This window comes from Triticum aestivum, chromosome 2B (assembly GCF_018294505.1).
Source record: "Triticum aestivum cultivar Chinese Spring chromosome 2B, IWGSC CS RefSeq v2.1, whole genome shotgun sequence".
NCBI classification, from domain to species: Eukaryota; Viridiplantae; Streptophyta; class Magnoliopsida; order Poales; family Poaceae; genus Triticum; species Triticum aestivum.
This window is the reverse complement of record NC_057798.1, coordinates 519423154-519567332: the sequence shown is the minus strand read 5'-3', so window position 1 is coordinate 519567332 and position 144179 is coordinate 519423154.

Genomic DNA, 144179 nt, shown 5'->3' with positions numbered 1-144179 from the left:
GTCATGTGCGAGGCCTTCCTCTGCATCCCACCTCACTTTGCCTATGGCTGAAGACCTTCAATGTTAAGCCGAAGGTAGTGAGCGGCCAACAAGCGGAGTGCGGAGGTGCCATGGTAGGCAAAATGCCCAATGTCACCTAGCCCGAAGGCTCCTTTGTGGAGACCATAAAAGGGTGGCAGTCGGGGTGGTTCTACATCACCGAGCCATGCGGCGCCAACTAGGCGGCGGCTCCCGCATTCCGATCCGGAGTCCCGATGCGGCTCACCTCTTGGAAAGAGAAGGGCCTGACCCGGGGTTCTTCGGGTGAGCTGACAGTGCTCCAGACGCACGTCCAGAATATGATAATCAGGAAAGTCAAGCTCGTCAATGTGATCCAGGTTATGCTCATCCGCCGGATTCTTCCGTGCCAATGACGGACTTGTTATCTGTGGGAGTATGACCCGACCAAGCACCAGACCCTACTAGAGCTCTTCGGCATGACACACGAAGATATCTGGAAGGTGCTCTTCAAGGCCAACGAGGTGCCGCCGGCCACGGATGAGGATCATGGGCACGACCTAACTCATCCTGCAAATTCGGTAAGTTCTTTAATGATTTCAAGGTGTACCCTTTACTTGCACATTCGAGGAAGGCATCTAAGTCTCCCTATCAATTATTTCATGACTGGACGGAGAAAGAGGAGCGGATTGACTATCCCTGTCACACCCTGCATTTTGTAACATTTAACTTGCATTATTAAAGCATGAAAATTTTGACCAACAAAAACTTTTGCATTATTTGGCTTTTATTTGGAGTTGGTTTTCTCTCTGTGATTTTCTTTTCAAGTGCTCTTTAAAGTCAACTACTCCACCTTCTGTACTTCATCTCCTTGCCCCAAACTTCTGCCCAATGACCATGCCATGTGTATAGTGCAATATAGAATTTTCTTACAAAAATAATTTGGCCAAAAAGTATTTTCTAAATTTAGTTTTCCGAAAACCCCTGAATTGAGGTTTGCACTGCAAGTACTTGATTTGGGTTATGAAAAATATTTCAAAAAGTATATTTGAATCCTACTAGATGTAGGACTCCCATAAACCACAAAAATATAATTTTAAAAGATATTTTCCTATTTTATTTAAAAGCTTTTTCTTAAGGCCAGAAATGGTCTTTAATAGGGAAAAATTATTTTATTGTTTCAAAAATATTTGAGAAAAATTAGGGAAACTCAGTGGACATATATTTTCCATATATAAGAGTTTCAACACATGGTCATGTTCAAAATATTGGTCAAATCCCTCAAAAACCCTTTCTGGATATTTCAAGCTTATGAAATATTTACAAAGGAAATATTCTCCAAAAATTCCAAGAAAATTCTATCATGTCACATATGACATACTTGATGATCTTGACAAGTATCATGTCATGGAGAATAGTATAACCCCATGAAATCCCCTCAAAACCATTTCTGTCCATTTTGAAGTTTGACCAGCTTTACATTGCCAAACATGTCCAAATGTTCTCAAACTTGGTGCACATGCTCCAATGGTCTAATAGTGCATCTAGACCAAATGGCACAGGTTGGATAAGAAGATATCTTGATCAAAGTGCCTTAAAACCCTCTCTGACTAGAATCAAATTTGAACTACTTTGTACTACCAACTTTTTCTCCATGACCCCAACTTTTGTGAGCCTGATCACATGAATAAATAAGGCCACCACACCAAGTGGCGCATCAAGGAGAAGTGACCTACTCAACTGGATCTACACAAGTCCATTCCTGCCAATTTTTAGGGTTTGCAGAAGTTGCATTGGCAACTTTGTCCAAATAAGCTCAAAATGGGTGGAAGGCCCTAATTATGTGTGACATCTCACCCAGTGGAGTCTCATGGCAAGTGGAAATTATTAACTTGCCCAAACCATCATCAAACACCTTCTGGCAGAATGTTGAAATGCCAATTCCAGCCTCTTGCACTAATCTCCTTGAGCCCATCTTTTTACCACAACCCCTCCTCGTTCCCCTCTGCAACTTGGATGCTTTTCTGCCCGAGGAAGCAATGATGAGGGAGGGGGAAACCCCATTTGTCTTCTCTAGACAGCAGCTTCTCCCCTCTCTCTCAGCCTCCTTCTCTCCCCTCAGCCCTCCAGAGCATCCAAGGCTCACTCCCACTTTTGCCCACACCCCTGCAGCCTCCAGACACTAGTGGACGCACGTGGACGCGGGAAAGCCGCGGATGCCGACCAAAGTCGCGCTTTGGAGCGCCCGACAGGACACCCGACCGTTGACGCCGCGTCTCCCGACCACCTCGAGCTTCCCCCGCGCGCCAGTCGATGCCCCTCGACGTCCGCTCCACGCCAGCAGGCCGCACACTTGCTCCCGCGCCCTCCTCTCTCTCCTGCAGCTCGCGCCAGAGCGCCGCCCCACTCGGCCAATGCCCGCGCCACCCCTGTGGCCCGCGTGCAGCTCGTCGTCGCCTCTGGACGGAGGTAGACAATGACGGCCGTGGGGCCAGCCCGTCAGCCTCACGCCCTGATGGGTGGGATCCACCCGTCAGGTTTAAAACGCGCGCGCGCACCGGTTCGCCCGTCGGCTGAAGGCGTATTTCGCCTTTACGCCTTCGACGTGGCGGCCTGCGTGGGCTGGTTTCCCCTCTGGGCCTGCTGCCCGTGGCCTCTCTGGCCCAGTGGCACAACGCCACTTTTCTTTTTCTTTTTCTGTCTCCCTTCCAAAAATTCCACAGGGCAAAATATTTATCCAAATGAAATATTTCCAACTCCTAAAATCTTAGAATAATCCCACCTATTTATTGATATAACTTTCATGCACATGCATTACACCTTTCTGCTCTGTTCAAATTTAAATTCAAATTTGAACAATAAAACCTCTGTTTGAAAATCCACAACTCTATTGCCCTAGCTCCAAATCCAAAACAAAGAATTTTCCCCTTCCTAGTTTTCCTCCTAGTATTTTACAAAAATAAGTTGACATTTTTCTGAGCACTTTGACTTTTCTGTTTTTATTATTGTCTCATTTATCCATTGTTTTATTGCGACGATTAGATCCCGTGTTTGACGAAATAGTTGGAGAAGAAGGAGAGGAAGGGCTTGAAGACTTTGAAGACCAAGCCAACCAAGGCAAGCAGCCCTTTGACCATGTCTATGAAACCCTTTTTATCCATGTCATATAGCTCTTTATTATTGTTGCATCGGGATCATGATGAGATGGTGAACCACGTGGGTTGGTTGCCTCTGCTACTTCCTCGTTGATACTTGCATTGTGCATGGCCCTACCTTCTTATGAGGGTTATGCCAGTGGGAGTAGATAGGATGCTAAAGTAGATGCTACGCAAAAAGGGACGGGTATGTGCATGATGAAGGAGGCAAAGTATTTTTCAAAGGACTTTTCGAAAACCCCGTCGGGTGCCACTTATGCCCGAGGGAGATGATGAGATGGGTAACCACTTGATGACGAAGTGGTGTACCGAGGAAAGTGGGTGTTGTTTTCAAAACGGATTGGTCGAAGTTGCGACCGTTATTCCAACCTTACATGCGCAACCACTCTACCCTTATATGGGAAAGGGCATTATTGAGTACCTAGACCGATACTAGCTTGGAGCCCGCATTACTAGTGACGGGGGAGAGTTGGTGCTCTCTCTCGGGACGGGGTCGTGCCAGGTTGGGCGACCAAGAACATTTTTATGGGGCACCGAAAACACCGTTGGTACCCCGTGCTTGTGATGTGACATGATTATGGAGCGTGGCTCCACGATAATATTATGTGATAATGTTGGGCACGGGGGTTACTACCAATCGAGTGGACTCCTTGTTAGTGTCGTCTAGGGAAAGGTAGTGATCGGGTGCTTACCCCGGGTACTTAAGGTATCGCGGGTCGTGGATGACACGGAAATTCCCCGGATCTTGTGGGTAAAGTGTGCAACCTTTACAGAGTGTAAAACTATTCGAATAGCCGTGTCCACGGTCAAGGACAGTTGGGTAACCGCTCTTGGGCTACGTCCACTTGTTTACAAACCAAGTGTGTGTGTTGATAAAAATGACTTGGGTCAAGTCAAGGGACTTGACATGATTGAGATGGGTTGGTGCCCACTCTATTTATGTTAGATGGGTTGGTGCCCACTCTATTTATGTTGATATCTGTAACCTGTCCTCATGGTTACTTGAATTCTCTTGATGCATGCCTTACAAAGATGTTGAACATGTCATTGCACTCAAAACTAGCTTTCTGCAAAATTTACCTATATCATGCATTGTTGTACCTTGAACCAAAACATGGGGTGCTTGCGAGTACATTCAAAGTACTCATTGGCTTGCCACTGGTTATTTAATTGACCAGGCATGGAACAACCGGAGTTCGAAGAAGAGTTCTTTGGAGACGAACATGCGAACTAGGACGTTTCCCAGTCAGAATGCCTGTAGGGTTAAGGCAGATGGCATGGGTTCTACTTACCGACGAAGATTTCCGCTGCTTGTGTTACATTTGATGTTCAGCCCTTAAGGCTTTATCGATGTAAGACTTGACCATAATGGTCACAATTTGTGTAAGACGGTATGTATGGATGTAAGACTCTTGTTATTCAGCTTCTGTGTGTTCAGTGAGCATTGGTCTCTGGGATCACTGTACACGTGCATTCAGTGATCTCGACTCATGAGTCGGGGTCCCCACAGAGCTGGTATCAGAGCCATCCTGACTGTAGGAAGCCTTAGTTAGCATGGACGTTAGTTAGAGTGAGACTATCCACGAAATTACCTGTATACCTATGTTTTATAATAGTATCCCAAACATAGGTCACATTCCCTCTATTGACCCTTCCCCTTCCACTTTTGTAGATGGCCGTCGTACCCGAGGACTTCCTGACCACCGGATTTCCCGTGCTTCTTGAGGATAGCCTCAGGAAGTGCCAGTTCACTCGAGCCCCCACCTTCTCCTACCACGAGCACTGGATCAACAGCACCAAGAAGGAGTATCACGTGGAGGTAGTCGTGAGGGCGAACGACTCCCCGACGAGCTGGTTCTTTGAGGGACCCCAGATGGCGACACTGCTCCTCGCCGTGGAGACTGCTGCCCTCAAGGCGCTGACTCGCCTCCGGGATCTCCTGCCAGAGATGGCAAGTGAGCCAGCCACTCGTTACCTGCCTTATCGTAAGGAAGGTGATGACGAGAGCAGCGCACCAGCCCCACCCTTGGACGAAGGACTTTCTCTCCGCTTCCAGACCTACTTCAGCTTGTGTGCCGACAGCCTGGCACAGCACCTGGCCTCGGAGTCGATGGAGCTTCGGAAGGAACTCCACGAGACCAAGGAACTCCTCCGCCTAGCTCAGATAAAGGCGGACAGGATCAAGAAGGATGGAGCACCCCCTGGACAGCCCGTTGTAGCCTATCGAGGCGGGCGACCCCCACAGGCCACGCATGCCAAGGGATCATCTCAGCCACGCCGTATGACAGCGAAGGAATATCGCAACCTCTTCACGGCGCCACCGGCGAAGCAGCGCCGTGTTCAGCTCCTCCACTCCCCCACTCCCTCAAGTGACGAAGAGACTAAGACAGATGAAGATGAGGAGGAAGACCCAGAGGAGCCAGAATACCCGACCGAGCATTCCACCACTTAGACACCGTTCAGGACTAGGATAGGCCAGTCCGTAACCCTATGGTAGGATAGGTCGTGTACCCCTATGCGAAGTCGAGTCCTTGTAATGGTTCATATGAAACCATGTTGTGTTGTGTTTGTTTTCAACTTGCTTTGATGAAGTCGTACTTTCCCCTTCGGGAACTTGTAAACGACTACATCCCCCATTTGGTTTTAATGCATGAGTTTGGCCCTTCTGGCCCTTGTTTAACTTAAAATTGTGTCACACCCACCCCCTTACTAGGCATCCCATCTATATTGCTTTCCCTCATTTTATTTTCCCAATCATGAGACCTTGACCGCTTCAACAGGATGCCTGTTGTAACGCGTACTGGTACCTCTACCCAACAGCAAGAAGCCGGAGGTTCTGCTGAAGCAGGAGTCAGCCAGGACCAAGCCCAAGGACAGACTCCACCACCACCACCTCCTCCAAACATGGACATGGCTCAGCTTCTCCAAGCCTTCCGAGAGGAACGCCAAGCCAACACTGCAGCCCTCCAGATGATTGCTCAAGCTGTCAATCGCCAGCCGGCGGGACACGGCCATGGACGTTCCACGCTGGTGGAGTTCAAGAAGCATGCACCACCCACCTTCATCGAGACTGTTGAACCCCTGGATGCAGACGACTGGGTCCGCACCATTGAGGAGCTGTTGGCACTAGTCGGATGCACTGAGGACCGTGAGAAGGTGGCGTATGCTGCCCACTGTCTCGGGGGAACTGCCAGAGCTTGGTGGGATGGATTCAAGGCTATGCATGCTGAGCAAAACATCACTTGGGATAACTTCAAGACAGAATTCCGCAAGGCCCACATTCCTTCTGGAATCATGGCCATCAAGAAGCGTGAGTTCCGAGCCCTGAAGCAAGGTAGTAGCACTGTCAAGGAGTACATGCAGAAGTTCAGTGTTCTCTCAAGGTATGCCCCTGAGGATGTCAGCACTGATGCTGCCAAAAGGGAGCGCTTCATGGAAGGCCTTAACCAGACTCTGCAGTACTCGCTTGTTGTGTGTGACTGCCCGACCTTTCCTGATCTGGTGAACAAGGCACTCATGCTTGAGGACAAACGATGTGCTTTGGATGACACTCGTAAGCGCAAGATGATCAGCAAGGGTAGCTCCAGCAACCAGAAGCCTCGCCCGTGGCAGCCAGCCCCGGTCAAGCCAACCTATCAGCAGCCAAGAGCTCCTGCACCCCGCACCAACTATCCACCTCAGCAGTATGCCAACCCCAGGCCAGCTTACAACAACCCCAATAACAATGCTGGCAAGAGCATCATCCCCAACCAAGTCACTTGCTTTGGATGTGGACAGCCGGGCCATTACTCCAAGAATTGCCCCAACAAGAAGCCCGACGCCCCACGCCCCAATGCGCAGAACCCAGGACAAGGCCGAGGAATGCCACCAAGGAACCAAGCTCCCCGCAACCTGCCCAACAATGGCAAGGGTCGTGTGAATCATGTCACTGCAGAAGAAGCCCAGGAAGACCCGGACGTCGTGCTGGGTACGTTCCTTGTCAATTCAGCACCTGCAACTGTCTTGTTTGATTCTGGAGCCACGCATTCATTTGTCACCCAAAAGTTTGCATTAAAAAGTGGCATGACCTCTACACCTCTGAAAAAACCCTATGGCGGTACAAACCCCCGGAGCGGAGATGAGAGCCAAGATAGGATGTAAAGGAGTCGGGATTATCATTAATGGGGTAGACTTCCTAGCAGACCTTATCGTCTTAGGATCACAAGGCTTGGATGTGATCTTAGGAATGAATTGGCTCATCAAGCACCAAGGCTTGATAGATTGCGCCAACCGGACTGTCACTGTGACCAATGACCAAGGAGTCGAAGTTAAATTTGCCTCCAACCCCTCCTCTACTCAAGCCAACCAAGTCAACTGTCTGACTGAAGTTGGATTGGAGCAAGTGCCGGTAGTATGCGAATACCCCGATGTTTTTCCTGATGAGCTACCGGGAATGCCTCCTGACCGAGACATTGAGTTCGTCATCGAGCTCATACCCGGAGCGGGACCCATCTACAAGAAGCCTTATAGAATGGGATCGGAAGAGTTAGCAGAATTGAAGAAGCAACTGGAAGAGCAGTTGAGGAAGGGATTTATCCGCCCTAGTGCCTCCCCTTGGGGATCACCTGTTCTGTTTGTGGCAAAGAAGGACGGTACCATCCGCTTGTGCATTGACTACCGCTCCCTCAATGAAGTTACAATCAAGAACAAGTACCCACTTCCCAAGATTGAAGATCTGTTTGATCAACTCAATGGGGCCAAGGTGTTCTCCAAGATCGACCTCAGATCTGGGTACTACCAGCTGAAAATCAGACCCCAAGATATTCCGAAGACGGCATTTGTAACCAGATATGGCCTGTATGAGTGCACGGTCATGTCCTTTGGATTGACCAATGCCCCGGCTTACTTCATGTATCTCATGAATAAGGTCTTCATGGAATATTTGGACAAGTTTGTCGTTGTCTTCATTGATGACATTCTTGTCTTCTCGAAGATGGAAGAAGAGCACGAGCAACACTTGAGGATGGTCCTAGACAAGCTTCGAGAGCACCAACTGTATGCCAAGTTCAGCAAGTGTGAATTTTGGCTGCGTGAAGTTGGATTCTTGGGTCATGTTTTAACTGAAGAAGGATTGTCAGTCGATCCCGCTAAGATTGAAGCCGTGACTGAATGGCAATCCCCAAGCAATGTGAAGGAAGTCAGAAGCTTCCTCGGACTCGCGGGATATTACCGCAAGTTCGTTGAAGGATTCTCAAGCATTGCCCGACCCATGACTCAGCTCTTGAAGAAGGACAAGAAGTTTGAATGGACGCCGAAGTGCGAAGAAAGCTTCCAGGAGCTGAAGAAGAGACTGACCACCGCCCCAGTTCTGGCCACACCAGATATACACAAGGAGTTTGTGATATATTGTGATGCGTCAAGAACCGGACTGGGAGGTGTTCTGATGCAAGAAGGCAGAGTCGTAGCTTACCTTTCAAGGCAACTACGGCCTCATGAAGAGAACTATGCTACTCATGACCTTGAGCTAGCAGCAGTGGTTCATGCCCTGAAGACATGGCGACATTACCTCTTAGGGAAGCGATGTGAGATATACACGGATCACAAAAGTCTGAAGTATATTTTCACTCAAAGGGAATTGAACATGAGGCAAAGAAGATGGCTAGAGTTGATCAAAGATTATGACCTCAGTGTTCAATACCACCCTGGGAAGGCTAATGTGGTAGCAGATGCATTAAGTAGGAAGGCTTGTTCCTTGAATGCTATGCTTAAGGACAAGCTACCCGCCTTGTATGAAGAACTTGAAAGCTTCGAGTTGGAACTGGTTGCACCAGGATTCTTGGCCAACCTCGAAGTTAGGCCTACCTTGATGGATGATATTAAGGAAGCTCAGAAGGGACACGAAAGTATTGAAGGCATCAAGAGGAAGATCAAGGCAGGCAAGGCCCCAGGATTCTCAGAGGATGAGCAAGGAGTTGTGTGGTTTGGGAATCGCGTTTGCGTGCCCAACAAGGTTGAGCTCAAGAATCTGATCTTGCAAGAAGCTCATGACACCCCGTATTCTATCCATCCTGGAGGAACCAAGATGTATCAAGACCTGAAGGAAAGATTTTGGTGGCATGGGATGAAAAGGGAGATTGCCACCTATGTTGCAAAGTGTGATGTATGCCAAAGAGTCAAGGCTGAATATCAGCGACCTGCTGGATTGCTCCAACCACTCAAGGTTCCTGAGTGGAAATGGGATAAAGTCGGGATGGATTTCATCACTGGACTACCTAGGTCAAACAAGGGACATGACTCCATCTGGGTCATAGTCGATCATTTGACCAAGGTGGCCCATTTCATTCCGGTCAAAACAACTTACAAGGGGAACCAGTTAGCCAATCTCTACATCAACCGAATCGTGAGCCTTCATGGTGTTCCCAAGGAGATTGTGTCAGATCGAGGAACCCAGTTTACCTCAAGGTTCTGGAAGAAGTTCCAAGAGGCCATGGGGACCAAGTTGTCCTTCAGCACTGCTTTCCACCCACAGACCGGAGGTCAGACAGAACGAGTAAATCAGATACTCGAAGACATGCTCCGAGCCTGTGTCTTAGCATATGGAGCTAAGTGGGAAGATTGCCTCGCTTTCGCCGAGTTCTCTTACAACAACAGTTATCAGTCAAGCCTTCAGATGGCACCATTTGAGGTGTTATACGGACGGAAATGCCGCACACCCCTCAATTGGTCAGAAACCGGAGAAGGACTTGTCTTTGGGCCCGATATCCTCCGCGAAGCCGAAGAGCAAGTCCAGCTTGTCAGAGAGCGTTTGAAGACTGCCAAGTCAAGACAAAAGAGCTACGCTGACTCACGTCGTCGAGACATGACCTTCCGGGTTGGAGACCATGTCTATCTCCGGGTCACACCTCTCAAGGGAACCCAGCGTTTCCATGTCAAGGGAAGCTTGCCCCAAGATACATCGGCCCCTTCAAGATCACTGAATGACGAGGAGAAGTGGCTTACCAGTTGGAACTTCCACCTGAACTATCCGATGTGCACAACGTGTTCCACGTGTCACAACTCCGGGAGTGTCTCCAAGTTCCAGACAAGCCTGATCTATACAAGGACGTCAATCACCAAGCCATTGACCTTCAGCCTGATTTGACTTACCGTGAGAGGCCCATCTGCATTCTGGATGAGGCTGAGCGACACACTCGAAGCCGCACCATCAAGTACTTCAAGGTCCAATGGAGCAACCACACTGAAGCAGAAGCAACTTGGGAGCGTGAAGACTACCTTAGATCCGAGTTTCCGTATCTCTTTAAAGCCTAGTTTAGGAATCTCGGGGACGAGATTCTTGTAAGGGGGGTAGGTCTGTCACACCCTGCATTTTGTAACATTTAACTTGCATTATTAAAGCATGAAAATTTGGACCAACAAAACCTTTTGCATTATTTGGCTTTTATTTGGAGTTGGTTTTCTCTCTGTGATTTCTTTTCAAGTGCTCTTTAAAGTCAACTACTCCACCTTCTGTACTTCATCTCCTTGCCCCAAAATTCTGCCCAATGACCATGCCATGTGTATAGTGCAATATAGAATTTTCTAAAAAAAATAATTTGGACAAAAAGTATTTTCTAAATTTAGTTTTCCAAAAACCCCTGAATTGAGGTTTGCACTGCAAGTACTTGATTTGGGTTATGAAAAATATTTCAAAAAGTATATTTGAATCCTATTAGATGTAGGACTACCATAAACCACAAAAATATAATTTTAAAAGCTATTTTCCTATTTTATTTAAAAGCTTTTTCTTAAGGCCAGAAATGGCCTTTAATAAGGAAAAATTATTTTATTGTTTCAAAAATATTTGACAAAAATTAGGGAAACTCAGTGGACATATATTTTCCATATATAAGAGTTTCAACACATGGTCATGTTCAAAATATTGATCAAATCCCTCAAAAACCCTTTTTGGATATTTCAAGCTTATGAAATATTTACAAAGGAAATATTCTCCAAAAATTCCAAGAAAATTCTATCATGTCACATATGACATACTTGATGATCTTGACAAGTATCATGTCATGGAGAATAGTATAACCCCATGAAATCCCCTCAAAACCATTTCTGTCCATTTTGAAGTTTGAGCAGCTTTACATTGCCAAACATGTCCAAATGTTCTCAAACTTGGTGCACATGCTCCAATGGTCTAATAGTGCATCTAGAACAAATGGCACAGGTTGGAGAAGAAGATATCTTGATCAAAGTGCCTCAAAACCCTCTCTGACCAGAATCAAATTTGAACTACTTTGTACTACCAACTTTTTCTCCATGACCCAAACTTTTGTGAGCCTGATCACATGACTAAATAAGGCCACCAAACCAAGTGGTGCATCAAGGAGAAGTGATCTACTCAACTGGATCTACACAAGTCCATTCCTGCCAATTTTTAGGGTTTGCAAAAGTTGCATTGGCAACTTTGTCCAAATAATCTCAAAATGGGTGGAAGGCCCTAATTAAGTGTGACATCTCACCCAGTGGAGTCTCATGGAAATTGGAAATTATTAACTTGCCCAAACCATCATCAAACACCTTCTGGCAGAATGTTGAAATGCCAATTCCAGCCTCTTGCACTAATCTCCTTGAGCTCATCTTTTTACCACAACCCCTACTCGTTCCCCTCTGCAACTTGGATGCTTTTCTGCCTGAGGAAGCAATGATGAGGGAGGGGGAAACCCCATTTGTCTTCTCTGGACAGCAGCTTCTCCCCTCTCTCTCTCTCAGCCTCCTTCTCTCCCCTCATCCCTCCAGAGCATCCAAGGCTCACTCCCACTTTTGCCCACACCCCTGCAGCCTCCAGACACTAGTGGACGCGCGCGGACGCGGGAAAGCCGCGGATTCCGGCCAAAGTCGCGCTCTGGAGCGCCCGGCAGGACACCCGACCGTTGACGCCGCGTCTCCCGACCACCTCGAGCTTCCCCCGCGCGCCAGTCGATGCCCCTCGATGTCCGCTCCACGCCAGCAGGCCGCCCACTTGCTCCCGTGCCCTCCTCTCTCTCCTGCAGCTCGCGCCAGAGCGCCGCCCCACTCGGCCAATGCCCGCGCCACCCCTTTGGCCCATATGCAGCTCGTCGTCGCCTCTGGACGGAGGTAGACGACGAAGGCCGTGGGGCCAGCCCATCAGCCTCACGCCCTGACGGGTGGGATCCACCCGTCAGGCTTAAAACACGCGCGCGCACCGGTTCGCCCGTCGGCTGAAGGCGTATTTTGCCTTTACGCCTTCGACGTGGCGGCCCGCGTGGGATGGTTTCCCCTCTGGACCTGCTGCCCGTGGCCTCTCTGGCACAGTGGCACAGCGCCACTTTTCTTTTTCTTTTTTTGTCTCCCTTCCAAAATTCCACAGGGCAAAATATTTATCCAAATGAAATATTTCCAACTCCTAAAATCTTAGAATAATCCCACCTATTTATTGATATAACTTTCATGCACATCCATTACACCTTTCTGCTCAGTTCAAATTTAAATTCAAATTTGAACAATAAAACCTCTGTTTGAAAATCCACAACTCTATTGCCCTAGCTCCAAATCCAAAACCAAGAATTTTCCCCTTCCTAGTTTTCCTCCTAGTATTTTACAAAAATAAGTTGACATTTTTCTGAGCACTTTGACTTTTCTGTTTTTATTATTGTCTCATTTATCCGTTGTTTTATTGCGACGATTAGATCCCGTGTTTGACGAAATAGTTGGAGAAGAAGGAGAGGAAGGGCTTGAAGACTTTGAAGACCAAGCCAACCAAGGCAAGCAGCCCTTTGACCATGTCTATGAAACCCTTTTTATCCATGTCATATAGCTCTTTATTATTGTTGCATCGGGATCATGATGAGATGGTGAACGACGTGGGTTGGTTGCCTCTGCTACTTCCTCGTTGATACTTGCATTGTGCATGGCCCTAACTTCTTATGAGGGTTATGCCGGTGGGAGTAGATAGGATGCTAAAGTAGATGCTACGCAAAAAGGGACGGGTATGTGCATGATGAAGGAGGCAAAGTATTTTCCAAAGGACTTTTCGAAAACCCCATCGGGTGCAACTTATGCCCGAGGGTGATGATGAGATGGGTAACCACTTGATGACAAAGTGGTGTACCGAGGAAAGTGGGTGTTGTTTTCAAAACGGATTGGTCGAAGTTGCGACCGTTATTCCAACCTTACATGCGCAACCACTCTACCCTTATATGGGAAAGGGCATTATTGAGTACCTAGACCGATACTAGCTTGGAGCCCGCATTTCTAGTGACGGGGGAGAGTTGGTGCTCTCTCTCGGGACGGGGTCGTGCCAGGTAGGGCGACGAAGAACATTTTTATGGGGCACCGGACACACCGTTGGTACCCCGTGCTTGTGATGTGAGATGATAATGGAGCGTGGCTCCACGATAATATTATGTGATAATGTTGGGAACGGGGGTTACTACCAATCGAGTGGACTCCATGTTAGTGTCGTCTAGGGAAAGGTAGTGATCGGGTGCTTACCCCGGGTACTTAAGGTATCGCGGGTCGTGGATGACATGGAAATTCCCCGGATCTTGTGGGTAAAGTGTGCAACCTCTACAGAGTGTAAAACTATTCGAATAGCCGTGTCCACGGTCAAGGACAGTTGGGTAACCGCTCTTGGGCTACGTCCACTTGTTTACAAACCAAGTGTGTGTGTTGATAAAAATGACTTGGGTCAAGTCAAGGGACTTGACATGATTGAGATGGGTTGGTGCCCACTCTATTTATGTTAGATGGGTTGGTGCCCACTCTATTTATGTTGATATCTGTAACCTGTCCTCATGGTTACTTGAATTCTCTTGATGCATGCCTTACAAAGATGTTGAACATGTCATTGCACTCAAAACTAGCTTTCTGCAAAATTTACCTATATCATGCATTGTTGTACCTTGAACCAAAACATGGGGTGCTTGCAAGTACATTCAAAGTACTCATTGGCTTGCCACTGGTTATTTAATTGACCAGGCATGGAAGAACCGGAGTTCGAAGAAGAGTTCTTTGGAGACGAACATGCGAACTAGGACGTTTCCCAGTCAGAATGCCTGTAGGGTAAAGGCAGATGGCATGGGTTCTACTTACCGACGAAGATTTCCGCTGCTTGTGTTTCATTTGATGTTCAGCCCTTAAGGCTTTATCGATGTAAGACTTGACCATAATGGTCACAATTTGTGTAAGACGGTATGTATGGATGTAAGACTCTTGTTATTCAGCTTCTGTGTGTTCAGTGAGCATTGATCTCTGGGATCACTGTACACGTGCATTCGGTGATCTCGACTCATGAGTCAGGGTCCCCACAATCCCGCTCCACTGCCCGAAGACCCAGAAACCCCGCTAAGGGAGTCCTGGACTAGGGGGTGTCCGGACAGCCGAACTATCATCATCGGCCGGACTCCAAGACTATGAAGATACAAGATTGAAGACTTCGTCCCGTGTCCGGATGGGACTTTCCTTGGCGTGGAAGGCAAGCTTGGCAATACGGATATGTAGATCTCCTACCATTCTAACCGACTCTGTGTAACCCTAGCCCTCTCCGGTGTCTATATAAACCGGAGGGTTTTAGTCCATAGGACGAACAACAATCATACCATAGGCTAGCTTCTAGGGTTTAGCCTCCTTGATCTCGTGGTAGATCCACTCTTGTACTACCCATATCATCAATATCAATCAAGCAGGAGTAGGGTTTTACCTCCATCGAGAGGGCCCGAACCTGTGTAAAAACATCGTGTCCCTTGTCTCCTGTTACCATCTGCCTAGACGCACAGTTTGGGACCCCCTACCCGAGATCCGCCGGTTTTGACACCGACATTGGTGCTTTCATTGAGAGTTCCTCTGTGTCGTCGCTGATAGGCTTGATGGCTCCTTCGATCATCAACAACGACGCGGTCCAGGGTGAGACTTTTCTCCCCGGATAGATCTTCGTATTCGGCGGCTTTGCACTGCGGGCCGATTCACTTGGCCATCTGGAGCAGATTGAAAGCTACGCCCCTGGCCGTCAGGTCAGATTTGGAAGCCTGAACTTCACGGCGGACATCCGCGGAGACTTGATCTTCAACAGATTCAAGCCACAGCCGAGCGCACCGCACTGTCATGATGGGCATGATTTAGCTGTACTGCCGGACAGTGCCCTGGAGGCCGCACATGAGTCGGCTCCGACCCTTAATTCGGAATCGACCGTGTAGATGGAGGACGGGTGGCTAGACACCACCTCAGGGGCTGCAACCTCTACGGCAATGGAGCCGAATACTGACTTTGTCCTTTGTGAGGCTCGTGACTCTGAGGTGCCGGACTCCTATCCGGACTCCGAACCTCCCGCGCCCCCTCCAATCGAATCGGACCGGGCGCCGATCATGGAGTTCACCGCTGCGGACATCTTTCAACACTCACCTTTCGGTGACACCCTGAATTCGCTAAGGTATCTCTCATTATCAGGAGAGCCCTGGCCGAACTGCGGTCAGGACGGTTGGGATGCGGACGACAAAGGGATCCAAACCCCACCCACCACCCACTTTATAGCCACTGTCGACGATTTAACCGACATGCTAGACTTCGACTCCGAAGACATCGACGGTATGGACGACGACGCCGGAGACGACCAAGAACCAGCGCCTACTGGGCACTGGAAAGCCACCTCAACTCATGACATATACATGGTGGATACACCAAAAGGAAGCGATAACGAGGAACAACGGGACGCAGCGAAGGATAATTCCCCCGAAAAACAACCAAAACGGCGACGCAAGCGCCGCCGGAAGTCCCGCCTCGATAACAACAGCACCCATAATGACCCAGCCGTAGAGCAGGGCGAACCAGTGGACGACGAACATGCAACCAAGCAACCATCCGAACAGGATGAATTGGACAAGCAACCCATCCCCGGCGAAAACAACAGTCCAGACGATCTCACGCCGGACACATCACCGGAGCATAAGAACCTTCACAAAAGGCTCGTCGCCACTGCAAGAAGTTTGAAGAAGCAGAAACAGAAGCTCAAAACAGCGGAAGACGTACTCAGAATGAGATGGAGCAAAGTACTCAAGACCGCAGACAAATACGGCAATAGTCACCAAGCAAAGAGCTACCCGAAGCGCAAGCTGTTGCCCGAATTCGACGAGGAGGCCGTAGAGCCACCACAATCAAAAAGCAAAGAGGCCGCCTGGCCGGATAGACGACCAGATGACAGGCTAAGAGCGGCAAGCGGCGCCGCACACAAGCCGGCACATGATACACATAAAGATCCTCGCAAAAAGGATGGCCCGGTCAGGTCCATTTATGGGCCAAAAAAGAGGGCCCCAGGAAGCAACACAACACGCCGAGTGTTCGAAGATAACGGCACACCTAAATACAGGGGCGCCGCACACCCACTATGTTTCACCGATGAGGTACTGGATCATGAATTTCCAGCGGGTTTTAAGCCCGTAAACATAGAGGCATACGACGGAACAACAGACCCCGGAGTCTGGATTGAGGATTACATCCTACACATACATATGGCTAGAGGAGACGATCTCCATGCCATAAAATACCTACCCCTCAAGCTCAAAGGGCCAGCTCGGCATTGGCTCAAAAGCCTCCCAGAAAATACCATTGGAAGTTGGGAAGAGCTCGAGGATGCGTTTAGAGCAAATTTTCAGGGGACTTATGTCCGCCCTCCGGATGCAGACGATTTAAGTCACATAACTCAACAGCCCGGAGAGTCAGCACACAAATTCTAGAACAGGTTCCTCACCAAAAAGAACCAAATAGTCGACTGTCCGGATGCCGAAGCCTTAGCAGCTTTTAAACATAATGTCTGAGACGAATGGCTCGCCAGACACCTCGGCCAGGAAAAACCAAGAACAATGGCCGCGCTAACGAGCCTCATGACCCGCTTTTGCGCGGGAGAAGATAGCTGGCTGGCAAGATGCAGCACCAGCGACCCGAGTACATCCGAGGTCAGAGATGGAAATGGGAAATCACGACGCAGAAAAGATCAGCGCCGGAATAAGGAAAATGGCCCAAAGAACACGGCGGTCAACGCCGGATTCAAAAGCTCTCGGCCGAACAGCAAAACACTGCCTATTAAGGACAACAGTGACGAGCTATCCAACCTAAACAAAATCTTGGATAGGATATGCCAAATTCACAGTACCCCCGGGAAGCCCGCAAACCACACCCACAGAGATTGTTGGGTCTTCAAGCAGTCCGGCCGACTTAACGCCGAACACAAGGGGCTCGACACACCAAGCGAGGACGATGACGAACCCCACAAGCAGAGCGCCGGAAAACAAAAGAACTTCCCACGAGAGGTCAAAACAGTGAATTCACTTCAAGTGATAACAAGGAAAAATAGGGCGGCATCTACCAAAGCACATGCCGCACGGTCCACCCCAGCGGAATCCCGAGATTGGATGTCAAAACCAATTACTTTTGACCATCTGGATTACTCCAGGAGTATTCGAAACGCAGGATGGACTGCCTTGATATTGGATCCTATAATCGACGGACTACAATTTACACAAGTCCTAATGGATGGCGGCAGCGATTTAAACCTTCTATATCTGGACACAATCCGCAGAATGGGGATAGACCCTACCAAAATTCGCCGTAGCAGCACTTCCTTCGAAGGAGTGACGCCAGGCCCTTACGCCAATTGCAAGGGCTCCTTACTACTAGAAGTTGTGTTCGATTCATCTGACAACTTCCGTCGCCCCATTTAAAAGTAGCCATCAAGCACTCTTGGGACGCGAAGCCTTCGCCCGCTTTAACGCAATACCGCATTACGCATCTCTTACACTTAAAATGCCCGGTCCACGCGGCATCATCTCCTTAAAAGGTCGCTCAAGACCCCGGACACGGCTAGGCGAGTCCGGCATAAATAAACTAGGGGCTTCCTAGCCGCATACCCCTTCACAAGGGGTTGTGCGCATGAAAAATAAGAGCCAATAAAAGCTCAACTTTATTCATTTATTCATACTCTGTTTTAAATACATTTTTTGCACGATACCTTTCCAAACTAGGTTCTTCTCTTTTACAGACGAACAGCATGCTACACCCGTCCAGGATACAGCACAACGGAGACATAGGCGCAGACGTGTAGCAGGGACCCGTTGCAAGGATTCTTTTTAGATTAAGACCCCGCATAAACCTTTCTTACTGTCTCTTGTCGATACACATCCCCCGGTTTCTTACCATAACCAAGGAGGAGGCTGGCGTTTTGGCATCGGCCGCGCCAGAAGTTCTCGCCCGTACCTGGACACTAGGGGCTTAGGGCATTGTTCTGCCCGTTATCATAAAGACCGAATACCTCAGGGAGTGTTCGGCGTCTCGAGTTAGGCCTTATATGCATCAGCTCCGAATCATGTCTTTGGTCAAATGTTGGGTTTGCCCGGCTCCTGTGTTTTGCTGCCTTACGTTCCGTATCATCGGCTAACGCGGCACCAGGAGAACTACTGCGATTGTGCCCTGGTTCGGCCAGGCGAGCACCTCAGTAGAGAAAGCCGAAAACTGACTGTCATGATATAGCGAGAGACTGGTCAACCACTCGATCGACTACCGGAATGTCTAGAATTCCTCCGCTTTGACGAAGGACCGTTTCCCGGTCAGGCACATACGCGCCCCGAATTCGGAGAGCGCGGTGCCCCTAGGGGCTATATCGTAGCCCCACCTTCAAACTCCTATGGCTAAGTGAAAGTGATAAAGCATTATAGTCTGGTTGCCTAGTTTGCTGCGCTACCACCTCCTTCACAGGACCAAGACGTTGGATTAAGTGTGAAAATGCGACCTTTTTGCAAACACCCCCGCACCCTGTGCGTGGGGGCTGAAGCCGAAGACTGCCATCTTTCAGGTTATATACACATATACATTAACGGCCGCACAGGAAATATTTCAATACTTGAACGCACAAGTATAAAAAGCCGTTACATTATAAATGTGGTTTCACAAACCATACATATCATTCGAACATAACATTTTTCGAGCACTGCGACTCTATTACACGAGCGCCCTGAAGGACTTCCCCAAAATAGTGCTCGGCGGTAACCGGCTCTCGTCCGAACCCCGGGTTGCAACATCGGTGGCATCCATCTCCGTCCAGTATGTCTTCACACGGGCGAGAGCCATCCGTGCACCCTCTATGCATGCCGACCGCTTCATCGCCTTGATATGCGGCACCGCCCCAAGGAATTGCTGCAATAAGCCAAAATAACTCTTCGGCGTGGGCCTATCCGGCCACAGATGAGCCACCACATCCGTCATGGCAAATCCGGACAATCTATTCAGCTCAGCCCACTCAGCCAACCGATCGGTCAACGGAAGTGAACGCTCCGGACTGTGGAATTGAGACCAAAAAAGCTCTTCCATCTCGTGATCCTTTTGGCTTCGGAAGTGCACAACCGCATCCGCCGCACTCGCCGCCAAATCCAGATAAGGATCCTCCGCACCCCACAGCTGGCCCAAGCTGAGCATACTTCTGATCTGTGAACTTCCTGTGCAGCAGAAAGGGCTTTCCCGCCGCAATGTCTCCGGCCTGACGCAGCTCCTCCTTTATAGCCCTCATTGCAGAACGGGCATCCTTGGCTTCGGCGGTGGCCTTCTTCAGGTCCTCTAGCTCCGCTCGGCGTTCTTTTTCAAGAACCTCATAGCGGTCGGTAACATCCTTCAGCTTCACGGCCATTCCGGCCATCTCCTCCCTGCTTCGGCAGTGAGCAGCCTTTTCGGCTTTTAGCTCTTCGGCTGCCTTCGAGGCAGCCGCATCACTCCTTCTGGCCTGCTCCTTGGCTCGAGCAAGCTCTGCCCGAAGGCCCTCCACAGCAGCGGCACCATCTGCATCAAGCATACATGTTGTAAGGAGTGGGCATCAGCTCCCTTACTAGGTGACCACGGAGAAACAACCTACCTTGTGACTCGTCAAGTCGTTTATTGACCAGCGCGATGTCCGCATCCGCAACGTCGAGTTGCCGCTTTAGCTCGGCAACTCTATCAGTCCGGCTGGCCACCGGACGATCCGCCACCTGCATAGGAAAGCGAGAATTAATAACTGAGATTATGATCCTTGGCACGCTGTCGCTTTCGACAACATACCAAGTCTCAGGGGCTACTATCTATACAGGGCGCACTCTATGTGCAAAACTGTCAAAAGGTATGTCATTTTTACGTACCTCAAAACCCGCCAGTAAACTTCTGACGGCATCATGAAACCCGCCCTCAGCGGATGAAATTCTTTCAATCACCGTACTCATCAATGTACGGTGATCCTCTGAGATAGACGCCCTCTCGAGCAGATCCTTCAGCTCCCCCGGCCGTACACCAGTAGGTGCCGAACTCTCCGGCCCTGCCGGACTCGGGGAGACCCTGCATGACGACACCTCAGGGTCGTCCGCCCTGCCTGACGGTGCGGTAGATGGAGGTGTCTCGCTCTCCATCATCTCCGGATGAAGGTCCCCCGAAGATGAGCTCAGCTGAGAAGGGCGGAGATCCGAACTACAAGGCAAAAACTTCGGTTATCCTCAGAAGCAAAAATAGGGATGTCCCTTATTACAAAACTCCCCTTTTCCTACTTACGGCTCGCTGGAGGGCTGATTCCTTAGGGGAGATAGTGCGGCCGGGGCTTCTCCTGGCGCAGGACCCTCTGGTGAAGATTTCTTCCCCCGCTTTGAGGCCTTAGCCTCCGGATCTTCGGAAGCGGTCCTCTTCTCCCCCTGGAAGGAGGGATTCTCGATCCCCCCTTTCTTGAAAGCCTCCTTAGTAGAGGCGGTAGCTTCTCTGTTCTCCCCTTCGCCCTCTTCTGAAGGCGGAACCTCCAGCATCTTGACAAAAACGGGATCCGGCGTGGTCTCCAAGAGGGGGGCCGGACACCGTATCAGTTTTGCTTGCGCTATCCACTCCTGTTCAAAGGACGATTGGTTAAAAGGCAAATCCAAGATATGCAAACAACGGTATGTCCGGACACAGGGCTACTTACTTGAGTATCCGGGCGATTGCAGCTTAAGCCAGCGTCCTCGGTCAATTCCGGACACACCTCTTGTGATCCGAAGAACAATTTGTACATCTCCACGGGTGTCGTACCCATGAAGTGTTGGAGAGCTCGTGGCCCCTCCGGATTGAATTCCCACAGGCGGAGGGGGCGACGTTTGCAGGGCAGAAGATGCCGAATTAGCATGACCTGCGTCACTACGACCAGATTGATCTCTCTCTCTTGGAGGTCTCGAATCCGGCCCTGCAATAGGGGTACGTCCTTGGATGGCCCCCAGTCAAGCCCTTTGTTGACCCATGACGTCAGCCGTTGTGGAGGGCCCGAGCGAAAGGCGGGCGGCGGCCTCTGCCTGCTGCCCCTGGGAGCGGTGATATAGAACCACTCCTGCTGCCACAAACCGAGCTCCTCCTGAAAAGAGCCCTCGGGCCATGGAGCATCGGCCCTCTTGCTTATAACCGGCCCGCCGCACTCTGCCTGACGCCCCTCAATCATCTTCGTCTCCACACTGAAGGTTTTGAGCCACAGACCGAATTGAGGGGTAGTGCGGAGGAGGGCTTCGCAAACGACAATGAATGATGAGATATGGAGGATGGACTCCGGAGCCAAGTCATGGAATTCCAGCCCATAGTAAAACATGAGCCCTCTCACAAAAGGATCCATCGGGAAGCCTAAACCCCGACGGAGGTGAGACACGAACACGACGCTCTCGCCTGGCTCGGGAGTAGGAATGACTTGCCCTTGGGCAGGCAACCTATGCGAAATCTCGTAGGTTAAGTACCTGGCTTCTCTCAGCTTTAGCACGTCCTCTTCCGTGACGGAGGAGGGCATCCACCGGCCCTGTAGGTCGGAGCCGGACATTGTCGAAGGTCCGAAGCGCTCGAATCTGGAGCCCTGAGTGCTGGAACTTGGGGCGAGGGGTGGATTCGATTGAGGATTGAAGAAAAGAAACGAGCCTTGGTCTCATTATAAAGAGGGAGAATACCAAGAGCCGTCCCCGTGACCGTTTGGAACTCGCCCTCGATGGAGGGGGCGTGGCAACGGGCGCGGTTGGGTTACCCACGTCCGTATTGATGGGAATCCCGGAATAAGGGGAACACGATCTCTGCTTCGACAAGACGTGCCAAGGAAACCGCTTCGCTAAACGCGCTGAGGTGGTATAATAAAAATGATTCAAGTAAAGGCTTGGTAGTGGTGTGACGTCACGCCACAAAATACGTCAGCAGATTGAACTTGTGTGAATATTATTCTCTCTACGGTGGTATGTGGAATTTATTTTACAGAGCCGGACACTATCCTGGCGTTCACAATCTTCTATGAATTATTCGGAGGAGGAACCCGCCTTGCAATGCTGAAGACAATATGCACGCTGGACTCGTCGTCATTGAAGCCTGGTTCAGGGGCTACTGAGGGAGTCCTGGACTAGGGGGTGTCCGGATAGCCGAACTATCATCATCGGCCGGACTCCAAGACTATGAAGATACAAGATTGAAGACTTCGTCCCGTGTCCGGATGGGACTTTCCTTGGCGTGGAAGGCAAGCTTGGCAATACGGATATGTAGATCTCCTACCATTGTAACCGACTCTGTGTAACACTAGCCCTCTCCGGTGTCTATATAAACCGGAGGGTTTTAGTCCATAGGACGAACAACAATCATACCATAGGCTAGCTTCTAGGGTTTAGCCTCCTTGATCTCGTGGTAGATCCACTCTTGTACTACCCATATCATCAATATCAATCAAGCAGGAGTAGGGTTTAACCTCCATCGAGAGGGCCCGAACCTGGGTAAAAACATCGTGTCCCTTGTCTCCTGTTACCATCAGCCTAGACGCACGGTTCGGGACCCCCTACCCGAGATCCGCCGGTTTTGACACCGACGCCCGCTCTTGACGAAGATGTTGTTTCAGGTGCCTCATGAGGTGCTGGAGAAGAAGGCCTAGGGGACCAGAGGTGGTCTCCGCCGCAAGGGTACTTCGGACGCGATGTCAGAAGATGCCAAGGCTCACTCCTCTGTCACCGAAGACGACGAGTAGGAAGAGGAAGAAATCCATTCCCCCCTGCAGGGAAAAAAAGAAAAGGACGACGTCCACACATCTGGAGGCCGAGGTGTCCAAGAAAGGGAAAGCTTCCTTTCCGGAAAGCTCCACAGCAGCCACCAACAACAACTGGGAGTGGAAGCCTAGGGAGAAGCCCCTGGCCGAATCGTAAGTCTTTGGACACATATTTGTATCCAGATTCTTTACTTTATTGTTTTAATGTGCTTTAAATTATGCATTTGCAGTCCGGCTCAGTCCCGCCTCGAGTGGTCCTTACCAGAGGGATCTCTGGATCCCGCGGCGATGGACAGCGGGACCCTTCCGTCGGCCACCTCTCCCCGAGACTTGGATGGTGCCAAAGCATCGTCCCGAAGGATCCCTGTCCCAGGAGAGAATCCGGTGGCCGTCCAGGAGGCACCAATGCGTGGAGCCTCGGTTGTCGGACACACGGGGGAGCAGACCCCCATGGACACTGATGATGGGGCCGTATTCAATTCGGCCCTCATCCGAATATAATTCCGGAGACCCTTACGGTTCCGGAATCAGGCGAGCAGCCCCCTTCAAAGGGAAGGGGCATGCCTATACCGCCGTCCAAAGAGGAACCAGACAGGTTGCTGGAAGTGCTGAAAGGCGCTTCCATTGTTGACGAACACCATACCTAATGGGTATGGTGATTGGGAAGGTACAGTCCACGAAAAGCAGATTGACCGAAGCCTGCACAAGCCTTCTAACATGCTTTTGAGGTAAGTAACACAATTATAAAAAGAATGTCAAAATATAGACAGTAGCCCCTGATGATTTGTCCGGTGTTGGAAAGAAAAGCCGAATAGAGGATCAAATAATTTTTGCAGGAGTCTAATCTGATATGTCTATGTGAATAATCAGGCGTCGCTGCTGGCTGCGACCGCTCACACTGCGGAAGTCTCTAGCAGGCCGAGGAAGAGCTCGGCCATGTGAAGAAGCAGCTGGAGGACACCCAAGGTATGCAGTAACCTATGCGTATATTTAGGAAGGATGAATAGTTCGTGCTGACTAAAGTGTCATGAACTTTATTAGGGGCCATGACTGAAGTAGCGGCCCTCAAGAAGGCGTTGGCCGAGGCCGAGGACAAAGCGGCCAAGGAACACGCCGCACGCGAGAAGCAGGAGGCCCGGGTCAGCGAGGTCCAGCAAGAGCTTGAGGACACCGTCAAGAAGTATGAGTCCTTGAAGCACAATTTTAAGGATTGATAGTCGGAAGTTGCAAAGGCCCGCCAAGGCGCACAAGATGCCCGAGCCGAAGCCTAGAGCGCCCTCTAGGAGATCTAGGTGGCCAAGGAAATCGCGGCGGGTAAGGCTTTTATAATGCAGAGCGAATATGTGAAGGAAAGGTTCCTTTTGCTGACCCGGATTTGGAGTTCTCCAGGGGTGTTTGCAAATCTGCCACATAGCATATCAGACGCTGCCGAGTTCTATCGAGCCGAAGGAGGGAGCTCTACGGAGAAGTTGTTTTTGTCTCAATACCTTGGACCAGAACATCTGGTGCCCTTTAGTGACCAGCTGAAACAGCTGGTCGAGCTGCATAAGGCGGCCGAACTAGCCATGAAGGACTTAATAATCCGGTTATGGCCTGTCGAGCCCATGCCCAGCAGCTACTTCATACTCGTGAAGCGGCTTGGAGTGCCTTCCCACGGCTTGAAGCCATCAAGCGGTCGGTCTGTATTGAAGGCGCGCGAATGGCCTTTGCCCACGCTAAGATGCATTGGGCGAAGATGGACGCCATGAAGCTGATGACCGAGGGGCCTCCTGAGGGCAACGAGCACCACTGACCCGAACTGTATTTTGATAGTGTCCTGGAAGGATCCCTCCTTGTGGTGGAGCAATGTGCCAAGGATATCCTATTCCCATGATTACATTCATGTTATCCTGTCCTCTAATATGAAACAAGATCTTTATGTAATATAATGCTTGTTTATTTAAAAGAATTACCTCCTGTGCGGCCATTTATGCAATTTGAGAGTTGACCAGTCGTCGGCTTCTGCCCCCACGTAGATAATACGGGGGTGTCCGGGATAAATCTAAACACTCTTTACTCCAAATTTTGGTCCTTAAAGGACGTGTTTAGCGCAACGAACAAGGCAATCGGACTATACGGCTTTATCACCCTCACTTAGCCATAGGAGTTTGACAATGAAAATTTTGGCGCAGCCCCTGGTGTTCGGAAGGCCGAACTTGGGGCGTTATACATGCCTAACCGGATAAAAACCAATTCCTCGCATAATGCGGAAAAATCTCTAAGTATTTGGAACCTCTCGAACGGCTGACCATCTCTCGCCACATCATGATGGTCAATTTTCGGCTTTCTCTACTGAGGTGCTCGTCCGGAAGAACCAGGACACAATCACAGTAGTTCTCCCTTTACTACCTTAGCCGATATAGCGGAACGTAAGGTAGTAAGCACAGGAGTCGGGCAACCCAACTATTGACCAAAGACATGATTCGGAGCCGATGCATATAATGTTATAAGTTCGTGGTGCCGAACCGTACTATAAAAGTGTTCGGACTTTATTGCCATGTTGTGGGGTATGATGAACCCCCTGGTGAATTAAGGCATACCAGAGTGTACGGGTGCAGTTGATAAGAAATACAAAGACAAGGAAAAAATCAAGTAATAAGCTGACGCCGCAAATATTGAGCCGCAAACTATTTTCCATTGTAATTTGATTAATAAGTCAAGGCGTATTTGTACAAGTAATGCAATAAGCAAATAAGGCTATTTGACATGCCATGACCAAGAGCGAGCTGCGTGCGGGTATGTAAAACAGGTATAGCGATCGTTAGCAGAGACCACCTGGGGGTTCCCTTGTACGTCAAAGCTCCTTGCCTTCTTGGTGTATCCTTCCCGTAATAGGTCCGATGTTCAGGTTATTGGAAAAGCCTCAGGAAGAGAAAAACCTAAAATGAAAAAGAAAAAGTGAAGGTATGCAGATCCAGGGCGGTTAAGCCACCTTATGGACCACGGTCTAGCTGTGCCTCCGTCCCTGCCCATGGTATTTTGAGTGTGTAGTTATGTACGCGCGACACAAATGCCACCGCTTGATTGGGACTAGGACGGAGGCCGAATTGCTAGTCGGGCTCTAGACGGGCTGGACTACCCTACTGCAGAGTAGTTTGGACTCGCTTGATGGTGTCCGGGAGCTTTACTGCCGAATTGAGGTTCTGCCTAAAAAGGCTACTCTGTACTTCTGCTGCAAGGGCCGCGGTGTGCTCCTCAGTACGGAGGGAGCGTTCTCTATTTCCGTTGACTGTTATTACACCGTGTGGTCTGGGCATCTTGAGCTTGAGGTAGGTGTAGTGCGGGACCACATTGAATCGAGCGAATGCGATTCATCCAGGTAGTGCATGATAGCCACTGCAGAAGGGGATGATATCGAAGATTAACTCTTCGCTTCAGAAATTATCCGAGGATCCGAAGACCACTTCTAGTGTGATTGAGCCCGTACAACAGGCCTCTACACCTGGTATGACACCTTTAAAGGTGGTTTTTGTGGGCTTGATCCTTGAGGGATCGATACCCATTTTGCGCACTGTATCCTGATAGAGTAGGTTCAGGCTGCTGCCACCATCCATGAGGACTCGCGTAAGGTGGAATCCATCGATAATTGGGTCAAGGACCAGTGCGGCTGAACCGCCATGACGGATATTGGTCGGATGGTCCCTGTGATCGAAGGTGATTGGACAGGAGGACCATGGGTTGAACTTTGGGGCGACTGGCTTCATCGCGTAGACGTCCCGGAGTGCACGCTTGCGCTCTCCCTTGGGAATATGGGTGGCCCATATCATGTTCACTGTTTTGACTTGGGGGGGATTTCTTATGTCCCCCTGTGTTCGGTGGTCGGGGTTCCTCGTCATCATCATCGCTCTGTGACCCTTTCTCCTTATTCTCGGCATTTAACTTGCCAGCCTATTTGAAGACCCAACATTCCCTGTTGGTATGATTGGCTGGTTTATCAGGAGTGCCATGGATTTGGCATGGTCGATCTAGTATGCGGTCCAGACTGGACGGGCCCAGATTATTTCTCTCGAATGGCTTTTTCCGCTAACCGGACTTAGAGCCACTGAATCCGGCCTTGACCGCCATGTCTTCGATGTTATCACTGTTGTTCCTACGCTTATGTCTATTGCGCCGGGGTTTGCCGTTGCTATTTCTGGCTTCAGATGTGTCAGGTTCGCTTGTATTGTTGTTGCTACGGGCTAGCCAACTGTCTTCGCCCGAACAGAAGCGGGTCATGAGTGCCGTAAGGGCTGACATGGACTTTGGTTTTTCTTGGCCAAGGTGGCTGGCCAGCCATTCATCGCGGATGCTGTGCTTAAAGGCCGCTAGGGCTTTGGCGTCTGGACAGTTGACGATATGGTTCTTTTTAGTTAAGAACCGAGTCTAGAATTTCCTGGCTGACTGTCCGGGCTGTTGGGTTATGTGAGTTAAGTCATCGGCATCCGGAGGTCGGACATATGTGCCTTGGAAGTTGTCGAGGAAGGCGTCCTCCAAGTCCTCCCAGCTACCAATGGAGTTTTTGGGCAGACTGTTCAACCAATACTTAGTTGGTCCCTTGAGGTTGAGCGGGAGGTATTTGATGGCGTGAACATCATCACCGTGGGCCATATGGATGTGGAGAAGAAAGTCTTCAATCCATACCGCGGGGTCTGTTGTGCCATCATATGATTTGATGTTCACGGGTTCAAACCCTTCTGGGAAATCGTGTCCCATTGCTTCGTCAGTGAAGCAAAGGGGTGTGCCGTGCCTCTATATCGGGCCAAGTCGTGACGTAGCTCTGATGGAGTTCGTCTATGGTTTTTGGCCCGGACATGATTATGTTTGTCAGGTTCAACCAGATGGCCATTGTCGTGCATCGGGGCACGCCCCCGTGATCCATAGATCGATCTTGTCTGACCTGCTTTGTTTTCCAAGTCATGCCACAAGTCATGTGCATATCCCCGAGCTGTTGTATTTCTGTCTGTTCAGCAAGGTAGTGCGGGCTGGTGTTCGGCTCGAGGTGCCGCCTTGTCCCGGCCACACGGTGGTCGGTCAGCCATATTGTACCTTGGTAGGACGGGCTCCAGCGCCTCGTCGTCAAACTGTGGTAACAGTTTGTGCTTCGGGTAGCTTTTGGTTGGGCGCTCGAGGCCATATTCCTCGGCTGCCAGGACATCAGTCCATCTTTCATTGAGCAGATCTTGATCAGCTTGAAGCTTCTGCTTCTTCTTTTCCAGGCTTCTTGCAGTGGCAATTAGCTTACGCTTAAAGCGTTCCTGTTTGGCGGGCTCCTTAGGCACAATAAAATCTTCGTCACCGAGGCTCACCTCATCCTCAGAGAGCGGAAGGTAGTTGCTATCCTCCGAGTCTTCGTTCATGGCCTGTTCGCCAGGGCTGACTCACCCATCCTTCCGTTCCTCCTGCTTGGAGGTTGGCTCAATGGGGTCTTCATTGTTTTCAGCATCGTCCGTAGTCGTATTTTCACCTGTGAAAGTATTGCTGTTTTTACTACGGCGTGGCTTAGAGTGGCGTCGCTGACGTCGGTGCTTTGGCTGTGTCTCAAGAGGTTTATCCTCGACTGGATTTTCATTGCAGCTGTTGTTTTCTTTGGGTGTATCCACCATGTATATGCCGTATGAGGAGGTGGCTGTCCAACACCCTGTATGTGGTGGTTCCTGCTCCTCTCTGGCATCGTCGTCCATACTGTCGATGTCTTCGGAGTTGTAATCAAGCATGTCGGTTAAGTCGTCGACAGTGGCTATGAAGTGGGTGGTGGGTGGGACACAAAGTTCTTCGTCGTCTGCTTCCCACTCGAGCTGGACATAGTTTGGTCGAGAGTTCCCTGACAGGGAGAGGGATTTTAACGAGCTTAACATGTCGCCAAAAGGCGAGTGCTGGAAGATGTTCGCGGAGCTGAACTCCAAGACCGGCGCCCAATCAGGTTCGATGGACACGGATGCACACGGTCCGGAACCCATGGCCGGAGACGAGTCTGAGGTTCCGGTGACACAAGCCTAGCTTGATGTTGGGTCCGTGTGCGGCTCGAGCGCCGCTGAGTCTGTGACCTCCGTGGCGGGGTCAAGCTTCCCGTCTTCGGACGATGCAGTCCACTCCGGCTCTAGGGCCAGGACGGTCCCAGGTGCTATCTCCTGCGAGTGGCCCGATGACAGATCTAGGTCATGTTCATCGTGGTGTCCGGGGACAGCTGTCATGGGCTTGAACCCGTCGAAGATCAAGTCTCCGCGGATATCAGCCACAAAATTAAGGCTTCCGAATCTGACCTGATGGCCAGGGGCGTAGCTATCGATCTGCTCTAGATGGCCAAGCGAGTTGGCCCGTAGTGCAAAGCCGCCGAATACAATGATCTGTCCGGGGAGGAAGATCTCCCCCTAGACTACGTTGTTGTAGATGATTGATGGAGCCATCGAGCCTTATGGTGACGACGCAGCAGAACTCTCAATGAAAGCACCAATGTCGGTGTCAAAACCGGTGTATCTCGGGTAGGGGGTCCCGAACTGTGCGTCTAAGGCTAATGGTAACAGGAGGCGGGGGACACAATGTTTACCAAGGTTTGGGCCCTCTCTATGGAGGTAATACCCTACTTCCTGCTTGATTGATCTTGATCAATATGAGTATTACAAGAGTTGATCTACCACGAGATCGTAATGGCTAAACCCTAGAAGCCTAGCGTATGAGGTTATGATTGTTGTGGCTAAACCCTAGAAGTCCCTCCGGTTTATATAGACACTAGGAGGGGCTAGGGTTGTACAAAGTCGGTTATAGAGAAAGGAATCTACATATCTGAATCGCTAAGCTTGCCTTCCATGCAAAGAGAGTCCCATGCAGACACGGGACGAAGTCTTCTATCTTGTATCTTCATAGTCCAACAGTCCGGCCAAAGTATATAGTCTGGCTGTCCGAGGACCCCTTAGTTCAGGACTCCCTCACCCTCCTTGGCCCACCTCCGATGCCCATCTTCTGCTATATAAGTCATTTTGACCTAGAAAAAATAAGGGGGAGACTTTCAGGATGGAGCGCCGCCGTCTCGAGGCGGAACTTGGGCAGGAGCACTTTTGCTCTCCGGCGGAGCAATTCTGCCAAGGGAACTTCCCTCCCGGAGGGGCAAATCATCGTCATCATCATCACCAACAACTCTCCCATCTTGGGGAAGGCTATCTTCATCAACATCTTCACAGCACCAACTCCTCTCAAACCCTCGTTCATCTCTTGCATTCAATCTTTGTATCAAAACTATAGATTGGTGCCCATGGGTGACTAGTAGTGTTGATTACATCTTGTAGTTGATTACTATATGGTTTATTTAGTGGAAGATTATATGTTCAGATCCATTATGCTATTTAATAGCCCTCTGATCTCGAGCATGTTTATCATTTGTGAGTAGTTACTTTCGTTCTTGAGGTCACTGGAGAAATCATGTTGCAAGCAATCATGTGAACTTTATATGTATTCGATATTTTGAGGGTGTTAATTGCCATTCTCTTAGTGGTGTCATGTGAAAGTTGACTACATGACACTTCACCATATTTGGGCCTAAGGGAAGGCATTGTGGAGTAATTATTATATGGTGGGTTGCGAGAGTGACAGAAGCTTAAACCCCAGTTTATGCGCTATCTGTAAAGGGCCGATTGGATCCAAAAGTTTAATGCTATGGTTAGAATTTATTCATAATTCTTTCTCGTAGTTGCGGATGCTTGTGAGAGGGTTAATCATAAGTAGGAGGTTTGTTGAAGTAAGAATAGCACCTAAGCACCGGTCCACCCACATATCAAATTATCAAAGTACCGAACGCGAATTAAGCCAACATGATGAAAGTGACTAGATGAAATTCCCGTGTACCCTCAAGAACACTTTGCTTATTATAAGAAACCATTTTGGCCTGTCCTTTGTCTCAAAAGGATTGGGATACCTTGCTTCACTTTTGTTACTACTATTGTTACTTGCTCGTTATAAATTATCTTGCTACCAAACTACTCCGCTACTTACAATTTTAGCACTTGCAGACATTACCTTGCTGAAAACCACTTGTCATTTCCTTCTGCTCCTCTTTGGGTTCAACACTCTTACTTATTGAAACGATCTACAATTGACCCCATACACCTGTGGGTCATCAAGGCAATTTTCTAGCGCCATTGCCGGGGAGTGAAGCGCCTTTGGTAAGTGGAATTCGGTAAGGAAACATTTATATAGTGTGCTGAAATTTATTGTCACTTGTTACCATGGAAAACAATCCTTTGAGGGGTTTGTTTAGGGTATCTTCACCTCGTCCGGAACCACAATTAGTTACTCCTCAACCTACTGCACCTACTGAAAATATTGAGTATGAAATCCCTTCGGGTATGATAGAACAACTGCTAGCTAATCCTTATTCAGGAGATGGAACTGAACATCCTGATATGCACTTGATACACGTGGAACAAATTTGTGGATTGTTTAAGCTTGCAGGTTTACCTAGGGACGAAGTGATGAATAAGGTTTTCCCTTTATATTTGAAGGGAAAAGCATTAGCACGGTATAGGCCATGCGATGATATTGGATCATGGAATTGGAATCGTTTGAAATTGGAGTTCCATCAAAAATTTATCCTATGCATCTAGTTCATCATGATCGGAATTATATATATAATTTTTGGCCTCACGAAGGAGAAAGTATCGCTCTAGCTTGGGGGAGGCTTAAGTCAATGTCATATTCATGCCCCAATCATGAGCTCTCAAGAGAAATTATTATTCAGAATTTTTATGCTCGGCTTTCTCGTATTGGTCAAACCATGCTGGATACTTCTTGTGCCGGTTCTTTTTTGAAGAAAACTATTGAATTCCGGTGGGATCTTCTGGAAAGAATTAAACGCAACTCTGAAGATTGGGAACTCGATGAAGGTAAAGAGTCGGGTATGAATCTTGAGCATGATTGTGTTAAATCTTTTATGGATACCGATGCTTTTCAAAAGTTTAGCACTAAATATGGACTTGACTCTGATATAGTAGCCTCCTTTTGTGAATCATTTGCTACTCATGTTGAACTTCCTAAAGAGAAGTTGTTTAAATATCACCCACCTATTAAAAAGAACCAATACTAGTTAAGGAAGAAACTATACTTTGTAATGTTGATCATGTTGTTCCTTCTGCTTATATTGAGAAACCACCTTTCCCTGTTAGGATAAAAGAACATGCTAAAGTTTCAACTGTGGTTAACAAAAGCTATGTTAGAACACCTAAACCTTATGAACAAATTAAAGTAGAACCTATCAATGCTATGGTTAAAGAACTCTTGGAAGAAGATACGGATGGGCATGTTATTTACTTCTCTAAAGAAGATGCTAGAATTGCTAAACCTGATGGAAAAGATAAACATAGACCTGCTGTTGGCATGCCTATTATTTGAGTTAAAATAGGAGATCACTGTTATCATGGTTTATGTGACATGGGTGCTAGTGTGAGTGCTATTCCCCACTCCTTATATGAAGAAATTAGAGATGAAATAGCACCTGCTGAAATAGAAGACATATATGTTACTATTAAACTTGCTAATAGAGATACTATATCACCAATTGGGATTCTCAGAGATGTTGAAGTCTTGTGTGGGAAGATAAAATACCCTACTGATTTTCTTGTTCTTACCATCCCACAAGATAAATTTCGTCCCATTATATTTGGTAGACCTTTCTTGAAGACCGTCAATGCTAAAATAGATTGTTAGAAACAAACTGTCGGTGTTAGCTTTGGTGATGAATCTCATGAGTTTAATTTTTCCAAGTTTAGTAGAAATCATCATGAAAAAGAATTGCCTAGTAAGGATGAATTAATTGGTCTTGCTTCTATTGCTATGCCACCTACTGATCCTTTAGAGCAATACTTGCTAGACCATGAGAATGATTTACATATGCATGAAAGAAATGAAATAGATAAGATCTTCTTTGAACAACATCCTCTGCTTAAACACAATTTGCCTATTGAAACTCTTTGAGGTCCTCCTCCACCTAAGGGTGACCCTGTGTTTGAATTAAAACAATTGCCAGACACTTGGGAATATGCTTATCTTGATGAAAATAAGATATATCATGTTATTATTAGTGCTAACCTTTCAGAACATGAAGAAGAAAGATTATTGAAAGTTCTAAGGAAGCACTGAGCTGCTATTGGATATACTCTTGATGATTTAAAGGGCATTAGTCCCACTCTATGTCAGCACAAAATTAATATGGAACCTGATGCTAAACCAGTTGTTGATCATCGACGTCGGTTAAATCCGAAGATGAAAGAAGTGGTAAGAACAGAAATATTAAAACTTCTGGAAGCAGGTATAATCTATCCTATAGCTGATAGTATATGGGTAAGTCCTATTCATTGTGTCCCTAAGAAGGGAGGTATTACTGTTGTTCCTAATGAGAAGAATGAGCTTATTCCACAAAGAATTGTTACAGGCTATCGAATGGTAATTGATTATAGAAAATTAAATAAAGCTACTAGAAAAGATCATTACCCACTGCCTTTTATTGATCAAATGTTAGAAAGACTATCTAAGCACACACATTTTTGCTTCCTTGATGGATACTCTGGCTTTTCACAAATACCTGTTTTACAATCTGACTAAGAAAACACCATTTTTACTTGTCCTTTTGGAACATTTGCTTATAGACATATGCCTTTCGGTTTACGTAATGCACCTGCCACCTTTCAAAGATGTATGACTACTATATTCTCTGACTTTTGTGAAAAGATTGTTAAGGTTTTCATGGATGACTTTTCTGTTTATGGGAAGTCCTTTGATGATTGTTTAAGCAATCTTGAGCGAGTTTTGCAGAGATGTGAACAAAAGAATCTTGTCTTGAATTGGGAGAAGTGCCACTTTATGGTTAATGAGGGAATTGTTTTGGGTCATAAAATTTCTGAAAGAGGTATTGAAGTGGACTAAGCTAAGGTTGATGCAATTGAGAAAATTCCATGTCCTAAGGACATCAAAGGTATTCATAGTTTCCTAGGTCATGCTGGTTTCTATAGGAGATTTATTAAAGACTTCTCTAAAATTTCTAGGCCTCTCACTAGTCTTTTGCAAAAGGATGTTCCTTTTGTTTTTGATGATGATTGTTTATAAGACTTTAAAAAAATCAAGAAATCCTCAATTTCTGCACCTATTGTTCAACCACTTGATTGGAGCTTGCCTTTTGAAATTATGTGTGATGCTAGTGATTATGCTGTTGGTGTTGTTCTAGGACAAAGAGTTGATAAGAAATTGAATGTTATTCATTATGCTAGTAAAACTCTAGACAGTGCTCAAAGAAATTATGCTACTACTAAAAAGGAATTTTTTGCAGTGGTGTTTGCTTGTGATAAATTTAGACCTTATATTGTTGATTCCAAAGTAACTGCTCACACAGACCATGCTGCTATTAAATATCTTATGGAAAATAAAGATGCTAAACCTAGACTTATTCATTGGGTTCTCTTGTTACAAGAATTTGATTCACATATTATTGATAGAAAAGGAGCTGAGAACCCCGTAGTTGATAACTTGTCTAGGCTTGAAAATGTGCTTGATGACCCACTACCTATTGATGATAGTTTTCCTGATGAGCAGTTAGCTGCAATAAATGTTGCTAATAGTACTCCTTGGTATGCTGATTATGCTAATTACATTGTTGCTAAATATTTACCTCCTAGCTTTACATACCAACAAAAGAAACAATTCTTCTATGATTTAATACATTACTTTTGGGATGACCCACATCTTTATAAAGAAGGAGTAGATGGTATTATTAGACATTGTGTACCTGAGCATGAACAGGGACAAATCCTGCGGAAATGTCACCCTGAGGCCTATGGAGGGCATCATGCTGGAGATAGAACTGCTCACAAGGTATTGCAATCTAGATTTTATTGGCCAACTCTCTTCAAGGATGCCCGTAAGTTTGTCTCATCTTGTAATGAATGCCAAAGAATAGGTAATATTGGCAAGAATCAAGAAATGCCTATGAATTATTCACTTGTTGTTGAACCGTTTGATGTTTGGGGATTTGATTACATGGGACCTTTTCCTACCTCTAATGGGTATACACATATTTTGGTTGATGTTGATTATGTTCCTAAATGGGAAGAAGCTATTCCAACTAGTAGTGCTGATCACAACACCTCTATTAAAATGCTTAAGGAAGTTATTTTCCCAAGGTTTGGAGTCCCTAGATATTTAATGACTGATGGTGGTTCACACTTTATTCATGGTGCTTTTCGTAAAAATGCTTGCCAAGTATGATGTTAACCATAGAATCGCATCACCTTATCATCCTCAGTCTAGTGGTCAAGTTGAACTTAGCAATAGGGAAATAAAATTAATTTTGCAAAAGACAGTCAGTAGGTCCAGGAAGAATTGGTCTAAGAACTTAGATGATGCACTTTGGGCTTATAGAACAACATATAAAAATCCTATGGGTATGTCTCCTTATAAAATGGTTTATGGAAAAACTTATCATTTGCCTCTTGAGTTAGACATAAAGCATACTGGGCAGTTAAAGAACTCAATTATGATTTCAAACTTGCTGGTGAAAGAGGTTATTTGATATTATCTCTTTAGATGAATGGAGAAGCCATGCTTATGAAAATGCAAAATTATTCAAAGAGAATGTTAAAAGATGGCATGACAAAAAAATCCAAAAGCGTGAGTTCAAAGTAGGAGAATATGTTCTTTTGTACAACTCTTGTTTTAGATTTTTTGCAGGAAAGCTCCTCTCGAAATGGGAAGAACCATATGTCATCGAGGAGGTTTACTGGTCTGGAACTATCAAAATAAATAATTTCAAAGGCACTAGTCCAAAGGTTGTTAACGGGTAAAGAATAAAGCATTATATCGCTGCTACGCTTATCAACGTTGAAAGTAATATTATCCAAACTTTAACATCGGAAGAACACATAAAAGAGTCCTTCCGAACACCCCAGAATCGTCAAAATAAGGAGGTACGAGATACGGTAAGTAAACGATCTCCGATAAACCCGCAAAAATATTTTTTGTTAGTTTTGGAGTATTTTAGAATTTTGGAAATAAAGAAACTCCTAGGATACGTCCCCTAGTGGGCATAAGACACCAGGGTGCGCTAGGCATGCCTGGCGCACCCAGGTGGGTTGTACCCACCTGGGGCACCTTCCAGACTCTATTTTTCTTCTGTATACTTGTACTGCAAGATAAAAAAATTATATATACTTCCTGAACCTGTTAACCACCATATCACAAAGAAATCCTCTGTTTTCTTTTCTTGTTGTTCCTGGTTAGATTTATCAAGCCAGGCATCACGTCTTCCTGCTCCCCAAACAACATGGAAGAAGATGCTTGGCTGATGAAGATCGAGACAAAGAGGGAGGAGCTTACGGATGCTGTCAAGGGAGGCAAGGGAAAGTAAGCTACCATTAATCCATCCACGGTGACAGCACAAGCACTGCTGGCCGAGGAGGAGGAAGAAGCTTCTTCACCACCAAAGGAGAACTGAGTATCGGGTATGGGCACTCCCTTGGCTTCCGCCAAGCTTGGGGGAGGTGCCCCGGTATTGTATCATCCCACTATCATTTTGTTTTTACTTATCTTAGTTCGATCCTTTTGCTTTTGATAAAATAAAGTTAGTTCGATCCTTTCTTATTTGAGAGTCTGCTTAGTGATCTATCCTCATAATCGTGTGCAAGTTATATAATAAAGTTAGTCTAAGTTTTGCTTTCTTTACTTTCATGTTGCAAATAAAGAAAAGAAATAAGAAAGGAAAAAAAATATAAATAAAGGAAATAAATCAATAAGATCATATACTAATCCTATGGTAGGTTATAGCACCACATAAGCAAAAAGTATAAGTAGGAAATTTTATTAGAGATTGACAAACAGAGCATTAGTCAATGATGCAACTCATGAAAGAATTAATAAGGGAAGAGAAGATTCACATATCAATATGCTATCCTAGAAATCTTTTGTGATTTTGAGCCCTCATCAAAATATTATATGACAAAATTGTTGACATTGGACAAGGAAGACAACTTAGTGATTTATATATATTTATATTCACATAGAAGTCATATTGTCATAGATCCTTTAACATGTGATGCTTGCCCCCTATCTTTGCTAGCCAAAAATTCCGCACCAAGTAGAGATACTACTTGTGCATCCAAAACCCTTAAACCCAAATCTTTTTCAAGTGTCCACCATACCTACCTATAGATTGAGCAAGATCCATCAAGTAGGTTGTCATCGATGCAAAAAGGCAATAAAAATAGCTTCTAAATATGTGAGATCATTTAGTAAGAGAAAATTGAGCGTTGTATGAACTTGGATGACAAAGAATAAAAGCGACAGACTACATAATAAAGGTTGTCATCTTAAGGGGCAATACAATGTGACGTTCTCTTGCACTAAGGGATTGAGCATGCAAACAAATAAGCAATGGCAACCTCTGCTTCCCTCTACGAAGGGCCTATCTTTTACTTTTATGTATTTACTTTTATGCAAAGAGTGAAAGTTTTCCTTCTATTCCTTTTTATTTTCTCTTTTGGCAAGCATCATGTGGTGAGGAAATATCTAGGCACATATGTCCAGTTGAATATAGATAGCATAAGTTATTATTGTTGACATCACCCTTGAGGTGAGTATGTTGGGAGGTGAAACTATGAGCTCCTATCTTTCTATGTGTCCGGTTGAAATGTTTTGCTCATGGGTACGAGGTGAGTGTTAGCAATCATAGAAGACTACGGACTTGCTAAAAGGCTCCGACTCGTGACTCTTCCTGAAAAGATGATGAATTGTAGTTGCAAAGTTGACTGAGAACATAATTTATTGGTTTTTAATAGAGTTTTTCCTTTATATTTTGATTATGTGATGAACTGTTACTTATTCATGGGAAGTATATGATGCAAGTTCAATGATAAAATTCCTACGTTCAATTTTGTTGTTGTTATAATAATCAAAATGATGCTTCTATGTCCGTATTTTTGTTTTTATCGACACCTCTCTCTCTCTCTCTCTCAAAACATGTGGACATGTTTTTCGATTTCGGTTTTCGCTTGAGGACAAGCGAGGTCTAAGCTTGGGGGAGTTGATGCGTCTATTTTGCATCATGTTTTCTTACTATTATTTACAATGTTTTTATCCATAATAATGCTTTTTGGAGTAATTCCAATGCCTTTTGTCTCATAAATTGCAAGGTACACACCAAGAGGGAGAATGCTGGCAGCTGGAAATCTTGACTTGAAAAAGCTACGTCAGGCTACCTATTCTGCACAACTCCAAACAAGCTAAAACCTCACGGAGAATTTTTTATGGAATATTTAAGAAATATTGGAGAAAAATAACTACCAGAGGGGTCCCACCAGGTGGGCACAATATAGCATGAAACATGTGGATCCAAATCAGCCCCTTATGAAGCAACTCATAAACTAGGGTTTAAGCTTCTGTCACTCTAGCAACCCATCATCTACTTATTACTTCCCAATGCCTTCCTCTAGGCCCAAAAAATGGTGAAGTGTCATGTAGTCGACGTTCACATCACACTACTAGAGGAGAGACAACATACATCTCATCAAAATATCGAACGAATACCAAATTCACATCACTACTAATAGCAAGACTTCCATGTCCTCAGGAACAAACGTAACTACTCACAAAGCATATTCATGTTCATAATCAGAGGAGTATTAATATGCATAAAGGATCTGAACATATGATCTTCCACCAAATAAACCAACTAGCATCAACTACAAGCAGTAATCAACACTACTAGCAACCCACAGGTACCAATATGAGGTTCTGGTACAAAGATTAGATACAAGAGATGAACTAGGGTTTGAGAGAAGATGGTGCTGGTGAAGATGTTGATGGAGATTGACCCCCTCCCGATGAGAGGATCATTGGTGATGACGATGGTGATGATTTCCCCCTCCCGGAGGGAAGTTTCCCCGGCAAAACAGCTCCGCCGGAGCCCTAGATTGGTTCCGCCAAGGTTCCGCCTCGTGGCGGTGGAGTTTCGTCCCGAAAGCTTGCTTATGATTTTTTCCAGGGTAAAAGACTTCATGTAGCAGAAGATGGGCACCGGAGGGCTGCCAAGTGGCCCATGAGGAAGGGGGCGCGCCTCGTGGCCAGGGTGTGGGCCCCCTCAGGTATTTCTTCCGCTCAATATTTTTTATTAATTCCAAAAATGACTTTCGTGGAGTTTCAGGACTTTTGGAGCTATGCAGAATAGGTCTCTAATATTTGCTGCTTTTCCAGCCCAGAATCCCAGCTGCTGGCATTCTCTCTCTTTATGTAAACCTTGTAAAATAAGAGAGAATAGCCATAAGTATTGTGACATAACGTGTAATAACAGCCCATAATGCAATAAATATCGATATAAAAGCATGATTCAAAATGGACGTATCAACTCCCCCAAGCTTAGACCTCGCTTGTCCTCAAGCGGAAGCCGATATCGAAAAATATGTCCACATGTTTAGAGATAGAGGTGTCGATAAAATAAAATACGGACATGAGGGCATCATGATCATTCTTATAACAACAATATATATATATATTGTCATATGATTTCTTATGCTCAAGTAAAAATCTATTCACAATGTCAAGTATGATTCAGGAACTTCATTGAGAACTAACAAACTAGGATCTCGGTTATTGAAGAAATTGCCATTTATCATAACATAGGAAAGAGTCATCATCAGAGATTTTCAGCAATTCCACATAGTCAACTATCATTTAGTCTTTCACAATTGCCAACACTCACGCAATACTTATGGTTATGGAGTCTCAATCGGACGCAGAGAAAGATAGGGGCTTATAGTGTTGCCTCCCAACCTTTTACCTCAAGGGTAATGTCAAAAATAGTAGTTCATGCTAACTTACATCCAATTGGATATATATATCAGGATCTTTCCAACACGAGGTGCTTGCCATAGGATAATATGTAAAACAGAAAGGTGAAGATCACCTTGAATCTTGCATAATGTAAAAGATAGGCCCTTCGCAGAGGGAAGCAGAGGTTGTCATGTGCTTTTATGGTTGGATGCACAAAATCTTAATACAAAAGAACGTCACTTTATATTGTCACTTGTGATATGAACCTTTATTATGCAGTCCGTCGCTTTTATTACTTCCATATCACAAGATCGTACAAAGCTTATTTTCTCTGCACTAATAAGTCATACATATTTAGAAAGCAATTTTTATTGCATGTGACATGACAACTTACTTGAAGGATCTTACTCAATCCATAGGTTTCTCTACTTGGTGCAAGGAATTTGGCTAGCATGAGGGGGAAAGGCAAGCTCAACATGTTGGATGATCCATGACAACATACTTTAACTGAGATGTGAGAAAACATAACCCATTACATTGTCTTCCTTGTCCAACATCAACTCTTTAGCATGTCATACTTTAATGAGTGCTCACAATCATAAAAGATGTCCAAGATAGTGTATTTATATGTGAGAACCTCTCTTTCTTTATTACTTCCTATTAATTGCAACGATGACCAAAACTATGTTTGCTAACTCTCAACAACTTTTAATCATCATACTCTTTATATGTGAAGTCATTACTATCCATAAGATCAATATGGTCTCTTTTATTTCTTTTATTCTTTTATTTATTTATTCCCTCAAGATCATAGCAAGATAGCAAAGCCCTTGACTCAACACTAATCTTTATTATATATAGCTCACGGACTCGATTACATAGAGGGATCACAAAGCAAAACTCAAAACTAATTCATACCAAAACTTTATTCTACTAGATCAAGATATTACCAAAAGGATCGAACTAAGTAAAACGTTAAAGATAGGAGTGTGATGGTGATACGATACCGGGGCACCTCCCCCAAGCTTGGCAGTTGCCAAGGGGAGTGCCCATACCCATGTGATTATGTCTCCTTCTTTGGAGTTGGTGGTGTGATCTTCTTGGCGATGATGCCCCTCAGGATACAATTCTCCTCCTCGAGCTTATTGATTTGGTGCTTGAGGTCCATGTTTTCATTGCAGAGCTTACCCATGACGGCTAAAGCTCCTTTTACCCAGGGATGTTGCACAGCTGCTGGAGAACAAGTGACACTCTTTTTCATATTTTCATAAGAAAGAAATTTAACATTGGAGGGGATGACCGAGTTTGGAATAGCTGAGCTCTGTAGTTCCCCCATCGTGAATCCTGCTTGGAAGCGAGAGGTAACTTCTTGATCCTCCTCCATGGCATCTATCCTTTTCAAGTCGGCCTCCATCTCATCCTCCGTTGATGGACCAAAGTGATAAGCATCGCTGTTTGCTCCTGGACCTGGCGTTGGGTGAGACACCCGACTCTCACTGACTGACTCTTGAGAAGACTCTTGCTCTAAATCTGCGACAGAAACAGCTCAAAACAAAAACAGAGGATATTTGTGTGATACGGTGGTCAAAACCTTCAAGAGATTATATAACGAATTTTTACCGACCGAAAGAAGTATCGTGCAAGAAAACGGAGTCCGGAGAGCACACGAGGTGTCCACGAGGCAGGGGGCGCGCCCAGGGGGTAGGGCGCGCCCTCCACCCTCGTGGACGCCTCGTGTCCTTCCCGGACTACTTCTTATTTTCCTATTTTCTTAAATATTCCAAAACGGAGAAAAATTGTTGTTAGAATTGTTTTGGAGTCGGTTTACTTATCGTACCACATACCTATTCCTTTTCGGAGTCAGAAACGTTTTGGAAAGTGTCTCTTATGTATTCCTCTAGGGTTACGGTTTCAATAACATTAGTTTCAACATTTATAGGATTACCTGAGATATAATGTTTGATCCTTTGACCGTTCACCACCTTTGGATTTGTGCCTTCGAAGTTGTTAATTTTTATGGCACCGAAATGATAGAGCTCCTCGATTACTTAAGGGCCTTCCCATTTAGAGAAGTTTTCCTGCAAACAATCTTAAACGAGAGTTGTATAGCAACACATATTCACCTACATTAAACTCACGCTTTTGTATCCTCTTGTCATGCCATCTTTTAACTATTTCTTTAAACAGTTTGGCATTCTCATAGGCTTGGGTTCTCCATTCATCAAGTGAGCTAATGTCAAATAACCTCTTCTCACCAGCAAGTTTGAAATCATAATTGAGCTCTTTAATGGCCCAATATGCCTTATGTTCTAGTTCGAGAGGTAAGTGACATGCCTTTCCTTAAACCATTTTGTATGGAGACATACCCATAGGATTTTTATATGCAGTTATGTAAGCCCATAATGCATCATCAAGTTTCTTGGACCAATTCTTTCTAGATCCATTAACAGTATTTTGCAAAATTAATTTGAGCTCTCTGTTACTCCATTCTACTTGACCACTAGACTATGGGTGATATGGAGATGCAATTCTATGATTAATGTCATACTTAGCAAACATTTTATGAAAAGTACCATGAATAAAATGTGAACCACCATCAGTCATTAAGTATCTAGGGACTCCAAACCTCGGAAAAATAACTTCTTTAAAAATCTTAATAGAGGTGTTATGATCAGCACTACTAGTTGGAATAGCTTCGACTCACTTAGTAATGTAATCAACAGCAACTAAAATATGTGTATGTCAATTAGAGGCAGGAAACGGTCCCATATAATCAAAGCCCCAAACATCAAATGGTTTAATAACAAGAGAATAATTCATAGGAATTTCTTGACGTCTACTAATATTACCAATTCTTTGACATTCATCACAAGACAAGACAAACTTACGAGCATCTTTGAAGAGAGTAGGCCAATAAAAACCGGATTGCAATACCTTATGTGCAGTTCTATCTCCAGCGTGGTGTCCTCCATATGCCTCGGAGTGACACTTGCGTAGGATCCAAATCAGCCCCTTACGAAGCAACTCATAAGCTAGGGTTTAAGCTTCTGTCACTCTAGCAACCCGTCATCTACTTATTACTTCCCAATGCCTTCCTCTAGGCCCAAACAATGCTGAAGTGTCATGTAGTCGACATTCACATAACACCACTAGAGGAGAGACAACATACATCTCATCAAAATATCGAACGAATACCAAATTCACATGACTACTAATAGCAAGACTTCACCCATGTCCTCAGGAAGAAACGTAACTACTCACAAAGCGTATTCATGTTCATAATCAGAGGAGTATTAATATGCATTAAGGATCTGAACATATGATCTTCCACCAAATAAACCAACTAGCATGAACTACAAGGAGTAATCAACACTACTAGCAACCCACAGGTACCAATCTGAGGTTTTGGTACAGAGATTGGATACAAGAGATGAACTAGGGTTTGAGAGAAGATAGTGCTGGTGAAGATGCTGATGGAGATTGACCCCCTCCTGATGAGAGGATCGTTGGTGATGACGATGGTGATGATTTCCCCCTCCCGGAGGGAAGTTTCCCCGGCAGAACAGCTCCGCCGGAGGCCTAGATTGGTTCCGCCAAGGTTCGGCCTCGTGGCGGCGGAGTTTCGTCTTGAAAGCTTGCTTATGATTTTTCTAACGTAAAAGACTTCATATAGCAGAAGATGGGCACCGGAGGGTTGCCAGGTGTCCCACGAGGCAGGGGCGCGCCCAGGGGGGTAGGGCGTGCCCCCCTGCCTCGTGGCCAGGGTGTGGGCCCCCTCAGGTATTTCTTTCGCTCAATATTTTTTATTAATTCCAAAAATAACTTTCGTGGAGTTTCAGGACTTTTGGAGCTGTGCAGAATAGGTCTCTAATATTTGCTCCTTTTCCAGCCCAGAATCCCAACCGCCGGCATTCTCCCTCTTTATGTAAACCTTGTAAAATAAGTGAGAATAGCCGTAAGTGTTGTGAAATAACGTGTAATACTAGCCCATAATGAAATAAATATCGATATAAAAGCATGATGCAAAATGGACGTATCTTGCATTCCATTGCCTCCCCATGAACACGACGACAATGCAGTTTCTCCGTTCCGACCCAGCCATGTACACGAGCCCTGGCCGTGCGTATGCGTGATTAGGCATTCGAGACCCCACCCGTATGTACGTATGTGGCCGTATTTTCTTTCTTGCACCCTGGCCGTTGTCTGTACGTGTACATGCTACGTGCGCGCCTCTACTACGACAGGTGCGCGCCTCTACTATGACACGTGCCCTTCCTTACACAGTCGATCGTATGTACGTGCACATTCGTGACTAGAATGACAACGCTATGTACGCTTCGACCAGGTGGGTCCCGACTGTCAAGCACTTCCTTCCGTGCGAAGAAGTAGCTGGTGGGTCCCAGCAGTTAGGGGGCGAATCAATTTTTTCCCCATAATATGGACGCACTTCCTTGCGTGCGAAGATGTAGCTAGTAGGTCCCAGCAGTCAGGGGGAAACGTTTTTTTCGCGAAATATGGTGGCCCGTCCAGTGGGTCCCTGCTCTCAGGTGGAGGAATCATGATTTTCCATGTAATAAGGAGGCACTTCCTTGCTGTGTTCGTGGACCCAGCTGTCAGCTTTTCCACGTACAATACTCTTCTGATGGAAGTAAGTCGTTGACCACATTGACCACGCTGCGCCGAGAGCAACAAGGCAGTGGATGACGGCGAGGCCTAGGAAGGGGCGACACGGAGCCGGGGAACACGCGATAATGGATGCCCACGCGGAGAGGAGTACGAGGGTTCATTGGTTCGGCTACGGTGTGAGGCTGTCGCCGCCGCAGAATAACAGGGGGTGTCAGTGAGTGGAGGGATGACCTGGCCAATGGTGGGAGTAGTAGGGGGCGGTGAGGCCTCCGCGGCAGCACAGCCAGCCACAGGAGGCAAGAGAAGGCGGCACGACCAGTGCTGCTTTGGGCGGCTGGAGCAAGAAGACCAGAGGTTGAAGAAGCACGACGACCGTTGGATGGACATCGTACAGTCACTCCAGCTAGAATCGTTTATATTGACTAAGTTGACAATGCCCTTGGTACGTGTCAAGTTAGTAGGCCCACAGGTCAGCTTCCGAAACGGTGCGCCCCAGATGTCAGGGGTAGGAATCATTTTTTGGGAGGGTGAAGCTAGAATATCTGAGATTAACGAAGAAGCACGACACCCGATGGATGGACATCCAACGGCCACTGCTGCTAGAACCATGTGTTGACCATAAGTTGACAAAGCCTTGCATACGCGTCAACTTATTTTTTTTAGGGGACGCGTCAACTTAGTAGGCCCACAAGTGTTTGGCAGAGAACTTATAGCCCATTTGAGATTTGTAACAATGTACAACCCATTTTTGAATTCTAATGGAATTTACTACAGCCCATTTACAGTTTGTTAAAAGTACAACCCATTTTCTAGCTATGACAACAATTAATAATTTCAACCAACCGTTCAAAACAGAATTCAATAAAATTTCCCACATTTTGATGGGATCCGAAATATTTTTATCCCAAAATTTCTAGTTGGATTAAGTACAATTTCAATATAAATTTGTATTACGTAAAAATCCAATGAAACATTGCGCGCGCAACAATTAATGAAATTAAAAATTTCAAAATCCAAAAATAATATTTTATAAAGTAATTACGTGTTTGGTGCATTTTTTTATAATTACTGCCTAATTTTTATAATTACATCCCATTTATTATTTCTTAAAGCCCATTTTCTTCTTAAGCCTAATGCATCCCTCCTAGGAAAGATTTGCAGCCCAGCGGGGCGGAGAGTAAGAAGTTGACCTTGCCTGAGTATTCCTCAAAAAAAGTATAGTTGGGCTAGCCATTTTCAGCTTGAAAAAAATTAATATCTAGGCTGGATATCTGGCCCGGGCTAGACGGGCCACAGCCTGCCCAGTTAATACCCTGCTCTCCTCTGAACAACAATGAAAACATCGCTCAAGAAAAATTTTGTAGTGCTCACACCTCAAACACACAAATACTGCTCGAGCTGCTTGGTCCCAGCTGTTGGCCGCTCCTTGTGAAATTCTCTCGTTTATTGACTACATAGGTTGAAAATGGTGTGGGACCGTGATGTCAGGAAACCAGGAGGAAGCAAAAAAAAATATAGTTGTATATAATAAGGAGGCACTTGCGTACGTGCGGCTATGGCCCTGGTGGGTCCCCACTGTCATCCTCTCCAAGTAAAGTCATCTCCTCATTCCTCATGTCTGTTGACTATGTTGACAACGCAAGAAAACGGAGCCACGACGAGCGCAACAACTCGAAGGACGACGGAGAGGGCCTCGCGGGCCCTATAGATGGTCTGATACAGCGCCCGCTACGCATTTGGGAAGCCAGGATCATAGGGCCACATGTCCGCGACGGCATTGTCATTCGCTTGTTTACCGGTGCTCGTTGAGGAGACAGAGGTTGTAGCACAAGTCCTCCTATGCTGGTAGCTCTTCCGCCATTAGGGCGTCAAAGTGCGGCCGCACCTGCTCTATGGTGAACACGACATGAACCGGCTTGGACAGTGGCGTCGGCTCCTGGTTGGAAGCTACGTCTATCGTCTGATTATCGTCGCTCAGCTCGGCGAGCTCGCTGGTGAGCCAGCATGTCCGCCTGCTGGACCGACCCGCTGCCAAGCGCGAGTTTGACTGCCCTGGCCCACCTAGACTGCCTCCCTCGCTCGCGCGTGATTTCTGTCTGAAACGGTCAGTGCCCCTTGCCCCGCTTCCCGGTGCAGGTGATTGCTCCGCCTTCAAACGACACAAGTGACGTCCGTTCGTCCGTCTGCCGCACACATTAATGATACGTGGTTGCCGAGCGGCTACTCCGACGCCACACGTCCATCCCTCCACCGCCTACCATTGCTATATAAACTGCTGCGCCGGCCATAGCCGTAGCCATCCGCCTCCATTCCCTTTCTCCTGTCCACACCACTACTGCCAACCATGGCTTCCTCGCACTTCAGTGCTCTTCAGGATGGGCGGACAATGGGCCACAAGGAGATGGCATCCATTGTTGTGACTGACTGGACGGCAGGCAACCGAAGAATGACGACGTCCCAATGGAGAACATGGTAGTCGACGATCCGGCGCCAACCCCCTCCTCCACGCCATCCTCGTTGGTGCATTGCACAATGATCATGGGCGAGGCACGTGCCCAATACATGGACACAGTGAGCCAGTAGCGTCAGGAGCAGTTCTGGGAGGCGCAGGCCGATGCCGCCTACAACCACCATCTCTTCCAAGAGCACCTGCAGGCAGAGAAGCAGATCACCGCGGAGCGGGCGGGGCAGGAGGCGCTGCTCGACTCGTACCGCTCCACCCGCGAGGGCTGCCTCGAGCGCTGGCGGTACCACATGCGTAGCGGAGGCTGCGGCTGCCTACAAAGAGGGCGATGAAGTGGGCGAGGCGCTATTTGGCGAGACCGAGGATGAGGCAGAGGACAATGTCGGCTCCAACGAGTCCCCACTCTGCTAGCGTCGACGAGGCCCTACTTCGCCGAGGCCCCGCGGCGCCAACAACGAGGCAGAGGACCCGGCCCCGCCCCACCGGCACTGAGGCGGAGGCCCTACTCCATAGAGGCCCCGCCCCGCCAACAACGAGGCATAGGGCATTTCCGGCTCAGCCAAGGCTCCACCCTGCCGGCAACGAGGGGGAGGATTTCCCCCGCTCCGCCAAGGCGCCGCCCCGCCGGCAACGAGATAGAGGACATCGCCGGCTCTGCCGAGGCCCCGCACCGCCAGCATCGAGGCGGAGGCCCTGCTCTGCCGAGGCCCCGCCCCGCCAACAATGAGGCAGAGGACATCACCAGCTCGGCCAAGGCCCCACCCTGCCGGCAACGAGGGGAGGATTCCCCCGCTCTGCCGAGGCACTGCCCCGCTGGCAACGAGACAGAGGACATCGCCGACTCCGTTGAGGCCCCGCCCCGCTGCCAACGAGGCCGCGCCACATAGAAAATGAGGAAGAGTAGAACACGGTAGGTCGCCACCGCTCGGGTCTAAGTAAGGCCACCGCTGATACCCTCCGGTTGAAACCAAGCTAGGCGGGTTGACCATTGATGGCCGATTATCTTCTTCGCGTCGACATGGAGTCGGAGAGCTATGTTGGAGAAGGATGCTGCTTCTACTTAACTGCTGGTGCATTTGGCTGACTGACACGTGGGCCCAACAGGCATCTGGGCCACATATCAATTACGCAAGTGCACCTGCAGTTAAGTCACTGAAGCTCAATCCACTGGAGAAGAAGCTTCTGTTCGGCTCAGCCGGACACACATGGGTAGCTTTGGTTAATTAATTATACCTCCAACGCACCCCTTTTTAGTTGAAGAATGTATGAAATGTAATGAAATCCGACATGTTTATATGAAATCCGATCGTGTATGAATGAATTTAGTTTGATTAGTTCGAATTCTTGTATCACTGGCATTGGATGAACATGCAAAACAATACGTACTATCATTATTCCCAAGGTGATCACCTCGTTTGCATCAGTTTCACATGTACTCCCTTCGGTCCTTTTTAGTCTGCATACAAGTTTTGTCTGTAGTCAAAGTATCTCTACTTTGACCAATCTTATAGAAAAAGTATGAATTTTCACAGTGTGTGAAGTAAAAAGGAACAGAGGGAGTACAAAGAGTTTGAGCAACTTTTTTAGCGTTCCCGTACACTGCAATCAAACACACAGGCCTGGCAATTCATAGAGAACATTCAAAACAATTGATGATTATGCATCTCAGCAATTCACATGTCAGAGCCAATATTTACTTCACAACTAAAGAATAAAGAAAAATCGATGGACGCTGCTGACAGCAAAGGGCGTCCCATTCAAAAATATCAAACGCATGTCTTCTTGCTAACATCAATGAGCAAAATTTGACAAGGTTGTCCCATTCCAAAATATCAAATGCCTGCGATTGTGGAATGGGCAGGGTTTGCCATTAGTTCGGACATTGACATGGCACCTTGTGCTAAATAAACCAACTGTTCTTTTTGTGAAGTTCCACCAAAATCAACCAAATTCGCACGTAGCTTGTATGATTTCGCCCTTATATGTTGGAACACCTTGAACTTATCGGCACCTCCTTTCTTGTGGTGGAAATGAATGATTCGATGAATTCATGAACATTTTGTGCAGTTCCCATTGAAATCAAGCTGAGCAATCCTATTTGCACAAATACAAAAAAAAGTGATTAGTATAAAGCAAACAATACTATGAATTGACAGTTTAAACAGGCACCTACATGGTCCATGTAGAGCACACTTTTAAAAAGATGGAACTCACCGGAAAGAATCCTAGAACAACATTGTACTTGCGCATCACAACAACAAAATGGAGATTTGTTAGTCCTTCTGAGCAGAAGTTAGTTTGGTCTTGTGGGGAGTAATGTAACCATCCTTCAACTGCTCCTTCTGATGAGGAGATAGATAATGCTTCTTCATACTGGCATAATTGCAACTAGTCACTTCATGTACTCCATATTCTTCTTCAGAGGAGGACGATCCTGTTGTGCAAAGACAAGAGGACATCTAAATGCTAGCATCCCTATTTGCTCAAAAAAAGGAAAGGAAATATTTAAAACAACACAGATGAAGCACTTTTCAAGGACAATACCACTTTCTCATGATAGTATCTAAACAGTAGCACAACACCAACAGAGATGACAAAGCTCAATCATATGGATGAAATCCATGGGCGAGTACCAACCTTTGTTAGGAGGCTTATTGTGTAGAGCATATAGATCAAGCACTTCTCCGGAACCATCTGTTGCTATCTACTGTGGTTACCATGCTTACTATATACTAGTTTAATGTTTCCAACATCTTCTTGTGCAGTTCCACTAAAATATATGGTATCTTCAAAGAAGATCCCTGTTTCCACAAGTAGAGATAATTACATATTACATTAAGAGTGCCATCAAATCAGTGGCAAAAAAATTGCTCGTTCCAGCCATAGCAATAAAGTTGGTGCATCGTTGGTTTGGTCACACGCGGTCCGACATGTTCTAGTGTTTCTAGCAAGATGCCCGCGCGTTGCACGAAGTTGATGGAAAAGGTAGGCACAACTTATAAATTGATGGATGGAGTACTAGTTACAGTGATGCATATAATTAAGCAAAGGGATCGCACATGTCGGTATTGACTGGAACGAGAATGCAACAGCACAATAAGAATTAAGGCCACGATGATGTGATCGTAGTGGTGGTTACAGAAGGCAAGAAGAAAGATGGATCCATCAACGTACGACTACGACCTCCTCCTCCTCAACTTAGTGCGTCGGGCCACCGACTGGCGGCTAAGGAGCGGCGGCTTTTGTGGCGAGGTCGAGGTGCTTCTCAGCAAAGGCATCCAAGGCTTCCAGCCGGTTGAGGAAGGCCAACGTCGTAGCGTCCTCATTAGCCTTGTAGATACCTATGTACACGATTTGCTCGTACACGTGGATGTGTAGGTCGACGAATTCGTGCAGGGCGAGGCACCTCGTGGCGAGCGCGACCTCTAGGTGGACATTCTTCATGGCGTCGGTGGGCAGTCGCAGGGCCACAAGTGCTTGAAAGAGGTTCCGGCTATGGAGACCGATTAGGGTGGCAGGCAATGAGGAGCCCAGGCGCGCGGGTTGGAGGAGTACGGCGATGTCGTCCGCGAGCTTCTTGAGGACGGTGAACTTGTTGCTGGTGGCAACGATCATCTGGTCCAACTGAGAGTCATAGTTGGCATCGACGGCGGCCATCCACCAGACGGTCTCCAACACCGTCTGGAGACGATCCTCGGTGCCATGCCGCAGGACGGCGTCATGGACCATGTGGCACAGCTGCTGGACGCTCGCGCACATCTCCGCCATGGGTCTGGAGTGAGCTCTTTTATGCTTAGTGTAGGTTCTTAGGCAAGTGCTTAGGTGCGTACGATGTGGTAGATGCATTGGAATGGAGGGGCGCCTTTATATGAGGGCAAACTGCGTTGCATTCACATCGTGCAGCCTCTTTTCCCATACCTCCTCCCATTACTTCCCTCATCCATTAATTGAAGGAGGATGCATTGGCTGTTCAACATTTTGGGAACTGCCACTCCCTCCCTCGTCTGCATTAAAGTCGTATCGATAACTGCGCTGCCCGCTGTCAAATCAAATACTCCCTCCGTCTAGGTGAGTAAGTCATCTCACGAAAACCAAATAGTAAACACATAGGCGCGGTGCATTAACTCACACATTGTTTCTTATTTTTTGACATAAATAGAGGAATCAACCAATAAGAGATGTGGGGCTTGTATGCTTTTAATGACTTGAGACTATCAAACATGACATGCAGTGGTCAGTTCGTTGCACGCAATGATATTAATAATGCCTAGTATCATATATTAGTATCATGTACTCCCTCCATTCCTAAATAATTGTCTTTTTAGTGATTTCAAATGAACTACTACATACGGATGTATATAGACATATTTTACAGTGTAGATTCACTCTTTTTGCTCCGTATGTAGTCACTTGTTGAAATCTCTAGAAAGACAAATATTTAGGAATGGAGGAAGTACTGCTTTATTTATTGCCATGTATGACACATAGTAGCATAGCATTTATTATGTATGGTATCATGATATGATACTCAACTCTCACTTTCTTCATTTAATTCTACGACACCTCATCAAAATTGCCTAGTTGGCATGCATGATACTAGCTATGATACTACCATTACAACCAGCCTTAGCAAACAAACATTAAGTTCTATCGTTTTCCTCCCCACCTTGGTCACCTAGACGAAGGGAGTATACTGTAGTACTCCCTCCATCACCTAAGCCAGATTGGCACCGCTTAGTTCATGTAAATGTAATGAAATCCATCATGTTTATATGAAGACCCGGCTTTTTTATATGAAATCCTTAATGCTTATATGAAATCAGTCCGTGTTTGCACGGATTTCATCTGGTTTGTTAGAGTTGTGAAAATGTATGCCGCTGGCGTTTGATGTCGTCCTCCATGGAAGGAAGCGGGAGGAAATTTGCCGGCTACCGTTGGAGATGCTCTTATGCTGGAAATAATAGAGTGACTTCCAATCCATTTGAGTTAATTGCCTGTATGATTGTCCCTCTATAAAAAGTTAATTGCATTTATAGTGTACACGTGACTTGCAGGGTGGCTACAGCTTCGTACAGAAAGTTAAAAAGAAACAAGCCCATCCTTAATCGTGTATTCTAAGTACTCAAATCTAAAGTTAAAAGACAGAATACAAACTCATGTCATCGCGTTGCGAGTATCCAGCGCTAACCAGTCCAACACATTTTTGTTGTAGACGATGCTGGAGATATATCTCCATGTCTACTCTTCCATTCATTCCTAAATATTTGTCTTTTTCAGATTTCAAATGGACTACCACATACGGATGTGTATGTAGACATATTTTAGAGTGTAGATTCACTCATTTTGCTCCGTATGTCTTTTTAAGAAGGGGTCGGATTTCTCCTTCATTTATTTATGAGGTATCCAGATGGCACTACACTGCCAAGAAAAGAGGGTAACATCAAAATTATGGACTACTTTTTTGTGTATGTTGGTAAGGTCCGGTCATAGTCACTTGTTGAAATCTCTAAAAAGAAAAATACTCCCTCCGTCCGGAAATACTTGTCATCAAAATGGATAAAAGGAAATGTATCTAGATGTATTTTAGTTTTAGATACATCTCTTTTTATCCATTTTGATGACAAGTATTTTCGGACGGAGGGAGTATTTAGGAACGGAGGGAGTAGAAAACAGAGTTGGTGATGATGGTGTGCGTGCCATCCTGCAATATAGGCCGTCGGATTTATATCTGACGGATAGGAAAGAAACTATGGCAATTTTGCAAAAATATACCCACACGCCTCTCCATGTTGGCAAAAAAGGCCTTCCCTTGTTCAACCTTTAAAGCTAAACTACTCATAGAAATGCATCTTGATGTTCCATGCAACGCACAGACAGCTAGCTAGTTTCTTTTAAAATAGTTGCTGCGATAATTGGTTGAAGTGATATATTTTATGTCCGCCCCGAATGATTTCAGATTCATTAGTAGTAATAAAGAAAAGGTTGCCTTGTTAATTAACAAAAAACAGGGTAAAAACTATCACATGGGGCCGGTAAAAACAAGGCACACTGGGTTTAGCGTCATCGTCACTACAACTGTGCACGCGCGAGAAGTCTACATATCGAGGGGGCTACTGAGCGAGGCACAGAGACACAATGTTTGAGAGAGAAACAAATTGACAGATTATGATCAGATCGAATTGTCACCCTTCTGTTGTCATTGTTGGGGTGGGGGAGGGGGAGGGAGAGAAAAACGTATCGAGAGTGTGCACGGTAGGCACAGAGGCACAACTAGCGAGTGTGTGTGTATGTGTGTGTGTGTGTGATTGAAAGAGGAGTAGATAGATTACTATCAAGATCGAGGTGCCACCCTACTCCTTCGGTGTAGGTAGTGTGTGTGTGTGTGTGTGTTTGAGAGAGAAGCCAGTCGATAGATTAGTATCAAGATTGAGGTGTCACCCTACTCCTTCGGTGTTGGGAAGTGAGTGTGTGTGGGTGTGGGGGGGGGCAGTGACACTCACATATCTCTACTCTTATAAAAAACAGAGTTGGCGATGATGGTGTTCCTGCCATCCTGCAATATAGGCCATCCGATTTATATCCGAGGGATAGGAACGAAACTACGGCAATTTTTCAAAAAGATACCCACACCCCTCTCCGCATTTGCAAATAAGGCATTCCCTCATTCATCCTTTTCTCCCACAAGATAAACTACTCATACAAATGCATCTTGATGTTCCGTGCAACGCATGGGCATCTTGCTAGTAGGGAGAAGAAGTTTGTGTGACACATATCTAGCTATATTAAGGGATAGGTAGATAGCATTTGTGCGAGGCATACTTAAAGCATCACGAAGATAAACGAACAGTGTGCATGCAAGTGCCGGAAAAATGAAGCGAGAAACAATGTTCGTGCGTGCTTGTGTGTGTGTGTGAGAGAGAGAGAGTGAGAGAGAGAGAGAAATCTCAAAACAAAAGGTGATCTGTTGGAATCCCATTGTATGTATTCATATGGTTCCGGAACTCGAGCTAACCTTAGGAATATGTGTGAGAGACATTATTATACTTTGAGACATTAGTGGTTGTGGGTGGGCGGAATTAAAGGGGTGGGCGTGTTAGATAGAGAGAGCATATGTGTTTCTGTGTGAGAGACATGTAGGACGGGGTAGAAAGACGAATTTAACCTTGACGGAGGGAGAGAAATACACGAAGTGCGCGTGTGTGATTCCGATGCCCACAGGGAAATGAGATATGTATGCGTGTGAGAGAGAATGCACAATTCATTCATGTATCACTATCTAGCGATCGTGGACGTGCATTGCTTGAACATAAATCAATATCTACTTTGTATCGTGGACAAAGGTACAATATCGATTCAATGCTATAAAGATTGGACACTCACATATCACATTTTTTTTCTATTTAAATAAACCTTTTCAGTTGTGCATGCTAAAGTTACAGTGATGTTTCTTCAAACAACCAATGTAGCTATCATGTACATGCACCATTGTTACTCTTGCATTCAAATTCATTAGTCTTGGATGATTTAAGTTTCTATTTTGAAGTAATATATGTAATATTCATATATGAATTCAAAGGGTACGCAATTAATGAAATGGAGGCTATGTAATCATATGAGGTAACACTTTTAAGTGGCGGGCTACAATATCCATTCTTTTTGTGCGCCTCTACACTAACATGTCAATGCATTATGTTTAAAGTAAATAACCAATGGCACTAAATTATCTATTTACACGAGAAATACATAGGCTGAGCGTTTGATCCCTTTTTGTGAACACGCAACTACACCCGTACGATTTGCCACGCCCGTGTGAACGTCCAAGTTATCGGCGCATCATCCCGAGTTATTGTCTTTTTTTCTGGGGTGAACTTCACACCAGTTATTAACTGCTGACGTGTGCCCCGTGTACACAGTCTAGCATGACCTTCCCACTAGCATGGTCTAAAATTAGTTGAAACTGGATACGAATGATCTCGCGGGCAGCAAAATCTCCTGCCTCCTTCTAAATTTTTCGCCACCTTAGTCTTTAGCATGCGAAATTCCCCTTTTGTTCATGGTGCACGGAGACGAACAGTTACAATACCGCCCTCATCTACATAATAGGTCGGGGCTGCTTTGGTAACTTCCGGTTCCCCCCACTACATGGCACCCCCATTTCCTCTCCCCCTCCCGAAAAAACGACTAACTCACAGCACCATAGCATCTTACATCACGCCGTCCGTACTTCATCTGCATGTCTCCCTGTTGGAAATAATAAAATGATTATTATTATATTTCCTTGTTCATGATAATTGTCTATTGTTCATGCTATAATTGTGTTATCCGGAAGTCGTAATACATGTGTGAATACATAGACCACAACATGTCCCTAGTGAGCCTCTAGTTGACTAGATTGTTGCTCAATGGATGGTTACGATTTCCTGACCATGGACATTGGATGTCGTTGATAATGGGATCACATCATTGGGAGAATGATGTGATGGACAAGACCCAATCCCAAGCATAGCACAAGATCATGTAGTTCGCTTGCTAGAGCTTTTCTAATGTCAAGTATCATTTCCTTAGACCATGAGATCGTGTAACTCCCGGATACCGTAGGAGTGCTTTGGGTGTACCAAACGTCACAACGTAACTACGTGGCTATAAAGGTATACTACAGGTATCTCCGAAAGTGTCTGTTGGGTTGTGTCGGTGTCAAAACCGGCGGATCTCGGGTAGGGGGTCCCAAACTATGCATCTAGGCGGATGGTAACAGGAGACAAGGGACATGATGTTTTTACCCAGGTTCGGGCCCTCTCGATGGAGGTAAAACCCTACTCCTTCTTGATTGATATTGATGATATGGGTAGTACAAGAGTGGATCTACCACGAGATCAAGGAGGCTAAACCCTAAAAGCTAGCCTATGGTATGATTGTTGTAATGGTTGTTGTGTCCTACGGACTAAAACCCTTCGGTTTATATAGACACCAGAGAGGGCTAGGGTTACACAGAGTCGGTTACAGTGGTAGGAGATCTACTTATCCATATCGCCAAGCTTGCCTTCCACGCCAAGGAAAGCCCCATCCAGACACGGGACGAAGTCTTCAATCTTGTATTATCATTGTCTTGGAGTCCGGCTGACGATGATAGTCCGGCTGTCCGGACACCCCCTAGTCCAGGATTCCCTCAGTAGCCCCTGAACCAGGCTTCAATGACGATGAGTCCGGCGTGCATATTGTTCGGCATTGCAAGGCGGGTTCCTCCTCCGAATAATTCATAGAAGATTGTGAACGCCAGGATAGTGTCCGGCTCTGCAAAATAAATTCCACATTCCACCGTAGAGAGAATAATATGTACACAAGTTCAATCTGCTGACGTATTTTGTGGCATGACATCATACCACCACCAAGCCTTTACTTGAATTGTTTTTTATTATACCACCTCAGCGCGTTTAGCAAAGCGGTTTCCTTGGCACGTCTTGTCGAAGCAGAGATCGTGTTCCCCTTATTCCGGGATTCCCATCAATACGGACGTGGGTAACCCAACCGCGCCCGTCGCCACGCCCCCTCTATCGGAGGCGAGTCCCGAACGGTCACGGGGACGGCTCTTGGTATTCTCCTTCTTTATAATGGGACCAAGGCTCGTTTCTTTTCTTCAATCCTCCATCGAATCCTCTCCTTGCCCCGAGTTCCAACACCCAGAGCCCCAGATTCGAGCGCTTCGAACCTTCAACAATGTCCAGCTCCGGCCTACAGGGCCGGTGGATGCCCTCCTCTGTCACGGAAGAAGACGTGCTAAAGCTGCGAGAGGCCAAGTACCTGTCTTACGAGATTTCGCATAGGTTGCCCGCCGAAGGGCAAGTCATCCCCACCCCGAGCCCGGCAAGTACGTCGTTTTTGTATCCCACCTCCGTCGGGGTTTAGGCTTCCCGATGGATCCTTTTGTGAGAGGGCTCATGTTTTACTATGGGTTGGAATTCCACGACTTGGCTCCGGAGTCCATCCTCCATATTTCCACATTTATTGTCGTCTGCGAAGCCTTCCTCCGCATCACCCCTCACTTCGGCTTGTGGCTTAAGACCTTCGACGTGAAGCCGAAGATGATCGAGGGGCGTCAAGCAGAGTGCGGCGGGGAGGCTGTGAGCAGAAGGGCCGACGCTCCATGGCCCGAGGGCTCTTTCCAGGAGGAGCTCAGCTTTTGGCAGCAGGAGTGGTTCTACATAACCGCTCCCAGGGGCAGCAGGCAGAAGCCGCCGCCCATCTTCCGCCCAGGCCCTCCACAGCGGCTGATGTCATGGGTCAGCCAAGGGCTCAACTGGGGGTTACCAAGGGACGTGCCCCTATTGCAGGGCCGGATTCGAGACCTCCAAGCGAGGGAGATCGATCTGGTCGTGGTGATGCAGGTCATGCTGATTAGGCGTCTCCTACCCTGCAAACGCCGCCCTCTCCGGTTGTGGGAGTTTAATCCGGAGGGACCATGAATTCTCCAACACTTCATGGGTACGACACCCGTGGAGATGTACAAATTGTTCTTCGGATCACAAGAGGTGTGTCCGGAATTGACCGAGGATGCCGGACTGAGCTGCAATCGCCTGGATACACAAGTAAGTAGCTCCCTGTCCGGACATACCGTTTGTTTGCCTTTCTATGATTCGCTTTTTGACCAATTTCCCTCTAAACAGGAGTGGATAGCGCAAGCAAAACTGATATGGTGTCCGGCTCCCCTCCCAGAGACTGCGCCGGATCCTGTGCTGGTCAGGATGCTGGAGGTTGCGCCTTCAGAGGAAGGCGAAGGGGAGAACAGAGGAACTACCGCCTCAACCAAGGAGGCTTTTGAGGAAGGGGGGATCGAGAATCCCTCCTTCCAAGGGGAGAAGAGGACCGCCTCCGAAAACCCGGAGGCCAAAGCCCCGAAGCGGGGGAAGAGATCTTCACCGGAGGGTCCTGCGTCCGGAGAGACTCCGGCCGCACAGTCTCCCCTAAAGAATCAGCCCTCCAGCGAGCCGTAAGTAGAAAAAAGGGAGTTTTGTAATAATGGACATCCCTATTTGCGCTTCTGAGGATAACTTTGGTTTTTACCTTGTAGTTCGAATATTCGTCCTTCTCAGATGAGCTCGTCTTCGGGGGAACTCCGTCCGGAGATGATGGAGAGCGAGACGCCTCCATCCGCCGCACCATCGGATAGGGCGGACGAGCCTGAAGTGTCGTCATGGAGGGTATCCCCGAGTCCGGCAGGGCCGAATAGTTCGGCACCAACTGGTGTGCGGTCGGGGGAGCTGAAGGATCTGCTTGAGAGGGCATCCATCTCAGAAGGTCACCGTACCCTGATGAGCACGGTGATTGAAAGAATTTCATCCGCCGAAGGCGGATTGCGTGATGCCGTCAGGAGTTTGCTGGCGGGATTTGAGGTACGCAAAAATGACATACCCTTTAACAGTTTTACACATAAAGTGCGCCCTATATAGATAGTAGCCCCTGAGACTCGGTAGGGTGTCGAGAACGACAGCTTGCCGAGGATCAAAATCCCAGGTATTGATTTTGGCCTTTCCTGTGCAGGTGGCGGATAGTTCGGTGGCTAACCGGACTGATGGAGTTGCCGAACTAAAGCGGCAGCTCGACGTTGCGAATGCGGAGATCGCGCTGGTCAATAAACGACTTGACGAGTCGCAAGGTAGGTTTTTTCTCCGTGGTCACCTAGTAAGGGAGCCAAAGCCCACTCCTTACAACATGTGTGCTAAATGCAGATGGTGCCGCTGCTGTGGAGAGCCTTCGGGCAGAACTTGCTCAAGCCAAGGAGCAAGCCAGAAGGAGTGATGCGGCTGCCTTGAGGGCGGCCGAAGAGCTAGAAGCCGAAAGGGCTGCACACTACCGAAGCAGGGAGGAGATGGCCGAGATGGCCGTGAAGTTAAAAGATGCTATCAACCGCAATGAGGTTCTTGAAAAGGAGCGCCTGGCGGAGCGAGAAGACCTGGGGAAGGCCACCGCCGAAGCCAAGGATGCCCGTTCTGCAATGCGGGCTATAAAGGAGGAGCTGCGCCAGGCCGGAGACATCATGGCTGGCAAGCCCTTTTTGCTGTGCCGAAGGTTTACAGATCCAAAGTATGCTCAGCTTGGCCAGCTGTGGGGTCCGATCCTTACATGGACTTAGCGGCGAGTGCGGCGGATGCCGTTATGCACTTGCGAAGTCAGAAGGATCACAAGACGGAAGAGCTGTTTTGGTCTCAATTCCATAGTCCGGAGCGTTCACTTCCGCTGACCGATCGGTTGGCCGAGTGGGCTGAGCTGAATAGATTGTCCGGACTTGCCATGACGGATATCGTGACTCATGTCTGGCCGGATAGGCCCAAGCCGAAGAGTTATTTTGGCTTATTGCAGCAATTTCTTGGGGCGGTGCCGCATATTAAGGCGATGAAGCGGTCGGCCTGCATAGAGGGTGCACGGATGGCCCTCGCCCATGTGAAGGCACATTCGACAGATATGGATGCCACCGCTGTTGCGACCCAGGGTTCGGACGAGAGCCGGTTACCTGCTGAGCACTATTTTGTGAAGTTCTGCGTGGTGCTCGTGTAATAGAGTTGCAGTGCTCGAAAAATGTCACGTTCAAATGAACGTTTTGGTTTGTAAAACGATGTTTATGATGTAAGCGCTTTTTGTACTTGTGCGTTCAAGTATTAAAATATCTCCTGTGCGGCCGTTTATGTATAAGTTTGTATAACCTGAAAGATGGCAGTCGTCAGCTTCAGCCCCCACGCACAAGGTGCGGGGGTGTTTGCAAAAATAGCGCATTTTCACACTTGATCCGACGTCTCGGTCCTGTGAAGGACGTGGTAGTGTAGCAGACGAGGCAACCGGACTATAATGCTTTATCACTTTCACTTAGCCATAGGAGTTCGAGGGTGGGGCTACGATATAGCCCCTAGGGGCACCGCGCTCTCCAAATTCGGGGCGCGTATGTGCCTGACCGGGAAACGGTCCTTCGTCAAAGCGGAGGAATTCTAAACATTCCGGTAGTCGATCGAGTGGTTGACCAGTCTCTCGCTATATCATGACAGTCAGTTTTCGGCTTTCTCTACTGAGGTGCTCGCCCGGCCGAATCGGGGCACAATCGCAGTAGTTCTCCTGGTGCCACGTTAGCCGATGATACGGAACATAAGGCAGCAAAACACAGGAGCCGGGAAAACCCAACATTTGACCAAAGACATGATTCGGAGCTGATGCATATAAGGCCTAACTCGAGACGACGAACACTCCCTAAGGTATTCGGTCTTTATGATATCGGGCAGAACAATGCCCTAAGCCCCTAGTGTCTAGGTACACGCAAGGTCCTCTGATGCGGCCTATGCCAAAACGTCAGTTTCCTCTCTGGTTATAATGAGAAACCAGGGGATATATAGCAACAAGAGACAGTAAAAAAGGTTTACGCAGGGTCTTAATCTGAAAAGAATCCTTGCAACGGGTCCCTACTGCACGTCTGCGCCTGTGTCTCCGTTGTGCTGTATCCTGGACGGGTGTAACACGCTGTTCATCTATAAAAGAGAGGAACTTAGTTTGAAAAGTAATATTGCAAAAAATTAATTGAAAATCGAAATATGAATGAATGGATAAAGCTGAGCTTATATTAGCTCATACTCACAGCCCCTTGTAAAGGGGTGTGCGGCTAGGGAGCCCCTAGATTATTTTATGCCGGACTCGTCTAGCCGTGTCCGGGGTCTTGAATGACCTTTTAATGAGATGATGTCGCGTGGACCGGGAATTTTAAGTGTAAGAGACGCGTAGTGTGGTATTGCATTAAAGCGGACAAAAGCTTCACGTCCCAATAGTGCTTGATGGCTACTTTTGAATGGGGCGACATGAAAGATTAGCTTTTCACGTCGGAAGTTGTCGGGTGACCCGAACACAACTTCTAGTAGTAAGGAGCCCGTGCACTTGGCGCAAGGGCCTGGCGTCACTCCTTTGAAGGAAGTGTGGCTATGTCGAATTTTATTACGGTCTATCCCCAACTTGCAGATTATGTCCGGATATAGCAGGTTTAAATCGCTGCCGCCGTCCATCAGGACTTGTGTAAATTGTAGTCCGTCGATTATAGGTTCCAATATCAGAGCAGTCCATCCTGCGTTTCGAATACTTCTGGAATATTCCAGGTGATCGAACATGATTGGTTTTAACATCCAACCTCGAGGTTCCGCTGGGGTGGACCGTGCGATTCCTACTTTGGCGGGTGCCGCACTGTTGTTTCGTACTATCACATGAACTGAGTTTACTATTTTGACTTCTTGTGGGAAAGTCTTTTGTTTTCCGGCGCTCTGCTGGTGGGGTTCGTCATCATCCTCGCTTGGCGCGTTGAGCCACTTGTGTTCAGCATTGAGTCGACCGGACTGTTTGAAAACCCAACAATCTCGGTGGGTGTGGTTTGCAGGCCTTCCGGGAGTACTGTGGATTTGACATATCCGATCCAAAATTTTGTGTAAGTTGGATAGCTCGTCACTGTTGTCCTTAAGAGGCAGTGTTTTGTTGTTCGGCCGCGAGCTTTTGAATCCAGCGTTGACCACCGTGTTCTTTGGGCTTTTTTCTTTATTTCGGCGCTGATCCTTTCTGCGCCGTGATTTTCCGTTTCCATCTCTGATCTCGGATGTACTCGGGTCGCTGGTGATGCATCTTGCTAGCCAGCTGTCTTCCCCCGCGCAAAAGCGGGTCATGAGGCTTGTTAGCGCGGCCATTGTTCTCGGCTTCTCTTGGCCGAGGTGTCTGGCGAGCCATTCGTCTCGGACATTATGTTTAAAAGCTGCTAAGGGTTCGGCGTCCAGACAGTCGACTATTTGATTCTTTTTGGTAAGGAACCTGTTCCAGAATTTGCGCGCCGATTCTCCGGGCTGTTGAGTTATGTGACTTAAATCGTCTGCATCCGGAGGGCGGACATAAGTCCCTTGAAAATTTTCTCTAAGCACGTCCTCGAGCTCTTCCCAACTTCCAATAGTATTTTCTAGGAGGCTTTTGAGCCAATGCCGAGCTGCCCTTTGAGCTTGAGGGGTAGATATTTTATGGCGTGGAGATCATCTCCTCTGGCCATGTGTATGTGGAGGATGTAATCCTCAATCCAGACTCCAGGGTCTGTTGTTCTGTCGTATGCCTCTATGTTTATGGGTTTAAACCCCGCTGGAAATTCATGATTCAGCACCTCATCGGTGAAACATAGTGGGTGTGCGGCGCCCCTGTATTTGGGTGTGCCGTTGTCTTCGAACACTCGGCGTGTCGTGTTGCTTCCTGGGGCCCTCTTTTTTGGCCCATAAATGGACCTGACCGGGCCGTCTATTTTCCGAGGATCATGAGTCGGATTGTGTGCGCCGCCGCTTATCTCTTTTGGCCTGTCATCTGGTCGTCTATCCGGCCAGGCGGCCTCTTTGCTTTTTGACTATGGGGACTCTATGGCCTCCTCGTCGAATTCTGGCAGCAGCTTGCGCTTCGGGTAGCTCTTCGTTTGGTGGCCATTGCCATGTTTGTCCGCGGTCTTGAGTACTTTGCTCCATCTCATTCTGAGTATGTATTCCGCTGTTTTGAGCTTCTGTTTTTCCTTCTTCAGGCTTCTTGCAGTGGCGACAAGTCTTTTGTGGAGATTCTTATGCTCCGGTGGTGTGTTCGGCATGAGATCGTCTGGGCTATTGTTTTCGCCGGGCTTGGATTGGTTATCTGATTCGTCCACTGGTTTGCCCTGCTCTATTGCTGGGTCATTAGGAGTGTTGTTTTTGTCGAGGCGGGACTTAGGGCGGCGTCTGCATCGCCGTTTTGGTTGTTTGTCGGCGGAATTATCCTTTGCCGTGTCCCGTTGTTCCTCGTTATAGCTTCCTTTTGGGGTGTCCACCATATATACATCATGGGTTGGGGTGGCCTTCCAGTGCTCGATAAGCGCTGGTTCTTGGTAGTCTCCGGCATCCTCGTCCATACCGTCGATGTCTTCGGAGTCGTAGTCTAGCATGTCGGTTAGATCATCGACAGTGGCTAAAAAGTGGGTGGTGGGTGGGCTTTGAATTTCTTCGTCGTCCGAATCCCAACCATCCTGACTGCAATCCGGCCCGGGTTCTCCTAATAACGAGAGATGCTTTAGCGAATTTAGGATGTCGCCAAAGGGTGAGTGCTGAAAGATGTCCGCGGCGGTGAACTCCATGATCGGCGCCCAATCAGATTCGATTGGCAGGGGCGCAGGAGGTTCGGAGTCCAGCAAGGAGTTCGGCACCTTGGAGTCACGAGCTTTATAAGGGACAAGGTCAGTATTCGGCTCCATCACCGTAGAAGTTGCAGCTCCCGAGGCAGTGTCCAGCCACCTGTCCTCGATCTGCGCGGTCTGCTCCGAACTGTGGGTCAGAGCGGACTCGTGTGCGGCCTCCAGGGCACTGTCCGGCAGAGCTAAATCATGCCCATCGTAACAGCGCGGCACACTTGGTTGTGGCTCGGATCTGTCGAAGATCAAGTCTCCGCGGATGTCGGCCGTGAAGTTTAGGCTTCCAAACCTGACCTGATGGCCAGAGGCGTAGCTTTCGATCTGCTCCAGATGGCCAAGCGAATTGGTCCGCAGTGCGAAGCCGCCGAACACGAAGATTTGTCCGGGGAGAAAATTCTCACCCCGGACTGCGTTGTTGTTGATTGAAGGAGCCATCAAGCTTATCGGTGACGACACAGAGTAACTCTCAATGAAAGCACCAATGTCGGTGTCAAAACCGGCGGATCTCGGGTAGGGGGTCCCGAACTGTGCGTCTAGGCGGATGGTAACAGGAGACAAGGGACACGATGTTTTTACCCAGGTTCGGGCCCTCTCGATGGAGATAAAACCCTACTCCTGCTTGATTGATATTTATGATATGGGTAGTACAAGAGTGGATCTACCACGAGATCAAGGAGGCTAAACCCTAGAAGCTAGCCTATGGTATGATTGTTGTAATGGTTGTTGTGTCCTACGGACTAAAACCCTCCGGTTTATATAGACACCGGAGAGGGCTAGGGTTACACGGAGTCGGTTACAATGGTAGGAGATCTACTTATCCGTATCGCCAAGCTTGCCTTCCACGCCAAGGAAAGTCCCATCCGGACACGGGACGAAGTCTTCAATCTTGTATCTTCCTAGTCTTGGAGTCCGGCTGACGATGATAGTCCGGCTGTCCGGACACCCCCTAGTCCAGGATTCCCTCAGGTTGACACGGATCGAGACTGGGATTTGTCACTCCGTATGACGGTGAGGTATCTCTGGGCCCACTCGGTAATGCATCATCATAATGAGCTCAATGTGACCAAGTGGTTGGTCACGGGATCATGCATTACGGTACGAGTAATGTGAATTGCCGGTAACGAGATTGAACGAGGTATTGGGATACCGACGATCGAATCTCGGGCAGGTAATGTACCGATTGACAAAGGGAATTGTATACGGGATTACTTAAATCCTCAACATCGTGGTTCATTCGATGAGATCATCGTGGAACATGTGGGATCAAACATGGGTATCCAGATCCCGCTATTGGTTATTGGTCGGAGAGCTGTCTTGGTCATGTCTGCGTGATTCCCGAACCCGTAGGGTCTACACACTTAAGGTTCGGTGACGCTAGGGTTATTCGGAAGACTTGTAAGTGATTACCGAATGTTGTACGAAGTCCTGGATGAGATCCCGAACGTCACGAGGAGTTCTGGAATGGTCCGGAGGTGAAGATTTATATGTGGGAAGTTGTCATACGGTCATGGGAAAAGTTCGGGGGCATATCGGTATTGTACCGGGGCCACCAGAGGGGTTCCGGGGGTCCACCGGGAGGGGCTACCTCTCTCAGAGGGCCTCATGGGCCGTAGTGGGCAGGGAACCAGCCCCTGGAGGGCTGGGCGCACCCCCCTTGGTCCCATGCGCCTAGGGTTTGGGGGGAACCCTAGAGGGGGCGCCCCCCTTGCTTAGGGGGCAAGCCCCCTCCCCTTGGCCCCCCCTCTAGATCTCATCTAGAGGGGGCCGGACCCCTTCCCCCTTCCCCTATAAATAGAGGGGCGAGGGGAGGGCTGCACACCACATCCAAGGCGCAGCCCCTCCCCTCCCCAGCACCTCTCCTCCTCCGTTAAGAGCTTGGCGAAGCCCTGCCGGAGTACTGCCTCTCCACCACCACCACGCTGTTGTGCTGCTGTTGGAGCTCTCTTCCTCAACCTCTCCCTCCTCCTTGCTGGATCAAGGTGTGGGAGACGTCTCCACTCCGTACGTGTGTTGAACACGGAGGTGCCGTCCGTTCGGCGCTAGGATCATTGGTGATTTGGATCACGATGAGTACGACTCCATCAACCATGTTCTCTTGAACGCTTCCGCTCGCGATCTACAAGAGTATGTAGATGCACTCCTCTCTCTCTCGTTGCTAGATGACTCCATAGATTGATCTTGGTGATGCGTAGAAATTTTTTTATTTTCTGCAACGATCCCCAACATTGGTATTAGAGCTAGGTGTATGCGTAGTTTCTATGCATGAGTAGAACACTATTTTGTTGTGGGCGTAGATGTTGTCAATTTTCTTGCCACTACTAGTCTTATCTTGTTTCGGCAGCATCGTGGGATGAAGCGGCCCAGACTGACCTTACACGTACACTTACGTGAGACAGGTTCCACCGACTGACATGCACTAGTTGCATAAGGTGGCTAGCGGGTGTCTGTCTCTCCCACTTTAGTCGGATCGGATTCGATGAAAAGGGTCCTTATGAAGGGTAAATAGAAATTGGCAAATCATGTTGTGGTTTTGGCGTAGGTAAGAAACGTTCTTGCTAGAACCCAATTGCAGCCACGTAAAAACATGCAACAAAAATTAGAGGACGTCTAACTTGTATTTGCAGCATATGCCTTGTGATGTGATGTGGCCAAAAGGATGTGATGAATGAAATATATGTGATGTATGAGATTGATCATGTTCTTGTAATAGGAATCACGACTTGCATGTCGATGACTATGACAACCGGCAGGAGCCATAGGAGTTGTCTTTATTTTTGTATGACCTGTGTGTCATTGAATAACGCCATGTCATTACTTTACTTTATTGCTAAACCGTTAGACATAGTAGTAGAAGTAATCGTTGGCGTGACAACTTCATGAAGACACGATGATGGAGATCATGGTGTCATGCCGGTGACGATGATGATCATGGCGCGCCAAGGATGGAGATCAAAAGGAGCAAAATGATATTGGCCATATCATGTCACTATTTGATTGCATGTGATGTTTATCATGTTTTTGCATCTTATTTGCTTAGAACGACGGTAGTAAATAAGATGATCCCTCATAATAATTTCAAGAAAGTGTTCCCGCTAACTGTGCGACGTTGCGAAAGTTCGTTGTCTCGAAGCACCACGTGATGATCGGGTGTGATAGATTCTAACATTCACATACAACGGGTGTAAGCCAGATTTACACATGCAAAACACTTAGCTTGACTTGACAAGCCTAGCATGTACAGACATGGCCTCGGAACACAAGAGACCGAAAGGTCGAACATGAGTCATATAAAAGATACGATCAACATGAAGATGTTCACCGATGATGACTAGTCCGTCTCACGTGATGATCGGACACGGCCTAGTTGACTCGGATCATGTATCACTTAGATGACTAGAGGGATGTCTATCTGAGTGGGAGTTCATTATAAAATTTGATTAGATGAACTTAATTATCATGAACTTAGTCTAAAATCTTTGCAATATGTCTTGTAGATCAAATGGCCCACGCTAATGTTTCCCTCAACTTCAACGCGTTCCTAGAGAAAACCAAGCTGAAAGACGATGGCAGCAACTATACGGACTGGGTCTGGAACTTGAGGATCATCCTCATAGCTGCCAAGAAAGCATATGTCCTAGATGCACCGCTAGGTGAAGCACCCGTTTTCCCAGCAACTCAAGACGTTATGAACACCTGGCAGTCGCGTAGTGATGATTACTCCCTGGTTCAGTGCGGCATGCTCTACAGCTTAGAACCGGGGCTGCAAAAGCATTTCGAGCAGCATGGAGCATATGAGATGTTCCAAGAGCTGAAAATGGTTTTCCAAGCTCATGCCCGGGTCGAGAGATATGAAGTCTCCGACAAGTTCTATAGTTGTAAGATGGAGGAAAATGGTTCTGTCAGCGAGCACATACTGAAAATGTCTTGGTTGCACAACCGCTTGTCTCAACTGGGAGTTAATCTGCCGGATGACGCGATCATTAACAGAATCCTCCAGTCGCTCCCACCTAGCTACAAGAGCTTTGTGATGAACTACAATATGCAGGGGATGGTGAAAACCATTCCTGAGGTATTTTCAATGCTGAAATCAGCGGAGGTGGAGATCAAAAAGGAACGTCAAGTGTTTATGGTCAATAAAACCACTAGTTTCAAGAAAGCCAAGGGTAAGAAGAACTTCAAGAAGGACGGCAAGGGAGTTGCCGCGCCCGGTAAGCCAGTTGCCGGGAAGAAGCCAAAGCATGGAACCAAACCTAAGACTGAGTGCTTTTATTGCAAGGGAAGTGGACACTGGAAGCGGAACTGCCCCAAGTACTTAGCGGACAAGAAGGCCGGCAACACCAAAGGTATATGTGATATACATGTAATTGATGTGTACCTCCAGTACTCGTAGTAGCTCCTGGGTATTTGATACCAGTGCGGTTGCTCATATTTGTAACTCAAAACAGGAGCTACGGAATAAGCGGAGACTGGCGAAGGACGAGGTGACGATGCGCGTCGGAAATGGTTCCAAGGTCGATGTGATCGCCGTCGGCATGCTACCTCTACATTTACCTACGGGATTAGTTTTAAACCTCAATAATTGTTATTTAGTGCTAGCTTTGAGCATGAACATTGTATCTGGATCTCGTTTAATACGAGATGGCTACTCATTTAAATCCGAGAATAATGGTTGTTCTATTTATATGAGAGATATGTTTTATGGTCATGCCCCGCTGGTCAATGGTTTATTCTTAATGAATCTCGAATGTGATGTTACACATATTCATAGTGTGAATACCAAAAGATGTAAGGTTGATAACGATAGTCCCACATACTTGTGGCACTGCCGCCTTGGTCATATTGGTGTCAAACGCATGAAGAAGCTCCATGCTGATGGACTTTTGGAGTCTCTTGATTACGAATCATTTGACACATGCGAACCATGCCTCATGGGCAAAATGACCAAGACTCCGTTCTCCAGAACAATGGAGCGAGCAACCACCTTATTGGGAATCATACATACTGATGTGTGCGGTTCAATGAGCATTGAGGCTCGCGGAGGCTATCGTTATGTTCTCACTCTCACTAATGACTTAAGTAGATATGGGTATGTCTACTTGATAAAACACAAGTCTGAGACCTTTGAAAAGTTCAAGGAATTTCAGAATGAGGTAGAGAATCAACATGACCGGAAAATAAAGTTCTTCCAATCAGATCATGGGGGAGAATATTTAAGTCACTAATTTGGTACGCATTTAAGGAAATGTGGAATAGTTTCACAACTCACGCCGCCTGGAACACCTCAGCGTAATGGTGTGTCCAAACGTCGTAATCGCACTCTATTGGATATGGTGCGATCTATGATGTCACTCACCGATTTACCGCTATCATTTTGGGGATACGCTCTAGAGACAGCTACATTCACTTTAAATAGGGAACCGTCTAAATCCGTTGAGACGACACCGTATGAATTATGGTTTGGGAAGAAATCTAAGCTGTCGTTTCTAAAAGTTTGGGGATGCGATGCTTATGTCAAGAAACTTCAACCTGAAAAGCTCGAACCCATGTCGGAAAAATTCATCTTCATAGGATACTCGAAGGAAACCATTGGGTACACCTTCTACCTTAAATCCGAAGGCAAGATCTTTGTTGCCAAGAACGGATCCTTTCTGGAGAAAGAGTTTCTCTCGAAAGAAATAAGTGGGAGGAAAGTAGAAATCGATGAAGTACTGCCACTTGAACCGAAACGTAGCGCAGCTCAGGAAGATGTTCATGTGGTGCCTGCACCAACCAGAGAGGAAGTTAATGATGATGATCAAGGTACCTCGGATCAAGTTGCTACTGAACTTCGAAAGTCCACAAGGACACGTTCCACACCAGAATGGTATGGTAACCCTGTCCTGGAAATCATGTTGTTAGACAACGGTGAACCTTCGAATTATGAAGAAGTGATGGCGGGCCCAGATTCCAACATATGGCTTGAAGCCATGCAATCTGAGATAGGATCCATGTATGAAAACAAAGTATGGACTTTGACAGACTTGCCCGATGATCGGTGAGTGATAGAAAATAAATGGATCTTTAAGAAGAAGACGGACACGGATGGTAATGTTACCATCTATAAAGCTCGACTTGTCGCTAAGGGTTATCGACAAGTTCAAGGGGTTGACTACGATGAGACCTTCTCACCCGTAGCGAAGCTAAAGTCCGTACGAATCATGTTAGCAATTGGCGCATTCTACGATTATGAGCTATGGAAAATGGACGTCAAAACGGCATTCCTTAACGGCTTCCTTAAGGAATAATTGTATATGATGCAGCCAGAAGGTTTTGTCGATCCTAAGAATGCTAACAAGGTATGCAAGCTCCAGGGCTCCATCTATGGACTGGTGCAAGCATCTCGGAGTTGGAACATTCGCTTTGATGAAATGATCAAAGCGTTTGGGTGTATGCAGACTTATGGAGAAGCCTGCGTTTACAAGAAAGTGAGTGGGAGCTCTGTAGCATTTCTCATATTATATGTAGATGACATACTTTTGATGGGAAATGATATAGAACTTTTGGACAGCATTAAGGCCTACTTGAATAAGTGTTTTTCAATGAAGGACCTTGGAGAAGCTGCTTACATATTAGGCATCAAGATCTATAGAGATAGATCGAGACGCCTCATAGGTCTTTCACAAAGCACATACCTTGATAAGATATTGAAGAAGTTCAATATGGATCAGTCCAAGAAGGGGTTCTTGCCTGTGTTGCAAGGTGTGAAATTGAGCTCGGCACAATGCCCGACCATGGCAGAAGATAGAGAAAAGATGAGTGTCATCCCCAATACCTCGGCCATAGGGTCTATTATGTATGCCATTTTGTGTACCAGACCTGATGTAAACCTTGCCGTAAGTTTGGTAGGAAGATACCAAAGTAATCCCGGCATGGAACACTGGACAGCGGTCAAGAATATCCTGAAGTACCTGAAAAGGACTAAGGATATGTTTCTCGTTTATGAAGGTGACGAAGAGGTCGTCGTAAAGGGTTACGTCAACGCTAGCTTTGACACGGATCTGGATGACTCTAAGTCACAAACCAGATACGTGTATATTTTGAATGGTGGGGCAGTAAGCTGGTGCAGTTGCAAGCAAAGCGTCGTGGCGGGATCTACATGTGAAGCAGAATACATGGCAGCCTCGGAGGCAGCACATGAAGCAATCTGGATGAAGGAGTTCATTACCGGCCTAGGAGTTATTCCCAATGCGTCGGGGCCGATGACTCTCTTCTGTGACAACACTGGAGCCATTGCCTTTGCCAAGGAGCCCAGGTTTCACAAGAAGACCAGGCATATCAAGCGTCGCTTCAACTCCATTCGTGAAAATGTTCAAGATGGAGACATAGATATTTGCAAAGTGCATACCGATCTGAATGTCGCAGATCCGTTGACTAAACCTCTTCCACGAGCAAAACATGATCAACACCAGAACTCTATGGGTGTTCGATTCATCACAATGTAACTAGATTATTAACTCTAGTGCAAGTGGGATACTGTTGGAAATATGCCCTAGAGGCAATAATAAAATGATTATTATTATATTTCCTTGTTCATGATAATTGTCTATTGTTCATGCTATAATTGTGTTATCCGGAAATCGTAATACATGTGTGAATGCATAGACCACAACATGTCCCTAGTGAGCCTCTAGTTAACTAGCTCGTTGATCAATGGATGGTTACAATTTCCTGACCATGGACATTGGATGTCGTTGATAAGGGGATCACATCATTGGGAGAATGATGTGATGGACAAGACCCAATCCCAAGCATAGCACAAGATCGTGTAGTTCGTTTGCTAGAGCTTTTCTAATGTCAAGTATCATTTCCTTAGACCATGAGATCGTGTAACTCCCGGATACCGTAGGAGTGCTTTGGGTGTACCAAACGTCACAACATAACTAGGTGGCTATAAAGGTATACTACAGGTATCTCCGAAAGTGTCTGTTGGGTTGACACGGATCAAGACTGGGATTTGTCACTCCGTATGACGGAGAGGTATCTATGGGCCCACTCGGTAATGCATCATCATAATGAGCTCAATGTGACCAAGTGGTTGGTCACGGGATCATGCATTACGGTTTGAGTAAAGTGACTTGCCGGTAACGAGATTGAACAAGGTATTGGGATACCGACGATCGAATCTCAGGCAAGTTACGTACCGATTGACAAAGGGAATTGTATACGGGATTACTTGAATCCTCGACATCGTGGTTCATTCGATGAGATCATCGTGGAACATGTGGGAGCCAACATGGGTATCCAGATCCCGCTGTTGGTTATTGGCCGGAGAGCTGTCTTGGTCATGTCTGCGTGATTCCTGAACCCGTAGGGTCTACACACTTAAGGTTCGGTGACGCTAGCTAGGGTTATTCGGAAGACTTGTAAGTTATTACCGAATGTTGTTCGGAGTCTCAAATGAGATCCTGGACGTCACGAGGAGTTCCGGAATGGTCCGGAGGTGAAGATTTATATGTGAGAAGTTGTCATACGGTCACCGAAAAAGTTCGGGGGCATATCGGTATTGTACCGGGGCCACCGGAGGGGTTCTGGGGGTCCACCGGGAGGGGCTACCTCTCTCGGAGAGCCTCATGGGCCTTAGTGGGCAGGGAACCAGCCTCTAGAGGGCTGGGCGCACCCCCCCTTGGGACCATGCACCTAGGGTTTGGGGGGAACCCTAGAGGGGGCGCCCCCCTTGCTTGGGGGGCAAGTCCCCTCCCCTTGGTCGCCGCCCCCCCCCCTCTAGATCTCATATAGAGGGGGCCGGTCCCCTTCCCCCTTCCCCTATAAATAGAGGGGCAAGGGGAGGGCTGCACACCACATCCAAGGTGCAGCCCCTCCCCTCCCCGACACCTCTCCTCCTCCGTTAAGAGCTTGGCGAAGCCCTGCCGGAGTACTGCCTCTCCACCACCACCATGCCGTCGTGCTGCTGTTAGAGCTCTCTTCCTCAACCTATCCCTCCTCCTTGCTGGATCAAGGTGCAGGAGATGTCTCCAATCCGTACGTGTGTTGAACGCGGAGGTGCCGTCCGTTCGGCGCTAGGATCATCGGTGATTTGGATCACGACGAGTACGACTCCATCAACCCCGTTCTCTTGAACGCTTTCGCCCGCGGTCTACAAGGGTATGTAGATGCACTCCTCTCTCTCTTGTTGCTGGATGACTCCATAGATTGATCTTGGTGATGCGTAGAAAAATTTCTATTTTCTGCAACGATCCCCAACACTCCCTTCCCCTCTCGAAACCCTAGACTGCTCATTCACCTGCGTACCATAGCCAATTCGCTGCCAGCGGCATAAACCTCGTCGGATCTACTTCTGCGGCCGCATCTACCCCTCCCACCTCCCATAGAAACAAGTAGACTGCTCATCCACCACTGTACCGTAGTCCATTCAGTGCCGACCTTGTCCACGGCGCCGGATCTGCTTCATTGGTACTCTCGTCAACCGTCGCGCATCCGCAGCGGCTCATTCATACTCCCCACCGGAGACGCTTCGTCCACACACCCCGGAGCCGCCCCACCGACGCCCCCGTCGACGGCTTCTGATCCTCTTTGCCGACACTTTCTTCAACCCTACCGGAGCCGCTTCGCTAACACCATCGTCAACCCTACCGGAGTAGCTTTGCCTATACCATTCTCAACCCTACCGGGGCCGCTTTGCCAACTCACAAGTCCACGGCCTCAGATCCGCTTCCTCGCACCCTCATCCAACCTACCGGAGCAGCTTCTGACGCCCCGTCCATGGCCATACATCCGCATCGCCGACACCATCCTTAACCCAACCACCAGAGCAGCTTCTAACGCCTTGTCCACGGCCGTAGATCCGCATCGTCGACACCATCCTTAACCCAACCACCGGAGCAGCTTCTGACGCCCCGTCCATGGCCGTAGATCCGCATCGTCGACACCATCCTTAACCCAACCACCGGAGCAGCTTCACCTATGCCCTCATTCATGGCCGCAGATCCGCATCATTGACACCATCCTTAACCCGACCACCGGAGCAGCTTCACCTACACCCTCGTCCACGGCCACAAATCCGCTTCGCCCACACCGTAGTCCACCCTACTGGAGCCGCTCCACAAACACCCTACTCAACGGTTCTAGATCTCCTTACCGGACCCCGACAGCTAGCGCAGCATCATCACCCTTGACGTTTCTAACCTGATTCCCACCATCTGGAGAGATGCCAAGCACCCGCCACGGCCTAGGTACTTGTCACCTTTAAACCCGTCCAGCATCACCTGCCCGATGTACTTCAAATATACTAATAGGTCGCTGTTACCTGTTATGCAGCTGGCAAAAACTACAAGGACGGTGTTTCTTCTGGATCTAACAGCTTGGCCAACCAAGATCCTAGACTGAGGCATTGCTATGATATTGTAAGTGTGTCTCTCTCTCTTGTATTATTCTGTGCCTGCCAGCGTGCTTTGCTAGGATTTTTGACCAGTAATCCCTTTGTGCAGACAATGATTTCTACTATTGGCTACTAAATTAGATGTGTAGATGTTATACATGATACTACCTCGTACCTCCGTTCCTAAATATAAGTCTTTCTAGAGATTCCACTATAGGCTACAAATGGAGCAAAATGAGTGAATCTACACTTGAAAATGCATCTATATACATCTGTATGTGGTATATACTGGAATCTCTACAAAGACATATATTTAGGAACAGAGGCAGTACATTACACAAAATCGTAGGTGGCATGTAGGAATTCTAGTGCACTACATTAGGCTCCCTTAGAGTGCCTGCTAGTCCAGCACACAGAGTCATGGCTAGTTTATGCTATGCACACAATCATTAATTGGTGGTTTAAATATGCGCAAGGGATATGCAATGTAGTACCATGTAGAGATGTCTGAAATTAGCCGTGTCAACTTGCAGATAGGGTTACACAATGAAAAAGTACAAGATGTATGTGGAAATTTCATGGAACATCGCAAAAAAAGGAGAGGCAGCGGTGAGCCTATACAGTGTGCTATAGTACGTCACTCCTCCATTGCAATCATCGTAACATGTTATTTGTATGTCAGTTCTATTGGCCAAGTTTCTTAGGGACAGTTATTACGAGTTATCCTAAGAAAATAAGCACTTGTGAATATAAGCTCCATGTAATAAGCCAACCAGTTCTTTTCATTGTGTTTTCAGCTTATCTTTGGTATGATCAGTGAAAAGTCTATATTGCATTATAATTTTTCATTTTGTTGCCCATATGAAAATTAATTTGAATTGCAAACAACACAAATTGCACCAACTGTAGTAATTAATTTGATAGGAAAATAGACCATCACTATTTGCTCAAAATGCAAATACAAAGATACCATCTACTTGGCACAATCTACTTTGGTCAATGTTTTCCATAGAGATCACATTGCCTAATTTAAACGAGGAACACATGACCCACATTTAAATGAAGAACAATTATTTATTGAAATTCAATGGTCCAAGTGGCTGGTTATTATCATATTGCAGCACCAACTGAAAGCATCATATAGCAGCAGCAGCAGCTCATAGCAACTCATCATACAACAGGAGAAGTGTGCAATTGATCATATACCAGCAGCAGCTCATAGCAATTCATCATATAGCAGCAGCAGGAGCAGCTCATAGCAATTCATCATATAGTAGCAGCAGGAGCAACTCATAGCAATTCATCATATAGCATCAGCAGGAGCAGCTTATAGCAACTCATCATATAGCAGCAGCAGCAGTTCATAGCAATTCATCATATAGCAGCAACAGCTCATAGAAATTCATCATATAGCAGCAGCAGGAGCAGCTCATAGCAATGCATCATATAGCAGCAGCAGAAGTAGCTCATAGCAGTTCATCGTATAGTGGATCAGAATGAAAATTTGGCAAAAAAATCAGAGGAGAACCTCACCTTGTTGGATGAGCTCATCCTTCAACAGCACCTCAAGGACATGGCCTGGGAGGAGGGGAGGGGGAATTAGGTGCCTTCTGCCGCAGTGTGGCATCAGCCGTAGTTGTGCAACGCCCGCCGGAGTAGTGCGTTGGACGAACCACAGTGGAGCAGTTGCTGGAGACCATGAGAATGAGGGGCGGAGCCGGAGGGAGGAGCATCCAGGGTGATTTGCCCCTACCTGCTGGCCATGTAGCCTAGCTGGATAGAGCATCGTCGAGGACCAGGCCAGATGGGACCAGTGGCGGCGGCTCGCTGGAGGTACCCTAGTGCTGCAGGCAGGGGATCAAGGTAGAGGGAAAGGGGAGAGGAGATGCAAGCGGGCAGAGCAATGATCGCTTGCGTGTTTGTTTTTACTTGAGGGTCAGGTGTGACACGAGCGTCAACAGTTGCATTTTGAGTGCAATATAGGCAAACAACAGAGTCATTTCACTATTCCCCTTCCCTTCAATTTTTAGTGACGTTCTACCCGAAACACCCCCCTCCAAAGCAAAATTAGTTAAGCCCAAGCCCATAACTCAAAAATGACTTCTTTATATCTTTTATGGCTTATTTTGACAATAAGCCCTGAAAAGGCAAAATCAAACTGACCCTTAACCTGCAATTCAATTGTGCGTGCAATAATGAATCACTCTTGCCTGCTATAGTGTACATTTAGGCATCATCATACATGGCATAACCTAATACATGTGCATTCCATTGTAGAATCTGGAATATGCAATGTTTATGTTAGTTCATACGTTGCACATGATGTTTAAATGCCCCTTAAATCTGGTCAGTCATGTGATGGTCTTTAAGCCTCCTTCTTTGCTTCTTTTCTTGATATGTAAGATTTTCTCACACATCTGTTCAATTGCTTGTTTGCATCACCCGGCCATACTAGGACTGTTTGCTTTGATTACTTGTTGTTCTTGACCTAACACTCTAACAAAGCTTGTCAATGATTTAAACACTAAGGGCTGTTGTAGTGGGGCCTTGTCTAACTCATAGTGACATAAAGGTTTGGCTGTACACTAAAGTAGGCTCTCCAAGAGTACCTGGAGATCCAGTTCGAAGGTATGCCTAGATATTACATAGTGCAGACATAGTAAATGCTCATTTTATTGTGTGCAACTTCAAGAGATGAGGCATGTTTCATTATGTGGTGTTGTTTTGTTATAATCTCATCTTTTTGTGTTCACAGACTGGAAAGTATGCATATTTATCTTAAGAGGATACGAGTAACTAGTTTGTGTCACCTTGCAGAGGGGGTGCAATGAAGTTAAGATTGAGGATTTCCAAGTACAAGATGTTAGGAATGAGCCTTGCAAGAGAAGTAGGAGCTGCGCTGAGCCTCTTCAACCTGTTAAGGTAAGTCACTGTATCCAACTCAATAGTTCAATTCCTTGTTTGTTTCAGGCATAGTTAATTTGCTCTTTTCAATTGCTTTATTTGTCCTCAGTTAATGAGATGCCCAAAGAATGATGCCTGATGTTGGGTACTTGTATAAATATTAGTTGACATAATTAAACGCTTTACCATTTAATTACTGTGCGGAAGTGTGCCTCAAGCTTTGAAGTCTATTAACCAACTATTATTGCATGAGGCTCACAATCTAGTTTATACTAGGCTAATGATTGCATAGTTTTGCTTGTTGTAGTATGTTTGTATGAAACCCTCTGCAGTTCATTATGCTCCCTAAGACTTTAATTGAGCTACAAAATGGCCAACCGGTTGCTTACTTATACGCAACGTGTTGTCTAAATTTGTAATTTGTCTGTGTTTTGGATTGGGCCCCAACATCATGCTCCTCTAGTGAGCAAGAGAGATTTATGTATGCAGGCTGCACAGACTATCTTTTTTATAATTTTTAAAATATCACCTGCTTATGCTTCATGACGTGTAACATTATTGTTAGTCCTGTTTTGCCATGTAGTACAAAATATTGTCTTGCTCGCTTCACTGTTGTAACTATATTTTTGCCCTAGTCATGTGTACTTACAGAAACATTTCAGGATGAAGTGACATCAACACAAGGATCTGTGAGTAGTGCTGCATGGCCGTTACCGAATGATTATGGATTGGAATTGGAATGTGCTGATGTTCTTGAGCATCAACTAGAGGTGGCAAGACAACATGTACATGATTCTCAACGTACAATCAACAAGTTGAGACTGGACATGCAGGTATTAGATGCAAGAGTCAAAAAAATGAAACAAGACACTGAGGTAACCACGAAGGAATTGGAGATGGCAGACTAAAATTTGTGCTATCTGAATCTGGCCAATCCTATTTTCTGAAGAGATTATAGTTCAAATGGAGTTAAGTTGATGTGCGTCCATGATGTATGAGCTGTATTTGCCCAATGTATGTAATTTGCTGTTTGTGTATGCTTTATTATCACCGGTGCCGAACCATAATGCCCAGTGGGTATAATCGGCTGTAATTTCTTTATTGTATACTGTAGGATTATTCTACGTTTCTATGTCTTGGTCTCTTTGTTGTATTGTGTATGTTTTTTAGATGTGATAGTACAGAGTAGGATAATTCTTTGAATATGCTATATCGTTCAAACGGGGGCCAACTCTCCCAAACGTTGTAGTGACCATGGCCTTTCACGGGCCGTACGATCCATGGGCCATCTACGGGACGGATGATCCATGTGCCTTCAATGGGCCGTCGCATCCATGGGCCTTCAATGGGCCTGATACTTCTCCGTCGTATCTATAATTTTTGATTGTTCCATGCCAATATTCTCAAACTTTTATATACTTTTGGCAACCTTTTATACTATTTTTTGGGACTAACATATTGATCCAGTGCCCAGTGCCAGTTCCTGTCTGTTGCATGTTTTTTGTTTCGCAGAAACCCAATATCAAACGGAGTCCAAACGGGATAAAAACGGACGGAGATTTTTTTTGGAATATTTATGATTTTTGGGAAGTGAAATCAACGCGAAACGGTGTCCGGGGTGGTCACGAGGTAGGGGGGCGCACCCTACCCCCCAGGCACGCCCCTGACCCTCGTGGTCCACCTGTAAGGCGGTTGATGCTCTTCTTTTGGCGCAAGAAATCTAATTTTATGAGAAAGATCTGGGCGAAAGATTCACCCCAATCGGAGTTACGGATCTCCAGATATAAAGGAAACGGTGAAGGGGTAGAATTAGAGAACGCAGAAACAGAGAGATAGATCCAATCTCGGAGGGGCTCTCACCCCTCCCAAGCCATGGGAGCCAAGTACCAGAGGGCAAACCCTTCTCCCATCTAGGGAGAAGGTCAAGGAAGAAGAAGAAGAATGGGGGCTCTCCCCCCTTGCTTCCGGTGGCGCCGGAACGCCTCCGGGGGCCATCATCATCATCGAGATCTTCACCAACACCTCCGCCATCTTCACCAACATCTCCATCACCTTCCCCCTTCTATCTACAGAGGTCCACTCTCTCGCAACCCGCTGTACCCTCTACTTGAACATGGTGCTTTATGCTTCATATTATTATCCAATGATGTGTTGCCATCCTATGATGTCTGAGTAGATTTCCATTGTCCTATCAATGATTGATGAATTGCTATGATTGGTTTGAGTTGCATAATTTATTGGTGTTGTCCTATTGTGCCCTCCGTGTCGCGCAAGCGTGAGGGATTCCTGCTGTAGGGTTTACAATATGTTTATGATTTGCTTATGGTGGGTGGCGTGGGTGACAGAAGCACAGACCCGAGTAAGTAGGTTGTTTGCGTATGGGATAAAGGGGACTTGATGCTTAATGCTATGGTTGGGTTTTACCTTAATGAATCTTTAGTAGTTGTGGATGCTTACTAGAGTTCCAATCATAAGTGCATATGATCCAAGTAGAGAAAGTATGTTAGCTTATGCCTCTCCCTCAAATAGAATTGCAATAGTGATTACCGGTCTAGTAACATAGTCAATTGCTTAGGGACAATTCCACATATCCTACCACCACTTTTCCACACTCACTATATTTACTTTAGTTGTTTCTTTATCTAACCAGCCCCTAGTTTATGTTTACGTGCTCTTTATTATCTTGCAAACCTAGCCTTTCACACCTACAAAGTACTTCTAGTTTCATACTTGTTCTAGGTAAAGCGAACGTCAAGCGTGCGTAGATTTGTATCGCTGGTCGATAGAACTTGAGGGAATATTTATTCTACCTTTAGCTCCTCGTTGGGTTCGACACTCTTACTTATCGAAAACTGTTGCGATCCCGTATACTTGCGGGTTATCAAGACCTTGTTCTAGCGCCATTGTCGGGGAGTCATAGCGTGGGGTGGATATTCTCGTGTGTGCTTGTTTGCTTTATCACTAAATAATTTTTATTTGTTGTTCTTAGTTGTTCTCTATCTTTAGTTATGGATATGGAACACAAAATACCAAAAAAATTAGGTGTACTTGCTACTCATGAGGATGGGGTAACTCCTAAAACCCTCGATTCTTATCATGAGAAAAATATTTTGTACTACTTTGATAATCCTGAGAAAACCCCATTCAACTTTATAATGGGAGTAACGTTGGATCAACGTGAATACTTTAGGGATTATCACTCGACACAAAAAGGGAAACTATTATGGGATCAAATTAATATATTGAAGTGGTATGCTAGACAACTATGCTCGGAATATGATTATACTTGTTGCTCTAGGATGAATGCTCCACACCTCCCCTTTTCATGCAAATTTAATGATAATGAAACCTTGGATTCTTATGCTAGAGGTATATATGATTACTATGATGTGGAACAAATAAAAGAATTTGTTGCTTTTATAGGTGCTTATGAAATTGAATCCATGTTTAAAGAGTTTGAGGATTTTGATGATGCTTGTTATAGATCTGAAAATTTAGCTATCCTTAAATATTGTTATGAGAATTATGAATATAATTCCTATATTAATGCACTTATTAAGAAAGTCTCCGCTGTCCAAGAAGAGACTAATATTTTGCAGGAATCTATGGAAGAAGAAATTGATGAAACTATGAGCTCATTGGATGAAAAATATGAAGAGGAAAGCGAAGAACAAAAGGAGGAAGAGCGGATTGATCACCCGTGCCCACCTTCTAATGAGAGTAACTCTTCAACTCATACATTGTTTAATTCCCCTTCGTGCTTACCGAAGGATGATTGCTATGATCCCGTTGATTCTATTGAAATATCCCTTTTAATGATGCTTGCTATGCTTGTGGCCAAGATGCCAATATGAATTATGCTTATGGAGATGAACTTGCTATAGTTCCTTATGTTAAACATGAGATTGTTGCTATTGCACCCATGCATGATAGTCCTATTATCTTTTTGAATTCTCCCGACTACACTATATCAGAGAAGTTTGCGCTTAGTAAGGATTATATTGATGGGTTGCCTTTTACCGTTGCACATGATGATTTTGATGAATATAATATGCATGTGCTTGCTGCTCCTACTTGCAATTATTATGAGAGAGGAACTACATCTCTGCCTCTTTATGTTTCCAACACGATAGAATTGCAAGAAACTTCTTATACTATGCATTGGCCTTTACTTGGTGTGCATGAATTGTTCTTTTATGACATGCCGATGCATAGGAAGAGAGTTAGACTTTGTCATTACATGATTTATGTTACTTTGTGCTCATTACTAAATTACAAATCATTGTTAATTAAAATTGGCTTTGATATACCTTGGGATCCGGGTGGATTCATTACTTGAGCACTAAATGCCTAGCTTAATGGCTTTAAAGAAAGCGCTGCCAGGGAGACAACCCGGAAGTTTTAGAGAGTCATTTATTTCTGTTGAGTGCTTTCATATAGTTTAAAAACAAAGAAATAAAGAGGGGAACCCCAAAACTTTTCAAAAAGGAAAGTGGAAGTGAGAAAGACAAGCATTGTTGAAGTAGGAGCCAGCCTTGAACTTTGTTCATACTCACGGAAACTTTGTGAATCTTGATTTCAGAAACTTTTCAACAAAAATAATTATCCCTTGTACAATTCCATTGTATTATAAAAAAATGTGCTAAGGTTTGCCTTTAGGATGTTTACAATGCTTGTTGGTTTGTACGGTGCAGGACAGAAACTTTAGCTGTAGTGCGTGATTTTACATTTTTATCTGGAACGTCAATTGGTTCTGATTCCTTTTGCACTGTCTTTCTGTACAACCAGTTTATTTTTCGTAATTCTGGTAGAATTTTTGGAGTAATAGAAGTATGGTGGATGTTCAGATTGCTACAGACTGTTCTGTTTTTGACAGATTCTATTTTTGATGCATAGTTTGCTTGTTTTGATGAATCTATCAATTTATATTAGTGGACTAAGCCATGGAAAAGTTATATTACAGTAGAAACAATGCAAAAAGAATATGAATTGATTTGCGATAGTACTTAGAGTGGTGATTTGCGTTATTATACTAACGGATCTTACCAAGTTTTCTGTTGAAGTTTTGTGTGGATGTAGTGTCTAATCGAGGATGTTCCGATGTGAGAAGAAGGAAGAGAGGCAAGAGCTCAAGCTTGGGGATGCCCGAGGCACCCCAAGTAAATATTCAAGGAGACTCAAGCGTCTAAGCTTGGGGATGCCGGGAAGGCATCCCCTCTTTCTTCAACAAATATCGGTATGTTTTCGAATTCGTTTCATTCATGTGATATGTGCAAATCTTGGAGCATCTTTTGCAATTAGGTTTTTATTTTTCTTTTATGCACCATGCTGGTATGAGATGGTCCTTAGTCGATTTGTAGAATGCTCATTGCACTTCACTTATATCTTTTGAGTATGGCTTTATAGAATGCTTCATGTGCTTCACTTATATCATTTGAAGTTTGGATTGCCTGTTTCTCTTCACATAGAAAACCGCCATTTGTAGAATGCTCTTTTGCTTCACTTAGATTTGTTACAGCGTGGGCATATCTTTTATAGAAAGAATTAAACTCTCTAGCTTCACTTATATCTATTTAGAGAGATGACGGGAGTGGTCATTCACATGGTTAGTCATAAAATCCTACATAAACTTGTAGATCGCTGAATATGATATGTTTGATTCCTTGCAATAGTTTTGTGATATAAAGGTGGTGATATTAGAGTCATGATAGTGGGTGGTTGTGGATTGTAGAGACACTTGTGCTAAGGTTTGTGATTCCCGTAGCATGCACGTATGGTGAACCGCTTTGTGATGAAGTTGGAGCACAATTTTATCTACTGATTGTCTTCCTTATGAGTGGCGGTCGGGGACGAACGATGGTCTTTTCCAACCAATCTATCCCCCTAGGAGCATGCGCATAGTACTTTGTTTTCAATGGCTTCTAGATTTTTGCAATAAGTATGTGAGTTCTTTATGACTAATGTTGAGTCCATGGATTATACGCACTCTCACCCTTCCATCATTGCTAGCCTCTTCGATACCGTGCATTGCCCTTTCTCACCTCGAGAGTTGGTGCAAACTTCGCCGGTGCATCCAAACCCCGTGATACTATATGCTCTGTCACACATAAGCCTCATTATATCTTCCTCAAAACAGCCACCATACCTACCTATCATGGCATTTCCATAGCCATTCCGAGATATATTGCCATGCAACTTCCATCATCATCATATACATGACTTTACATTTATTGTCATATTGCTTTGCATGATCGTAAGATAGCTAGCATAATGTTTTCATGGCTTGTCTGTTTTTTTATGTCATTGCTACGCTAGATCATTACACATCCCGGTACACCACCGGAGGCATTCATATAGAGTCATATCTTTGTTCTAGATATCGAGTTGTAATATTGAGTTGTAAGTAAATAAAAGTGTGATGATCATCATTATTAGAGCATTGCCCCAGTGAGGAAAGGATGATGGAGACTATGATTCCCCCACAAGTCAGGATGAGACTCCGGACGAAAAAAATATAAAAAAAAGGGGAGAAAGGCCAAAAAAAGGAGAAGGCCCAAAAAAGAGAGAAAAAGAGAGAAGGGGCAATGTTACTATCCTTTTACCACACTTGTGCTTCAAAGTAGCACCATGTTCTTCATAGAGAGAGTATCCTATGCTTTCATTTTAATATACTAGTGGGAATTTTCATTATAGAACTTGGCTTGTATATTCCGATGATGGGCTTCCTCAAATGCCCGAGGTCTTCATGAGCACGCAAGTTGGATGCACACCCACTTAGTTTTCAGTTTGAGCTTTCATACACTTATAGCTCTAGTGCATCTGTTGCATGGCAATCCCTACTCCTCGCATTGAAAAAGTTTGAGAACATCAAAAGTATGAAACAATTGCTTGGCTTGTCATCGGGGTTGTGCATGATTAAATACTTTGTTTGATGAAGATAGAGCAACAGCCAGACTATATGATTTTGTAGGGATAACTTTCTTTGGCCATGTTGTTTTGAAAAGACATGATTGCTTTATTGGTACGCTCGAAGTATTATTGTTTTTATGTCAAATGATAGACTATTGCTTTGAATCACTCGTGTCTTAATATTCATGCCATGATTAGACATATGATCAAGATTATGCTAGGTAGCATTCCACATCAAAAATTATCTTTTTTATCATTTATCTACTCAAGGACAAGCAGGAATTAAGCTTGGGGATGCTGATACGTCTCTGTCGTATCTCTAATTTTTGATTGTTTCATGCCAATATTCTCCAACTTTTATATACTTTTGGCAACCTTTTATACTATTTTTTCGGACTAACATATTGATCCAGTGCCCAGTGCCAGTTCTTGTCTGTTGCATGTTTTTTGTTTCGCAGAAACCCAATATCAAACAGAGTCCAAACGGGATAAAAACGGAGGGAGATTTTTTTGGAATATTTATGATTTTGGGGAAGTGAAATCAACGCGAAACGGTGTCCGGGGTGGTCATGAGGTAGGGGGAGCGCCCTACCCCCCAGGCGCGCCCCTGACCCTCGTGGTCCACCCGTAAGGCGGTTGACGCTCTTCTTTTGGCGCAAGAAAGCTAATTTTATAAGAAAGATCTGGGCGAATGATTCACCCCAACCGGAGTTATGGATCTCCAGATATAAAGGAAACGGTGAAGGGGTAGAATCAGAGAATGCAGAAACAGAGAGATAGATCCAATCTCGGAGGGGCTCTCGCCCCTCCCAGGCCATGGGAGCCAAGGACCAGAGGTGAAACCCTTCTCCCATCTAGGGAGAAGGTCAAGGAAGAAGAAGAAGAAGGGGGGCTCTCTCCCCTTGCTTCCGGTGGCGCCGTAACACCGCCGGGGGCCATCATCATCACCACGATCTTCACCAACACCTCCGCCAGCTTCACCAACATCTCCATCACCTTCCCCCTTCTATCTACAGCGGTCCACTCTCCCGCAACCCATTGTACCCTCTACTTGAATATGGTGCTTTATGCTTCATATTATTATCCAATGATGTGTTGCCATCCTATGATGTCTGAGTAGATTTCCATTGTCCTATCGGTGATTGATGAATTGCTATGATTGGTTTGAGTTGCATATTTTGTTGGTGCTGTCCTATTGTGCCCTCCGTGTCGCGCAAGCGTGAGGGATTCCCGCTGTAGGGTTTGCAATATGTTTATGATTTGCTTATGGTGGGTGGCGTGAGTGACAGAAGCACAGACCCGAGTAAGTAGGTTGTTTGCGTATGGGATAAAGGGGACTTGATGCTTAATGCTATGGTTGGGTTTTACCTTAATGAATCTTTAGTAGTTGCGGATGCTTGCTAGAATTCCAATCATAAGTGCATATGATCCAAGTAGAGAAGGTATGTTAGCTTATGCCTCTCGCTCAAATAGAATTACAATAGTGATTACCGGTCTAGTAACATAGTCAATTTCTTAGGGACAATTCCACATCTCCTACCACCACTTTTCAACACTTGCTACATTTACTTTAGTTGTTTCTTTATCTAACTAGCCCCTAGTTTATATTTACGTGCTCTTTATTATCTTGCAAACCTAGCCTTTGACACCTACAAAGTACTTCTAGTTTCATACTTGTTCTAGGTAAAGCGAACGTCAAGCGTGCGTAGAGTTGTATCGGTGGTCGATAGAACTTGAGGGAATATTTATTATACCTTTAGCTCCTCATTGGGTTCGACACTCCTACTTATCGAAAACTATTTCGATCCCGTATACTTGCGGATTATCAGGGTCGTCAGATCCATGGGCCTTCAATGGACCGTCGGATCCATGGGCCTTCTACGTCCCGTAGGATCCATGGGCCTTGTACGTGCCGACTCATCTATGGGCCTTGTACGTGCCGGGCCTTGTACGGGCCTTTAATGGGCTATAAACGGGCTAGAGTGGAAATCGTACGTTTTATGGGCTGACCATAACGGGCCATTAATAGGCTGTATTTGATGATGCTGTGAAAATGGCCCAACAGATTAACGGGCCACAAACGGGCCGACTGTATCCACGGGCTAAATTTGGCCCACAAGCAGAAAAGGCCAGTAACAGGCCGTAAGTAACTGAATGCTAGAAATGAGCCCAAGAATAAATGGGCCCTGACAAGGCCGAAAGGTAACATGGGATGGAAACGACCCAATGGAATAATGGGCCGCTAATGGGTATAAAGTGATACAATGTTCATTACGGGACGGTTTTACCACGGGCCGTTAATGGGCCAAGAGTTACAAAGGGACTCGTATGGGCCGAAAGATGTCATGGGCCATACACGGGCCGGAAGTTACAACGGGCTGGAATCATATTGGACGGCCTAGATGACGCTGCTGGGCCTAATACCGTTAGGCCGGAACAGGCCGTGAGTTAGCGGGCTGTAAATGGGCCATATGCGAACATGCCGTTAATAGTCTTTCATTGGGCCGGTCCGCCACCTTTTGACCAGGTCAAATGGGCCGGCCTTTTCACAGGAATGGGCCTCTTTTGGGCCGTGCCATGTGTCGACGTATCATAGGCGCCTTGGGTCCAATGAGTGGATGACATCTGTCCCAACGGTGAGCCGACATGTGTTTCCTACGGCCAATGAAGATTTTACACGTGGAATATCCCCATTGGTCGGGGCTGGTAATGGGTTATCGGATCCAAAACCAGACCCGATAGCTTAACAGCATTCCATTACGATGGATGCCATGTGTCCGTCACCCTTGACGAAAGCACTTCTGTGATGCGCGATTTATCGTCATGGAAGTGGACACTTCCATGATGATAATTTTGGTAATGTCATGGAACACTTCTACGACAGCACAGGTATGACTATCTTGATTCTGTCATAAAATCGTCATGGATGTACATGCATGACAAAAAAATGCGACCTACTGTGACAAACACGTATCATCACGGAAGTGTATTTTTTTTGTAGTGCATACCGATGACAAAGGGAACAACCTATGTTGTTATGCGGTTTGACCGATAAAGATCTTCGTAGAATATGTAGGAGTCAATATGAGCATCCAGGTTCCACTATTGGTTATCGATCGGAGATGTGTCTCGGTCATGTCTACATAGTTCTCGAACCCATAGGGTCCGCACGCTTAACGTTCGATGACGATTTGTATTACGAGTTATGTGTTTTGATAACCGAAGTTTGTTCGGAGTCCCGGATGAGACATGACGTGGAGTCTCGAAATTGTCGAGACATAAAGATTGATATATTGGATGGCTATATTCGGACACCGGAAGTGTTCCGGAGAAATTTCGGATAAAACCGGAGTGCCGGAGGGTTATCGAAACCCCCGGGGGAACTAATGGGCCACATGGGCCTTGGTGAAGAGAGAGAGAGAGAGAGAGAGAGAGAGAGAGAGAGAGAGAGGCAGCCAGGGCAGGCCGCACGCCCCCTCCCTCTTGGGTCCGAATTGGACTAGGGAAGGGGGGCGGCACCCCCCTTTTCTTCTCCCTCTCCCTCTCCTTCCTTCTCCCCTCTCCCTCTTGGTGGAATCCTACTAGGATTGGTAGTCCTAGTAGGACTTCCCTTGTGGGGCGCGCCCTAGGAGGGCCGGCCGGCCTCCCCCTTTCTCCTTTATATACGGAGGCAGGGAGCACCCTAGAACACACAAGTTGATCTTTTAGACGTGTGTGGTGTCCCCCTCCATAGTTACACACATCGGTCATGTCGTCGTAGTGCTTAGGCGAAGCCCTGCGCTGGTAATTTCATCATCACCATCACCACACTGTCATGCTGACGAAACTCTCCCTCGCCCTCAACTGGATCAAGAGTACGAGGTACGTCATCGAGCTGAACGTGTGCTGAACATGGAGGTGTCGTACATTCGGTACCTGGATCAGTTGGATCGCGAAGACGTTTGACTACATCAACCGCGTTAACTAACGCTTCCGCTTTCGGGCTACGAGGGTACGTGGACACACTCTCCCCTCTCGTTTCTATGCATATCCTAGATAGATCTTGCGTGATCGTAGGAATTTTTTGAAATTACTGCGTTCGTAACAGATATCTTATCACTTATATGTGATCAATCATGTTTGCCTTGGTGATGAGTGCATGGTACTTATATTCTATCATTTTGAGCGCTCCACCAAGATGTATGTGACATGGAAGAGTAACCCATGATCCTAATCGATTGTGCATTTGCATTCAAAAGCAATTTTTAAATAATGCACAAATTTAGGGGGAGCTCTTGCTTATCACATACTTCTCAAAGCAACGATGTAATTACTTGATATTATCATTTGTCGAAACTTTGATATATATGTTGTCATCAATTACCAAAAAGGGTGAGATTGAAAGTGCAACTTATCCCCTGGTGGTTTTGGTAATTCATAACAACATATAGCTCATTGAACTAATAGCCATTCAAGTTCAATGATTGGCATGGCATGGACTAGAGATGTGGACCCCTCAAAATGCTAAGGACACATATTGGCAAAAGCTCAAGACTCTTCATTTCTATTTTAGTGATCCAAGACCACATTGAGTCCATAGGAAAAGTCAATACTATTAAAAGGGGATGAGGTGTTGCTTAATGGCCTACTTGCTCAAAATGCTTAGTAATATTCTCCAAAACCTCTCAACCACTTTCTCATTTCCACATATGTCTGAAACCTAAAGTCAAACTCTGCGCCACCGATTTGATCTATTCGGCGCCACCAAGTTCACTTGACATAGCCATAGCGAGAAAACCTAATCAGTTCGGTGTCACCGATAGGGATCACGATCATCGAGATGGGATTGCAAACTCTATATTTCCCGTCATAACGTTTTGGTCATACCAAGATGGGCGACCAGTCCCACTGAGTTCGCAATGCAAACTTTCTGTTTCCTTTTCATAACGTTTCGGTCTCACCAAAATGAGCGATCGGTGCCAACGAGTTTTCTTGACCAAGTATCTATTTGCTTATTGCTGAAATTGGTCTCACCAAGTTCATGCGATCGGTCTCACCGAGATGAGGTTTTACCCTAACCCTAACGCATCAGTCCCACCGGGTAGATCTCGTTGGTCCCACCGAAAACCCTAACGTTCAAATTTTGAACTAGATCGGTCCCACCGAGTTTCTCTATTTGGTCTGACCGTGTTTGGTATATTGTGTGTAACGATTAGATTTTACGTGGAGGCTAGATATACCCCTCCACCCCCTTCTCCATTTGTGAGAGAGCCATCAGAACGTTCCTACACTTCCACTACTTATTTTCTGAGAGAGAACCACCTACTCATGTGTTGTGACCAAGATATTCCAATCCAACCACAAGAATCTTGATCTCTAGCCTTTCCCAAGTTGCTTTCCACTCAAGTCATCTTTCCACCATATCCAAATCTGTGAGAGAGAGTTGAGTGTTGGGGAGACTATCATTTGAATCACAAGAGCAAGGAGTCCATCATCAACACACCATCTATTACCTTTTGGAGAGTGGTGTCTCCTAGATTGGTTAGGTGTCACTTGGGAGCCTCCGTCAAGATTGTGGAGTTGAACCAAGGAGTTTGTAAGGGCAAGGATATCGCCTACTTCGTGAAGATCTACCCAAGTGAGGCAAGTCCTTCGTGGGCGATGGCCATGGTGGGATAGACAATGTTGCTTCTTCGTGGACCCTTCGTGGGTGGAGCCCTCCGTGGACTCATGCAACCGTTACCCTTCATGGGTTGAAGTCTCCATCAACTTGGATGTACGATAGCACCACCTGTGGGAACCACGCCAAAAATCTATGTGTCTATATTGCGTTTGCCCTCTCCAAACCCTTCCCTTTTACCTTCGTATGCAATGTTTTACGTTCCGCTGCTACACTCTTAGAATTACATGTGTAGGTTGATTGTTTGACTTGTGTTAAGTTTCTAAAATCTGTCAAAACTTAAAATTGGGAAAATGCTAGATTTTTATTTGGTCAAGTAGTCTAATCACGCCCCCCTCTAGACGTACTTTCGATCCTACACCTCTATCACCCATGTCCTTGTCAACCTTGCTTGTATCACCCAAGTTTTCGCCGTCATTGCCTTTATCATCCATGTCGTTATGCTACCAACAAAAACAGGCAGTCAATGTTATAGATGGATAGCATACATAATAATTATGCACTACTCTGCTTAAATAATTGATTTAATTTTTCATATCGGATTCATGTACCTAACTCAGTCCTTCAAAAGCTGTAAGTAAGTATAAAATATGCCTCGACTAAATCCAGAAATATTTAATTGATTGTACTTGGTGTAACTGATGATCTCCTAAATAAATCCAAAGACCATGAATCAATTATCTCCAAACTCCATTCAAAATTATCTCCTAACTAAATCAAAAATTATCACCTAACTAAATCCAAATTATCTCCTAACTAAATCCAAAATGTCTTCAAAAGTATCGCCTAACTAAATCCAAAATAACTTTCTTTGAATCCAAATATGCTGAAAACTTTATCATGCTAGATAGCCCTAACTAAGTCCTTCAATATGTCCTAGCTAAATCCGACTTACACTTCATTTCAATCGAATTCTCATCACAACTTTCTGAAACCATAAACCTTAAACCTCACATGACATATCCTAAACCCTAATCAAACCCGACCCCTATTGGTACTATATGCAGAAGGGACCAGAAAAGATTTGAGATCGCTAGGCACTTACAGCAAAGATCCGGCGTGAAAAAGTTGATGCGCATTACTGAGGATGATGTGGCCTCTCGGGTTGGGGAAGGTGGCGTCGTGTCATGCCCAATATGCGATACTATCCTAAAGAGACTCGAAGGTCCCACCAAGGATAGAACCGCATATTGAAATGCTTTTGCAAGGTGGATATCATTACATCAACATTACATAATAGATGGGGATACATACAAAAGGCATACAATGCCACACGAATACAACACCATCTTACATAAGAGCACCATCCGACTGCGGATGAAACACAAACAGAAACTCAAACGACATCCACCCTGCTAGCCCAGGCTGCCGACCTGGAACCTATCCCCTGATCGAGGAAGAAGCAGAAGAAGAACTCCAAAACAAGCAAACATCGCTCTCGCGTCATGATCATCGCATAACCTGTACCTGCAACTATTGTTGTAGTAATCTGTGAGCCACGAGGACTCAGCAATCCCATTACTATGGGTATCTAGACTAGCAATGCTTAAAGGGTAAGGAAGGGGTAAAGTGGTGAGGTTGCAGCAGCGACTAAGCATATATGGTGGCTAACATATGCAAATAAGAGCGAGAAGAGAGCAAATGGAATGGTCGTGAAGCTAGCAATGACCAAGAGGTGATCCTGAACTCCTACTTACGTCAAACATAACCCAAAACCGTGTTCACTTCCCGGACTCCGCCGAGAAGAGACCATCACGGCTACACACGCTGTAACATCCCAAATTTTCAATTTGGAATGCTATACATAGATCATCCATGCATATCATATTTTATTGCATTTCCGTTCCGAAATCCTCGAAATCCTAAGCAACTCAAGGACCCTCATAGAGAGTTGGGGATTTCCTGATTTTTCATATTTGATTTTATGTCAAATAGTGAAACGAGGATTTATGATTTTAATTACTTTTCTCTCCGAAAAATATTTCTTACAAAAATATATGAGAGGGGATAATATGACTTCTCCAAAACAATTGAAATATTGGAGAAAAAAATGTTAAAATCATTTGTTAGATTTCATTTGAGTTTATTTAAATTTTATTTGCATTAGAAAAATATGCACGTTTTTAAAATTGCATTTAGGGGCCAAAAAATGTTCATCTCGTTCTAAATATTTTATTTAGACGGTGAAAATTTGTTTTGGCATTTTTAAGTTTTTATTTTATTTTATAGGATTTCTTTTCTGCCGGTGAAATTATTTAAAAAAAACTTTCCCCGCCCAACTGGGCCTAAGGCCCAGTCGAGCAGGCCGGCCCAGCCGCCGCTGCCTCCCGTGCGCACGCGCCCGCCCCGCCGCCGCTCGGACCGGAGTCCGAGCCGGACTCCGCCTCCTCCGCGCCTTGGCCCCTCCTCCAAGTCGCCCCCCCCCCTTTATATACGCCGCCACCCCGCCCCCAAACCGCCACCACCACCAACCCCGCCGCACCGAGCCGAGCGGCATCGCCGCACTCGCCGCCGCCGCCTCCGCGCCTTGCCGCCGCCGCAGCCGAGCGCCGCCGCCGCCGTAGCTTGCCGCCCCGCGGCCGCCAAGCCCCGCCGCCCCGAGAACCGCTGCCCCACCGCCCAACCCCACCTCGCCGGAGCCACCTCGTCAAGGTACCGCGCCGAACCATCGCCGCCGGTTTTTTAAAAAAATCGTTCAATTTTTTTTGAAACCCTAGATCGTTTTTTTTAGATTTGGTTCGCCGGTTTTCTCGGTTCTTAATTTAACAGACGTTCGTCCGTACGTTCGTTTAAACGAATGGTTTTCTTCCGTTAGTTACAGATAATGAACGCTCGTTCGTTAGTCTATTCGTCATACTTCTTTTATCGGAGTTATCCGCGATTATTTTTCAGTCGCGATTTCTGATCCGATCTTAGATTCTGTTTTTCTTCGCGCTCGTTAGTCGGAATCAGGTGATTCAAACGCCTAGAGTTTCGTCTCGAGACCCTCTTTCTGTTTAATCAACTTAAACAAAGTTTTGGTATTGTAAAATTTGACCTTAGTCCAGATTAGTAAACGGATCTTGTTTCTTTCGCCGTTTGAGTTTAGTTGCTCCGTTTGGTTTGATTCTTTTTGCAAACCGGAGTTCTTAAGTTGAAATTTTTGGTCAATCTCTTTTATTTGGAGATTTACTTGTGCATCTTTGCTAGTTGCTTATGTAAGTTATTGTTTGTTTGCGATAGAATTCCCGGAGTGCGAAGCGTGTTACTACGAGTCTCTAGGATTCACGGATCATGAGCGAGGCAAGTAACACATTGATCATACTCTTTCCATACCCAGTTTTCATTGCATTAGTTCAATCCTCAAACATTGCATTATTAGGATGTCTTTAACTTGTGGGTTGGGAAGTAGTTGATGAGGTAGAACCTATTGCCCTGTTTATTATCAAACCCTTGGGAGTTACTTCTACGCGTTGCTTATATTGCCATGCTATGCTCGTAGACGTGGATTGGGTTTGAGTGTATCCATGACAGATGTGAGATTATTAATTAATGGTTTACTTAAGGTCGCAACTTAAATACACATCTGAGTGGATTGAGGCACCTGGGGAATCCAGTGTTGTCTGTTTTATATTTTGGAAATCCCGGGGTATCCGTGTGATCTTCCTATGGACCTCCACCCAGGCTCAAAGGGAACTGAGATTATTCATGCTAGAAACTTCCGTGTGCAGCCACAAGCTATTATGGGCTCTAGCATAGTTGAGTAAGGTACGTGAAGCTCTTGAAGAGGTAGATCAGCAGGTAGTGGGTTTTGTAGGTTTGGTATGGTCTACCCGGAGTAGAGAGTTAATGTTTCTGAAAGACTGTGTCTCGGCCATCCGTTTCTCAAATGCCATGTAGTGCGAGAAATCTAACGGAGGTGATCGAGTCTTGTGGGGAAAAGTGCGCAAACCTCTGCAGAGTGTACAAACTAAGCATGGTTAGCCGTGTCCCCGGTTATGGACAATTTGAGTATCTAGTACTTGAGTATTCACATGTATCTCAACACTCTTAATTAATATTGTTGGGTTGTTAATGACTTTAATTGGGGATTGAGAGGGGGTTTACCTTCTCAATATTTTATCAACCAACTTTGAGTTAAATAAAATATGTTCCTTTGATGTAGGGAAAAATTTGCTTTCCCAAAACTATAACCCTAGAGCTTTCCACTAGCCACATATGCATGTAGTGATAGCATTATTTTTTTTCCACTCTACTGTGTTATATTGCCAGCATATTCCATGTGCTGACCTGTTTTCGGGCTTTTCAGACGAGGAGTAAGGTTCGTTAAGTCGTTGCCGTGCAGCTCAGCTATGTCGTTGGAGTTGATGGACTCACTTTATGTCAGGACCCCGACTCAATGCCACATCGATCTAGCATGTAACACCTCATATCACTTTGCGGCCTCACGCACGGTATTCCCACGGGTGTCGCCTTACCTTTGCCCGGGACCGTTTGCGCCTTTTGGCACACGTATATGATAGTGTCGCTAGCATCCATATGATAAGGAGCCCGGGCTGACATGGCTAGTCGTAAACCCAAAGTGGCACAGACTTACAGGGACAGGCATCCATGACCCAGCATCGAACATGTCGGTCATCAGTGAGTGAATCCAGGCTGTAGCACTGGGATAGCAGGACTCCGGTGAACCGGGTTGTAGCGGGCTAACAGGACTCCGGTATTCATCGCGTGACATTTCCCCGAAGGGACAGACACAGGAACGAAGAAGGACACATGCCGGCCAGCCTAAGTGTTCCGGAGCAGTAGCAAGCTACCATGGCTCGGTGGAAACACTAGGAGACATTTCCCCGTAAGAGAGGCTACTAAAGATAAACAACTAGATGGTCAGATCCCACACATACCAAGCATTTCAATAACATACACACAATATGCTCGATATGTGCAAATACAACATGGCATCACAACATGACTCTACGACTCAAGTAATTTATTCAATAGGCTCCGAGGAGCGAGATATTACAAACATGGGTCTCATGACCCAACAATCAGAGCATACAAGTCAAAGCACAAGCGGAAGCTATCATGTCTGAGTACAGACATCTATAAATGAAAAAGGCTGAGAAGCCTGACTATCTATCAAATCCTGCCGAGGGCACAAGATCGTAGCTGAGGTAACAAGCTAAACGTCGAAGTCCACGCTAAACTACTAGTGAGACCAAAGTCTCTCTGCAAAAACATAAAATAGGCAAACGTGAGTACAAATGTACCCAGCAAGACTTACATCAGAACTAACTACATATGCATCATTATCAACAAAGGGGTGGTGGGGTTTAACTGCAGCAAGCCAGCTTTGACCCGGTGGCTATCCTAAACTACGACTGCAAGTAACTCTTTGAGGTGGCGCACACGAGTCCACATATTCACCATATCAATACACCACTATGGATTCGCTCCCGTCTCCCTACGAGAACGCCATCCATAGCACTCACGCTTATCTTGCGTATTTTAGAGTATCCACTTTCACTTGTCTATGAACTGTACAAGGGGTCCACGTTTCCATATCCGAGGAATCCGGCTATTCGAATAGATAATGATAACCCTGCAGGGGTGTACTTCTTCACACACGCTTTCGCCACTTATCGCCCTGTACACGTCATGTACCTCGGCAACCTTCAAGCGGAAGCCGGGCGAGGGAGTCGGCCACGACCTGACTAACCGAACAAGTCTCTAGTCCAGGTTTATCGCCTATTCAGGTTCCATCCGCAAGGAGATCCGGCCGGGGTGTCGCTTACGGCCCCAAACGATGTGAGCAGGGTTCCCAAGCCCACCATCCGGGTGCCACTTGGTACACCGGGCCACTGTGCCTAGTCTGTCCCAAGCCCACCTGTACCGGGTGCCACTTGGTAGACTACTAACACTACCTACAAACACCAGAAACTAGTTGCAACTCCTGGACAGAGATCATGTTGATTAATAAGCCGAGAGAGCTTGGAGCGCCCGGAGCCCAATGTGTGGTAGTAACTGATCATGGATCACAAACACAGAACTCAGTTCCTGAGGACGGCTGCAATGAGACAACCCACCATGTACTCCTACATGGCCTCTCACCGCTACCTTTACCAAATCGTGTTCACACACTTAGCTCACACACAGTAGGACATGTTCACACGCCTCTGATTCATCCCCGATGAATCAGACCTGACTCAACTCTAAGCAGTAGCAGGCATGACAAACAAGCATGAATGAGTAGGCACATCAAGGCTCAAACAACTCCTACTCATGGTAGTGGGTTTCATCTATTTACTGTGGCAATGACAGGTCATGCAAAGGATAAAGGGGTTCAGCTACCGTAGCAAGTAACAGTTGAATTGTTGTTGTCCTAATGCAGTAAAAGAGAGCAGGAGCGAGAGAATGGGATTTTATCGGAATGAACAAGAGGGTTTTGCTTGCCTGGCACTTCTGAAGATAACATTGAGTCTTCATCAGTGTCAACGATCACATCATCGGTATCACGTCTATCGAGAGGGGACAAATACCGGCAACACAGAAGGGAACACAATCAATGCAATGCACAATATGATGCATGATCATGACATGGAAAAATGAATGTGTTTTGGCTAATGCAACTAGCAACAGATTAAATGAAGTTGGTTTGAATACAAGATTCAAATTCAAACTCCATATGTGATTATTTAAATGCCCTTTATATGATTTGTGCTAAACAGCAGTTATAAGTTGTTCTAACATGCATGAAAATGGTACAGATGGATTCCTTGAATTTTTCTGATAATTTTTCATATATAATTTATTTAATTTGGAGTTACGGTTAATTTTCTATGATTTATTGAAGTTTTAGGCATTTTCTGGAATTAATAAATCATTTAAGAATTATCTAAATTCCAGAAACATTTGCTGCGTCAGCAGAGCGTCACCATGACGTCAGCAAGTCAACAGGGGTCGGTCAGGGTCAAACCTGACGTGTGGGGTCCACACGTCAGTGTCTCAGTCAACTAACCAGGTTAGTTAACCCTAACTAACTTAGTTAGCCGGGCGGGGCCCGCATGTCAGTGGCCTACCTAATTAACTAAGTTAGTTAACACTAACTAACTTAGCACTAACTAAGCAGGCGCCTGGGCCCACACGTCAGGGGGTCAAACCCCGGGTCAAACCCGCCGGAGTTGACCCGCGGCTTGTCGCCGGCGACGCCAGCAACGGCGGAGGGCGTCGGAAACGCTCCTTCGGCGACCAAAACGGCGACTGAGGGGCTCTACGCATAGCTGGGAGTCGCGCGCGTCTGGTAGTGCAAGTGGGAAGAGCTGGGGTGGAGCGGGGTCGCCGGAGTGGAGCCCGAGGCGGCGGCCGGAGCTCGGCCATGTACGGGGTTGGCGTTAGGGGGCACGGGAGGGGAAGCTAGTGGCGGCTACGGGCTCCTGGAGACGTGTTGAGTGCGGTGGTGTGCTCGGTTTCGAGCTGCAACGGCTCCAGCCACGGTGGTGACGAGGCACGGCGGCGGCGAGCTCTCGGGTCCGGCGGAAGAAGGAGCTAGGGGACGAAATCAGGTGCGGGGAGTGAGGGGAAGAGAAGAGGAGCTCACGGGGAGTCGGACGAGACGCTAGGTGGGCTCGGGGACGTCCTGTCAGCGGCGAATCGAACGGCGGCGAGCTTCGGTGGCCGGCAACGGAACGGCGATGGTGGCGGCGTTGCGGGGCTTCCGGAGGGCTGTGGATTGGTGGGGAGGAAGAGGTGGTCGGGGCGGATCTCCTGGGTACTTCGGGTGGCAGTGAGGAGCACGGTGGCTACGGCGAACGGCGTTGGCGACGACGAGCTCCGCTCGGGCGCGTGCAGGGAGAGAGCAGAGGAGGGAACGGGGTCCAGGGGAAGAGAGGGAGGGCTGGACGGCTCCGGGCGGCTGCGTGGCGTCTCCACGCATGGATAGGCTTGAAGGGGAGGCCTCCAGCGCGAAGCAGGAGGTGGCCGGCGTCGACGCGCGCCACGCCTCGCCTCTGCCTACTGGCAGAGGAAGAAGAGGACAAGGGGGGGAGGTGGGCTGGGCCAGCGGGAGGAGCTGGGCCAGCTCTGGTGGGCTGCACGGTGAGGCCAGGTAAGCTCTGTTCTTTTTATTTTTTTCTGTTCTGTTTGTTTTATTTAATATCTTTTGCCACTGTTTTCAAATCCAAAATAATTTCATACAGTGCCAAAACATTCTGAAATATTTTATGTTACTTCTCTGGACTATTCCAAAAGTACATAAAACATTTCAAAGCATTTGAAAATATATTCATTATATATTATGAATATATCCCCAAATTCAAATAGATTATTGATTTAAATTCAGAGACCAAATAATTCCTTAAAAATATTCCAGAATTTTGGTTTGATATATAACTCTTGCCAAAATTCACAAAACTATTTTTAGGGCATTTTGGATTCACAGAATGCAATTTAAAGGGTGCTTGCCCTTCTTTTAATTAGGGTTTTGAGGCTTCTGAATTCCTCAGTTCAAATTTCATTTGAATTTAAACATGATGCAAACATCAGGCAGCAACAGAGGCTAGGGATGTGACAACTCACCCCCACTAAACAAGAATCTCGTCTCGAGATTCAAGCGTAGGGTAAGGTGAAGGGAAACGCAACTAGTATAATCTTCACGATCCAGGTTGCACTTCATAGGAACGTTGATTCATTCACCATCTTTGTCTTGTCGTCTTGCTCTGAGAAATCCTGTCAACATGACATGGAGGGAAGAAGGAGACTCTAGAAGGGTCGATCTTCTCGAAGATCGAACAACTCACGGAATGAGACATAGGACCAGCTCTCGGGTTGAGACACGAGATACACATCAAGAGGGGTGGAAAGAAACGGATGACGAAGGTTCACTGGGTAGACAACAATTTCACGCTTAAGAAGGTGGTAATCGATTGTCAACGTAGCGAGGAGTTGAGTTGCCATGAAACCACAACGAGACACCTTCGGAACCGTGACTCGTAGATATCTCCCCTTAAGTGGCAAAAAGAATTTACCTTTGATTCAGAGATCATTGAAACTCTTTAAACCAGCCTAAGACAATTCTCGAGCGATCGTTTGGAGGGGGTCAGTAGAATGGCATACTCAGACTTGGATGATGTGGATTACCTTGTTGAAGACAACGCAATGGATGAATTTGCTTATCACCGGAAATGGAAGAGACCCATGGTAGAATGACACATTGGCGGTGCAAGCTGGGAACAAAATGCAAATGATGGGAATGATTCTGGTAACTAGGGAAGAACCCAACAATAGAGAGTGGATTCACTGTTTGAAAAGGTCATAGCATTGCCGAGGAAACCGAGAGGAATCCCTGTTAGAGCCGATGATAACACGTAGCGCTTGTGCGTGCTCTCAAGAACTTGAGCATTTCCATAATCATCAAGGTTTTATCAACATCCGTGTCAAGGGTGCTGACAACACAACATACTACCATGATGAATGGCGATGGACGATGCAGATGCAAAGGAAGACAACACCTTCTCAGATTTCACCTTAGCGAAGCCAAGGAACAAAATCTGGATGATCGACCGAGAGACATTTAGCACTCCGCTTCTAATGTTCTCCTTGATGTGCTAGTGTAACCCATTCATAGACATGGTTTGATATCTAAAACATCAAGTAAAAAGGTTGGACTTCGGGAACACAAAATCCATAGGGGCAACTAGGGAGTAAACCCTACGAAATCCCTATGGGGAGGTGGCCAACTTCATCAATCAAGATATTATAATAACAGGTCTTCCGGCTGGGTGTGTTGGCCACGACATCCACTTTACCGGTTATTTCGCGACCAATATTATAATTCTTGGGAAATATTCCAACCATCATATCTGCCTGAGATTCATATCCGGTTGGTGTCAGGATATTCCAGACTCATCGAGTCTAGGAAGAAAAATGAAAGTTTGCAACACAAATCGACGAGATGACGTTGCGAGATTCTCGGGAAATGAACTACGATAGTAAGCTCCAAAACATGAGCTGGTTCTGCTACAAACATGTGAACACGTTGTCCCAGACAAACATGACCACGTGGTAGTCTTATGATAAAACACTACCGAGTTCAGGAGGGGGAACCATCAGCGAGGATATCGAAGTCTCCACGCGTGGAAGTCCAAAGAGTTCACCTTGGACAGACTCCTTTATCTTTGAACAACTCAATCAGTGGCTTGGTGTGCTAGGATATACATATAGAATGGAGGTTGCAAATCTCCAGACCACAGAATACTTCGCACGTATGCATGACTGACTTGGGATGATTCCAGAGGAAGCAAAACTAACTTTCTCAAATTCACGGCGGCAACTTTCGCCAAATGCACGTGTATAAGAGGAAGTCACTCCTTTCATCAAACAAATACTTCATGAGCTAGCATGAAGAAGATGCTTTCAAAAGTTTCCAACATTAGCTTAATGTCCAACAAAATCATGGAGGAGATAAGGATGTTGTCAATGGGCTCAACAACAATTCATCTGGGTTTCCTTTTAAAAGGAATTCCATAGTTAAGTGAACACGGTGATAGCATTGGTCAGACCAAAGATGTAATGGGGTATGCTCGAGGGATCAACCACGAATAAGACGACATTACGAGCATCGTTGGTACTGATTTGATTTGACGATAGCCCACACTCAAATCAAAGGATTGATAAGACAATAGGTCCAGCAACTGATCACAGGGACCAATCGATGAGGATATCATCTTTCTTCAACACACACTACACAAGAATATCCCTTTGGAACGAACTAAGTCAGGCAAGCTTCTATCTTCCAACTCTCCAAGTTGTTGTCTAGCTTAACCAACTAGCTCAGGGATATCTAACACCGATTCTTGGAGAGAAAGGTGGTTCATAAGAAACCAATTTGATCACGAGCTCAACATAACAGTCAGGGAACAACCTGGTAATACTTCCGAGAAGATATTCGGAAAATCACAAACCGCCGGTATGTTACTAAGCTCGAGAACAATCTCGCTTTTGAGGGCAAGGCGATATGATCAAATGAGTGAGGACTTGACAAGATCCTAACTCATCAATCGAAGGGTGCACCGAAATAAGGACTAGGTAGCACGATCAGTCTTAGAAGGATAATTCAAAAACCAACATGCTAAGAATGAAATTATTGTCCTTTAACTACCCAGCAACAAGGTTGCTAGGGGTATTGATTTCACACGCCATGATTCATTTGTCGGCATTCCGGTTACAATAACACAGAAACCGAGGAATGAACAATGATGGCAAGAAGTATCACTGCACCAAGAGTTCATGGGATGGTGTGCAATTCCTATAACAATCTCGATATAAAATATGTAATACTCCAAGGTAGAGCAGAACAAAAGCTGGATTAGCAATTTGATCTGCGGAGCACAACTTCCTTGACCCCATCCTGGATAGGGAAGAGGTACTGGAGTTTGTTTCTCCTAGTCATTCCGCGATAGAATGGCTTAACGGACCACAAGAGTAATAGGTATCGATGAACGATTGCACGCATACTCTTGACTATCAATTGATAGACGAGGGTCAGAATGCAACTAAAGAGAACAACTCAAAGGAACATATAACTTTCTGAGTTGTGGATGCATAGATTAGTATGTCGAACCAAGTTCAACATATTTCTTCCGGATAACCCATGCAGAAAGGTAGAACTGGCAGAGTCACGATTTATGAGTTGAGATCTCCTCAAGAGTACTCTAATTGTGATCTTTTAATCCAGAAGAACTCCTGCCAAGAGTGGTTCATGGTAATTGGAAGAAGGAAATACCACGGACCTCGAGGACTATCACAAGGATACTAATATCCTAAAGGAGCTAGCAATTACTAACAACATGAAGTAGGTAGAGTGAATCTCGGGTTCAAGAACCCAGGAGCAGAATACCTACTACTAAGTGGCATCACGGGATGCTTTCGAGAATGATGGCCAGAATCATCACACTGGAAACACAAATCCTGGCTAATTACTAGATGATCCCCTAAGACACCTAGGGTCACAATAATATCTCCAACATATATGTCAAGGTAACGAAGTACCTCAACTCACTGATTAGTGTGGTTAATCTGGCCCATGGGAACATTGAAACGGGAAGAAAGGATTTGCAATTGCATCAGACTATTTAGAAACCTGGGATGACTCGGACAGCATAACGGCTGTAAATGCTCAGAAAAGATTTGAGACATTCACAAAAATGGTGGCATAACCACTCAGAAGCACAATATCAAGGTTTCGAGATCAACAATTAACACACGGGAGTAGTAGGAACTGAACTGAGACTTAAGTCCAACAATCTTATAAGTCTACGGATTAGTAACACGTGATCCTGATAGAAAGAAGAGATAGCCTAGTTCTTAATCCCCGTAGAAGAGAAGATGATGACTCAGATCAGAAGGCCATGAGGTATAAGGAGTAAAAGAGCCTTACGTTCCATCCCACAATCAATTCCCTTATATAACTAAAGAATTTCTAGACTCAACTTCGACCAGTTTGGCTTGGTAATCCTACAGGCAGTCAAGCTCTGATACCAACGCTGTCAGGACCCCGACTCAATGCCACATCGATCTAGCATGTAACACCTCATATCACTTTGCGGCCTCACGCACGGTATTCCCACGGGTGTCGCCTTACCTTTGCCCGGGACCGTTTGCGCCTTTTGGCACACGTATATGATAGTGTCGCTAGCATCCATATGATAAGGAGCCCGGGCTGACATGGCTAGTCATAAACCCAAAGTGGCACAGACTTACAGGGACAGGCATCCATGACCCAGCATCGAACGTGTCGGTCATCAGCGAGTGAATCCAGGCTGTAGCACTGGGCTAGCAGGACTCCGGTGAACCGGGCTGTAGCGGGCTAACAGGACTCCGGTATTCATCGCGTGACATTTCCCCGAAGGGACAGACACAGGAACGAAGAAGGACACATGCCGGCCAGCCTAAGTGTTCCGGAGCAGTAGCAAGCTACCATGGCTCGGTGGAAACACTAGGAGACATTTCCCCGTAAGAGAGGCTACTAAAGATAAACAACTAGATGGTCAGATCCCACACATACCAAGCATTTCAATAACATACACACAATATGCTCGATATGTGCAAATACAACATGGCATCACAACATGACTCTACGACTCAAGTAATTTATTCAATAGGCTCCGAGGAGCGAGATATTACAAACATGGGTCTCATGACCCAACAATCAGAGCATACAAGTCAAAGCACAAGCGGAAGCTATCATGTCTGAGTACAGACATCTATAAATGAAAAAGGCTGAGAAGCCTGACTATCTATCAGATCCTGCCGAGGGCACAAGATCGTAGCTGAGGTAACAAGCTAAACGTCGAAGTCCACGCTAAACTACTAGTGAGACCAAAGTCTCTCTGCAAAAACATAAAATAGGCAAACGTGAGTACAAATGTACCCAGCAAGACTTACATCAGAACTAACTACATATGCATCATTATCAACAAAGGGGTGGTGGGGTTTAACTGCAGCAAGCCAGCTTTGACCCGGTGGCTATCCTAAACTACACTGCAAGTAACTCTTTGAGGTGGCGCACACGAGTCCACATATTCACCATATCAATACACCACTATGGATTCGCTCCCGTCTCCCTACGAGAACGCCATCCATAGCACTCACGCTTATCTTGCGTATTTTAGAGTATCCACTTTCACTTGTCTATGAACTGTACAAGGGGTCCACGTTTCCATATCCGAGGAATCCGGCTATTCGAATAGATAATGATAACCCTGCAGGGGTGTACTTCTTCACACACGCTTTCGCCACTTATCGCCCTGTACACGTCATGTACCTCGGCAACCTTCAAGCGGAAGCCGGGCGAGGGAGTCGGCCACGACCTGACTAACCGAACAAGTCTCTAGTCCAGGTTTATCGCCTATTCAGGTTCCATCCGCAAGGAGATCCGGCCGGGGTGTCGCTTACGGCCCCAAACGATGTGAGCAGGGTTCCCAAGCCCACCATCCGGGTGCCACTTGGTACACCGGGCCACTGTGCCTAGTCTGTCCCAAGCCCACCTGTACCGGGTGCCACTTGGTAGACTACTAACACTACGTACAAACACCAGAAACTAGTTGCAACTCCTGGACAGAGATCATGTTGATTAATAAGCCGAGAGAGCTTGGAGCGCCCGGAGCCCAATGTGTGGTAGTAACTGATCATGGATCACAAACACAGAACTCAGTTCCTGAGGACGGCTGCAATGAGACAACCCACCATGTACTCCTACATGGCCTCTCACCGCTACCTTTACCAAATCGTGTTCACACACTTAGCTCACACACAGTAGGACATGTTCACACGCCTCTGATTCATCCCCGATGAATCAGACCTGACTCAACTCTAAGCAGTAGCAGGCATGACAAACAAGCATGAATGAGTAGGCACATCAAGGCTCAAACAACTCCTACTCATGCTAGTGGGTTTCATCTATTTACTGTGGCAATGACAGGTCATGCAAAGGATAAAGGGGTTCAGCTACCATAGCAAGTAACAGTTGAATTGTTGTTGTCCTAATGCAGTAAAAGAGAGCAGGAGCGAGAGAATGGGATTTTATCGGAATGAACAAGAGGGTTTTGCTTGCCTGGCACTTCTGAAGATAACATTGAGTCTTCATCAGTGTCAACGATCACATCATCGGTATCACGTCTATCGAGAGGGGACAAATACCGGCAACACAGAAGGGAACACAATCAATGCAATGCACAATATGATGCATGATCATGACATGGCAAAATGAATGTGTTTTGGCTAATGCAACTAGCAACAGATTAAATGAAGTTGGTTTGAATACAAGATTCAAATTCAAACTCCATATGTGATTATTTAAATGCCCTTTATATGATTTGTGCTAAACAGCAGTTATAAGTTGTTCTAACATGCATGAAAATGGTACAGATGGATTCCTTGAATTTTTCTGATAATTTTTCATATATAATTTATTTAATTTGGAGTTACGGTTAATTTTCTATGATTTATTGAAGTTTTAGGCATTTTCTGGAATTAATAAATCATTTAAGAATTATCTAAATTCCAGAAACATTTGCTGCGTCAGCAGAGCGTCACCATGACGTCAGCAAGTCAACAGGGGTCGGTCAGGGTCAAACCTGACGTGTGGGGTCCACACGTCAGTGTCTCAGTCAACTAACCAGGTTAGTTAACCCTAACTAACTTAGTTAGCCGGGCGGGGCCCGCATGTCAGTGGCCTACCTAATTAACTAAGTTAGTTAACACTAACTAACTTAGCACTAACTAAGCAGGCGCCTGGGCCCACACGTCAGGGGGTCAAACCCCGGGTCAAACCCGCCGGAGTTGACCCGCGGCTTGTCGCCGGCGACGCCAGCAACGGCGGAGGGCGTCGGAAACGCTCCTTCGGCGACCAAAACGGCGACTGAGGGGCTCTACGCGTAGCTGGGAGTCGCGCGCGTCTGGTAGTGCAAGTGGGAAGAGCTGGGGTGGAGCGGGCTCGCCGGAGTGGAGCCCGAGGCGGCGGCCGGAGCTTGGCCATGTACGGGGTTGGCGTTAGGGGGCACGGGAGGGGAAGCTAGTGGCGGCTACGGGCTCCTGGAGACGTGTTGAGTGCGGTGGTGTGCTCGGTTTCGAGCTGCAACGGCTCCAGCCACGGTGGTGACGAGGCACGGCGGCGGCGAGCTCTCGGGTCCGGCGGAAGAAGGAGCTAGGGAACGAAATCAGGTGCGGGGAGTGAGGGGAAGAGAAGAGGAGCTCACGGGGAGTCGGACGAGACGCTAGGTGGGCTCGGGGACGTCCTGTCGGCGGCGAATCGAACGGCGGCGAGCTTCGGTGGCCGGCAACGGAACGACGATGGTGGCGGCGTTGCGGGGCTTCCGGAGGGCTGTGGATTGGTGGGGAGGAAGAGGTGGTCGGGGCGGATCTCCTGGGTACTTCGGGTGGCAGTGAGGAGCACGGTGGCTACGGCGAACGGCGTTGGCGACGACGAGCTCCGCTCGGGCGCATGCAGGGAGAGAGCAGAGGAGGGAACGGGGTCCAGGGGAAGAGAGGGAGGGCTGGACGGCTCCGGGCGGCTGCGTGGCGTCTCCACGCATGGATAGGCTCGAAGGGGAGGCCTCCAGCGCGAAGCAGGAGGTGGCCGGCGTCGACGCGCGCCACGCCTCGCCTCTGCCTACTGGCAGAGGAAGAAGAGGACAAGGGGGGGAGGTGGGCTGGGCCAGCGGGAGGAGCTGGGCCAGCTCTGGTGGGCTGCACGGTGAGGCCAGGTAAGCTCTGTTCTTTTTATTTTTTTCTGTTCTGTTTGTTTTATTTAATATCTTTTGCCACTGTTTTCAAATCCAAAATAATTTCATACAGTGCCAAAACATTCTGAAATATTTTATGTTACTTCTCTGGACTATTCCAAAAGTACATAAAACATTTCAAAGCATTTGAAAATATATTCATTATATATTATGAATATATCCCCAAATTCAAATAGATTATTGATTTAAATTCAGAGACCAAATAATTCCTTAAAAATATTCCAGAATTTTGGTTTGATATATAACTCTTGCCAAAATTCACAAAACTATTTTTAGGGCATTTTGGATTCACAGAATGCAATTTAAAGGGTGCTTGCCCTTCTTTTAATTAGGGTTTTGAGGCTTCTGAATTCCTCAGTTCAAATTTCATTTGAATTTAAACATGATGCAAACATCAGGCAGCAACAGAGGCTAGGGATGTGACACTTTATCTTCCAAGCCTTCCGCTGTTATCGCATTAGATGGCCTTAAGCCATATTATTGTAATAAGTTCTCTTTTGAGACATTCAATGTAATAAGTGTGTGATTGCTACTCTGTTATAAATCCTTCGAGTACTGTGTGTGTCAGCATTACTGATCCAGGGATAACACTGAGGCACAGAGACTTGACCATTTGAGGTCGGGTCGCTACACACGCGGTTGATGCATTTTAATTCGTATCTGGTGTCAAGTTATCTACAACCGGACATTAAAAAATTCCCATCTGCCACATAACCGCGGGCACGGCTCTCAAAAGTTTATACCCTGCAAGGGTGTCCCAACTTTGCCCATGATAAGCTCTCATGATCAACGAAGGATATTCCTTCTCCCAGGAAGACCCGATCAGTCTCGGAATCCCGGTTTACAAGACATTTCGACAATGGTAAAACAAGAACAGCAAAGCCACCCAATGTGTTGACAATCCCAATAGGAGTCGCACGTATCTCGTTCTCAGGACACACCGGATAAGCGAAGCGTACAGGTACCGACATAACCCAAGTTGCCAAGGGATGGTCCCGCACGGTGCTCTAGTTTGGACCAACACTTAGACAAGCATTGGCCCGGGGGGGCTAAAATAAAGATGACCCTCGGGTTAATTACTCCCAAGGGAAAGGTATAGGTGGTAGGCAAATGGTAAAACCAATGTTGGGCCTTGCTGGAGGAGTTTTATTCAAGGCGAACTGTCAAGGGGGTCCCATAAATCACCCAACCGCGTTAGGGACACAAAATCCGGGAACATAATACCGATATGACAGAAACTAGGGCGGCAAGAGTGGAACAAAACACCAGGCATAAGGCCGAGCCTTCCACCATTTACCAAGTATATAGATGCATTAATAATATAAGAGATATTGTGATATCCCAACCATAATCCTATCCACCATGGAGCAATCTTCAAATTCACCTGCAACTAACAACGCTATAAGGGGGCTGAGCAAAGCGGTAACATAGCCAAGCAATGGTTTGCTAGGAAGGGCAAAAAAGGTTAGAAGCTGACATGGAAATTTGGGAGGATTGAAGAACAATTGATAGGTAGCGCAACAAAGCGATAGAACGAAGCAACTAGCATAGCAATGATAGTAGTGAGATCCAAGGTGACGCTCATCTTGCCTAAAATCCTGCAAGGAAGAATAACGAGTCCATGGAAAAGATGAAGCCACGAAGACGAACCAAGCGTAGACGAACGAATCCTCACGATCGCAACGAAACGGGAACTATCGAGAAGAAGCACACAACATGGTAAACACACCACACATATACAAGACATGATTCTCAACCAAGTATTATGCAAGACAATACTACATGAAGCTACTCATGGCAAGAGATGATGCATACAAGAGCAACACATCAAAGCAAGGTTAAATGAGGCCGGAAACAACATATAACAATTCCGGTAAGTCCTCATATGCAAGTTTCAAAGTTGGTACAGATCTGAACAAATATTAAGTTGAAGTTGTTAAACAGCAAGTTAAAGAGCACCAAGAGGATCTACACGAAATTGTAGTCAAATTACATATAAAGTTCATTTAATTCAGAGCTACGGCCTAGAAGATATGAGCAAAACAAGTTAAACAATGCATTGATGCAAAATGCATTAAAACAACAAGCACACACCTCAAAACATGGATGCAACAAGGTAACATGAAACTATATGCAAAACTAAGCAAGTTTCATATAGAGCACACTCAAAACGGAGCAACGGTTCAACACATACACATGGAACAAGTTTAAAGGACAAGCTGTCCAAAACAGCAACTAGGCACATTGCAAGCACAAAAACAACATGGTACAGCTCCACAACATGAAAACAAAAGGCATGGAAATGATATACGGGTAAATCATTACAAAACATGAACACTGAGCTATCTCCCTAAACTACTAGAACATGCTCAAAAGGACATGGCAAGATTGCAAATAATAACAGTTTCATAGACACGGCAGAATTCACAGGACATGGCAGAAATAACATCAAGTTACAATGTTTAGAGCTATCAAACAACATGCTACAGGAACTTACCATGGAAACCAAAGGCATGGCATGAATCTAATAATTTCATGTAACAAAAGTACCTTACTGAACTAATTCCAAAGATCAACAGAAAACATGGTAGCATCCATGCAAACATGGCAAATGATATGACAGATTCAGACATGGCAGGAATAACAATAAGTAGGCATGTTGGTGAGCTTGTACAACTCACCACGGAGCAATACATGGCATGTAAAGTCAACCAACAGTAAGAGTACATGTTTACGAAGCTATAAATGGCAAGATCAAGTTCATAGGGTGCATGGATCACTAGCAAAGCACATGACAAAACTGAACTTAAAGTTAACAGGCTGACAGCAACATTATTTAGCAAATTTGGAGCAAGATTACAAAAGGCTAAATAGGCTATAAATGCAACCAGGGGCATGGATGGATATAGCATGACATGTATAACAAGACATTCTCAGTGAACATCTCCAGATTATGCAGAGAATGACTTGTAGAAGCAGGTTTACATAGCATCAAGATATAACAGATTCAGACTAGCAAAACAGTAACAGCAAGTACACTACTTCACGAGCTCGATGCACTCACTACAAGACTCAAAAAATGCATGGATTGCACCTCTGTAAAGATAGCATGATTTAGTACAAAACATATGTAGATCTCATGCTCATAGGATGCACACACAAAATGCAACGAAAAAGACAAATCATCAAGTTCTGTTAACATACAGCAGTTAACATCATATAGCACTCTTGCAACGATGATAAGGGCACCAAGATGGTCCCAAACAAACATGGCACAATGGAATGAAATGAAGAGCATCTCATGATGAACATTTTGATATATCATGCGCATGAAATGGAGCAGTATGCAGAGAGTTATGGCAGGTCGAACATAGCATCAGAAAGTAGGAAAACAGGGACTTAGAAAATATACCACTCCGATCTAGGGTTGCACGGATTTCGATGCAGCATGGATCTCGCCGGAGGGACTCGCCGGAGAGCGGCCGGAGAAGAGGGAGGAGGCCGTAGGAGGACGGATCTGGGGCTGCGGCTGCCGGAGATGGACGGAGTGGCGCGGCGGAGGCGAATCCGGCCGGTCCCGTCCCGGATCTGGCCGGGGACGGCGGCGAGAGGCGCGGGGAGCGGGGCGCCGGGCGGAGAGGACCTCGGGCGCCGGCGGGGCAGACGGGCGGTGGCGCGGGGGCTCCCGGCGGCGGGGCCGGAGCAGGCGGCGGACGGCGGAGGGCAGCGCGGGCGCGGGCGGGCAGCCAGAGAGGCCGCTGTCGCCGGTGAGGCGGCGACAGAGGAGCATGGCGGCGAGGAGGCCGGGGAGTGGCGGCGGCACGCTCGGGCGCTCGGGGCCTGGGCGGCGGCGACGGATGGGCCCGCGGGGGCCGGGGGCGGGCCGAGCGGGATGGTGCGGCTGGAGGAGAGAGGAGGGCAGCAGGGCGCCATGTGGCAGGAGGCGATTGGCTGAGGGCGGCAGCGCGGACGTGTCCGGCGGCGGGGTGGACGCGTCCGGCGGCGGGAGGAGGAAGAGGCTGGGGTTAGACCCAAAAATGGAGGGGAAGGAGCGTTTTTATAGGTAGAGGGAGCTAAGAGTGTTCAAATGGATTGCGGTGTTCGGCCACGTGATCGTGATCGAGCGACCGAGAGCATGGAGGGGGTTTGGATGGGTTATTGGGCCACTTTGGTGGGGTGTTGGGCTGCACACAAAAGAGGTCTTTACGGTTACCCGGTTAACTATTGGAGTATCAAACTGACTCCAAATGGCACGAAACTTGACAGGCGGTCTACCAGTGGTGTACCAAGGCCGCTTGGCAAATCACGGTCCATTTCGAGAATGTTTAACACCCGCACATGAAAAGAGACAAGAAGGGGACGCCGGATGACATAGGAGTGCCGGATTGCAAAACGGACAACGGGGAAAATGCTCGGATGCATGAGACGAACATGTATACAAAATGAGATGCACATGATGACATGGCAAATTGCAACACGCAAGCAAATGACATGGCAATAACGGCGAATAACTGGCGGACACCTGGCGCATCGAATCCGGGGCGTTACATGTCGGCTCGGTGAAGGAGGGGATTAGCGGCTCATCGGTCTGGCGCCGTGACCCGAGGGGGTGACTTGAAGGAAATATGCCCTAGAGGCAATGATAAAGTTATTATTTATTTCCTCATATCATGATAAATGTTTATTATTCATGCTAGAATTGTATTAACCGGAAACATGATACATGTGTGAATACATAGACAAACTTAATATCACTATTATGCCTCTACTTGACTAGCTCATTAATCAAAGATGGTTATGTTTCCTAACCATAGACATGAGTTGTCATTTGATTAATGGGGTCACATCATTAGGAGAATGATGTGATTGACATGACCCATTCTGTTAGCTTAGCACTTGATCATTTAGTATGTTGCTATTGCTTTCTTCATGACTTACACATGTTCCTACAACTATGAGATTATGCAACTCCCGTTTACCGGAGGAACACTTTGTGTGCTACCAAACGTCACAACATAACTGGGTGATTATAAAGGAGCTCTATAGGTGTCTCCAAAGGTACATGTTGAGTTGGCGTATTTTGAGATTAGGTTTTGTCACTCCGATTGTCGAAGAGGTATCTCTAGGCCCTCTCGGTAATGCACATCACTATAAGCCTTGCAAGCAATGTAGCTAATGAGTTAGTTACGGAATGATGCATTACGTAACGAGTAAAGAGACTTGCCAGTAATGAGATTAAACTAGGTATTGGGATACCGACGATCAAATGTTAGGCAAGTAACATACCGATGACAAAGGGAACAATGTATGTTGTTATGCAGTTTGACCGATAAAGATCTTCGTAGAATGTGTAGGAGCTAATATGAGCATCCAGGTTTCGCTATTGGTTATTGACCGGAAACGTGTCTCGGTCATGTCTACATAGTTCTCGAACCCGTAGGGTCCGCACGCTTAAGGTTTCGTTAACAGTTTTATTATGAGTTTATGAGTTTTGATATACCGAAGGTTGTTCGGAGTCCCGGATGTGATCTCGGACATGACGAGGAGTCTCGAAATGGTCGAGACATAAAGATCGATATATTGGACGACTATATTTGGAAACCGGAAATGTTCCGGGTGAGATTGGGACAATACCGGAGCTCTAGGAGGTTATCGGAACCCCCCGGCAGGTATATGGGCCTTATTGGGCCTTAGTGGAAAGGAGGGGAAAGGAGAAAAGGAGGGGGCGCGCCCCGCCCCCCCCCCAAGCCCAATCCGAATTGGAAGGGGGGCCGGCCCACCCTTTCCTTCCTCCCTCTCTCCTCTTCCTTCCCTCTCCCTCTCCTAATAGGAAAGGGGGGAGTCCTACTCCCGGTGGGGGTTGAACTCCCCCCTAGGGCGCGCCACCCCCTTGGCCAGCCCCCTCCTCCACTCCTTTATATACGGGGTAGGGGGCACCACATAGACACAACAATTGATCTCTTGATCTCTTAGCCATGTGCGGTGCCCCCCTCCACCATAGTTCTCCTCGATAATATTGTGGCGGTGCTTAGGAGAAGCCCTGCGATAGTAGAACATCAAGATCGTCACCATGCCGTCGTGCTGACGGAACTCTTCCTCGACATTCTGCTGGATCGGAGTACGGGGGACGTCATCGAGTTGAACGTGTGCAAGAACTCGGAGGTGCCGTAGTTTCGGTGTTTGATCAGTCGGGTCGTGAAGACGTACGACTACATCAACCATGTTGTGCTAACGCTTCCGCTTTCGGTCTACGAGGGTACGTGGACAACACTCTCCCCTCTCGTTGCTATGCACCACCATGATTTTGCGTGTGCATAGGAAATTTTTGAAATTACTACGTTCCCCAACAGTGGCATCCGAGCATGGTTTTATGCGTAGATGTTATATGCACGAGTAGAATACAAGTGAGTTGTGGGCGATACAAGTCATACTACTTACCAGCATGTCATACTTTGGTTCAGTGGTATTGTTGGATGAAGCGGCCTGGACCGACATTACGCGTATGCTTACGCGAGACTGGTTCTACCGACGTGCTTTGCACACAGGTGGCTGGCGGGTGTCAGTTTCTCCAACTTTAGTTGAACAGAGTATGGCTACGCCCGGTCCTTGCGAAGGTTAAAACAGCACTAACTTGACAAACTATCGTTGTGGTTTTGATGCGTAGGTAAGAACGGTTCTTGCTCAGCCCATAGCAGCCACGTAAAATTTGCAACAACAAAGTAGAGGACGTCTAACTTGTTTTTTGTCAGATTTCGGGTTCTGGAAGACCCTTGAGGTTCGAAATCTGGGGTGCGCACAGAGATCTCTCCCCTTCCAGCTCACGTTTCGAAGTCTTGCAAAGGATCTAGGCTAGAAAGAAGAACACACAAGGGACACAAGATTTATACTGGTTCAGGCCACCATTGTGGTGTAATACCCTACTCTAGTGTGTGGTGTGGTGGATTGCCTCAAGGGCTAATGATGAACAATACAAAGGGGGAACAGCCTCGCGAGGGGCTGTTCTTGAGCTGGTGCGATGAACTGCCTGGGTGAGTTCAGTCGCTTCTCTCTCTCTCTCTCTCTCTCCCTCTCTCTCTCTCTCTCTCTCTCTCCGTATGTCTCGATTGACCCTGCACTTTCTCCGACAAAAATGATATATCACCATGTTAGGGCCTCGATCGACACACTCTATACTCTCTCACGTAGATTGTCTATCTAGGCCAGTCTATCGAAGCCGCCGCCACTCTTTCAACCTCATGGTGGGCCATGCTCTCTCTCTCTCTCTCTCTCTCTCTCTCTCTCTCTCTGATCAATCCGATTTTCAGATGCCCCTACTCTGTGGTGGCTAGTCCTATTTATAGAGGGAGGCCCTGGGCCTCTTCCCAAATAATGAGTGGGAAGGGCGCCAACAATTGGCCATTTTGAAGGGGAACATCTAGTACACTTATCCTGACTAAAGTTGGTCTTCATCTGCCAAAGACTCTGGCGGTCACGCCGTCCTGGGCTCCACGATGACCTCCATCCTGCCGTTCTGCTGGTCCTAGTCTTTTGCACCGAAACGGTAACCTTTGCCTGATGCCTTGGCCTGTGCTTTCCCCCTTTGCACCGAAGGGGAAACAAGGACACTGCACAGGCCAGCGCCCGCCTGGCACCCGCCTGGTCTCGATTGTCATGGCTTGCTTCACAGGCTCCTCATCAGGTGCCCTTGCCTTGATCTCTCCACCTCCTCGTGAGCCTGCCTGACGAGGCTGCCCTTTGAGGAAGCTCCCTGTCGTCCGCCCCGCGAGGCTTGGCCCCTCGCGAGGGTCTTGAGCTTGAGCTGATGAAGCTGGGCTGCACTGGGCCCCCACTTGAGCCACGCCGCAGGCTGCAGGCAGGCAAGTCTGGGGACCCCCGTTCCCAGAACATCGACAGTAGCCCCCAGGGCCAAGACGCGCCCGGACTTTGCTTAGCAGAGAAGCGAAGGGGCAAGTGCAAAGCGCCGCGAGCCCCTATAGCATGCGGCCTTTGGCGTCGCATGGCGATTGATTGGACGTGGGCGTCTCCGCTTCCCCACGACGCCTCGGCAACCGCCCGTCTGATAAAAAAGGTGCCCGGGCCAGACTTACTTGCCTTGTTCTCGTTCGCTTTGCTCCAGATCCCCTTTCTCACTCTTCTCCTTCCTGCTCTTGAAATCCTCCAGATCCATCTCAATCCTTCCCATCCGGCAAGCCATGGCGCCTCGCAAGACCCCGACCGAGGCCTGGTACTCGCCGGCTCTGGATCCCCCGAATGTGTCGGAGAAGAATCTCACCCTCACGCGCCTGATGACGGTGGCGCCGGGCAACGAGGGAGCGACTGTGCTCAAGGCCGGCTCCGAGCAGCCCGAAGGCAAGGGGAGCACCTTCTACCCGCTCTTTGTGAGTGCCATCATCGCTGGTCTGGTGCCTCCTTTTTCCGAGTTCTTCTTTGTTGTTCTTCGCCAATACAACTTGCAAGCTCTGCACCCCCACCCCAACTGTGTTCTTCTCCTGGCGATTTTCGCCAACTGTGTTCTGCACCCCCACGTTGGGGTAAAGCCCTCAATGGCCTTGTTGCACATTACTTTTACCTCCGGGTTTCTCGCACTCACATCACCGCATGCGCGAGCTTTATCGCATACTCCAACTCCAATGCCATCTTGAAGCCTGGGAAGAGGATCGAAGGCTTCCGTAGCAAGTGGGTCATGGTGGATGTCGGGCGCCTCCACCCCCGACTGGTGCTGCCTATGGGGAAGCCCAAGGCCGTCGATGCATGGTCTCGCGCGGAGCATGTCGACCCTCGCGCGAGGGCGGTGCTGAAGAGGATGAATGCGGACCTGAGCTAGGCAACTTGGGGGCGTGAAGCTGACCAGGGCCAGGCTCCTGAGGGAGTTCCTGGACCACCGGGTGGCTCCACTCCGGGAGCACTCGCTCCCATTGTGGAGGCTTGGGGAAGCAGATGCCGCCCTTCGCCTGAGCTCTGAGGCCCTGGCCGACGAAGATCTGGTCGCGGCTCTCCATTCCTTGGTCGGGGGAGATGTGGCGAGGCCGGAGGGTGCTCCCGTCCCCCTGTTCCTTCGCGGCGACTGGGAGAAGGTGGTGAACGACATGCCCACCTTCAACGGTGAGGGGCTGGTGCCTGCAGATGCTCCTGGGGATCTGGCAGCTTTGGCAACGGTGAACGTGTCCTCCAACGACTCCAGCAGGAGTGAGAAGGAAGAAGAAGAGTCTGACTCCGAGGCGACTGGCGAGGATTCAGGGGAGTCCTTCCCTTGGCGCAGGTCCCGCGGCATCCGCTCCATGTCGGACGACGACGAGGCCGGCGCCAGGCGAGGAGGGGAGGATTCTCCCTTGGTCCCGAGGAAGGGCAGGTCGGGGCTGGTTCTCCCAGTGTCTGCTCTGGTCCCGGGGCGGTCTGAGGCCAGCTCCGGCCCTCCCAACGCGCCTTCTACCTCCGGGCCTCCCAAAGCCGATCCCAGCTGTAGGCTCTTGGGCTTCAAGTTTGGCTGAAGGCTGCTTGAGTCCGCGAACAATGACCAGTAAGTGCTCGATCCGCACTTCGCTTTGTTTCTACCGCCAAGGCTTGACATCTGCATTCTTTTGGTCAGGCCGGCACCTGCAGCCAAAAGGTTGAGAGGGGCTTTTGTGGCCCTGCTCAAGGTGAGCTCGTCTGCGAGGCAGCGCCTTCATCTGCGGGGAAAGGAGGCATCAAGGCCCGTGCCTCCCCTGCCCGGTCGTCCTCGCGAGCCCAGCAGGGACACTCTAGCGTGGAGTAAGCCCCCGTGGCCCCGCTGACTCTGGAGGTGCCTGCGCTTGATGCTGCTGCTGAGGTGTCCATGTCCCAGGGGGCTCCTTCCTCCCAAGCCATGATCACACTGCCGTCCTCCCCGCCTGTTCCACCGGCTCCCGTCCCTTCCGATCACTCGGCCGTCCTGGACCAGGATGCCAACGAACTGAGTCGGCTGCAGGAGGATCTTCGGAGCGCGGACCCTCGCCTGGTGGTCGGGTGCCTGGAGCTAGCTTCTGGCTGGGCCCATTCTGCCGCCTCCGTCTGAGCGGCGCTGAGCCAGGCCGTGTCGGCCTCCGATGAGGAGAAGCGGGCCGCCCGCCAGGCCAAGGCCGCTCGCGATGCTGCCCAGGGCGACGCTGCAGATGCCCGGGGCCGCTGCAAGGCGCTGGAGGTCGAGCTGCAAGGCCTGCGTGACGAGCTCGCCAAGGAGGTCCGCGGCCACCAAGAGAAGGAGAAGGAGATGGAGGCTCGAGAGGCTGCCGTCAGGGACCGGGACGCCGAGCTTGATGACCGTCGTGGCCGGTTGGAGACGCTGGAGCAGTCACTGAAGGCGGAGAGGATCGAGCTAGACGTCAAGGCGAAGGTCCTGGTCGAGGACCGAGTGGCCTTCGCGAAGCTGGAGGAGAGAGCTCGCGCCGCACAGAAGACAGTTTATGAGGCGGCTTAGAGAAGCCGTTGGCTGGTGCAGAGGATGGCCCTGCCGAGCTGCTTCCCTTCCTGGTCCGTGCACTTGAAGATGTCACGGACGGCCTTGGTCCTACGGCCGAGGCCAAGGAGCGCTCCCTGTCTTCTGCAGCGCTGACACGTGTCCTCAGCCATGTCTACCTTCGCGACCCCAACGTCGACCTTGACAGCCTGCTGGAACCCGTGAGCGGCGACCTCGCCGCTGCTGCTACAGAGGCCGTGAAAGGCCGAGCCGAGGCTTTGCTGGCGAGGTTCCGCGCCTTCAGCACCTTACCCGGGCGCGGTGCTGCCAGCTCCGCGGCCTCAGGCGGCGGCGCCACTGGGAAGTGATCCCTTCGCAGCTTCTGTCCTGTTTTAATTCCTGCAACATGCATCATGCCTCGTGGAGGCGTTTAAACTTGTGTTTGGCGTCGTGAAACAATCCATGGCTTGTAATATTTGCTTTTGAATTCCCTAGAATTTGCGTTTTCCCCTCCTATTTGCTTGTGTTCTACGTCGGCAGGGCCCGGCCCCGCGCATACCTCAGCCGCCGTTTGCCCCGACCGGAAACCAGGACGGGACTAAGGAGTGAGTGGCTACATGGCAAGTTAGGCTCCTGAGTCATGATGCTTAGGAGTCCCCCTTGATGCGCAAATAGCAAGTAGGGAAGGGAGGCATAGGAGTGGATTTGTCGCTCTACGTCGGCAGGGCCCGGCCCCGCGCATACCTCAGCCGCCGTTAGCCCCGACCGGAAACCAGGATGGGACCAAGGAGTGAGGGGCTACGTGACCAGTTAGGCTCCTGAATCGCGATGCTCAGGAGTCCCCCTTGACGTCCAAACAAGCTTTTGTACCTTGGCCCCGCTCGGGGAAGGGCGCCCGACGACCAGGTCCGAGGGACCTGGCTGGGTGGCATGCGCTCGGGCGTAGCCACTGTGTCCATCCCCCTCGCGCGGCACTCCCAAGGGGAGGCGTTGCGACGGTGCCAGACACTAAGCTCTGGGCTCCCTGAGGTTGGTACGGCCGTGGGCTGCCCTCAGTTGTTTATCACTAGCGTGGAGCATAGTGCTTTCGTATGTGTACGGGCATAGCCGCTCCTCGGAAGTGTCGTCAGCCAGGGCGGAGCATGGTGCTTCCACTGGTGCGTGGGAGGGGGCTCCCCTCCGGGAGGAGCCCCCAGTGCGTGTACGGCCCCGCCGTGAGACCTGGCCGGCACAGTAGGGCTGGGAGAGGTGTATCTGGGCACCCGTGAGCCAGCGCGGGACTCACAAGGCCCTACCTCGAGGCGGGTTGCGCCTGGCTCTGGGCCTTTATCAATGGTGTGTTCCTACAGGGTGGTTAGAATGCAAATGCTCTACGTCCTCAGGTCCCGGCCCTCGAGAGAGCTCAGCCGCCGCTGGTATGACAGGTCGCGATGCCGTGGGTCAAGGCCAGGGGGTGAGGGCTGGAGAGCCAGTAAGAGCCCATGAGTCGCGATGCTCAGGTACCCCCTTTTAATGTGCAAGTGCTTTGCATGAGAGCGGAGCGTTCTGTGATAAGCATCATATGATAACCATGGGAATCAGGTTAAGCTCGAAGGAGCAAATCCATTTAGATAGATGTAGAAAAAGCAAACGCCACTGGGTCAGGCCCGAGCAGCTTGGGGGTAATGCAGCCCGAGGGGAGCCCCCAACAAGGTAGGTAAAGAGCATAAGCAAAAGGGATACACGCCGCAGGGACGGACCCACGCGACCTGGGAATGATGCAGCCCTGCGGGCGCTCCCAGCTGAAGATGGAACTTTGAAAGATGTCACCTGATACCGTTGCAGATGAAGTGATGCTGAAGTAGCGGACGAGGCATGGTGAAGAAGCCGACCCTCACGAGCTCCCGGGACCTAGAGCCTCAGGAGGCTCCGGGGGCACAGGTGGATCTTCGAGGGCCATCTCCATCTCCGCCAGGACCGCGTATGCCTGACCTCCTGAGCCTCCAGAATGCTCCTCAGCAGGCGCTGATGAGCGGCGACCGCGTTCGGCAGGCCGAAGGGCATCCGAACATAGCTGTGAGGTGGACCCTCACAACGCCCCACGCGTGAAGGCCAGAGACGCTACTGAGACGCAGCTCGATTGAGCCCTGGTACATCGATGCAGACGCGCAGCCCGCTATCCTCGCCTGGATGGGGGGCTGCGATGGGTAGGCGGAGGCTGCCGCGCATGACTCTTGACCCCTATAGCTCCTGAATGTTTCTCGCGATGAACTCTTGAGGGTTTGGCCCTCCTTGCCTCATACCTTCCTGAGGGAAACATGCTTTGAAGCACGCCTCCAAGTGGTGCCCGAGCGCCTCCCTATGCGACAGAGGGTGGCACCCCTTGAGCGGGCGCAGAAGCTGATGCAACGCCTCCGGAGGTGCCTGCCTCCTGAGGGTTTGGGCCAGGTGAATCCTTCTTCTTCTTAGGGACCGCCTCGGGAAGTCTTCCGCTCCGGTGATCTGGGTCTTCGATTGCCGCGGCTTGGAAGGCACGCTCAAGAGAACACACTGTGTCCCTTTCCTCACAGGGTACTATGATGACTCCACTGCTTCCTGGCATCCTGAGGACATTGTAGCCGTGGTGAGTCACTGCCATGAACTTGGCTAGGGTTGGGTATCCGAGGATGGCATTGTATGGCAGGCGAATGTGGGCGACGTCAAAGTCAATGAGCTCGGTGTGGTAGTTGTTGCGCTGCCCAAAGGTGTCACGAAGGCGAACTTGCCCTATTGGAATGGTGGAACCATCAGTGACTCCTGAGAAAGGCTTGGTTGGCTGAAGCTGGTCATACGGCACTTGAAGATTGTTGAATGTCTCGACGGACAGGACATTGAGTCCTGCTCCGCCATCGATGAGGGTCCTGGTGACTTGCACATTGCTAATGACTGGGGAGCAAAGCATTGGGAGGACACCGGCCGTTGCCGCGCACTTGAGCTCATCCACTAAGCTGAACGTGATAGCGCATGCAGACCACCTGAGAGGGCGCATGGCCTCAAGCTTGGGGAGGACTGCATTCACCTCGCGAGCAAACTGCTTGAAGATGCGCTGAGAGGCTGGGGCCTGAGCACCGCCCAGGATGTAAGCGATTGCGCGCGGCTCCTGGAAGCCCCCAGCCCCCTCGTCCTGATGATGGACTTCATTGCTCCTTGGCGGTGGTGGCAAAGGACGGAGGCCTGCGTTGCCTTGAGGGCGATCCTCACGAGGCGGATCCCTCCAACCTCCCTCATGAGGCTCGTCCTGCTAGTGGTCCTCGCGAGGTTGGTCACGCCACCCTTGGCGAGGGCCACGGTCTTCCCATCGTCCTCCACCTCTTCCTCCTCCTCGGCCATAGCCCCGATCATTGCGCTCGGGGCGTCGGCCGATACGCCCATCTTGTACGGCCCTGAGCTCTTGGCAATCATTGTTGTTGTGGGTGTGGAGGTCGTGGTACACGCAGTACCGGCTGCCCTTGGATGACTCGAGCTGATCCCTGCCTTGCTTGGTGTCTGGCTCTGCTGCGAGCACCGCAGCTCCCTTGCGCTTCACATCCTTAACCTTGGGCTTCTTCTCTTCTGGTTCGGCAGCCGGCAGCTCAAGGAGGGAGAGGCGCCCTTCCTCAGCCCTGGCGCACTCCGCCAAGTTGAACAGCTCCAGGGATGTGCATAGGTCTTCATGGATTGCTAGCTCCTCTTTCATCTAGATGTCGTGCACGCCATCGGAGAAGGCTGAGATGATGGCTTCCTCAGTCACCCTGGGGATCTTGAGGCGAGCGTTGTTGAAGCGTTGGATGTACTTCTGCAGGGTCTCTCCTGGCTCTTTCTTGATGCAGCGCAGGTCACTCATGGCCGGGGGCCGGTCGCGAGTGCCTTGGAAGTTGGCGATGAAGCGAGTGCGCATCTTGTCCCAAGAGGAGATTGTGCCTGGAGCCAGGTTCTGGAGCTAGGTGCGGGCGCCATCCTTGAGCGCCATGGGAAACCAATTCGCCATGACCTTTTTGTCTCCGTTGGCGGCCTCGATGCCCAGCTCGTAGAGCTGGAGGAACTCCGCGAGGTCTGCAGTGCCGTCATAGCGAGGAGGCAGGTCCGACTTGAACTTGCCGGGCCATGTGATGCTACGGAGCTCGGCGGTGAAGGCGCGGAAGGCTGCGGTGGCCGCCGGAGCCCTTTGCTAGTGCGGGGCCTGCTCCTGGGGATTCCCGCACGCCGCTGCCTGAAGCAGCGCGGGGTCTTGACGTGGTGGTGCAGGGATGCGGTCATGGCGCATCGGTGCTGGGAGCACGCGAGCACCTTCTTGGGGACGAGGGGTTTCTTGGCAACTCCTTTCTTGTCGCGCAGGCGCCGGACGCAGAGGGTCTCGTCCTGGGGCCGCGCGCCTTGGAGCCAGGGGGCCTTCTTGGGGAGGAGGTGGCTGAGGCACCTCTTGATCCTCACCTCCCGCGCCGAATGGAGGGTGAGGCAGCGAGAGAGATGGCACTGGAAAGCCCCCTGCAGGGCTGATGAGCTCGGTGATGCGGGCGAGCCAGTCCTCGTAGAGGTCGTCGACGGGACGGTAGTGCAGGAGCTCACGCGCCAGGAGCAGCGCAGCGTGCGCGTCCGTGTGGACGCGACAGGCGTGCGACGATGAACCGGCTAGAGTCAGCGACGGGGTGGCGGTGCGGCCTTCCCGCCGCACCGAAGGATGCAGGGACAAGGCCTACTGCTTGTTCCCCGCCGGGCCGGTGGCGGCGTTGGCGGCAGGCGACGGGGAACAACGGGGGCAACCGCCGACGGGCGCCATCTGGGCGACGCGGGTGGCAAGAGCAGCCCGACACTCGGTGTGGGCTCGGCGAGCGTCAGCCATGGATACGACGGAAGATCAGATCCGACCAGCGGAAGAAAGATTCTGGCGCACTCCTACCTGGCGCGCCAAATGTCAGATTTTGGGTTCCGGCAGACCCTTGAGGTTCGAACTCTGGGGTGCGCACGAAGATCTCTCCCCTACCAGCTCACGTCTCGAAGTCTTGCAAAGGATCTAGGCTAGAAAGAAGAACACACAAGGGACACGAGATTTATACTGGTTCAGGCCACCATTGTGGTGTAATACCCTACTCCAGTGTGTCGTGTGGTGGATTGCCTTAGGGGTTGATGATGAACCATACAAAGGGGGAACAGCCTCGCGAGGGGCTGTTCTTGAGCTGGTGCGATGAACTGCTTGGGTGAGTTCAGTCGCTTCTCTCTCTCTATCTCTCTGATCGATCTGTTTTCCAGATGCCCCTACTCTGTGGTGGCTAGTCCTATTTATAGAGGGAGGCCCTGGGCCTCTTCCCGAATAATGAGTGGGAAGGGCGCCAACAATTCGCCATTTTGAAGGGGAACATCTAGTACACTTATCCTGACTAAAGTTGGTCTTCGTCTACCAAAGACTCTGGTGGTGACACCGTCCTGGGCTCCACGATGACCTCCATCCTGCCGTTCTGCTGGTCCTGGTCTTGTTGCACCAAAACGGTAACCTTTGCCTGATGCCTTGGCCTGTGCTTTCCCCCTTTGCATCGAAGAGGAAACAAGGACATTGCACAGGCCAGCGCCCGCCTGGCGCTCGCCTAGTCTCGATCGTCATGGCTTGCGTCACGGGCTCCTCGCGAGGTGCCCTTGCCTTGATCTCTCCACCTCCTCGCGAGCCTGCCTGATGAGGCTGCTCCTGAGGAAGCTCCCTGTCGTCCGCCCCGCGAGGCTTGGCCCCTCGCAAGGGTCTTGAGCTTGAGCTGATGAAGCTGGGCTGCACTGGGCCCCCACTTGAGCCACGCCGCAGGCAGGCAAGTCTGGGGACCCCCGTTCCCAGAACGCCGACATTTTTGCAGGGCATGTTGTGATGTGATATGGTCAAGACGTGATGCTATATTTTATTGTATAAGATGATCATGTTTTGTAACCAAGTTATCGGCAACTGGCAGGAGCCATATGGTTGTCGCTTTATTGTATGAAATGCAAGCGCCTTGTAATTGCTTTACTTTATCACTAAGCGGCAGCGATAGTCGTAGAAGCAATAGATGGTGAAACGACAATGATGCTACGATGGAGATCAAAGGTGTCGCGCCGGTGACGATGGTGATCACAATGGTGCTTCGGAGATGGAGATCCCAAGCACAAGATGATGATGGCCATATCATATCACTTATATTGACTGCATGTGATGTTTATCCTTTATGCATCTTATCTTGCTTTGATTGACGGTAGCATTTTAAGATGATCTCTCACTAATTATCAAGAAGTGTTCTCCCTGAGTATGCACCGTTGCAAAAGTTCTTCGTGCTGAGACACCACTTGATGATCGGGTGTGATAGGCTCTACGTTCAAATACAACGGGTGCAAAACGGAATACTCAGGTTAAACTTGACGAGCCTAGCATATACAGATATGGCCTCGGAACACGGAGACCGAAAGGTCGAACGTGAATCATATAGTAGATATGATCAACATAGTGATGTTCACCATTGAAAACTACTCCATCTCACGTGATGATCGAACATGGTTTAGTTGATTTGGATCACGTGATCACTTAGATGACTAGAGAGATGTCTGTCTAAGTGGGAGTTCTTTAGTAATATGATTAATTGAACTTAAATTTACCATGAACTTAGTACCTGATAGTATTTTGCTTGTCTATGTTTGTTGTAGATAGATGGCTCGTGTTGTTGTTCCGTTGAATTTTTAATGCGTTCCTTGAGAAAGCTAAGTTGAAAGATGATGGTAGCAATTACACGGACTGGGTCCGTAACTTGAGGATTATCCTCATTGCTGCACAGAAGAATTACGTCCTGGAAGCACCTCTGGGTGCCAGGCCTGTTGCAGATGCAACTGACGATGTTAAGAATGTCTGGCAGAGCAAAGCTGATGACTACTCGATAGTTTAGTGTGGCATGCTTTACGGCTTAGAACCGGGACTTCAACGACGTTTTGAACGTCATGGAGCATATGAGATGTTCCAGGAGTTGAAGTTAATATTTCAAGCAAATGCTCATATTGAGAGATATGAAGTCTCCAATAAGTTCTATAGCTGCAAGATGGAGGAGAATAGTTCTGTCAGTGAACATATGCTCAGAATGTCTTGATATAACAATCACTTGATTCAATTGGGAGTTAATCTTCCTGATGATAGTGTCATTGACAGAATTCTTCAATCACTGCCGCCAAGCTACAAGAGCTTCGTGATGAACTATAATACGCAAGGGATGGATAAGACTATTCCCGAGCTCTTCGCAATGCTAAAGGCTATGGAGGTAGAAATCAAGAAGGAGCATCAACTGTTGATGGTCAATAAGACCACCAGTTTCAAGAAAAAGGGTAAAGGGAATAAGAAGGGGAACTTCAAGAAGAACAGCAAACAAGTTGCTGCTCAAGAGAAGAAACCCAAGTCTGGACCTAAGCCTGAGACTGAGTGCTTCTACTGCAAGCAGACTGGTCACTGGAAGCGGAACTGCCCCAAGTATTTGGCGGATAAGAAGGATGGCAAGGTGAACAAAGGTATATGTGATATACATGTTATTGATGTGTACCTTACTAATGCTCGCAGTAGCACCTGGGTATTTGACACTGGTTCTGTTGCTAATATTTGCAACTCGAAACAGGGACTACGGATTAAGCAAAGATTGGCTAAGGACGAGGTGAGGATGCGCGTGGGAAATGGTTCCAAAGTCGATGTGATCGCGGTCGGCACGCTACCTCTACATCTACCTTCGGGATTAGTTTTAGACCTGAATAATTGTTATTTGGTGCCAGCATTGAGCATGAACATTATATCTGGAACTTGTTTGATGCGAGACGGTTATTCATTTAACTCTGAGAATAATGGTTGTTCTATTTATATGAGTAATATCTTTTATGGTCATGCACCCTTGAAGAGTGGTCTATTTTTATTCAATCTCGATAGTAGTCATACACATATTCATATTGTTGAAGCCAAAAGATGCAGAGTTGATAATGATAGTGCAACTTATTTGTGGCACTACCGTTTAGGTCATATTGGTGTAAAGCGCATGAAGAAACTCCATACTGATGGACTTCTGGAATCACTTGATTATGAATCACTTGGTACTTGCGAACCGTGCCTCATGGGCAAGATGACTAAAACGTCGTTCTCCAGAACTATGGAGCGAGCAACTGATTTGTTGGAAATCATACATACTGATGTATGTGGTCCAATGAATATTGAGTCTAGCAGCGGGTATCATTATTTCCTCACCTTCACAGATTATTTGAGCAGATATGGGCATATCTACTTGATGAAACACAAGTCTGAAACTTTTGAAAAGTTCAAAGAATTTCAGAGTGAAGTGGAAAATCATCGTAACAAGAAAATAAAGTTTCTATGGTCTGATCATGGAGGAGAATATTTGAGTTACGAGTTTAGTTTACATTTCAAGCAATGCAGAATAGTTTCGCAACTCACGCCAGCCGGAACACCACAACGAAATGGTGTGTCTGAATGTCGTAATCGTACTTTACTAGATATGGTGCGATCTATGATGTCTCTTACTGATTTACCGCTACCTTTTGGGGTTATGCTTTAGAGACGACCGCATTCACGTTAAATAGGGCACCATCAAAATCCGTTGAGACGACGCCATATGAACTGTGGTTTGGCAAGAATCCAAAGTTGTCGTTTCTTAAAGTTTGGGGCTGTGATGCTTATGTGAAGAAACTTCAACCAGATAAGCTTGAACCCAAATCGGAGAAATGTGTCGTCTCCTACCGCTCCCAAGCTCACTAGCAGCTTCCTCCCACTCCCAGACCCTTCCCTAGTTAGTCGTCCGAGCTCCAGGAGCTCTCCTGGCCGCCCATTGTCGCCTCGGCCGCCGCCTCTGCCGACTTCGATTCCGGCGAACCGCGTCCCCCCTCCACCTCCTACCTCCGCCAAAGCCCTATCAAGTCATCTCCAAGTCTCCCCGGAGCTCATCCTCGCCTCCAAGTCGCTGGAGGGCCGTGCCCGTCTTCGGCCGAAGCCACCGTCTGCCATGGTCCATGGTGCCCTCGCTCTCGCCATCTTCAAGGCATGTTTCGTGCGGGGATGGACGCGCCTCCATCTTCTGACATTTTGGTGGGTAGGGCACCGCCAGCGATGGCCGGAGCCGGCCGGACGAGCTCCTGCGCCGGCGACGTCCCTCTGGACTGCGGGCGAACGCGGGCGAGACGAAGACGACGACTACCCTGCCCAGGGCCCCACCTGTCGGCAACATAGTGCTGACCGGGCCGGCCCGCTGACGTGGTTAAGTGAGGCGTACTCCAGGGAGTACGTCTTCCCTTAACGAAAGTGCATTCTACTTCTTCTTCGGGCTGAAATTGGTTTTTCCTTGTGGAAAACGTATGGGTCCACTGCATAATGTACATATTATATATATAATATATAGAGATAGAGAGAGAGACATTATGTAGAGATTGTATATGTATATATCGATATTTTGAGAGCTCAAAATAATATTAATAAAAAAACATACCCTACATAACATATCCAACTCTTCTTGGTTCAGGGTTTTCCGTTTTCGAAGACTAGTAAAATAGGCGGATTCTGGAACCCCATCCCAATGCCTAAAATTTTTACCATGTTTAGTAGCTTTTCAATGGCTTCTCTTGCCTTACCAGGAATGGGTAGTTTTGTCGCAGAATTAGTAGTATTTTTTGGACTAATTACATTTTTGAAAAGACGCGTTCCGTTTAAAAAGCTAGGGACAAGTTTGTAGAAGATACTTTTACAGATTAGTCCCTGAGTTTTGAACGTTCGTATCTTTTTACCCGTAACTCCAAATGAGGTGATTCCAAAGCCCACTTCTTCGTCTCGTCGAGCCTGTTCTGTTGGTCACCTTTTCACAATGTTTTGAAATTCTGAAAATGACCATTTTGCCCCTGCCCTTAATCAGCCCCCTTTGAGAGAGAACGTTTTCTGGCGATTCTTTCCGCGAGGTTCTCGCACTTCTTCCCGATGATTTCTTCCACTTCAGGCAAGCCACAACCTCCATTTGCATCACTGTAATGTAGTGACATGGTTTAAATTATTTGAACTAATTTAAAATATTGCTTTAGCTACATATGACTTTGTGCATGGCATTTTCTCGGAGTATTATTTTGATATTGTTGTTGCCATGCTATTGTTTGGATTACTAGGAGTTATGCTTGCACTTGATGAGTATCATGCTGTCATTGGAGTATTAGTGGATGGTATTAGGATTACTTTCATGTTGGTATCTGGTATTATATTTTGGAGTATCGCTTTGAATGCCATGCTGCCTTTGGATTATTAGTGGTTAGTATGATTATATTTATGATGATAGTTGATGTTCTGTTGCTTGGAGTATTATTTTCGGAGATGATGTTTACATGTGGATCTTAGTTGGATAGCTTGTTCTTGCATATTGGAGTAGTAGTATTATTGTTTTCAGATTCATCATGATACTACTGTTATGTTATCCTCGGAGTATTTTGGTATGATGATATTATGCTTGGATTATTTGTTGGATATTGCTATGACTTGGATTATAGTTTGATAGTTGATATCGAAGTATCATTTATCACAGTTATATTTTTGGGGTTAAATTCCGTCATTAAGTTGGTCAGGTGCCACTGAACCGGGCTTTTCCAGTGCAACCACATTTGCCTGTATGGGAAGGCCCTAGTTGGGTCTATTGTCATGCCTCTCACCGGTGCCTCCAACTAGGGAAGGTTATGGGCGCGCGCTACCCTGATTAGGTAGGCGGGCATAAGCCTTGTGAGCCCGAGTTTGGTTATGTGCACATGTCCCCGTTTGGGACCGTTTTTGTTTTGCCACGACGGTGGCTGTTGGTGCCTTTGGTAGGCACGGGGCCACCCATGACTTAGCCCAAAGGGGAGTTGGTCGGAGTGGCCGGGAGAGTGTTAGGGTAGTAGATCAGTTTTGTCGGAATACCGTTGGTCCACCCGAATGGGAGTGCGAGGCCATGGGTTCTATGGTGTGGGTAAAGTGCGCCACCTCTGCAGAGTGTGTGTGTTTAATCTATCGATAGATGTGTCCTCGGTCATGGGCAGAAGTTCGTACTAGGACACACCGTTCGATCAACACACACATGACGGAATGACTTATAGATGATTTATATGATGTATGTGAGCAGTAACAGTTTGGCAGGATGTTGATGATATTGAGATGATCTTGAGGATGCTCATTCAGTTTGTGATGTGGTCACGAGGTGGCCGTGTGGATATTGTGATCACGAGGTGATCATGTGGATGTTTTGATCACGAGGTGATCATGTGGACCACGAGGTGGTCGAGATGGTGTTTGCTTGGCCGGTTAGCCAAGAGTGAGATTGTTGTTGGGATTGAGATGTTGGTTTATCAGAATGGTAGTAGTTTCATATCATGCTTAGTAGTTGGTTTCGTATCATGGTAGCTGTTAATTTAATTAACCTGCTTAATGCTATGTTGTTGTCTTGCCTTGATGTTTTTGGTTGTTGTGAGCTTGCAAGTACATTCAATGTACTGACCCGGTGTGTTATGCCAGATTGCAGGTGATGCCATGTTTGCTTGATTGCTTGTCGTGGTTTCCGTTCGTGGGAGCTAGATCGTGTCCCAGCCAGAGTCCCTGCAGAGTGGAGTTCACCACCTTCGTCGTTGTTCCGCTGCTAGAAGATTTCTGCTGCTACGAGTTGTTCTGCTGCTAGCATAGAACAAGTGTAGTATCGCAGGTGTAGTGTCGCCGTGCTGATGTGAACCTTTGTAACATCAGACCTGTGTAATTATCCTTTGTAATAAAAGTTGATTTGTTCTATGTCAAGCAGTGCCATAATGCAGAAGACTTCATCTCGGTCTGTGGGCTGGAATAGGGGGCGTTCCAGTTTCTATGAGCCGGGTTGCCATGGGCTTGGTATCAGAGCAGGTTTGGCTGTAGGACGCCCTAGTTAGCGCGAGTGGTAGAAACCGGTAGAAATCGGTAGTATAGAGTCTGGCTTGTTGATTGCATTTGGTTGCTGCATTTGTTTGTTGCATAGCATGCATATAGCCTTATTTTTTGTTGCTAACGGTTTATCTGGTGAGTATAGATGGCATCGGTTTGGATCCACTATAGCTCCGCCTTGCATTTCTCAAGTTTTCCTTTCTTGCTTGTTCTTCAGTGTTTGGTGTCATTTCTGTCCCAGCAGAGTGATCCCAAGTGACCCCGTCACTGTTTGCAAAAATGGTGCTCAGGTATCGGGCCGATGTCTTTCTTTAAGTCCCACCTATTGCTTTGGTGATGGACATGCTTCTATCCTGGATTGTTATTTTCTTTCTTGTCGTGTTGGCCACCCTTAATAATCTTAGTTCTCAAGAAAGGGCAATGTCAGCAGCCTCAGTTTTTCCCTGCTATCCTATTTCTTGGATGAGTACGGATCTTTTTCCGTCTGCTTGATAATAATGTGGTTGTGACCTTCGTGTCCCACTACATGATTACCGAGTACGTCCTCGCCTCTGAGCTAGTCCAGGTTGCTACTTGGCTAAGCTAGCACTTGGTGTAGCGATGTTTACACCAACTCTTCCACACATCTATTCATCCTCGTGCACATCATCACAACATGCTAGATCGTAGTACTGGAGATTCCGTGAAATTTGTGTGCTTAAGTAGGCATGCATATTGTGTGACTAGCAGTAATATGTGACATTGATTGTGTGTGAATTGATTGTTGTTGTGTGCTTTAGTTTAGTTGAGTTTTCTTTTGCTTCTTTCTTTTTGGGCCCCGGTGTTACATTATTTTCCCCTACAAAGAGGTGCCCATGAACCGACACCGGACTCAGATAAGTAATAAGTATTTCAAATATTTGGAAGAAGCTCAGCTAAACATTTTGCTCTACCCAGTCAACTGCATTATAGCATTAATATCTGCTCAGAATACCAACGGTGTATTGGATTGACTATCAGCATCGAGTCTACATCAGTGCAAAATCCTCACATCAGTTATGATCTAGCCAGCAGAAAGACAAGTCAGTTGCAAGATCAACGATATGTTTTCAGATAGAGATATGGTTGGCTCAACAGTGCATGATGCTTGAAATATGTTATCATCTGAAATAAAGTTAGAATGTGATATGCTCAAGGAAGACAGTCAAACCATTTTTCTCATGCAAATAATCAGCCTCAGAATATTATGGGCGTATGTATGGATTTTAGTCTGCATATCAATATGAAGTTTTGGATATAAGAAACCCAGTATTCCTCCACACGCTATCGGAAGAAATTTATGATGCAAGGCTCCTCAATTTTCCTCAGCATGATATGTGAACAATTTCCGGCCCATGGTACCCGGTTGTTCTCAGCAAGATACCTCGGTAAAAGCTTCTGACAGACGGAAATAAAATTTTCTCAACAAGCAAAACCGAGGAGAAGCTTCTCAAGTATGGAACTCGGGCTTCTCCAGCACAATACTCAGGACAAGCTTTGTGTGTAAGCTATAGAGCCTTCTTCTGCTTGATACCCAGACAAAAGATTTGAGCAGAAGTTAACAAGACTTCCTCAGCAAGGTACTCGGATGGCTTCTCTCATAAGCCATTCAGTCTGCGTCAGTATCATACTATTACACCATCCTCAGAGATTATATGATGAGTTGCCAATGTATGGCAGCACCGCTCAAGAATCAGACTCACAACATTTTTGTCAAAAGCACAAATCAGTCTAGGCATATATGTTCTTCAGAAATCAAGTGTTCGGTTACATATCTTTCCACATATATGGTGAGAATGTATCCTCGGACATGCAAGTTACTCGGATAGCTTTCAACCCCCAACACCTTGCCTTCTTCAGTACGACACCGCATGTCATATTCAGTATTGCTACAAGAGATGACACAGTGAGTTGGCAGTATATGACAATGCAGTTCAAGGACCAGACTTGCAATAATTTTGTCAGAGGTACAATTCAGTCAAAACATATGCCTACCGCAAGAATCAAGTGTTCGGTGGCATATCCTTCTTATATATGGTGAGCATGTATCCCCAGTCATATCAGTCACTCATACGAGATGCGACAGTGATGCAGCAGACATACCTAAGGAAAGTAAGGACACCACAACCTCACGGGTCAGGCAAAGAAAAGCAGAGATACATCTCATGAATTACAAGGATCAAAAAGATCTGGTGATGAGATCACATAATCAACAGTCTTGACAATGGTCATCAAGGTCATTATTCCCACAACTGCCAAGGAGATGCCATAAAACCTTGTCACCTTCTTGTATGATTGGCCTTAGCAATGAGCTCCGTACAGCTACAAACCCCGGGTATGTGTCATATGTGTGCGGACCCAGGTCAGAAAACAAGCACAAGGAATAATGCACTAACCATATCCATGGTCATACGAAGAATCAAGGACAGGTGTGGCCAAGTTATTTCAGTAAGGTGTCCTAACAAAGAAAATCATGACTGTTAAAGGGTGAGACTAACAGCAAAGGTGTGATGATTTTTGCATGACCATCAAGGTCCGGATACCCAAATCAGTTGGAGGCCGTAATTCCATATGGATCCACGAAGGCATACTCTCAGCGGCCTACTCTATTTACAAGGACTTTCATATCCCGCTGGCCCGCTTACAATGGTTAGTGTGGAATATCCAAGTCTGTTCTGTCAGATCCAAGATTCCTTTGCAACCTCAGCAGTTTGACTTTAGTGGCAGTATTACAGCATATCACAGCCTATTACCATAGATGGGTATAGCGACCACATGAGAAAAATCAAAAGCCGAACAGTTAGCTCAGACCCGATATACTCACCGATAGAATCAAGTACTCGATCAGTCTGTCAGGAGAAGCATTTGTCCGTCAGCCCCTATCGGGCGAGTCTCAAGATGTAAATATTTGAGGCATGACACATCTACAATTCCATACACCGTTATATCACTCACGACAAAAGGCATTCGAATCTTTGGCACATATCTCATGCTCGAGCCAAAGGAATAAATCAAAATAAACCAGTACCACCTATGAGCAGTCAGATTCTGTCAGAAGATGGCCAAGATTAATTCTCAACATTTATTGAAACCAGAATACATGCATTTGTTTGAACAAACCCCTTGGCAGAAGTAAAAAGGTTTTCATGACCAAAAGAAAATTTATGCTCAGACCCATTGGATATCACCACAGGTATGGAGAATCAATGTCAGTAAAAAGGAATTGGTATATGAGCAAAGACCAGTCAGAATTTGGGAAAGGTGAAGCAAACCACCCCAGAGCAAGGTAAGTTGATCATCCGAAATTCTTGGGGGAACAATAAATAAAGGAAAAAGGATACCCGAGTTGAAAAAGAGTGTCCTCAAGTCATACTTCTTCCCTGAGCAACCAAATCTAGAGGACGAGATTTCTTTAAGGGGGTAAGAGTTGTAACAACCTGGTTTTTGGCCCTTTTCTTTTTCTTTTGATTTATTTGGTTTTTGCTCTGTTTTTCTTTTTGGAGTGGTTCTGTGGCCTTGCCACCTGGTAAATCATCCTCATTACCCCTCCCAAGTGGCTCATCATTCTGAAAACCTTGCCAAGACCATGTCACTTCACTCCTTGACCAAACCCTAAAATCTTTTTCTAGGGAATATTCCTTTTTCTATTAAAGGAATAACTCTATCTGCCCTAGGTTGTGAAGCAAACTATATTTCTGTCCATCCAAAAATTCCCAATTAATTTTCATAATACCTTTGGGTCATATATTTCTCAAATTGAGCCAAATATTTGCTTGGCCAGTTAAAAAATAATTCCCCGACATTCCATTTTCTATTCTGCCCTGAATGGCACTTTGTGAAGGAAGTGTCATTTATATTTTACTAGTGGCTCCCAAGCTTTTTGGGCATGCGTATATATCCAAATAATTGCCTCATGCAAGAATTCAACTTTATTTGCCTCGCCAATCTTCCTCAATGATTTTCAAATTTCTGTCAAACAGAAGGCTCTGTGAAGGAAGTACTAGCTAGGAGTACCAAAATGAGTTCGACTTTTGCACACTCCTTCATGTGCTCATATTAATCCCCTCCACCCATACGCAGCCCGATCCAATCATCTATGTGAGCACAGGAGCAAATCTTTGATTATGGCAATATCTTCAGGTTGTGAAGCAAGTGTGTTTTATATTGCTTCAAAAATTCTTATAAATTACTAGATCATGGTCCTAACCATAAAACATCTCTCCACCCAATTAGGGATCATTTCATGGACCCATTTGATCACCAAAATTATTCCAAGTTTCTGGACAGAAATGATGTTTGTGAAGCAAGTGTCATTTTGGCTTGTCCATTTGGAATGATCTTTTTACAGAATCTTTATATGTCCATATCATGAGGATTTGCCCAATTGCAGCCCATGTTTCTTCTCCATGTGAGAGCATCAAGTTGATCTAGTTTCTGGACCAAAAATGCAGTTGCAAAGCAACCCTAATCCTTTGTGGTCCATTTCTTCTCTAAATCTCCAGGACTGTAGTCCTTCCAAAACACCATAGACAAACTCAGTGACTCCAATCAAGTTCTTGTTGATCACTAGTGGACGACCAAGTTTGCTGCAGTAAAGTTCAGAGCTCCATTTCAACCCAACCACAGTGCCTAAGATCGATCCAATGGCATATGAATGCTCCACCTTGGAAGGAATAGCTTCCAGACATACTTTGTCATCCTCTACATCCTTCCCCGTGCCTTGTCTCATGGTGACCGCGTAGCTGGCATGCACATTTACGCGCTCTGTGCGCTGTGGCATGTCCAGGGCACCGTTTGTGCTTTGCCACCGCTCCCTATCATCGTCTCCGCGCGCGTGACCTTGTCCCTTGGCTTCACCTCATCATCGTTGTTCCCCTAGACCCCTCTCCCCCTCCGGCAGCTTCCTCACCGACGCAAACCGCCGCGTTCCCACGGACATACAATGGAGATTTGGCTCTGCTCATCACCGTTGTCATCCTCCCCGTGCTCCCTTGGCCACCCCTTCCCCGTGAGCTCTCCCCTGTGCATCCTCGGTCAACTAACCCCGGGCTCATGCACGCACACACATGTCCGCGGCGCCGGACATGCGTCCATAGCGACGCCAGCTCGGCCTCCTCGCCCCGCGCCTATTTAAGCCGTCCCCTACTGCTCCCAACCTCACCAGCAGCTTCCTCCCACTCCCAGACCCCTCCCTAGTTAGTCGCCCGAGCTCCAGGAGCTCTCCTAGCCGCCCATTGCCGCCTCAGCCGCTGCCTCTGCCCACTTTGATTCCGGCGAACCGCGTCCCCTCTCCACCTCCTACCTTTGCCAGAGCCCTATCTAGTCATCTCCATGTCTCCCCGGAGCTCATCCTCGCCTCCAAGTCACTGCAGTGTCGTGCCCGTCTTCGGCCGAAGCCACCGTCTGCCACGGTCCATGGTGCCCTCGCTCCCGCCCTCTTCGAGGCCGTTTCGTGCGGGAATGGACGCGCCTCCATCTCCTGATCATTTTGGTGGGTAGGGCACCGCCAGCAATGGTCGGAGCCGGCCGGACGAGCTCCTGCACCGGTGATGTCCCTCTGGACTGCGGGCGAACGCGGGCGAGACAAAGACGATGATGACCCTGCCCTGGTCCCCACCTGTCAGCCACATAGAGCTGACCGGGCCGGCCCGCTGATGTGGTTAAGTGGAGGCGTACTCCAAGGAGTACGTCTTCCCTTAACGAAAGCACATTCTGCTTCTTCTTCTGGCTGAAATGCGTTTTCCCTTCTGGAAAACGTATTTTTGAAAAGACACGTTCTGTTTAAACCGCTAGGGACCTATTTGTAGAAGATACTTTTACAGATTAGTCCTTGAGTTTTAAACGTCCGTATCTTTTTACCCGTAACTCCAAATGAGGTGATTCCAAAGCCATGCTATTGTTTGGATTACTAGGAGTTATGCTTGCACTTGATGAGTATCATGCTGTCATTGGAGTGTTAGTGGCTGGTATTAGGACTACTTTCATGTTGGTATCTGGTATTATATTTTGGAGTATCGCTTTCAATGTCATGCTGCCTTTGGATTATTAGTGGTTAGTATGATTATCTTTATGATGATAGTTGATGTTCTGTTGCTTGGAGTATTATTTTCGGAGATGAGGTTTACATGTGGATCTTAGCTGGATAGCTTGTTCTTACATATTGGAGTAGTAGTATTATTGTTTTCAGATTCATCATGATAGTAGTGTTATGCTATCCTCAGAGTGATTTGGTATGATGATATTATGCTTGGATTATTTGTTGGATATTGCTATGACTTGGATTACAATTTGATAGTTGATATCGGAGTATCAGTTATCACAGTTATATTTTTGGGGTTAAATTCCGTCATTAAGTTGGTCAGGTGCCACCGAACTGGGCTTTTCCAGTGCAACCACATTTGCCTGTATGGGAAGGCCCTAGCTGGGTCTATTGTCATGCCTCTCGCCGGTGCCTCCAACTGGGGAAGGTTATGGGCGCGCGCTACCCTGATTAGGTAGGCGGACATAAGCCTTGTGAGCCCGAGTTTGGTTATGTGCACATGTCTCCGTTTGGGACCGTTTTTCTTTTGCCACGACGGTGGCTGTTGGTGCCTTTGGTAGGCATGGGGCCACCCATGACTTAGCCCAAAGGGGAGTTGGTCGGAGTGAGGGAGTCCAGGATTAAGGGGTCCTCGGACAGTTGGATTATATACTTTGGCCGGACTGTTGGGCTATGAAGATACAAGATAGAAGACTTCTTCCCATGTCCGGATGGGACTCTCCTTTCCGTGGAAGGCAAGCTTGGCAATTTCGATATTTAGATTCCTTTCTCTATAACCGACTTTGCGTAACCCTAGCCCCCTCCGATGTCTATATAAACCGGAGGGTTTAGTCCATAGGACAAGGATCATAACCTCATAGGCTAGACTTCTAGGGTTTAGCCATTACGATCTCGTGGTAGATTAACTCTTGTAATACTCATATTCATCAAGATCAATCAAGCGTAGGGTATTACCTCTATAGAGAGGGCCCGAACTTGGGTAAACATTGTGTCCCCCGCCTCCTGTTACCATTAGCCTTAGACGCACAGTTCGGGACCCCCTACCCGAGATCCGCCGGTTTTGACACCGACACGTAGTGGCCGGGAGAGTGTCAGGGTAGTAGATCGGTTTTGTCGGAGCGTCGTTAGTCCACCCGAATGGGAGTGAGAGACCATGGGTTCTCTGGTGTGGGTAAAGTGCGCTAGCTATGCAGAGTGTGTGTGTGTTTAATCTATCGATAGCAGGAAGTAGGGTATTACCTTCATAGTGAGGGCCCGAACCTGGGTAAACATTGTGTCCCCCGCCTCCTGTTACCATTAGCCTTAGACGCACAGTTCGGGACCCCCTACCCGAGATCCGCCGGTTTTGACACCGACATTGGCGGTTTCATTTAGAGTTCCGCTACATCGTCATCAGAAGGCTTGATGGCTCCGTCAATCATCTATAATAATGCAGTCCAGGGGGAGATCTTTCTTCCTGGACAGATCTTCGTATTCGGCGGCTTCGCACTGTGGGCCAACTCGCTTGGCCATCTAGAGCAGACCGTTAGCTATGCCCCTGGCCATCAGGTCAGATTTGGAAGCATGAATTTTGTGGCCGATATCCATGGAGACTTGATCTTCGACGGGTTCGAGCCCATGACAGCTGTCCCCGGACACCACGATGAACACCTAGATCTGACATCTGGCCGCGCGCAAGAGATAGCGCATGTGATCGCCTGGCCCTAGAGCCGGACCAGACTGCATTGTCCGAAGACGGGAAGCTTAACCCTGGCACAGAGGCCGCAGACTCAGCGGTGCTCGAGCCGCACACAGACCCGACATCGAGCTGGGCTTGTGTCACCAGAACCTCGGACTTGTCTCCGGCCATAGGTTCCAGACCGCGTGTGTCCGCGTCCATTGAACCTGACTGGGCGCCGATCTTGGAGTTCAGCTCCATGGACATCTTTCAGCACTCACCTCTAGGTGATGTGGTAAACTCATTGAAATCCCTCTCCTCATCGGGGGACTCTCGGCCGAACTATGTCTGGCTTGAATAGGAAGCGGACGACAAAGGACTTCGTTCCCCACCCACCACCCACTTTATAGCTACTATCGACGACATAACCGACATGCTTGACTACGACTCCGAAGACATCGACGGTATGGACGACGATGCCGGAGAGGAGCAAGAACCACTGCCTACAGGGTGTTGGATAGCCACCTCCTCATACGATATATACATGGTGGACACACCTAAGGAGAAGGAGGCCGATGGCGATAACAGCATGCCTGTCGACGAACCTCCCAAGCGCCGGTGTCAGAAGCGCCGACCTTGATTTGGCAAAAGGAAAAACGGCAACATTGTCATGGACGACGATGACAATCCGGACCCAGCCGATGACCCTGCAGACCCAACATTGGAGCAGAACACGCGAGAGGATGGCGAACACAGTCCAGGGATGCTGTCTGATCACAGCGATGCCGAAGATAGCAACTACCAACCTGTCTCCGAAGAGGAGATCAGTCTGGGTGACGACGAATTCGTCGTCCCAGAAGAACCATTAGAACAAGAACGCCTCCATCGAAGGCTTATCGCCACTGCAAGGAGCCTGAAGAAGCAGAAGCAGCGGCTTAAAGCCACACATGATACGCTCAATGACAAATGGAACGAAGTGCTAGACGCTGAGGAAAAATACGGCGGTAATTGCCAAACAAAGAGCTATCCTAAACGTAAGCTGCTACCCGAATTCGACGACGAAGCTAGTGCACCTATACCGCTGAAAAACAATACGGCCAACAGGCCGGACCGACCACCTCATAGTCGAGACAGAGCAGCTAGCAATGCCGCACACAAGCCCGCACCCCCTCCCCATAAAAAGGGAGGTTGCGGCTCAGGACCAGAAACACGACCTACATGAGGACCTGGACAAAACGGCTAGAAAAACTAGGTCCATCTATGGATCTAGGGAACGTGCTCCTACACAGGACCATGAGTATCAAACCAAATATGCCAGCCATTTATCAGCTCGGAACCAATACCAAACATTACAACCGTCAGACTCAATCCACGACACAGCCAGATATAGGGGTGCCGCACACCCCCTGTGCTTCACTGATGAGGTGCTGGAACACGATTTTCCAGAAGGGTTTAAACCCGTAAACATTGAGGCATATGATGGAATGACGGACCCTACGGTTTGGATAGAAGACTTTATTCTTCACATCCACATGGCTCACGGAGATGATCTCCATGCCATCAAATATTTACCCCTCAAGCTAAAAGGACCAGCTCGACACTGGTTAAAAAGCCTCCCTAATAATTCCATTGGAAGCTGGGAAGAACTTGAGGACGCTTTTCGGGCCAATTTCCAAGGGACCTATGTCCGGCCCCCGGATGCAGACAATTTAAGTCACATAATCCAACACCCCGGAGAATCAGCCTATAAGCTTTGGAACCGGTTTCTCACTAAGAAGAACCAAATCATCGACTGTCCGGACGCCGAAGCCCTAGCGGTCTTCAAACACAGTGTCCGGGACGAATGGCTAGCTAGGCACCTTGCCAGGAAAAGCCAAGGACAATGGCAGCCTTAACTACACTAGTGACCTGCTTTTGCACGGGCGAGGACAGCTGGTTAGCCCGTAGCAGCACCACTGACCCCGACACATCCGAAGTCAGGGATGGCAATGGAAAACCACGACGCAACAAAAACAAACGTCAGAAAAATGAAGAAAGCCCAGACAATACAGTGGTAAACGCCGGATTGAGGGGCTCCAGACCCGGTCAACGGAAGAAGGCATTTAAAGGCAACAAAGACAGTCCATCCAACCTGGATAAAATTCTAGACATGCCCTGCCAGATCCACGGCACTCCTGATAAACCAGCCAATCATACCAACAGAAAATGTTGGGTCTTCAAGCAGGCTGGCAAACTCAATGTCGAACACAAAGGGAAGGGACCTCAGAGCGAAGACGAGGACGAACCTCGCCAGCCGAACACGGGGGGGGCAGAAGAAATTTCCACCGGAGATCAAAATAGTAAACATGATCTATGTCACTCATATCCCAAAGAGGGAGCGCAAACGCGCACTTTGAGACGTCTATGCCGTCGAGCCCGTCGCCCCCAAGTTCAACCCATGGTCGGCCTGTCCGATCACCTTTGGTCGCAGGGATCATCCGACTAGTATCTGTCATGGGGTTCAGCTTCCCTAGTGCTCGACCTAATAATCGATGGATACCACCTCACTCGAGTCCTCATGGACGGCAACAGCAGTCTCAGTCTGATATATCAGGACATTGTCCGCAAGATGGGCATAGACCTGTCAAGAATCAAGCCAAGCAGCACTACCTTTAAAGGAGTTATACCAGGCGTGGAAGCCCGCTGCACGGGCTCTCTAACATTGGATGTTGTATTCGGCTCCCTTGACAACTTTTGAAGCGAAGAACTAATCTTCGATATTGCTCCGTTCCGAAGTAGCTATCATGCACTACTCGGAAGAACGGCCTTCGCTTGTTTTAATGCAGTCCCGCATTATGCTTATCTAAAATTCAAAATGCCTGGACCACATGGCGTCATCACGGTCAGCAGAAATACGGAGTGCTCTCTTCGTATAGAAGAATACACAGCGGCTCTAGCAGTCGAAGCACAAAACGGCCTATTCAAGACGAGCAGCTCATCGGTCTTTAAGACCGCGGACACAGAACGTATCCGGCGCACACCTCAGCGCGGAAGCTCAGATAAACCCGAGCTCGACTAACAGCTACACCCCCATCGACCGCCCCATAAGGAGACAACACACGTGCCACGTATACATAAATATACACTCAAAACTCTCCGGTGGCGACGGGGGCACACTGCACACAAAAAGTCCATAGTTCGGCTCGACCCTATTCGGACTCCAGACGTTATATTTCACGGTTCATTAAAACAAACCAGCTTTGCTTACGGCCACACCAGATTCTTTTACCTAGTTTTTTCTCTTTCTTTTTTTTACAGATGGTCATCGCACTATACCCTTCAAGGACACCTCACAATGGAGAAAAAGGCGTAGACGTGCAGTAGGGCCCCACATTAAGGTTTCTTTTTTAGATTAAGACCCTGTGTAAACCTTTTTTATCTCTCTTTGTTTTATACTTTCCTGGCATGTAAAATGTCCAAGAAAGATATTGGCATTACCTGTAAATATACAGCTCGCCGTACTAAAGTGGATGTTATAGAAGCAGCTTGGTTCGTATCATGTTTTGAGATTTATGCTCTCACCACCTAAGCTTTCTCCCCACGTCTGGTTGCCTTGATATCAGGGTCTATCACTAGGGGTTGTATTCAGCCCGGTGTATATTGTAAAGTCCGAACACCTATAGGGAGTGTTCGGCGTCACGAGTTTGGCCTTATATGCATCAGCTCTGAATCATGTCTTTGGTCAATAGTTGGGTTACCCAGCTCCTATGCTTACTACCTTACGTTCCGCTATATCGGCTAGGGTTGTAAAGGGAGAACTATTGTGATTGTGTCCTGGCTAGTCCGGATGAGCACCTTAGTAGAGAAAGCCAAAAACTGACTGTCATGATGCGGCGAGAGCTGGTCAACCACTCGATGACTCATCAGAATCTTCGCGATTCCCTCCGTATTAAACGAAGGACCGTTATTCTGGTCACGTATGTAAATGCACCGTATTCGGATAATCGCGGACATACCAGGGGCTATATAGTAGCCCCATCGTCAAACTCCTATGGCTAAGTGAAAGTGTTAAAGCCCTATCGTCTGATTGCCTAGTTCGTCACACTAACACCTCCTTAATGGACAAAGACGTTGGGTCAAGTGTGATCAAGTGCTTTTCTGAATACCCCCCACGTTATAAGCGAGGGGTCTGAAGCCAATGACTGCAAACTTTCAGATTGTATATATAAAAAAAGACGGCCGCTCAGGAGGCACCAAAACTTTTCGGGCAAAAAATATAAAAAATAGCCTCAAAAATACATAATATTGTTATTACAATTTTGATACACTTTACTCGAACATAATATCTTTCGAGCAAAGCGGGCACCTTCTAGGACATCTTCAAAGTAATGTTCTGGCATGTTAGGGTCCTTGCCTTCGGGCGGATTTTGCGCTGCAATATCGGTGGCCTTCATCTTTGTCCAATACGTTTTGACACGGGCAAGGGCCATCCGTGCACCTTCTATGCATGTTGATCGCTTAACAGCATCGATACGCAGCACCGCATCAATAAGTTGTCATACCAAACCGAAATAACTATTCGGAATGGGCTCAGTCGGCCACAGCCGGGCTATGACGTCCTTCGTGGAAGTTCCAGACATCTTGTGGAGCTCGGCCCATTGGACCATCTGTTCATTCAACAGTGGACGCTTTCGCGTGTCAAATTGCGACCAGAATAGTTTTTCTATCGCATGTCCTTATTGCGCGTGGAAAAACTAATTCGCATCGGTAGCACTCTTTGGCGGGTCCATAAAGGCACCTGGAGAACTCCACAGTTGATTAAGCGGAGCATACTTCGGATCGCCAAACTTAGTTTGCAATAAAAAGGCTTACCAGCTGAAATCTTCCCAGCTTGTCAGATCTCCTCTCGAGCTGCTCTAGACTCAGACCGGGCTTCCTTCGCCTCTTGTAAGGCTTTGTCAAGATCGGCCGCTTTGGCTTTCTTATCTTTCTCAAGAACTTGGCATCGGCTAGTGGCATCATTCAGTTCAAGTGTCATAGAAGATATTCTCTCCTCGCACTGACGCCGAGCAGTCTACTCGGCCTTCAATTTGGTGGCTACCTTTTCGGCAACCGCATTACTCATCCTGGCTTGCTCCTTGGCCCGGGCTAGTTCAGCCCGAAGGGTCTCAACTGCGGCAGCACTATCTGCAGTTATGCATCTACAAATTTTCAGTGTCATGCTCATTTTATAATACCAGCATGTATTGAGTGGCCCAAAGACAAACCTTGCACATCGTCGAGTCGCCTATTAATAAGCGTGATGCCATCATCCGCTACATCAACTTTCTGATTCAGATGTGCTACCTCTGTAGCTTGGGCAGTTGCCACGGATGTAATAGCCTGTGTTTCAATTAGTCAGATCATTTCCCGGGCATATATTTTTGATCCTCTCATCGCCCCCCTTTGGATGGCAATCAGAGTCTCAGGGGACTATCTATACACAGGTGCAATTTGCATTTATAATGTAATTGAAGTTACACTACGTACCTCGAAGCCTCTTAGTAGGCTCATAAAGGCTTCATCCAATCCGCTTTTCATGGACCGAACTCTTTCAACCACCGTATCCATCAAGGTATGATGTTTCTTTGATGCGGACGCATGTTGCAACATGTCCATCAAAGTATCCGGCGCCTCCGGATCTGGAACAGGTTGCATCGTCCCTCGAACATTGGATAGTCCAGGACTTTTGTTCCCCGTAGGGGCCGCACACCCCGGACCCTAGGCGGCCAAAGTATTACCTTCGGCCCCGGTCTTCACTGCCCCTTGCACCACTCGTTGTTCGGGAAAGATCCTCCGGTATGACACCTCGGCGTCATCTGCCTTATCAGGCTGGGAGATCCTCCGGGACGACACCTCGGCGTCATCTGCCTCTCCATCATCTCCGGAAGAAGATCCCTCAAAGATGAGGAGTGTTGAGGAGAGCTGCGTGCTGGACTACAAACATGTGTTTAAAATGTTACCCTTACAGCCAGGAAAGAACGGGATATGTTTAAAACACCATGGTTCACTTACGATCTGACTAAGGGCCTATCTTTATGGAGTGGCTGCATGTCAGTATCATCCCCTGACTGGGATATCTTCCCCCGCTTAGAAGCTTCTCTCTTCAAGTCTTCGGAGGCGGTCCGCTTCTTCCCTTGAGAAGAAGGGATGTTAGCTTGCCCTTCCCTTCCACTTTTGGAAGTGGAGGTTCCGATCTCCCCGGAAAAATTGCCCGGTGTGCCTCCAGAATGAATGCCACCTTGGGCCTCTTCGCTCTCCTCCTTATCTTCCTGCGCCGGCACTTGATATGGTGCCGGAGCCAGCATCCTTGTTAACACCAGATCGGCAGAGTCTTCGGGAAGTGGAGCCAAACACCTAATCATCTCTGCCTTCTTTAGCCAGCCCTGGCTGAGTAGAGTTTTGTAAATACATTATTATGAGTAATTTGACTAACCTGTGTTCGGGAATCAAGTACTTATCGCAGTATCCGGATGATTGCAGTCGAGGCCGAGGTCTTCTCTAGTATTCGACCACTGTTTTCGTGCGCCGAAGAATAAATTCCACATCCCTCTAAGCATTGTGCCGGAGAAGTGTTGAAGGGTCCATGGACCTTCTGGATTGAACTCCCACATACAAAGAGTACGCCGCTGGCACGGAAGCATCCGGTGGATTAGCATTACTTGGATTACATTGTTGAGACTGGTGTCCTTTATAATGAGGCTCGAATGCGATTTTGCAATGTCTACACTTCATTAGTAGATCCCAGTCCAGCCCCTTGTTAATCCATGATGCAAGCTATAAAGGAGGGCCAGATCGAAACACGGGTGTAGCTGCCCACTTTTGACCACAGGGTTCGGTAATGTAAAACCATTCCCGTTGCCATAAGTCAGAAGTTTCTGTGAAAGATCCCTTTGGCCAAGGAGAAGTGATAAGTTTGCTTATTGAAGCGCCTCTGCACTCCACTTGTTTCCCATCGATTACCTTCGGATTCACGATAAAGGTTTTAAGCCATAAGCCGAAGTGTGGGGAAATCTGGAGGAAGGCCTCGAACATGATGATGAACGCCGAAATATGAAGGAAGGAGTCTGGAGCTAGATCATGGAAATCTAGTCCGTAAGAAAACATAAGCCCTCGAACAAAGGGATGGAGAGCAAACCCAAGCCCTCAGAGGAAGTGAGAGATGAACACAATCCTCTCACTGGATCTGGGGGTGGCAATAACCTGCCCTTGAGCAGGAAGCCTGTGGAGGATTTCTGCAGTCAGGTATCTTGCCTCCCTGAGCTTTGAGATATCCTCCTCTGTGACAGAAGAGGCCATCCATCGGCCTTGAAGACTGGGTCCGGACATGGCTGGAGGCTCGAAGCGACTGGATTGACCCTTGAGTGTTGGAACTTGAGGTGGGAGGTGGAGGAAAGGACTAGCGTGGAAGAAAAAGGACAGGCCTTAGCCCCTTCATAAAGGCGACAAATATCAAATGTCCCCTCCGCGGCCTTAAAATATGCCTATTCCCAAGGAAACATGCCAACAGAACGGTTGGGTTACCCACGCTTGTGTTAATGAAAATCCCACAATAAGGGGACATGATCTCTGCTTTGATAAGACGTGCCAATAGAAACCGCCTCTCGAAACGTGGAGTGGCAGGCTAGAAAACAATTCAAAATAATGGCCGGGTGATGACGTATTGTCATGCTACCAAAATTGTCAGTAGATTGGACTCGTGAAATATTATACTCTCTACGGTTGTGTGTGAAACTTGATTTGCAGAGCCGGACACGATTCTTGTGTTCGAGATCTACTTTGAAGGATTCGAAGGAGGAACCCGCCTTGCAATGCCGAAGACAATCTGCGCACCGGACTCATCGTCATTGAAGCCTGGTTCAGGGGCTACTGAGGGAGTCCCGAATTAAGGGGTCCTCGGACAGTCGGACTATGTACATGTGCCGGACTGTTGGGCTATGAAGATACAAGATAGAAGACTTCTTCCTGTTGTCGATATCTAAACCGGCGGATCTCGGGTAGGGGGTCCCGAACTGTGCGTCTAAGGCTAATGGTAACAGGAGGCGGGGGACATGATGTTTTACCCAGGTTCGGGCCCTCTCGATGCAGGTAATACCCTACTTCCTGCTTGATTGATCTTGATGATATGAGTATTACAAGAGTTGATCTATCACGAGATCATAGAGGCTAAACCCTAGGAGCTAGCCTATGATTATGATTGTTATCCTCCTATGGACTAAACCCTCCAATTTATATAGACACCGGAGGAGGCTAGGGTTACACAGAGTCGGTTACAAAGAAGGACATCTAATATCCGAATCGCCAAGCTTGTCTTCCACGCAAAGGAGAGTCCCATCCAGACACGGGATGAAGTCTTGAGTCTTGTATCTTCATAGTTTAACAGTCCGGCCAAAGTATATAGTCTGGCTGTCCGGATACCCCCTAATCCAGGACTCCCTCGGTAGCCCCTGAACCAGGCTTCAATGACGATGAGTCCAGCGCGCGGATCGTCTTCGGCATAGCAAGGCGGGTTCTTCTCCAAATCTAGAGTACCTGTTGTAGCGAACAGTGTCCGGCTTCCCATCAATGTTGTATTCCTCGGCTTCTGTGCTTCAATAATGGCCATCTCCACGTGTCGAGCGAATACGAGGAGCCGGAGCATTTTTACATTTGCCACCCCGACCCTGCAGGCAAACCGTCTATTTGAAGAGACAGGGATCCTGAAATCCAAATCTCACCTTCTTCCCTCAAGCAAGCATTCAACAGAGCGCATCCGGAAAAAACCATTCCA